This window comes from Leopardus geoffroyi, chromosome B3 (assembly GCF_018350155.1).
Source record: "Leopardus geoffroyi isolate Oge1 chromosome B3, O.geoffroyi_Oge1_pat1.0, whole genome shotgun sequence".
Lineage (NCBI taxonomy): Eukaryota > Metazoa > Chordata > Mammalia > Carnivora > Felidae > Leopardus > Leopardus geoffroyi.
The window spans coordinates 71,456,647-71,596,102 of record NC_059337.1 but is presented as its reverse complement, the minus strand read 5'-3'; the positions used below and the strand labels follow the sequence as shown (position 1 = coordinate 71,596,102).

General features: G+C 43.4%; 7 protein-coding genes and 2 non-coding genes across 32 annotated transcripts in view; 7 read left to right on the top strand and 2 right to left on the bottom strand.

Moving 5' to 3' along the window:
* APEX1 (apurinic/apyrimidinic endodeoxyribonuclease 1) overlaps positions 1 to 1,074 on the bottom strand; it is a 2,739-nt gene extending 1,665 nt beyond the window's left edge. Inside the window, exons 1-3 of one of the 3 annotated variants that reach the window (XM_045450193.1) lie at positions 960 to 1,074; positions 499 to 624; positions 95 to 282 (exon numbers count right to left, since the gene is read on the bottom strand). In XM_045450193.1, coding sequence (XP_045306149.1) covers positions 95 to 282; positions 499 to 556 — 246 coding nt within the window. In that variant the 5' untranslated portion in view covers positions 557 to 624; positions 960 to 1,074. The other 2 variants (XM_045450191.1, XM_045450192.1) reach the window with 2 other exon arrangements.
* A 37-nt stretch (positions 1,075 to 1,111) lies between these two features.
* Positions 1,112 to 7,450, top strand: LOC123583263 (O-sialoglycoprotein endopeptidase). The gene is made up of 11 exons (XM_045450190.1): positions 1,112 to 1,684; positions 3,241 to 3,360; positions 3,536 to 3,711; positions 5,294 to 5,389; positions 5,513 to 5,562; positions 5,699 to 5,777; positions 6,337 to 6,402; positions 6,516 to 6,606; positions 6,833 to 6,908; positions 7,005 to 7,103; positions 7,249 to 7,450. The coding sequence occupies exons 1-11, from the start codon at positions 1,570 to 1,572 to the stop codon at positions 7,286 to 7,288; spliced, it is 1,008 nt and encodes a 335-aa protein (XP_045306146.1). The 5' UTR covers positions 1,112 to 1,569; the 3' UTR covers positions 7,289 to 7,450.
* A 17,021-nt stretch (positions 7,451 to 24,471) lies between these two features.
* On the top strand, positions 24,472 to 32,817 carry KLHL33 (kelch like family member 33). Of its 3 annotated transcripts, none has more exons than XM_045450188.1 (5): positions 24,472 to 24,628; positions 24,911 to 25,684; positions 30,107 to 31,031; positions 31,143 to 31,310; positions 31,418 to 32,817. In XM_045450188.1, the coding sequence occupies exons 2-5, from the start codon at positions 24,931 to 24,933 to the stop codon at positions 31,968 to 31,970; spliced, it is 2,400 nt and encodes a 799-aa protein (XP_045306144.1). In that variant the 5' UTR covers positions 24,472 to 24,628; positions 24,911 to 24,930; the 3' UTR covers positions 31,971 to 32,817. The 3 variants fall into 3 exon arrangements, with proteins under 3 accessions (XP_045306144.1, XP_045306143.1, XP_045306145.1); XM_045450187.1 differs by having other exon boundaries at positions 24,472 to 24,641; XM_045450189.1 differs by having other exon boundaries at positions 24,475 to 24,600.
* A 13,490-nt stretch (positions 32,818 to 46,307) lies between these two features.
* Positions 46,308 to 92,659, top strand: TEP1 (telomerase associated protein 1). 14 transcript variants are annotated; one of them, XM_045450174.1, is made up of 55 exons: positions 46,308 to 46,440; positions 50,082 to 50,759; positions 52,085 to 52,267; positions 52,576 to 52,710; positions 53,465 to 53,626; positions 54,021 to 54,182; positions 54,943 to 55,017; positions 56,370 to 56,491; positions 56,701 to 56,858; positions 60,869 to 60,978; positions 61,658 to 61,748; positions 61,980 to 62,166; positions 65,988 to 66,156; positions 66,741 to 66,899; positions 67,079 to 67,156; positions 67,926 to 68,056; positions 68,370 to 68,429; positions 69,565 to 69,723; positions 70,396 to 70,572; positions 70,802 to 70,922; positions 71,507 to 71,631; positions 71,894 to 72,007; positions 72,113 to 72,230; positions 72,390 to 72,584; positions 72,704 to 72,879; positions 72,966 to 73,122; positions 73,236 to 73,415; positions 73,865 to 73,957; positions 74,252 to 74,384; positions 74,541 to 74,691; positions 74,939 to 75,072; positions 75,282 to 75,370; positions 75,630 to 75,744; positions 76,381 to 76,624; positions 76,808 to 76,931; positions 77,777 to 77,901; positions 78,026 to 78,125; positions 78,338 to 78,493; positions 78,640 to 78,852; positions 79,106 to 79,259; positions 79,366 to 79,578; positions 80,212 to 80,372; positions 80,614 to 80,727; positions 81,931 to 82,038; positions 82,404 to 82,536; positions 82,617 to 82,693; positions 83,065 to 83,197; positions 83,336 to 83,472; positions 83,629 to 83,753; positions 85,071 to 85,214; positions 85,366 to 85,462; positions 86,382 to 86,487; positions 86,593 to 86,798; positions 86,902 to 87,006; positions 92,250 to 92,659. In XM_045450174.1, the coding sequence occupies exons 2-55, from the start codon at positions 50,106 to 50,108 to the stop codon at positions 92,307 to 92,309; spliced, it is 7,908 nt and encodes a 2,635-aa protein (XP_045306130.1). In that variant the 5' UTR covers positions 46,308 to 46,440; positions 50,082 to 50,105; the 3' UTR covers positions 92,310 to 92,659. The 14 variants fall into 14 exon arrangements, 13 of the variants coding, with proteins under 13 accessions (XP_045306130.1, XP_045306133.1, XP_045306131.1 ...); XM_045450177.1 differs by having other exon boundaries at positions 86,871 to 87,006; XM_045450175.1 differs by lacking the exon at positions 92,250 to 92,659 and adding an exon at positions 88,755 to 89,723.
* Positions 92,660 to 92,671: 12 nt separating this feature from the next.
* On the bottom strand, positions 92,672 to 101,244 carry PARP2 (poly(ADP-ribose) polymerase 2). 3 transcript variants are annotated; one of them, XM_045450184.1, is made up of 16 exons: positions 101,097 to 101,244; positions 99,947 to 100,108; positions 99,585 to 99,655; positions 98,946 to 98,996; positions 98,640 to 98,736; positions 98,155 to 98,230; positions 97,422 to 97,524; positions 96,525 to 96,684; positions 96,127 to 96,265; positions 94,757 to 94,820; positions 94,544 to 94,678; positions 94,145 to 94,272; positions 93,891 to 93,990; positions 93,425 to 93,523; positions 93,060 to 93,184; positions 92,672 to 92,941 (listed from the first exon to the last, which is right to left on the bottom strand). In XM_045450184.1, the coding sequence occupies exons 1-16, from the start codon at positions 101,137 to 101,139 to the stop codon at positions 92,782 to 92,784; spliced, it is 1,713 nt and encodes a 570-aa protein (XP_045306140.1). In that variant the 5' UTR covers positions 101,140 to 101,244; the 3' UTR covers positions 92,672 to 92,781. The 3 variants fall into 3 exon arrangements, with proteins under 3 accessions (XP_045306140.1, XP_045306142.1, XP_045306141.1); XM_045450186.1 differs by having other exon boundaries at positions 101,109 to 101,244; XM_045450185.1 differs by having other exon boundaries at positions 99,594 to 99,655; positions 101,097 to 101,234.
* Positions 101,245 to 107,390: 6,146 nt separating this feature from the next.
* Positions 107,391 to 134,886, top strand: CCNB1IP1 (cyclin B1 interacting protein 1). Of its 5 annotated transcripts, XM_045450165.1 has the most exons (8): positions 107,391 to 107,462; positions 110,304 to 110,428; positions 114,458 to 114,551; positions 115,593 to 115,710; positions 120,378 to 120,454; positions 123,455 to 123,787; positions 131,054 to 131,387; positions 133,905 to 134,886. In XM_045450165.1, the coding sequence occupies exons 4-8, from the start codon at positions 115,686 to 115,688 to the stop codon at positions 134,105 to 134,107; spliced, it is 972 nt and encodes a 323-aa protein (XP_045306121.1). In that variant the 5' UTR covers positions 107,391 to 107,462; positions 110,304 to 110,428; positions 114,458 to 114,551; positions 115,593 to 115,685; the 3' UTR covers positions 134,108 to 134,886. The 5 variants fall into 5 exon arrangements, with proteins under 5 accessions (XP_045306121.1, XP_045306123.1, XP_045306124.1 ...); XM_045450167.1 differs by lacking the exon at positions 120,378 to 120,454; XM_045450168.1 differs by lacking the exons at positions 107,391 to 107,462; positions 110,304 to 110,428; positions 114,458 to 114,551 and adding an exon at positions 120,605 to 120,753 and having other exon boundaries at positions 115,671 to 115,710.
* LOC123584728 lies at positions 114,737 to 114,813 on the top strand. Its single transcript, XR_006705674.1, has one exon. It is a non-coding gene; the product is annotated as a small nucleolar RNA SNORD126 (small nucleolar RNA).
* Positions 116,739 to 116,885, top strand: LOC123584720. The gene has a single exon (XR_006705667.1). It is a non-coding gene; the product is annotated as a small nucleolar RNA SNORA79 (small nucleolar RNA).
* Positions 134,887 to 139,120: 4,234 nt separating the features above from the next.
* TTC5 (tetratricopeptide repeat domain 5) overlaps positions 139,121 to 139,456 on the top strand; it is a 21,382-nt gene continuing 21,046 nt past the window's right edge. Inside the window, exon 1 of the mRNA XM_045450164.1 lies at positions 139,121 to 139,204. Coding sequence (XP_045306120.1) covers positions 139,154 to 139,204 — 51 coding nt within the window. The 5' untranslated portion in view covers positions 139,121 to 139,153. The remainder of the gene's footprint in view (positions 139,205 to 139,456) is intronic.

Here is a 139,456-nt window from a genome sequence, read left to right as displayed (position 1 = left end):
AAAAAACCTACAGATTAGGGAAAGGTGATTAAATCCCCAAATCATTCAATACTAAAGAATGTCTCTTCTGGAACCCTCCTTGAATTCCACTCACATCTAAACCTTTCTTTTTAATCCAGGCTCGAAGCCCATCCACATTCCAGGAGCAGATCTTGAGTGTGGCCGATTTACCACTGGGCGAGGTTTTCTGATCTGGGGGGTCCTCATACAGGACCGGCCCCTCTCCTGCTGCCTCTTTTTCGTTTTTCTTTGCTCCAACCTTACTCTTCTTGGCTTCTGGCTCTATAAAATAAGCAATATACAATGATAAAGTTGGCAGTATCCAACTCTGATCCGGATTGGACTACAGACCCCCCCCCCCCCGCATTGTAGCTTGCAGTTGCTGCGACTTCTTCAGCCTGCAAAAACGCAGTCAGCAGGTCCGCACTTCCTGTTCACCGGCGTTAGAAACCCCCTCACGGCAGCCCCTAGGGAGAGGGCCTCATTTCATTATCTTACCAATCTTGGGCTCTTCCCCGTCTTCTGCCACAGCTCCCTTTTTCCCACGCTTCGGCATCACTGTAGCGAACGCCCTTCTGAACCTGTACCACGTCGCCCACCGAAGCGGTATTTTTACCGCGTTACCTGCAGACGAGATGTCGTGAAACCAGCTAAAGCTGGGGAAAAAACGACTTCCTCGGGCGCCCCCGCACTAGGTACCGCCTTTCAAATCAAACTATCTCTGAATCCTTTCCCCGCCTCCATGCAACCTAGGCCCTTCAGCCCCTCACCCACCAAACTAGATCATTTCATTATGCTTTGTGCCGTGCTCGCGAGATCTGCCCTCCGGCCGATCGAGGGCCTTAATTAAGGGTCCCGACTTAGCTTGCAGATCAGACGATCAAGAAACCCCACTGCTGGGCAAAATAAGAGCAACCCTGCATCTGACCTGCTCGGCTCCCAGCCTGGCTCCTCCTTACCCGAGCACAAAGAATTCGTGCACGCCGTGCCCCCACGTGGGTATCTGGGGTGGTCAGGTGATCTGAGATGTGCAGCCTGAGGCGGGGGCACGCGCGTGATTGGTCTGTCTGGAACCACGTGACGGGAAGGCTCGCCCTACTCCCCCCACCCCCTTCTGCAACTCTCCAGGGGACTGAAGGCCCCGGCCTTCCATTCTTGGGCTGTTTATCGGCGTGCCAGATGCAGGATTCATTCTATCACCCTGACCGAAGATCCCAATGCTGTGCAAGAGAGGGAAAAAAGTCAGTGGAGAAGGCTGGCTGGACAACGGGAGAGAAGTAAAGAGATGGATAGGAATGTAAGGAGCAGATGCCGGCTCAGCGTCCCTGGCAGTTAGGAGGACAGGTCCTTGAAGGGGCCTTGATGGGCCGCTGTGATGACGGGGGCGGGGCTGCCGCGGGGGCGCCCTCCGCGGGAGTTCTTTGGCGTCTCTTGGTGCACGCTGGTACCCGGCCCCTGGGTACGTAGTCTTCCCGTGCGCTGCGGGATCCGCGGCCCAGCACGGCCTGCTGAGGGCTACACGGTTCCGGTGGTAGCTAGCCCTGCTGGCGTTTTCTCCCAGGCTCGACCATGCCGGCGGTGCTGGGGTTTGAAGGCAGCGCTAACAAGATTGGCGTGGGAGTGGTGCGGGATGGCGCGGTGCTGGCGAACCCGCGGCGGACTTACGTCACGCCTCCCGGCACAGGTGCGTGTGTGCAGGATTGACAGTTCACAGCGCCCTTCTCGCGCGGCAGCGCCTTCCATCCGCCCAAACGCTACCGCCCAAACGCTAGCAAAGTAGGGGGTGGAGCGCGTTGTCCCCTCACAGAGCTGTTCATCCGAGTCTCTGAGATTCGTGGGGCAGGATTAACCTCACTAGGCGGATAGAAGAGTCACAGACACTTGGACCTGGATCTTCTGGGTTCGTTTAGCTTTCGTTGAGCGCTTTTTATGTGCTTATCGTCAGCCGGAAGCAAAAAATAAATGTTTTGAGCTTCTGTAGAGTCGGACATATAAACAAAAGTTTATGGTAAGATGAACAGTGAGTGTAACGCAGATGCAGTCAGAACTTCCTAGAATGAGAAGGAGTGTAGAGTTGCAGCTTGGGTGTTAGGAACAGCAGTATTCATTTTCAGTATTTGTTTTTGTTTTTATGTTCCTTACTCTTAAAATGGGAATAGTCATACCTGCATTATTGAGTCTTGAGAAAGAAGTAAATTGTTAGACGTATTACTTTTAATGAACGTTATTTGTATGTTATTTGTTACTGTGTTGTATTTTGTCTGCCCACCCCTAAAACTTCTGCATATGTAGGAGAGGACCACTGACTTGTATATACCTGAAAAGCCTCCCTGAACAGGTGATGTTGTGACAGCTCTTTCGTTAGAAAATACATATCTGTGTTTAGCACTCACTCTTCTAGGCATTTTGGCACCAGGAATGCAAGGATAAATAAAATAGCCAATGCTTTGAGATGCTCATGGTTAAATTGGGGAAAACTACAGGTGATTCTAATGCTATAATTGATATACGACACAGTGTGTAAAGTACAATGATGTGATCGTGCACAGGGCTGGTAGGGTCACAGAGAAGATCACTAAACAGTTTGAGTTAGTTATCCCTTGAATTAAGTGCTGAGGCTGAGTAGGAGTTGGGTTTGAAGAAAGGCATTTCTGAGAGCTGGTCAGCCTAGCTGAACAGGCCAGAAAGAGTATATCTGAAAACCTGGAAGATAAGATACTTGAGAATGAAAGACTCTTCCTACACTGTGTAAACCTTAAAAATAAACCAGTTGTTTTACCAGTAAAATGGGCTCATTTAGGAATAGTAGAGAATTGTGATTCAGATCAGGGAAGCTTTGGCAAAACCATAGGCAAATCTAGAGACCAAATGAAAGGATTAATCTTTTATAGGGAAGTGGGGGTAGTTGGGAGGGACTCTTAATTTTAAGTTAGTCCATTGAAGTAAACTGAGAGATCCAAGTGTAGTGGCTTTTCATTGGCTGGAAAATCTCTTCCCCTTGATGGGGTGGTAAATGATAGGCTTCTTCCTGTTGGGAATGCAAGGTATGTTCTTTTCTCATCGGGGTCTGCAATTGAGAAGGAGTGGTGGGGTGTGAAAGCTTCCCCTTACAGCCTCCTGACTGTTTTAAGTGAGATTTCTTTCATTCTGTTTCACAACAACTAAAACACCCGTTTATGATTTCTACCTACCTTTGCTATAGAAAAACCCTACGATCTCTGACCTGTGTCCATCTCCTAGGATTCCTTCCAGGTGATACTGCCAGGCATCACCGAGCTGTTATCCTGGACCTGCTACAGGAGGCACTAACAGAGGCTGGATTAACCTCCCAGGATATTGATTGCATTGCCTACACCAAAGGTATAGCTGGGAGACTGACGATAGAAGAACATACCTGGAGCCTGGCTAGGTCAGAATGGCCTGCTGCTCTCTGCTACCACCACTACTCCTACCCCACCTTTCACATCCCTTACTTTCCCCAGCTCGGTTTTTCCCAGTGTCTGTAGGATTCTAACTCCCATTTCTATCCCCCTAGGCCCTGGCATGGGTGCCCCACTGGTTTCTGTGGCTGTTGTGGCCCGTACTGTGGCCCAACTGTGGAATAAGCCATTGCTGGGCGTGAACCACTGCATAGGCCACATTGAGATGGGCCGCCTCATTACTGGAGCCACCAGCCCTACCGTGCTGTATGTCAGTGGAGGAAATACACAGGTATTTGGAGTATTCCATCATTGCTTCATAATTTCTAAGGCAGTGTATCAGCAACTTTCTTGTTGTACCTGAATGGCAGCAACTCAAGAACAAAGCTGGGCTGTCTAAGACACGCTAGAAAACCCACAAGAAAGTTTACAACATTGTAGATTTAGACAGGATGATCAGAACATTAGATGGCTTTTGTATACGTGGTTATAAAGATAAAAAATTTCCATTTAGAAAAGGAAAGAAGGGTAAGGATTGAGGTCTTCAAAATAATGAAAGTGTTTTTACTTTTATTATTTTGAAGCGCTTTTTTTCCCCTGTATCTTAGCAACTAAAACCGAGGGATACCATGTAATTTGTTTCTTTACAGTAATTTCGTATTTTGTTTTATGTTACTGGCAGTAAATAGAAGTTGTTATTCTAAGAGTGAAAATATAAGTAATTTTTAAAATATTTTATAAGGTAGAAGGTATTTTAAGTTTGTAAGTTAAACCAGAGTTGTTTGGGGTACCTTACAAGACCTTTTTAGGTTGAGATTGGAGAACTCTAGCCTTCCTTTCCCACAGAGCAGCTGATGGGGTTATTGTCAGAAAAAGTCATTGTCCCCAGCTTATAAAAGGCTTAAAACTTCATTTTGTGAAATAGTCATTTAAAATTAAGTACACATTCCCATGAAAATGACATGGGAACTTTTACAGGTAGAGGTCAAGTAGCAGGCTGGGGCCTGAAGGATGACATACAAAATTAGGGACTTAGGGTGTGGAAAGTAGCAATGGAGGCTTGCAAGAGTTAACGAAGAGGAGCAGTGATAGTTTTTCTCTTCCCTCTTGAAACTTGGTTAGGTGGGAAAAACAGGGAAGATGATTGGTAGAGAGGAGTAGATAACAGAAGTAGAAAGGCGGGATTTTTTTCCTTCCCCTTTTGTGGCCAGCCTTTCAACAGCAGAGTATGATCTACATCAGAACGGAAAGAAATCTTGAGTAGCATCGAAAAGGGAAAAGGACTTCTTGTAGTCTTAATGAAGCACTCATTGTCAGGAGTATATGTGTGAGTGGGTGATAAATATTCTCTGTGCTAGAAGCTAGTCATATGTGAAGAATGGACATAAGTTGATTGCCAGTGCTGAGTTGGGTGGGTCATTAGTGTGACCCAATATGGGATTTTTGACTTTTTCAACTCTACCTCTTGTTTTGTTTCCAATTAACACTGTCCTGGTGGGATAATCTAGAAGGACTCTGGTTCCCTGCTTCCAAGCAGGAAAGCCTGTTCCTAATCCATATTGTCAAGACTGCATTTAAAGGATATATTAGGAACCTCCAATCTAGAAAAATGTATTCAAAACGAGAATTGCTTCTGCCTAACCTAGGCTACCTTCTGTAGATGAGAAATCTGCTCTAGGAATCCTCAGGGTACATATAGGCTTCTGAGATAAGAGCTATGAGAAAGTACCTATTCAAGGTTTGGGTAAGTTCTTGTGTTCTGTTTGTCATTGGAAGCTGCAGTGGCCATGTTGATCCTCTCTTATGCTCTTCCCCAAAGCCAAATACTCCTCTTTACAGACTTGAGGTTTCATGGACATCCTCATCACCCTTAGGTGATTGCATATTCAGAACATCGTTACCGCATCTTTGGGGAAACCATCGATATTGCTGTGGGTAATTGTCTGGATCGTTTTGCTCGAGTGCTAAAGGTAAGCCACTGGGGCTGGAGAAAACATGAGATATGGATGAATTAGAAATGGAGGGAGAAGGTCATAAATTAGTTTCTTATGCCTCCTGGATATCTGGCTCTATCCTCTTTTTCCTTCTGCTAGATTTCCAATGACCCAAGTCCGGGCTACAACATCGAACAGATGGCAAAGCGGTAAGGGGACATGAGGTGGGAGGAGGCTGCCTGGCGGGGCTTCAGTGATTTCCCTGTATGTACATTAAGGCTTTGGAGGGTAAGCAGCCAACTAACTACAGGTTGATGAGGGCATTGTATACTCCCTCCCACACAGAGGCAAGAAACTAGTTGAGCTGCCATATACTGTAAAGGGGATGGACGTCTCATTCTCGGGGATCCTGTCTTTCATTGAGGTGAGTGTGGGACAGGTGAGGAGAGATCACTTTCATGCTTTTATATGAGGCATATCTGTTTTGCTCACCATTGTATTTCCTGCCTGTAGCATAGTTCTGGGCCATATTAGATGCTGAATAAATTCATTTAGCAAATATGTATTAAGCATCTTCTGTGTGCCAGGCATTCTTCTAGGCAATAGCAACACAGGATGGAACAAAATCAAAGTCCCTGCCTACTTGGAGCTTACATTGTAATGGGGGCGGGGGGCAACAAGATGAAGAAACAAGGGGCAGATAATAAAAAGAGCCAGATGATGATAAGCCTTATGGAGAAAAGTTAAGCAGAATAAGGGGTCGGGGGGAGGCTGGGGGTGCCAGGGCAGGCATTTGTAATTATTGAATCCTGAATCAGTGTTGCCTGTTCTGTAGCTTAATGCCAGTGAAAGGCAAAAGCATGCTATAGACACACTGGCGAGATGAATTGTCGTGAAACATGATCCTCCAAGTGCACTAATTTTTGCTCTCCTGTCATCCCCAAACCACAATTCATTGTTTTATGTATTTTTTTTAATGATAGGATGTAGCCCAACGGATGCTGGCTACAGGCGAGTGTACTCCTGAGGATTTATGCTTCTCTCTGCAGGTAATGGGATAAAAAGCTGGGACTGAACGTTGGGACTGGAAGACCTTTTATATAGTACAGCAGAACTAAGCTGGGATCCCCTCTGGTGTTAACACCTTATTTGTCCCCCACAGGAAACCGTGTTTGCAATGCTGGTAGAGATCACAGAGCGAGCCATGGCACATTGTGGCTCCCAGGAGGCCCTCATCGTGGGAGGTGTGGGGTGTATGTATCATTGAACTGTGCCCCTCTTTGCTGTTCTTGGGCATTTGCGTCTTCCTCCTGATAGTCTTAATCCCTAAGAGTTTGGGGAAATTGCTAGTTTCCGCTTCCCAATGCCTGCCCCCTAAACCCCTACTTCATTTTTGTAAGTAAATACACATGAGGTGTACAGCTGGACCATGCAGAAATGGCTGAAACTAAGCCAGCCCTACCCCCTGCCCCTTCATAGGTAATTTGAGGCTACAGGAAATGATGGAGACAATGTGTCAGGAACGTGGAGCCCGGCTTTTTGCCACAGATGAGAGGTAAAGGCCCTTTCTCTTTCTTGATTTCTTTTTTTCTTTAATTACTGTGATTTTTCACCTTTAGATTCCAAATTTCATATCTCTTTTCCTTCCCAGATTCTGCATTGACAATGGAGCCATGATAGCCCAGGCTGGTTGGGAGATGTTTCGGGCCGGGCATAGGACCCCACTCAGTGATTCTGGAATCACACAGAGGTGTGTACCTCTTGGAGGGGTAGATAGGATTATATGGGGAGTAGGCAAAAATCAGCAGGGAAGAGGGTCCAGGATCATGAAGGCAGGGAAGAATGGAAGATTCTAAGGGATAGCTATCCATCAAGTTTTTCCTGTTTTTTCACAGGTATCGGACAGATGAAGTAGAAGTGACTTGGAGGGACTAACAACTTTAACATGATCAGAGTAGATAGTGCCCTAAGTAGAGCCTACAGGAACTTGGACCTTAATCTCTGTCTGATCTGGGCACCCTGGTGAGGCTATGGACTCCTGTCTCCCATAATTTGAACCTCAAGTTGATTCAGCAATAAAATATTGTTGGTTTTGTATGTTGGTAATTGGCTTGTGTTAATCAGGAACAATACAGAGTTGGCACTGGATAAATTCTTGTTGATGGGGTGAATGGATAAGGAGGCAGGGGTCAGAGCAGTGCCTTGGCTGACTGCAGGGTGCTGCTGTGGAGCTGAGATTGAAGGGATATCTCAGCTCCTCTTCTGACATCTCCTTAATAACAGCATTGTCATAACTAATACTATTTCAGCGTCAGGCTCTACGCTGAGTGCTTTGTGTTTGTCACCCCATTTAAATTCTTTGGAGTAGGTCCTCAGGACTTGTCTCAGAATAGCCTGGGGCCAGGTCTAATTTTGTATGAATTTGTAACTCAAGAGCAAAGCTGTCCCTCCTCCTTGCACTTACTCCCACATGCTCCTACATATACTTCCCCTGGTGGATTTGAAGGGTTGCCCCAGATCCACCTCCCTCCCTACCACAGCCCTCTGGAACTAACATCCTGCCCTTTATCTTGTTTGTCCAGCACCACGAGGAGACCCAAACTAGCAAGTCTCCTCTCAGCTTTGCACTCTAATAACTGTTACTCTCCACCCCTTATTTGTTCCTCCTGAAATTCTTTTGTGCTCTCTGGAACTAAACTGATTAGTAGTAAAATTACCTATATCCTCATCCTGTTTTCTGAGTGTTCTCTTTACGTTCCTGTTCAGGACCCTGGTTTCCCCCTGAGAACTCTGCTTCTCCTACTGTGTCTAATGATGGTATTTTCTCACCCACATCCATTGGCCCTGGAGAGGGTGGTGTGGGTGACCTCTTTTCTCCTCATACTATGTTCGATCTATTCCCTCTCATCCCTAACACATCTGAGCTTTGAAACACATGTCATCCGTTAACTATACCATGCCGCAACCACTCCTGTCAAATCCTGATGATTTTAGTACCCGTGTAGGTGATCCTTCTAATGCTCTGGCCTCAGCTCTGTGCTCCTCCCGTGATCGTGTCCTCCACCCCCACTTCAGCCACTCATTCCCTTGGTCCTAGTGGAGGCCTGCAGCTCCTCCATATTTCATTCTGAGACATCCCTCCTTTTTTTGTAGCTCATTCACTTTAGTGCACTGAATCCAACAATTCATCTCTTCATCAGGCCCTACAATCTGTTGCTCTTCCTTTCCACTAACCTCATCCCCTACAAGTATTCATTTCCCTCCAGCTAAACTCCAGTCATGAGCACTTCACTGCAAACACCTCGCCTCCCTCACCTCTCTGGCTTTCATCAGCCTCAACTCTTCACCTACTTGATTTCTAGACCCATGCAGCTAAACAGGCCAGCAAAAAAAAGCCAGGTTGACCTGTCTTACTTTAAATTCAACCCTGACACTCAAGCGGGTCCTTTATGTTCCCTAGTCCTTTCGCTTGCCTTGTTTCTGGTAACTTTTATTATGCCTGCTGACACCTCAAATCTCCCATATCTTCCCCCCCACATTCTCACTCTTACGTTGGCTGCTATGTTAGTGAGGAAATAGAAGCAATCAGAAAATGTACGGGTGCCTGGGTAGCTCAGTCGGTTGAGCATCCGACTTTTGACTCAGGTCATGATCTCACGGTTTGTGAGTTCAAGCCCACGTCAGGCTCTGTCTGTGCTGACAGCTCAGAGCCTGGAATCTGCTTTGGATTCTGTGTCTCTGTCTCTGTGCCTTCCCTGCTCGTGCTCTCTTGCTCTCTCTCTCAAAAATAAATAAACATTAAAAAAATTAGAAAAAAAAGCAATTAGAAAATGTTCATAAGCGGGGCGCCTGGGTGGCGCAGTCGGTTAAGCGTCCGACTTCAGCCAGGTCACGATCTCGAGGTCCGTGAGTTTGAGCCCCGCGTCGGGCTCTGGGCTGATGGCTCAGAGCCTGGAGCCTGTTTCCGATTCTGTGTCTCCCTCTCTCTCTGCCCCTCCCCCGTTCATGCTCTGTCTCTCTCTGTCCCAAAAATAAATAAAACGTTGAAAAAAAGAAAAAAAAAAAATGTTCATAAGCTCCCACCACTACATCTAATCACCTTCCAGTATTTATACCCATGTACTCCGCTTTCCCTCCTGCTAGTATATACCAGTATACTGTTAATAACTGTTACTGTATACTCAGCTGGGATTGAATTTGCTCCCCAGAGGTTTGGTTGTCACAGCTGGAACGCAGGACTACTGGGTAGAAACCAGGGATGCTGCAAAATATCCTGCAGTGCACAGAACAGCTCCCCACACAAAGAATTATCTAGGCTAAAACGTCATTGGTTTCAAGGTTGAGAAACTGCTATGAACAAACTATCCATGCTCCTGTCCAACTACTTATATGGTAGATTCCATCCTCTACCCTTTCAGGACGTCTCTCAGCAGTTCCCTCTCATTTTTATTTATTTAAATTTTTTTAATGTTTGTTTATTTTTGAGAGAGAGCGCAAGCAAGGAGGGGCAGAGAGAGAGGGATACACAGAATCCAAAGCAGGCTCCAAGCTCTGAACTGTCAGCACAGAGCCCTATGTGGGGCTCAAACCCACTGACTATGAGGTCATGACCAGGGCCACAGTTGGAGGCCTAACTGACTGAGCCACCCAGTCGCCCCTCTCGTTTTTTTAGAGTCAATATTTGCCTTTCTTTCCTAGATCTTCCTCTCAGCACACAAATATGCTGTCATTTTCCTCATCTTACAAATACATGAACGCCTCTTGACCCCATTTCACCTTTTAGTTGCTTCCCGTTTTTCTGTTCCGTTTTATAGCAGAACATCTTAAAAGAGTTGTTTCTACTCCCTCACAATCAATTCCTTGTTAAGTTCGCTCCACCAAGATTGTTCTTATCAAGGTCACCAATGACTTCACATATCTGATGGCGTATTCACCTTCATCCCGCATAGCAACATTTGACACTCCCTCTTTGAAAGCCCTTCTTTATGTGGCTTTAGGACATGTTCTCTGGTTTGCCTTCTAGTTTACTGACTGCCCTTTGTTTCCTTTGCTGGTTTCTCCTCATTTCTACAACTAGTAACTCTAGAATCCAGTCCTTGGACCGCTTCTGTATTTATTTACACACACACTTGCAGTGAGCTCATCCAGTCTTACACATTAAAACCATTTCAGTGTGAGGGGCGCCTGGGTGGCGCAGTCGGTTAAGCGTCCGACTTCAGCCAGGTCACGATCTCGCGGTCCGTGAGTTCGAGCCCCGCGTCGGGCTCTGGGCTGATGGCTCGGAGCCTGGAGCCTGTTTCCGATTCTGTGTCTCCCTCTCTCTCTGCCCCTCCCCCATTCATGCTCTGTCTCTCTCTGTCCCAAAAATAAATAAACGTTGAAAAAAAAATTTTTTTAAACCATTTCAGTGTGGATGACTCCCAATTTTTAGCTCCAAACTGGAAGTCTTTTCTGAATATCTAGCTGCCAATCGGCATTTCAACTTGGATACCTAATAGATATCTCAAATTTAACATACAAAACGCTGGACTTTTTTGCTCCCCTTTAACTGCTGCCGTCTTCCCTCTTTCAGCGAATGACAACCCCATCCTAATAATTGTCCATGTCAAAGCACCCTGATGTTACCTGACACCTTGTTTGCATCTCCGGTTCATCAAATCACATAGACTTCAACTTCAGAATATATCCAGAATCCTGTTTCTTGTTACTTCCACTGCTTCCACCCTAGAGCAAGCCAGAATTCTCTATCTCCAAGACTTCTGCAGTCGCTGGTGTATCTGCTTCCACAACTGCCCACTTACAGTCCATTTTTAACACAGCAGCCAGACTGAATAGTGTTAACATAGAAGCCAGGTTATGTGACTCTTCTGCTCAAAACCCTCTGTGTCTTCCTATATTGGAGTAAAAACTAGAGTCCTTTAAAGGCAAGTGAGACCCTCCAGGATCTGCCCTCCTCTCCCCGCTTACTGCTTTGACCTCATTTCCTGCTACTCACCTTGTTCGCCCTGCTCCAGCAACATTGGCCTTTTTGTTTTTCCTTCAACACTGAAGGTGTACCAGTCCCTCAAGGTCTTCATACTTGTTGCTTTCTCTGCCTAGAAAGCTCTTCCCTCAGCTATAGCTTGCTCCATCAGTCCCATAATCTTATGTCTTTGGTCAACTTTTCTTCTTTTAGTGAGGTCTTTCTGACAACCCTACTTAAAATTGCACCCCTCCAGCACTTTCTATCCCCCTTCCCTATTATTTATCTTTATAGTACTTAACCACCTTTTTTTTTTATTTTTTATTTTTATTTCTTTAATTTCAGGAATAGAATTTAGTGATTCATCACTTACATATAACACCCAGTGCTTATCCCAAGTCTCCTCCTTAATGCCTCTTGCCCTTTAGCCCATCTGCCCACTCAAAACCCCACCAGCAGCCCTCAGTTTGTTATATGTATTTAAGAGTCTCTTATGGTCTGTCTCCCTCCTTGTTTTATTTTTGCTTCCCTTCCTTATGTTCATCTGTTTTGTATCTTAAATTCTGTATTTGAGTGAAATCATCTCATATTTGACTTTCTCTGACTTGTTTCCTTTAACGTACTACACTCTAGTTCTGTCCACATTGTTGCAAATGGCAAGATTTCATTCTTTTTGATTGCCAAGTAATATTCCATTCCATATATATTATCCAAGTAATATCTTCTTTATCCATTCATCTATTGATGGACATTTGGGCTCTTTCCATACTTAGGCTATTGTTGATAGTGTTGCTATAAACATTGGGGTGCATGTGCCCCTTTGAATCAGCACTCCTGTATCCTTTGGATAAATACCTAGTAGTACAATTTCTGGGTCATAGGGTAGTTGTATTTTTAATTTTTTGAGGGACCTCCATACTGTTTTCCAGAGTGGCTCCACCAGTTTTCATTCCCACCAGCAGTGCAAAAGGGTTCCTCTTTCTCCACATCCTTGCCAACATCCTTGTTGCCTGAGTTAATTTTACCCATTCTAACAGGTGTGAAGTGGTATCTCATTGTGGTTTTGATTTGTATTTCCCAAATGAGGATTGATGTTGAGCATTTTTTCATGTGTCTGTTAGCCATCTGGATGTCTTTGGAGGTGTCTATTTATGTCTTTTGCCCATTTCTTCACTGGATTATTTCTTTTTTGGGTGTTGAGTTTGATAAGTTCTTTATAGATTTTGGATACTAACTCTTTATCTGCTATGTCATTTACAAATATCTTCTCCCATGCTGTTGGTTGCCTTTTAGTTTTACTCATTGTTTCCTTCACTGTGCAGAAGCTTTTTATTTTGATGATGTCCCAATAGTTCACTTTTGCTTTTGTTTCCCTTGTGTCAAGTAAAAAATTGCTGCACCCAAGATCAAAGAGGTTGTTGCCTGTTTTCTCCTCCAGGATTATGATGTCTTACATCTTGTGTTACATTTAGGTCTTTCATCCATTTTGACTTTATTTTTGTGTATGGTTTAAGAGAGTGGTTCAGGTTCATTCTTCTTCATGTCTCTGTCCAGTTTTCCCAACACCATTTGCTGAAGAGACTGTCTTTTTTCCATTGGATATTCTTTCTTGCTTTGTCAAAGATTAGTTGGCCATACATTTGTGGGTCCATTTCTGGGTTCTCTTTTCTGTTCCATTGATCTATGTGTCTGTTCTTGTGCTAGTACCATACTGTCTTGATGATGACAACTTTATAATACAGCTCGAAGTCTGGAATTGTGATGCCTCCAGCTTTGGTTTTCTTTTTCAGGTTTGCTTTGGCTATTCGGGGTCTTTTATGGTTTCACAAATTTTAGGATTGTTTGTTCTAGCTCTGTGAAAAATGCTGGTGTTGTTGTGATAGGAATTGTATTGAATATGTAGATTGCTTTGGGTGATATCGGCATTTTAACAATAGTTCTTCCTCTAATCCATGAGGATGGAATGTTTATTTCCATTTTTTTAGTGTGTCTTCTTCAATTTCTTTCATAAACTTTCAATAGTTTTCAGTGTATAGACTTCTCACCTTTCTGGTTTGGTTTATTCCTAGGTATTTTATGGTTTTCAATGAAATTGTAAACGGGATCGATTCCTTGATTTCTCTTCCTGCTGCTTTATTATTGGTATATAGAAATGCAACCAATTTCTGTACATTGATTTTATATCCTGAAACTTTGCTGAATGTATCAGTTCTAGCAGCTTTTTAGGGGAGTCTTTTTGGTTTTCCACAGAGTATCGCGTTGTCTGCAAAGAGTGAAAATTTGACCTCCTCCTAGCTGATTTGGATGCCTTTTATTTCTTTGCGTTGTCTGATTGCTGAGGCTAGGACTTCCAATTCTATGTTGAATAACAGTGGTGAGAGTGGACATCCTTGTTGTGTTACTGACCTTGGGGGGAAAGCTCTCAGTTTTTCCCCATTGAGGATGATATTAGCAGTGGGTCTTTAATATATGGCCAGTATGATCTTGAGGTATGATCCTTCTATCCCTACTTTCTTGAGGGTTTTTATCAAGAAAGGATGCTGTATTTTGTCAAATGCTTTCTCTGCATCTATTGAGAGGATCATGTGATTCTTGTCCTTTCTCTTATTAATGTGATGTATCACATTGATTGGTTTGCAGATATTCAATCAGCCCTGTATCCCAGGAATAAATCCCACTTGATCGTGGTGAATAATTCTTTTAATGTATTGTTGGATCTGGTTTGCTAGTGCCGTATTGAGATTTTTGCATCCATGTTTATCAGGGAAATTGGTCTGTAATTCTCCTTTTTAGTGGAGTCTTGTCTGATTTGGACTCAAGGTAATGCTAGCCTTGTAGAATAACTTTGGAAGTTTTCCTTCCATTTCTATTTTTTGGAATAGCTTCAAAAGAATAGGTGTTAATCCTTCTTTAAGTGTTTGATACAATTCCCCTGGAAAGCCATCTGGCCCTGGACTCTTGTTTGTTAGGAGATTTTTGATTGGTGATTCAATTTCTTTACTAGTTATGGGTTTGTTCCAAATTCTGTTTCTTCCTATTTTAGTTTTGGTAGTTTATATGTTTCTAGGAATTTGTCCATTTGTACCAGATTGCCCAATTTGTTGGCATATAATTGTTCATAATATTCTCTCATTATTTGTATTTCTGTGGTGTTGGTTGTGATCTCTCCTCTTTTATTCATCATTTTATTTATTTGGGTCCTTTCCATTTTCTTTTTGATCAGTCTGGCTAGGGGTTTATCAGTTTTGTTAATTCTTTCAAAGAATCAGCTCCTGGTTTCATTGATCTGCTCTACTGTTTGTTTTTGCTTATTTGTTTTTTTTTTTTTTTATTTCAATAGCATTGATTTCTGTTCTAATCTTTATTATTTCCCTTATTTGCTAGTTTTGGGCCTTATTTGCTGTTCTTTTTCCAGCTCTTCTAGGTGTAAGGTTAGGTTGTATATTTGTGACCTTTCTTCTTTCTTTAGGAAGGTCTGGATTGCTACATACTCCTCTCTTATGACTGCTTTGCTGCATCCCAGAGGTTTTTGGTTGTTGTGTTTTTTTTTTTCCCTAAGTTTTTTTAATTTATTTTTAAATTTACATCCAAGTTAGTTAGCATATATTGCAACAATGATTTCAGGAGTAGATTCCTCAATGCCCCTTACCCATTTCACCTATCCCCCCTCCCACAACCTCTCCAGTAACTCTCTGTTCTGCATATTTAAAAGTCTCTTATGTTTTGTCCCCCTCCCAGTTTCTATATTATTTTTGCTTCCCTTTCCTTATGTTCATCTGTTTTATATTTTAAAGTCCTCATATGAGTGAAGTCATGATATTTGTCTTTCTCTGAATAATTTTGCTTAGCATAACACCTTCTGGTTCCATCCACATAGTTGCAAGATTTCATTCTTTTTGATTGCCGAGTAATACTCCATTGTATATGTATACCACATCTTCTTTACCCATTCATCCATTGATGGATATTTGGGCTCTTTCCATACTTTGGCTATTGTTTATAGTGCTGCTATAAACACTGGGGTGCATGTGCGCCTCTGAAACAGCATACCTGTATCCTTAGATATATATTTAGTAGTGCAATTGCTGGGCCGTAGGGTAGTTGTATTTTTAATTTTTTGAAGAACCTCCATACTGTTTTCTAGAGTGGCTGCACCAGTCTGCATTCAGTGCAAAAGGGTTCCTCTTTCTCCACATCCTTGCCAACATCTGTTGTTGCCTGAGTTGTTAATGTTAGCCATTCTGACAGGTGTGAAATGGTGTGTCATTGTGGTTTTGATTTGTATTTCCCTGATGATGAGTAATGTTGAGCATTTTTTCACATGTCAGTTGGCCATCTGGATGTCTTCCTTGGAGAAGTGTATATTCATGTCTTTTGCCCATTTCTTCACTGGATTATTTTTTGGGTGTTGAGTTTGATAAATTCTTTATAGATTTTGGATACTAACCCTTCATCTGGTATGTTGTTTGCAAATATCTTCTCCCATTCTGTCAGTTGCCTCTTAGTTTTGATCGTGTTTTTATTTTCATTGGTTTCCATGTACTTTTTAATTTCCTCTTTAATTTCTTGGTTCACCCATTCATTCTTTAGTAGGATGTTCTTTAATCTCCAAGTATTCATGGTCTTTCCAAACTTTTCTTGTGGTTGGTTTCTCGAGTCATAGCATTGTGGTCTGAAAATATGCAAGGTATGATCTTGATCTTTTTGTACCTGTCGAAGACTGATTTGTGACCCAGTATGTGATCTGTTCTGAAGAATGTTCCATGTACACTCAAGAAGAATGCGTATTCTGCTTTAGGATGAAATGTTCTGGATATATCTGTTAAGTCCATCTGGTCCAGTGTGTCATTCAGAACTATTGTTTCCTTGTAGATATCTGCTTGGATGATCTGTCCATCTGTTCCCTACTGTTATGCTATTATTATCAATGAGTTTCTTTATGTTTGTGGTTAATTGATTTATATATTTGGGTTCTTCCACATTGGGAGCATACATATTTGTAATTGTTAGATCTTCTTGGGGGATAGACCCCTTAATTACAATATAATGCCCTTATTCATCTCTTGTCATAGTCTTTATTTTAAAATCTAGTTTGTCTGATGGCTCTCCATCCCCTTACTTTCAATCTGCTGGTGTCTTTGTGTCTAAAATGAATCTCTTGTAAGCAGCATATAGATGGGTCTTGTTTTCTTATCCATTCTGATATCCTATATCTTTTGATTGAAGTGTTTAGTCTATTGACATTTAGAGTGAGTACTCATCCTTAGTCTTTGTTGTGGTCTTTTTTGTTTTGTTTTGTCTTCTCCACTCAAAGGGTTCCCCTTAAAATTTCTTGCAGGGATGGTTAATTTTCGTTTGTCTGGAAAATGCTTTATCTCTCCTTCTATTTTGAATGGCATCCTTGCTGGATAAAGAATTCTTGGCTGCATATTTTTCTGATTCAGCACATTGAAAATATCCTGCCACTCCTTTCTGGCCTGCCAAGTTTCTGTGGATAGGTCTGCTGCAAATCTGATCTGTCTTCCCTTATAGGTTAAGGACTTTTTACCCTTGTTGCTTTCATAATTCTTTCATCATCTGTGTATTTTGTGAATTTGACTACAGTATGCCTTGGTGATGGTTGGTTTTCATTGAATCTACTGAGAGTTCTCTGTGCTTCTTGGATTTTGATGTCTGTGTCCTTCCCCAGATTAGGAAAGTTTTCTGCTGTAATTTGCTCACATAAACCTTCTGCCCCTTTTTCTCTCTCTTCATCTCCTGGGACTCCTATGATTCCAATTTTATTCCTTTTTATAAGTCACTGAGTTCTCTAAGTCTTGCATTATGATGTTTTGCCTTTGTTTCCCTCCTTTTTTCTGCTTTATTATTAGCACTTACCACCTTCTAATCTAATAGTTTTATTTATGTTTGTTGTTTGACTCCTCCTGTTAGAATACAAATTCCCTGAGCAGAAGGGATTTTTATCTTGTTTGATTCATTGCCATGTCATCTCCCAGTACTTAGAATAGGGTGGACACTCAGCATTTGCTGAATGAATGAATAAATTGATGCAGAGGTAAACCAAAGAGATAATCAAAGACTATAAATGTAAGACTTGGGCCAAAAGATAAAAAGAATTGGGATTATATGCGCTTAGGAAAAGAATACGTTTTCAGTTACTTACTAAGTAGAAAGTGCTGATAAAGACATTTTCATGGACAAAGACCCATAGAGAGTTGAAAATACACTAAAACATGGACATTTAAAATCAGAAATTCGAGAGTCGAAGATAGAGTGGGACACAAGTAGAAAGATAAATTCCCCTCCTTGAATATATTTGAGTACAGGAATGATCTGTGCTCTCTAGGCTTGGGGAGTTAATTTTATAAATAGGAATCAAGTATGTTATACAGTAGCCTTGGGTATTTATTTATAAGTTTTTATTACTATTATAGGATGGAGTGGATCCTAGAGGGAAGACATTTAGCACTGTAGACCCAGCTGGTACTGCTTATTAGGAGACTTCTTTCCTGAGGGAGCTTTGGGCTCTTGGCTGAGGCTTCCCAAGATAGCCTCACAGTTTATAGAACCAAGAGACTAAAATCATGGCTGCTTGGGTCCTAACTTTTGAAGTCCTCTTCCTAGCTCAGTCTCTCCTGAGTCTCTTATTGACAGTATACAAGATCACTGTGTCCTGCTGATTTCCACAGATGAAGGCAGTGGGGGGTTGTCAGGCCCCTGGATAGCATCCAATCAAGTCATGTATAGGGCCCCAAGGCAGGGTGACTGAGGGATCAAAGGTAGGCTCCTGTTAACAAAAGGCAGTGTGAGGAAGGGAACCTGTTCCTCAGTTTACCTAATCATCAGATCAGCCCTACCCTTGGGGCCTTTGCTCTGTGGTTTGGAATTTCCCCAGACTCACATGTCTATGAGGACAGCATCCTGGGAATATTGCCACAGGACTTCACAAAGATATGTTCCACTCTGGCTACATGATTAGGAAGAATGAGCAGAGGACAGGAGAGCACCATGGTCAGTTCCTACTCTGAGACTATTTCCCCATTTGCTGGCCCTGTTCCTATATACCTGCTTTTTATTTGCCTATAAGTCCTGCTCAGAGGTGTAGCCTGAAGGAACAGGAGTGTTGAGAAAAGTACATTTCAGGTTCCCCCTTTGGTGGTAGCTGTTGTACCTGGTATAAGGCTACTAAGTCTTCAAAAGCCTTTTAGCTGTAGAAAAAAGAATTCCAGTTTCAGCAAGGAATAGAGATCAGCTCTTCCCCACCTGCTGGGGGATTTTAGAGAGAAACCAAGAGTATTAGGCTTTTCCATCTCAGAGCACAAGGGAAGGTGGTAACTGTGATTCCTGTGGCATCTGCTCTGCCATGGAGCATCCTTCCTCAGGGAGGCTTACTCCATCTACCCTGCTAGAATTCTGTTTCCTTCCTTTTCCTCATGGCCCCTCCTAGATTTTGGGAAGCTGGTTTCCTTTTATGGCTAGGGCAGGGATTGAAATCTCAGAAGCCTTTAAGAACCAGTCATTATATAGTATCAAAGAATAAAGTGGACCAGGTGGGAACTGTGGCAAACTGAAGAATCAGTGCCCTATCTCACGGGACAGCAGCTACTCAGCTCCAGCAGAATGTGTCATGTGGGATGGAGGCCCCAAATTACCAGATGCATGTTAAATATTGGCAATTAATTTTAAAAATTATAAACGCTGTACCATCTGAACTCACGCAGGTAAGATCCATTCCGGAGGACACCAGTGTTCAATCTCACCAGAAGTTCTTGACATGGTCCTACACGTTGGTCAAGTTCACTGAATAGGATAGTGCCATGTGATAGATGCTCACCTGGACTGAAGAGCTCCAGTTCACATCTGCTGAGGAAGGGGTGGTACAGAATGATTAGAGGTGGGGCCTCATTTCTCAGGTAGGAAAGGAAATGAGTTACTGTTGGTAGTTCTGGGCTTCTTATGGGTGTCAACCTCGTGCCATATCACACTCCCTCACTCCCTTACCCACCTGCCCACTTATTCACCAGGTTTCTTGTAGAATATAAAGAGCAGTAGCCAAAGGATAAGCAACGTAGCAGTGAGTGCTGCCCACCAGGTGAGAAGGAATGTGATAAGCAGGCAGAGCAGAAAGCCCAGGAGGGTGAGCCAGGGGCTGCACTTGTGAAAAGAAGGGCACTAGACTGCAGGGGAGAGTAAATGCAGCCAATCCTTTGTCCTAGCCTCAGTACCACCCACTCTTGCACCCCAAGGATGCTCCTCTCTCTCAGGTCCTCCCAGCCCTGTTAGTATAACCGCATACTAATACGTGCCCATACTAACCAGGCACCCAGTTAAGGGAGGCATGAAAACTACCAAAGTTGACAAGGGGATAGGAGCAAAGGAAAAAGTTGGAGATGATAGGGTGGTGTTCACATCAGCTTTGGAAGAGATGCAAGGTCAGGAGGTTGGTCTCCAAATGAGTCATGGGATTGAGGTCTAGAGAGACAAGGACATCATCATATTCTGGCTTCCTTCCCCCATGTTCCCTATTCCCTACTCCCCCCTCCAACTTCCATGCATACCATCACCAAGTTAACAGACTTCCACTTTCAGGACTAGAGATCTAGAAAAGAGGCTTTAGGGTCAAGCCCTAAAAGTCAGAGGTAGGGCAGTGAGGGCCATGAGGGGAAAGGTGATTAATGAAGCCCTGTGTGAGGGTGGAGAAGAAGTACTCACCAGTAAGGATGAAAGCTATTGCAATACAGAACGTGAGCAGATAGCCTCACATAGGTTCATGGCTCCTGCCATAGCTTTTCCTAAAAAAGCCAACTACTGGGTACAGTTTATTCTGGCACAACCACTATAAGAAGGCATGGTGGTCATTGGGGGATGGTTCCAGGAAGAGGGGGGATGATAGCCCCTACTCCTATAGGGAGGCAGGAGCAAGTGAGGAGCACAGAGGAAAGAGTTGAGGGAGCTTACAGGTCTTAACATGAAGAAAGGATGAGAGTAGAGTGTGGTGAGATTCCTGGTAATGTGGGGAGGGAAAACAGGAGGCAGATGGAAGATTGATACCCTCCCCAAACTTTGCCTTGATATACAGGCAGACTTTGAATTTTGCTATGTGAGCTTGGATTGTCTCCTAAACACCAGCCAACCACAGTCCTCTCCACCTCCCTAAATCATCATCTAACTCCTGGTTGCTGAGACAGAGCCCTCTTGTACTCCTCCTCAAAAATATACTCTTAGGATGGCCCTAGACTCTATTGCATTTTCTCCTTTTCCCCCAAGCCTCTTGGTAAGATACCAACTAACCTAGAAGACTTTGGGGGTTGAAACAAAACAGGAAAGAGCAGAGGACAGAATGGCACCGAAGATTCCAGTAGACTTCAGGGGGATAAAGGCAGACACCATGCTCATGGCTTGAGAAGAGCAGGCAGAGGCAGAAATCAATGCATTTCAGAAGCAATGCATTCCACTCATATTTTCACCTACCTTTCTTAGAGGTTGCTGGGCATATTAAGTTTTATCCTATTCTTTGAAGGTTTACCCCACCCACATGAATCCCCTTAAGTCATTATTGGTTTTTGAGCATCTCCTCTATGCCAGACAATGGGGTAGGTAAAGTTTATCTCACTGATCTTGCCCCTCTGTTCACTCACCTAGTAGTGATTAGGGAGCCCATACAGGCAAGACCCTTGCCCTTGACAACTGCAGAAATCCTAGCCATATTGACACTCTGGCCCCAGGCAGCTCCCATTCTGCACACTCATGCCAGTCCTATTTCCTGGAGCATCTCCAGTCATACAGGAGCCTGGAAATGAGATTGGGAACACACATTCTTCGTGGGGAGAGAACCCCATCCCAAAGCAGTAGGACTATCTAGGTACCACCAGTGCCAAAGAGGGGAATGGAAGTTTGTGTGTAAGTTGGGGGAGGGGGGGTGGAAATACCAAATTTGATAACCAAAGAACACCATACAATTTGTCAGTGAAATGAGGGATGGGGAGAAATGGTGAAGGAAGGTGAGATGTGAGATTACCTATGTGTAATCTACTCTTGATGTGATTGGTGAAGCCTCTTGCCATTTCATTACCTATGCCCTAGGCCCTCAGGCAGAAACCAGGGCTCTAGGTCATTCTGCACAGAAGGCTGGAGTAGAGGGCCTTGCCAGTTGTGGCAGAAATGCACAGGTAGGAAAGTATGTCCACAGGAAGGCAAGGATAGCTGTAGCAGGGTCCCGGAAACAGAAGTTGAACCATTAGTGGCAAGACAAGGCGGGGAGATAACAAGTGTGCTCCATGCCTGAATATGGTTCTCACCTTGAGGTCTCCAGAGATCCTGGTCTCCGTGAGTACCCCAGTGGCTGAGGAGAAGATGGAAAACATGCCAAAGCAACTACCCTCTGGACCTCACCGCCATGGGACCATATTTTCAAAGAAAATACTATTTATGTAAAAGAACAGAGAAAAATTAAGTTTTTGAGGGGCACCTCCTAGCTTGCCTTCATTCAGCCAAGATCATTACCCCTTTACCCAGTTTAGTGTCAATGACTTAGGTTAGGCTGTGACAAATAAGGCAAGATTGTAAACTGGCCAGCCCAGGGACTTATAGGTTTTTGAGTGTGATGGTCAACTTGCAAATGTCATACAGAACGTGTGTCTTTTCTGAGGAGGCTTGGGGTAATGATGTACCCTGCTCCAAGGGGAGGTGACATTCAGAGGCATGCCTTCCCCTTAATACATTTCTCAAGCCAGCTTCCCATTGAGTTCACCTAAAGAAACAAGTGGCTTGTAGGCTGGGGTTTTTGGGGAGGAATGGGGGGTTTGTGGCAGATAGTTGATAAAAGAGAGGATCAGGAAGACCATTAAGATCATTTGGGCTGGGAATACCATGGGGGAGAGGGGGAGGAGAAGTACAAATGTAAGGGGAGGAATAACTCCTCCTCCTCCTCACTCTCCTTTCCCATCCTCCAGTTCCCTTTCCCATGAGCCTCTTCCCATAACGGAGTCTAGCTAAAAGGGTAAATGGGTGTCCTTTTCCTTCTTGCCGCAAACTACAAAGTGTCCCTTCCCTTGCCAGAGGGATGGCTCTCAAGATTGTAACTATCTGGGAGCAGGAAATGGCATTTCTCATCTGGTAGTCTTGTCTAGTGCTTGTCCCAACAGATCCCTAGAATACGTCCTTGTTTTTCCCTTAAAGAGTTGGTATATGGAGTCTATTCCAGCAAATTTGTCCAGTTTCAGGTTGGGTCCCTGAGAATCTGCTCTGCCAGCAGGAGCGTGTGTGCACAGAAGTGTGCGCACACACACACACACACACTTCCACATCTCCCCATGCTGGCCTCTTCCAGATATGTCCAGCTCTCTCCCCCATCCCCAAAGTTCTTACCCCTACCTTGACTCCCTGCCCCCTGCCTTAGACATCCATTCCACACTAGCCATTGCCAGGCACAGAGGGACGGTCATGGTCACCATGCCCACCAAACAACTCATTTTCTGGATCCACCTTAGGCAGCTGCACCCATGCTCCTGGAAGGGCAGAACATAGAGGTAGTGGGTCAGAGAGACTTTATTGACTGATTTGATGCTTCCATCTGATTAAAAAAAAAATTTATTAACATTTATTCATTTTACAGAGAGCTTGAGCAAGGGGAGGGCAGAGAGAGAGGGAGACACGGAATCTGAAGCAGGCTCCAGGCTCTGAGCTATCAGCACGGACCAATACCGGGTGGAAACTCAGGAGTGTGAGCTCATGACCTGAGCTGAAGTGGGACACTCAACCGACTGAGCCACCCAGGCTCCCCCATCTGATTCATTTTTTTTTTTTTAATATATGAAATTTATTGTCAAATTGGTTTCCATACAACACCCAGTGCTCATCCCAAAAGATGCCCTCTTCAATACCCATCACCCACCCTCCCCTCCCTCCCACCCCCCATCAGCCCTCAGTAAAATGACTTGCCCAGGCTGGAGTCACAAAAAGTGCAGGCTGGTGGTGAGCCAACTTGGGAAAAGGACATATCAAGGGAGGGGATGGGCATTGCCCTGAGCAGGTTTGAAAGGACTTCTGTGAAGCCCACCGTGTGCACAGCCATGACTTAAGGCATTGGCGAAACTGAAGATGATCCTGATGGAAACGCCAAGCTTTGGACTCAGGCTGCGCGAAATAAGGAAGTGCGTGCCACCTGAGAGGAGAGGAAAGAGGAGCCGGTCAAGTTTCACCCCTCCCTCACGTGAACACCACCCTCTCACAGAGTCCTAAGGAATAATTGCTCCCCGGTTAAGTCAGCTTGTCGGGTCAATCCATCCAGACTGGACCAATCTTTTTATAGGCCAGAGAATCCACCCCCAGCAGCCCCCTGGGCCTGTCCCACCTTCCCAGGAGAGGGTAGGGAAGTGGCATCGCTGTCCCATTCCCTAAGTTTCTTCCCCCACGAGGATACCTAGAAATGCAGCGAAAAATGCCCGGATTTGGGGCGGGGTGTGTCTCAGGATAGGAAAGAGGTGTTATCCTGGGCAGAGGGAGTGGCTGTTGGTGTCCTACCTAACTGAGAGTGCTTACTCGCCCCCCCACCCCACCCCCGCCCCGGGCCCATCCAGTCCAGGATTTTGGTCCCCGCAGCCTCGGTCACCCCACTTTCCACTGATCCGTCCTCATCCCAGAGATCTAGGTGAGGGTTAGACTCCTCCAGAATTCCTGAACACACAGGGTTGGGCCTTTCTAGCTCACCACCGACCCCACCTGGGGACAGGGAGGAAATTCCGAGCCGGGGGTGGATTACCTACGGTACGTAGCCCTGATCCCTTCCCCTTCCCGCTCGCCCTCGGTGGACTCAACTGCGTTATATGTGCATTTCATGTAGGTATTGTTCGCTCCAGGGTCGGTAGCTTTATCGTGCACAGAAAAACCAATAGTCAAAGCCTAGAACTGACTCCAAACACACCCTTCCCTCTTCTGGCCCTACGTTCCGGAGGGTCTGCGCAGTCCAGACTCTCTTCTCCCTCCCCGCCGCTCCCCCAGACCCGTCTTGTGAACGCAGCCTTTCCGGCCTGGCGCACTCCACCCGATCCCCACATCCTCCCTGGCTTCTGAATTTGCCTCGCTCAGCACAAGGACGTGACCTACAGGTGGAAGGGGGGAGGAGGTCATCTCGGGACGGAGCCCGGGGGATTGGGTGTCAGAGTCTGGGCTCCCGGAGCCCAGCCCCCTAGCCGGTCAGCGCCGGCTATAATTAGTCGGGTGGGGCCGCTGACCCGATTGAGGGGCAAGTTTCCTCTGTCACAGGGGCCAAAGCAAAGCGGAGAAGGTTCAAGGGAGAGCCAGGAGGAACGCTGGTGTCTCGGGAGGGTGACTATCCGGGTGGGATGGGGGCAAGCCGGGTGGCATACGTCCCGGGTACTGGATCGGTACACATGCTTCTGGCACGCTTCGGTGCTCTTCGTGAACCCCAGTGTTGGGCAGTATAGCCTAGCTGCTCGAGCCTTGGGAAGGGGGTGGGGAGTGGGCTTTGAAGTAGGGAGAGGGACTGCCATGTCGCCGGGCTGGAGATAGGGGTTCCTCCGGCCTCTGTGGGTCCTGCTCTGAACCCCCCACCCCTTCCCTCTGTTCACCTGTAGCAAAACAGCGAACCTGGACGATGAGCGTCTCGGACTCCTCACATCGTTCTTCGGACCCTGGGAGCGTCTCTGCTGCCGCCCAGAAGGATCGCCTTGACCTACCTTTGCCCGACCCGAGAACCCCCTCCTGGCCACCTTCCCCAGATGAGGATCCCAGTTTGCCCCCCTTTCCTTTGGAAGAGCCTGTCCCCAGGCCCATGGCCCCAGGGAGCCTTCCCTCTCCAGTCTTGTCCCTTGAGGAAGAAGAGGAGGAAGACGACCAAGACGAACAAGACGTGGCAGAGCCCGAGGAGCTGTGCAGCGAGGAGCATCCCAGCCAGTTTTTCGCGGAGGCACAGCGGCTGCGGGAGCAGAGGTTGTTGTTGGACGAAGAGGTGTCAGTTGAGGGGCGAGTATATGGGGTGCATCGGGTAATCTTGGCTGCAATTAGCAGCCTCTTCCGTGACAGGCTGCTGGGTGGCAGAGGTCCACGACCCCCCCTCAGCCTGGACGTGGCCGCTGGGGCCTGGGAGGCCGTGCTGACATTTGCCTATGAGGGGTTGCTGGGCCCTTCACGGCCGGGAGATGTGCTGGTCGTGGCAGAGGCCCTGGGAGCGCCCCGGGTGAAGGCTGTGGCCCAGTGGAGATGCAAAGGGGCTGGAAGCGCCAGGGAAGATGAAAAGCAGCCCAGCCAGGCAGAAGAGCTGAGGGAGAACCTGCGGAGCATCGAGCTCCTATACCAAGAGGGCATCGGGTGTGACCTGGAGCTGGAGGCAGGCGGCTGCAGGCTGCGGGGTGAGGGCCTTTTGGCATTACATTACTGCAGGTTCATTTATGTGTGTGCAAGCTGCAGGTGGTTTGATCCCTTCCATTGTGGTTTTGATCCCAGCTGCAGTCAGAATTTCCTTGGGGTTGGCCTTTGGTGCCTTTCCTGACCCACTGAGAGCAAGGCATGAGCAGTTGAGTTGTTTACCCAGGAGCACCAGGCAGACTTAAGCTGACCCTTCAACCTGTGGCTTTCCCTGTGGCCAGTACCAAAGAATTTCCAGCCAGTTGGCTGGTGTCATGAGTACAGTCTGAGCCAGGGGAACAAGTAGAAAGTGATTGACTTAAACAGGAATTAACCAAAGGCCCTTCTTGGCTTCTTCTATTTAGGGCACAGGAAAGCCAGATGAATATGGTGGAATAACTCACAGTGTGTCCTCTCACCTAAGTGTCCTTGACTCCATGGTAGATAGGGGTTCTACAGCTAACGAGCAAGGTCTGGTTTTGTTTTGCCATAATCTTAAAGCTACCAGGACCTGGCACTTTGAAGTTAACTAGGCTCATCACTAGGAAAGCTAAGGAGGGTTGAATAAGTTGAGTGTTATTCAGATTCTGTCAGTACTGAGTGAGGTACTGGGGTCCAGGAATTTTTACACATGCCATGTCTTTGCATTCTCGCTGAAAACTAGTGAGGTGGATGCCACTGTCCCTAGGTGTAAGGAAAGAACATTAAACTCAGAAATGTTAACTGGTGAGAACCAGGATATAAGCCCAGTATTCACTAGCCCAGTCTGTTTTCACTAGGCCATGCATTGCCTCCTGTGCAACCAAACCAAAGACACAGGATCTGACAAATGGAGTTGGAATGCAGGCACATAAAAATGTTAAATTAAAAGGTATTGCTTTAGAGAGTATCTAGTTCAGCTTTTATACTTTACTGACAAAGAAATCAGACTTCAAGACATGTCCAAAGTCACATAGCTACTGCTCATTAGAATGACTGGAACCCACAGTGTTTCTGGGACCCCCAGATGAAAAAGCATCCTGTCTTAACTTGAACTGCATTAACAAAAATACCATAGACTGGGTGGCTTGACAACAGAAATTTATTTCTTTTTTAGAAAAATGTATTTATTTAAATTCAAGTTAGTTAACATACAGTGTAGTATTGGTTTCAGGAGTAGAACCCAGTGATGACATTTATTTCTTACAGTTCTGAAGCCTGGAAGTCCAAGATCAGGGTTCTGGTATGGTCAGGTTATGATTAGGACTCTCTTCCTGGCTTGCAGAGGGCCACCTTCTCACTGTATCCTCTTCACTTGGTGGAGGGAGAGATTATCTCAGTCATATCTCTTATATAGGGCAGTAATTCCATTCAGGAGGGTTCTACTCTCATACCTAATTACCTCCCAAAGGCTCCACCTGCAAATATCACCACAATGGGGAGTAGGGCTTCAACACAGGAAGGAGGGAGGAAGACATAAACATTCAATCCATAGCAGGTCTCTAAAGTGTTTGTTATTATTTCTGATAGTAGTAGATGGAGGGGGGATTTAAAATTTCATAGTTATGGGGCACTTGGGTGGCTCAGTCGGTTAAGCATCCGACTTTGGCTCAAGTCATGATCTCGTGGTGAGTTCGAGCCCCACATCAAGCTCTGTGCTGACAGCTCCAAGCCTGGAGCCTGCTTCGGATTCTATGTCTCCCTCTCTCTCTCTGCCCTTCCCCTGCTCACACTCTGTCCGTCTCAAAAATAAATAAACAATAATAAATTATTTTAAAAATAGATAAAATAAAATTTCATAGTTATAAAATTCTCACTAGGGTTTCAAATTTAAACACACTTCTATCCTTGCTTTCATTTTCCTAAGAAACATTCCAACGTAATGGTGGAAACCTGTCCCTTAAAATTCTAGGGAATAATGATGAGGTGGAGGGAGAATGTAAGTAGTTGTGACCCTTTCACAGTGACTCTGAGCTATAGGTTGGTTGATTACATGGAAAATGAAATGGCTTACCTGCTTCAAGGAATGCAGGTTTTCTCGGGCAATATGTATCTGAAAACCGTCACTGATAGTTACTATTTGGGAAGCATGTAGGCACTACCTGCTGCTTAAAACGACAATGGAGGAGCACCTGGATGACTCAGGGGGTTAAGCATCTGACTTCAGCTCAGGTCATGATCTCATGGTTTGTCAGTTCAAGCCCTACATTGGTCTTTCTGCTCTCAACACAAAACCTGCTTCAGACACTCTGTCTCCCTCTTTCTCTGCCCCTCCCCTGCTCTCTCTCTCTCTCTCTCAAAAATAAATAAACATTTAAGATTTTTTTTAAAAAGACAATGGAAAGCCACATTAACATCACATGTCCTTTGAGAGAGGCAAACGTGCCACAGTCGGTCAAAGCAGCCTCATGTTCATAGCTTCACTGGGTGTTTGGCCCTGGTACCTGCCTAAGAGGACTTCTGGCAGCATTTTCTCCCTTTTTTATTACGAAGCATTTCAAACACATAGCAAATTAAGAAAATATTTTTTAAGTTTATTTATTTTGAGAGAGCGAGAGAGAACACAAGCAGAGGAGTAGCAGAGAGAGAGAGAGAGAGAGAGAGAGAGAGAGAGGGTGAGAGAGAGAAAATCCCAAGCAGACTCTGCAACGCAAGGCTCAAACCCACAAACTGTGAGATCATGACCTGAGCTGAAATCAAGAGTCGGATGCTTCACTGACTGAGCCACCCAGGCACCCCAAGAAAATATTAACATGAACACTCAAACACCCATATCTCAGACTTAACAATTAACATTTTATGATATTTGTCTCATCTCTTTATTTTACTTATCACTGAAGTTTAAAGTAAATCTGTGACATTTCCCTTACAAATACTTGGGTACATGTCTCTTTAAAAGAGGACATATAACCACAATACCTTACTCATGTCTAACAAAATTAACAATAATTCCTTAGTATCACCTCGTCCAAGTTGAAATTTTCCCACTTGTCCAAAAAATGTCTTGTAGAGCTGGCTTATCCAACCCAGGAGTCAATCAAGGACTATGCTGTACTCAGATACATGTCTTTTAAGCTTCCTTTACTCTGTACAGTCCTCTCCTTTTTTATGACTTGACTTACTGAAGAAATAAGATTAGTTATCTTATAGAATGCTCCATTTTCTAGATTTGTGTGTGTTTCCCATTATGGTTTTGTTTAGCTTGTTCCTTTAGCTTCTCAATTTCCTATAAATTTGAATTTAGATCTAAGTTTCAATTAGATTTAGGTTCAACAGTTTAGTCAGAATACTCCATACCAGATGCCAAGTATCTCAAATTGCATTACATTAGAAAGCATTTATTTACATTTATGTTTAATAGCATCCGGTAACAGAATAGTTTCAGTGGCGTGAGGGCCATGCAGGTAAGAAGGGTACCGATACACAAGTATGCTCACTGCAGCCTGACATCAGTGGCGTTGGGGGGGTGAAGATCTGCTCGGGCAGCCATTACATGGAATAGAAAATAAATCACTTCCTCTCTTTCAGTTTCCTTCTGTTAAAAGGAGCAATCGAACTGGATGATTTTGAAGGTTTCCAGCTTAAAATGTCACGATTACCTGAAATGTACTGAGATGAAGATGGGGTGTGCAGAGAAAAGCTGCACATGGGAAATCTTAAGCGGGAGACGGCAGTTAGATTAGGTTAGGTCACAGAGATTCGTAAGTGTGTTACCATTTTTTTTTTAGGTAAAATTTTTAACATTTCTTTATTTTTGAGAGACAGAGACAGAACATGAGTAGGGGAGAGCCAGAGAGAGAGGGAGACCCAGAATCTGAAGCAGACTTCAAGCTCTGAGCTGTCAGCACAGAGCCTGATGCAGGGCTCGAACCCATGAACTGTGAGATCATGACCTGAGCCAAAGTGGGGCGCTTAACTGACTGAGCCACCCAAACACCCCATGTGGTACCATTTTCTAAGTAAAATCCTGGCTGATGTCAGTGGCTCTTACAATTGTAAAGGAAAGAACTTTTTTGTGTGTGCATGATAGAGACCTATGTAATTTGCACCATTGGTCTTTGCAGTTTATTTTGTGCCCCCTTTTAGCAAAAGCTGTCTATAGCATCTACTCAACTTGATCAATCAAGACTCTTTTTCTAATTGACCTGGATCAAAAAACTAAAGCAATGTTTATCACAGTGTCTTCAGGCCACTAACATGAGAATCATGCAGGGTGCTTGAAAATGTTGAAATACAAATTCCTAGGGTCTCCATCCAGACCTACTGAATCAGAATCTCTGGAGGTGGGTCCCTGAAACCCGCAGTTTAACAAGCACCGCACGGTATTCTGATGCACACCATGGTTTAGCCTGTGGCCTTGGGTGGTTGGCCCAAAGTCGGAGACGTGAAGTCAGCAGGGTGCCTGGCAATCAGCAACACTCTGGATTCCCCTCTGCTTCTCCTTGCAGTGCACCGAGCAGCCCTGGCCTGTGGCAGCGAGTTCTTTGGTGCCATGCTCCTGAGCGGGATGAGGGAATCCCAGGGCACAGAGGTGTCTCTGCACACTATGTCTGCCCAGGACCTGCGACTCCTCGTCTCCTTCGCCTACTCCGGGGTTGTGCGGGCAAGGTGGCCAGGACTGCTGAGAGCTGCCCAGGCTGCTCTCCAGTACCAGAGCTCTTCCTGCCTTGCTCTGTGCCAGAGAGCCTTGGCTCGGGGCCTCAGCCCCGCACGTTGCCTGGCCCTGTTCCCCATAGCGGAAGCCCCGGGCTTAGAGAGGCTCTGGAGCAAAGCCCGTCACTACCTCCTCACCCACCTGCCTGCTGTGGCTTTGTGCCCCACTTTCCCTTCTCTACCGGCTGCCTGCCTGGCTGAGCTCCTGGATAGCGACGAACTACACGTGCAAGAGGAGTTCGAGGCCTTCATGGCTGCGTGGCGTTGGTTAGCTGCCAACCCTGAGACCCAGGAGTCAGAGGCCAAGGCCCTGCTTCGATGTGTTCGCTTCGGCCGCATGTCCACCAGAGAGCTGCGGAGGGTGCGGGCCGCGGGGCTGCCTCCACCCCTGACCGCGGACTTGCTGCATCAGCTCCTGGTAGAGGCTGCCGTTCCAGGTCAAGAGCGGCGCAGGGAGCCTGACCAGGCACTGGTAGTGATTGGCGGGGACGGGCTCAGAGCAGACATGGCCATAAGACAGCCGTCGCGAGGAGTGTGGTGGGCGCGCGCCTTCTGCTGCGGCACGGGACTGGTGCGAACCGTGGAGTGGGGGCGGCTGCCTGCCCTGCCTGCCCCGGGGCGCTTCCGGCACGGGGCTGCGAGCCTCGCAGGAAGTGAGCTCTACGTGTGTGGGGGACAGGATTTCTACAGCCACTCCAACACCCTGGCTTCGACTCTCAGGTAGGGGCCCCACGGAATAGCAGGCCCCGAGGTGGGCAGCTGAGGGGGAATTGTTGGCCCAGCCAGCCGCGGGGGCCCGGGGTCACTCTTCTTTGGTCCCGCTGTGTCCAGGTGGGGCCCCAGTCAAGAGGACTGGGAGGAGATGGCGCCTTTGTGCCAGGCTCGGAGCTTTTTTCCCCTGGTGGCGCTGGACGGACTACTTTATGCCCTGGGCGGCCGAAACGGTGGCGTCGCCCTCAACTCTGTGGAGACCTATCACCCCGAGCTGAATGTCTGGAGGTGAGCAGGGAAGGGGCTGTTTCTAGACATCAGGGAAAGCCTAGAGGACTCGGAGGAGGAGAGTTGAAGAGGATTTTTGCCTGATTGTGTGCCCTGTTCTCCCTTAGGCCGGCACCTGCTCTTCCAGCACCACGCTTTGCCCACGCAGCTGCGGTTCTGGAGGGCCGATTGTACGTGAGCGGTGGCTGCAGCGGGGCTGGCCAATACCTGGCCTCATTGCTGCACTATGACCCCAAACTTGAGAAGCCAGGGGTGCTTCTGAGCGCTATGGGGGTACCTCGGGCTGGCCACGTCATGGCTGCTCTGGGTGGACGGTTGTATGTCGCGGGTGGGCTAGGTGAGACTGGGGACCTGCTGAGCTTCGAGGCCTATGAACCAAGGACTGATAGCTGGACTCACCTGGCACCCTTGCCCTCCCCCCATGTGGGGGCCGCAGGGGCTGCGCTGCAGGGAGAGCTTCTGGTGCTGGGGGGCTACAGCCACCGTACTTACGCCCTCTCCCACCTTATCCATGCTTATTCTCCCGGCCTGGGCCGATGGCTCTGCCTGGGAACTCTGCCAAGGCCTCGGGCTGAGATGCCTGCCTGCATCCTGACCCTGCCCACTGTGCAGCACATAGCTTTGGTTCCCACACGGCACCAAACCAAACCTGCTGGGTGAATGGGGAGCAGCGGTGCATGGAGGGAGGAAGGGATGAGAAACGTCATGAGAGAAGGACAGAGATTATGGGGGGGAGAAAGAGAAGGCTTGATTCATGATAGCATCTTATTCCAGCACAGTGTTTTACAACTCACAAACCGCTTTTGTATATATGGTCTTCATTGAGGAAAAGGTGGCTCCAGAATTCCTGGAAAACGCTGTTGGAGAAGGGAAGGAGAGGAGGCCCAGGAACAACTCCACAAGGTTTAGGGACCCTGACACCATTCTTGGTGGGGAAAGTGCATTTGGCTGGGAAGACAGTCAAGACGCTCCAGTAGCCAATGTGTAGGGGCCAAGAGAGGAGAGTCAGAAAAATGATGATTCTGACCCATGGATCAAGATGAAAAATGTGGAAAGGCCAACCATGAACTATATTCTTTCTCAGGTAACTTGCAGGCTCAGTCCAGCATTGCCTCAGCCTGCAGCCCCTAAGAGCCTCTGGGTTTTCATTCTGAGGCGGAAGTCCTTGCCTGGACCTGGCGCTGCACAGGGTGCCAGCTGATGAGGCGCGAGTGCTGTGTGTGGGGAAGATGAGGAGGGCGGAGGTGAAGGAGCCAGGCACCTGGAGTGGGGAAGGGATGGCATGAGGTTTGAGGGGTGGGGTGGAAGAAGCCAGAAGCCTGACTGGCTTCTTTCCTTCCCTTTGGGGTGTAGTCAAGGATCAGGAATGACAACAGGACAGCTATGGTGTGAGCTGCTAAGTTGTGAGAGGAAGTGGCAGAGAGAAAAGTGAGAGGCAGAGAAGACTCAGAAAAGTGGTTTTCCCCCTTTCTTTCCCTTTTCTCTAGAGTTTTAAAAATCCATTCCCCCCCCCCTTTTTTTTTTTTTTTTGGCCAGGCGAAGTTAAATCAGACGCTTCCTCTCTTCCTTCTTCCACCCTGCTCTTCCTTCCTTTTCTTTCCCCCCTTCTTTCTTTTCTCCCTTCTCCCACACAGTGATCAATCACCTACTAGGTGCCAGCACTAAATGAGGCTCTAAGGATACAAAGATCAGAGAGGTCCTGACCAGCAGGTAGACTTGCAAACTAATGCAGGTTTTGTAGTGGACTTAGGGGTATGGACACTTACCTCGTCGCTCTCACACCAGGCACTTAGAGGTATGACAGCCCAGACACTGGAGGAGTGAACTCTGCCCAGGGAAGGCTCCTGTTAAGGAAGGCATCATCAAATGGGTAGAGTTGGGGTTGGATTTTGAAGACTACTTGGAAACTCACCAGTCAGAGCAGGAGGAAGGCACTCCAGTCAGAGAAAAGAAGTCATGTCGTGCCCTGTGTCTCTATAGCAAAGGGGAAGTCAGTATTCCAGAGGATTCTTTAGAGAATTCTGCTGCTGTTACCAGCCCATCTTTTACTCTGGAGCTTTTCTGAAGACAATAGCTTTCGCTTAATTGTATATTCCCTCCCTCCACAACTCCTCTAAGTCTTTCCTGCCTGGTATTTCCATTTCTGACCCCTGAGCAGCTCAGGGCAAAGAAGGGCCAGTTCTTTGTATAGGTCAATTTTCTATTACCATTGTTTGTTAAGATTCTCATATTCCTAAGGGTGAGATAAAGGAGACTCCTTTCTATGTTTCTTCATCCTGGCCTAGAGGTGTTCACATGCTTTGTTTATTTTTTTGACATTTCATTATTGAGTTCTTTTTTCCCCTATATCTCTGTTTCGGAGCATAGATGAAAATGAGGAGGGATATATAGGATGTATTTGAGAAAAGGGAAGAAAAATTGAAGAACCAGGAAAGAAGGAAATTGAAGGTACTGAGACACTATGAATATGCAGTCTTAAGATTAACTTCTATGAACATGTTCTTTGTGGTTTGGAGGCAAAAACAGCCTTAAATAAAGGTTTCATCATTGTTGAATGATTCTCGTCTGAGTTTCTCTAATATAAAAAGTTCTTAAAAATCCCCTGTAATTTGGTTCCTATCTCCACCACAGTACTGAAACTACCCTGCCTCGTCGTCACCATGACCTACTTCTCACCAAATAATCTAAGACCATCCTCATTCTCCTTCATCTTTCTGCAGGTATCAACTGGCTTGAAAACTGACTCTTACCCTAAAAAATTTCTCCTCCCCTGGCTCCAGAGAGCACACTCTCCTGGGCCTTCTCTTATTTCACCAATCCAAACAGGTATCAAAAAAACCAAATAATATTGTCCAAAGGAATGGCTCCATCCCAGGTGGAGGTGACAGCTTGAGGGTCCAAAAGTATACAGATGGGGGTAATTAGTTATAGAAGTCTCTAGCTCTCCTTATTTAGTTTTTAGGGTTTATTTTTTAACTTTTTAAAAAAATTTTGAGAGACAGAGACAGAGCATGAGCAGGGGAGGGACAGAGAGAGAGAGAGAGAGATGCAGAATCCAAAGCAGCCTCCAGACTCTGAGCTGTCAGCACAGAGCCTGATGCAGGGCTCAAACCCATGGACGTGAGATCATGACCTGAGCTAAAGCCAGATGCTCAACCGACTGAGCCACTCAGGTGCCCCTCATTATTTAGTTTTTAAACTAGGGATAGAGTGAGAAGGCAGAAGGAGGCCTCTGATTTGTAGCAGGACACCAGTCAACAGTCCACTCTTCAGTGAGAGAGGACTGATATAGGGCAAGTAACAGGTTGGGGCCCTAGCCAAGTGGTCTGAAATTCAAGGTAGTATTGCAATCCCAGAACAGAAGAGGAAGGAGAAACAGGAATTAGGCTGGAAAACATTCACACAGAGTGGGCAATCATGGTAATCCAGGGATTAGGCTACAGTTTGGTGAGTGTATAGAGGCCCAGGATTCTTACCTTTGGTACATCAGATGATAGGCAAGGTGTTTTGGGTTTTTTTATTAATTTTTTTTTAACGTTTCTTTATTTTTGAGAGACAGAGCACGAGCGGGGAAGGGACAGAGAGAGAGATGCAGAATCTGAAGCAGGCTCCAGGCTCTGAGCTTCTCAGCACAGAGCCCAACGCGGGGCTTGAACCCACAAACTGCAAGATCACAACCAACCTGATCCGAAATCTGACGCTCAACCAACTGAGCCACCCAGGCGCCCCAGAGGCAAGGTGTTTTAGATATTCCCCCTACTAGTTCCCTCTACGCTCTTCTTTCAACCTCCTTTGTGAGTGAGGGAGGGATTTCTACTATTGCTCACATCTTTTCAAGACTGACTCAGGAACTGAATAGAATTGAGCATGTGGGCTGATGTACCAGTAAATGCATTGGACTACCTGAGTACTTTGTCTTCTGTGCCTCATTATAGATTGCCCATGTTCTTCTCTTACCTTGTTTTATGTTCCTCTTCAGACAGCTCACCTCCATCTAAAGTCGTAATAACTCACCTGGGTTCTAGACTATTGTTTTTTTCAGCATTCCTCACCTCTACTTGGATGTACCACTCTCATGACTTCAGACTCATCAGGCTTCATTGACACTCTCATTTTCCCTTTTTCCTAGACACAAAGCTTTGAAGTCATTTAGGCTTGTTTTCCCCTTATCTTTCTTCTTCACTTGACTCATATGTGATTTTGAACTGCTGAAATAGAAACGTAACTGGTTTCTTGTCCCAATATTTTCTCTGTCAAAAACACGACATGTATGATGCTTTGGACACCTGGAAAGTTGAAGGCAGCAAAGGGTTAAAAATGAAAAAAAAGGGGGGGGGGAGGGTGAAAGATCCTACTAGCTACAAAACCATGTATCGTTATTTACCCAGATGGTCTGGGCTGTAGAAGCAACAGTGTCCAACCAGAAGAGTGAAATACTGCACAGAAAGATTATTTAATAGAATCATGGAATGAAGAGATTTTAGAAATCATGTAATTCAAACCCTTCTTTGTAAAGTGCAAAGAGCCAAGGAATGTGGCACAGTCTGGATAATGAAGAGGAAAGTCTTTTGTGAGAGCAGTTTCCAGGTGACATATCTTTACCTAAGAATCAAGTGGCTGGCTTGAACAAGCATCATGGTTTAGGTCTATAGTCAGGAAAGTCCTAACACTCTTTCAGGGCCACAGGCTATTTATATTCCAAATCCTGGCTAACCCTTGGGATCAAGGGGCTATAGGTGGAAAAGTGTGAATTTATCACAGGTCCTAGCAATACAAAAAAATACATATATGCAGGGATATACTATATGTCATTAGCCATGAGATTATAGTCTTTTTTTCCTCAGAGATAGATGTTCATGGTATTATTGTTATAGTTGATGATTCAAGATATAATCATCTGTATTAGTGATTAGAATGGTGGAAAAAAGGTACGCCTTGAAAGCATATTGAATTAGAATCAGTAACTTGGGTTCGAGCCCCAAATCAATTACTGTTTTGGTAATCGTAAATCCCTTAATCACTTTGAATGCCAGTATCTTAATCCATAAAATAGGAAGACTAGCTGTACTATAAACATCAGAGTGCTGTTATAGTTGTGAGCCCCAGAGCCTGGGACAGTCTTAAGGAACTCTAGGCACATTTAGAAAAGTATGCTCTGGTAGTCCTTAAGTGTGCCTTGATAGTGCCAAGGCCACATCCTTTTATTTTTTTATTTTATTTTATTTTTTCAATATACAAAAATCTGTTGCATTTTTATTTTTTATTTTTTAATTTTTTTTACATTTTATTTTTTTTAATTTACATCCAGCATATAGTGCAACAATGATTTCAGGAAGAGATTCTTTAGTGCCCCTTACCCATTTAGCCCATCCCCCCTCCCACAACCCCTCCAGTAGCCCTCAGTTTGTTCTCCATATTTATGAGTCTCTTCTGTTTTGTCCCCCTCCTGGTTTTTATATTATTTTTGTTTCTCTTCCCTTACGTTCATCTGTTTTGTCTCTTAAAGTCCTCATCTGAGTGAAGTCATGATATTTGTCTTTCTCTGCCTAATTTCACTTAGCGTAATACCCTCCAGTTCCATCCACGTAGTTGCAAATGGCAAGATTTCATTCTTTTTGATTGCCGACTAATACTCCATTATATATATATATATATATGTATATATATATATGCACCACTATATATATATATATATATATATATATATATATATATATATACCACATCTTCTTTAGCCATTCATCCATCGATGGACATTTGGGCTCTTTCTATACTTTGGCTATTGTTGATAGTGCTGCTATGAACATGGGGGTGCATGTGTCCCTTCGAAACAGCACACCTGTATCCCTTGGTTACATGCCTAGTAGTGCAATTGCTGGGTTGTAGGGTAGTTCTATTTTTGTTTTTTTGAGGAACCTCCATACTGTTTTCCAGAGTGGCTGCACCAGCTTGCATTCCCAGGCCACATCCTTTTAGATCAGTGAGCTAGATGATGTCAAACAAGATAGGCCTCTGAGACCATGAGTGCCACACAAAGGGTTACAAAGTTTATCCCCAACTACTCTGGTCTAACACTGCTCCCAAGATAAGGATGTGGGTTCATCGGGACTCTAGCTAAGGCAAAAGCATTTTGGGGGTTAAGGTTCTTCTAACTATATACCAGCTTGACTAATCATCAGATAGGCAGTTTGATTCCCAGTACATACTTTTCAAGCAAACTGTCATTGATGAAAGCCAACTCTCTCATAACAAAGTAAAAACCACTTGTTGGAGATTATAGCTAACATTGTTTAAATGCTCGCTCTGTACCAGGTGGTGTGCTAAATGCTTTATATACGTGATCTCATTTAAATGTCAATGCAACCCATCAAAAGTGGATGCTGTTATCCCCCATTTTACAGATAAGGCAACTAAAGCTTAGAGCAGTGGGTAAAAATTTTTTTACCCAAGGTTACACAGTTTGTAAGTGTAGAGCATGTATTTAAACTCAAGTAGAAGGATTTCGAGCCTGCTTTCTTTATTGTGCCATCTCTCTGATGTAGATCCATCTCCACGGAGGGGCAGGATTTATTCATGAAACTCATCGTTGGACTCTATAAATGGGAGAAATTAAAGGGTATACATGGTATTGGAAGCTTAGAGACGTAATCTTGAGGAATCTGACATCCAACTACTATAACACATACTAGCTATGAATTTCAAAGCTCAGCTAGAGCAAAGGGCTCTTCTTCTAATAGTTTGTTTAATTTATTAAGATGTGTTGAGTCAGGGATTGTTATAAGTACAATATACTGGGTGAAACTTTTCAAATAGAGGACTCTGACTGGCCCCGTTACCTGATCAGCATCATCTGCTCTTATGCAGACTCAAGGGCCAGTCTCTTATGCCATTCAGGGTTTATGAGATTATTTACCTTATTTTTTTCTGTGGCCTAGGTCACACAGCCCATCAATAGCAAAGCAGAATTTAAAAACAGATCTGTTGGACTCCAGAGTGCAAATTTGTACAATTTTATACCATTTCCACCCATCTTAGATTACTCTAACATGGTGGCCAAGTATTCCAGTCCTCCTGGGACCATCCTAATTCCCATGTTTTGTGTCATTGTTCCTATAAGCCATTAAAAGATGCCCCCAAGTCTACTATTTTAACATACAGAGTTTACTTTGAAATGCCCTGCCCACCCAGTAACAGCATTCAAGTCTTATATGAGATCAGGTGTCCTGATCATATTTTTAATATGATTACTTTTAAAAAATATTTTTAATAAAAATTTTAATGTTTATTTATTTTTGAGAGAGAGAGAGAGAGAGAGAGAAACAGAACATGAGCAGGAGAGGGTCAGAGAGAGAGGGAGACACAGAATCTGAAGCAGGCTCCAGGCTGTGAGCTGTAGCACAGAGCCTGGCTTGGGGCTTGAACTCATGAATCTTGAGATCATGACCTGAGGTGAAGTCAGACGCTTAACAGACTGAGCGCCCAGGCACCCCCAATATGATTACTTTCTTGATATGAGTCTGTACTTCTCAGGCAGGTCCCATTTTCCAAGACTTATGGACTGCTGACATAGTCTTTAAAAAAAAAACACAAAAAAACATTTATTTATTTATTTATTTATTTTGGAAGAGAGAGGGAGAGTGTGAGAGTGAGCAGGGGAGGGGCAGAGAGAGAGTGAGAGAGAATATCCTAAGCAGGCTCTGCTCAATGCAGAGCCCCACGTGGGGCTTGATGGTACAATCATGACATCATGACCTGAGCTGAAATCAAGAGTTGGATGTTTACCTGACTGAGCTACCCAGTTGTCCCCTGATATACTCTTTTAATGTGTTCATGTAAAAGGCCTTCAGGGCAATGGTTCATTTTAGCAGTGGTCTTCTGTAAACAATAATGCTAAAGACATGTCAAAGGAAGCAGGTGCTACTGTGGCCAAGGGCTGGACTGTGAATCAAGGGACTGGTGTTCTAGTCCTAGCTCCTTCTCTGACCAGCTATTTCAACCTGGGCAAGTCATTTGAACCCTTTGGACTGTCAAGTGAGCGTTAGGAAAGTGTTAAGAGCTGTTTTTCTCCAACTGTTAAAATGTGGCTAGCAAGCAAGAGGTAAGATTGTCCAAGCCTGGTTTACAGCCTCCAGGATCACTAATCCACAGCATGGACTCCTCTTTCCAGGTCCTTACAAGAGGTAGTGCTAAGGGATATGATGCTAAGTGCTAGAGTACCTGGCCCTGGTAACTTCTGAAGTGAATTTTGGTAAGTTTTTTATTGTGGTACATACCTAGAATGTGGCTATCCCAAATGGCCTCTGACTACTTGCATAGTCTGTTTAAACACGTGTTTGCTAATATGCAAGGAGCAGGTGCCAAAGTTACCTGTTTGTTAGGTAACAAACAGGGATCACTTAGTGCTGATACTCTTTAAAAACCAGTATCCCTTGGGGCGCCTGGGTGGCTCAGTCGGTTAAGCAGCTGACTTCGGCTCAGGTCATGATCTCAGGGTCCGTGAGTTCGAGCCCCGCGTCGGGCTCTGTGCTGACAGCTCAGAGCCTGGAGCCTGTTTCAGATTCTGTGTCTCCCTCTCTCTAACCCTCCCCCGTTCATGCTCTGTCTCTCTGTGTCTCAAAAATAAATAAACGTTAAAAAAAATTTTTTTAAATAAAAACAAGTATCCCAAGAGGGTATGGAAATCGATACTAAATTTTTATGCAAAAGGCAGAAGAATATATGGGAACAATATATTAAATCTATTCATTGTCTTCTGTCAAGACCTCTTCCCAATACCTCTCTGTAAGCTGAGAAACAGGGCCACTTCCCTCACTACAAAGACTAGATCAAGGGTAGGAAGGAGTGCTGGATCTGATAGATCCAGTGTCTCCTTGTACTTGTTGACTCTAACTGTGGGCCGTACAGCTATTAGAAAAACGTGACTTCACTGCATACATCCCAGAGGTTGGTTTGGATGTTGATTAATTTGATATCAATGAATAAATATTTGTTGAATGAATGATGAGGGAGTGTAACCTATTCTGTAAATATGAGGCTCCTTGTCCAGACAGATCTGCTTGCCACATGGATTGGCATCTACTTTAGCTAACCTACCTCCATGATAAGCAATTCTATTACAAGGAACTATTGCACAAACCAATGTATGGGGAATTAAGTGATTTAGAAGATTTAAGGAGGGACTCCTGGGCGGGTCAGTGAGTTGAGCATCCGACTCTTGATTTCGGCACAGGTCATGATCTCATGGTTTTGTGAGTTCGAGCCCCACGTTGGGCTCTGCACACTGATCTTGAGGAGCCTGCTTGGGATTCTCTCTCTCTCCCTCTCGTTCTGCCCATCCCCTGCCTGTGCTCTCTGTCTCTTTCAAAGTGAATAAACTTATGGGGCGCCTGGGTGGCGCAGTCGGTTAGGCGTCTGACTTCAGCCAGGTCACGATCTCGCGGTCCGTGAGTTCGAGCCCTGCGTCAGGCTCTGGGCTGATGGCTCAGAGCCTGGAGCCTGTTTCCGATTCTGTGTCTCCCTCTCTCTCTGCCCCTCCCCCGTTCATGCTCTGTCTCTCTCTGTCCCAAAAATAAATAAACGTTGAAAAAAAAAAAAAAGTGAATAAACTTAAAAAAAACAAACAAACAAGATTTTAGGACAGTGAGTTCGCTACAATGTAATCTGATGTAAACTAGCCTTAAATGTTGCAGGTCTAGTATTCCAATGTTGTAATGATACATAACAAACTACCCAAAACTTTTAGTGACTTAAAACAAAAACTATTTTACTATATTTCTCATGACTTTATGTGTCATTGGTTTCACTTAAATTTGGACAGGGTTTAGCTAGATGATTCTTCTGTCCTATTTTCATTGATAGAAGTTACTTGGTTGTATTCGCTGCAAGTGGACTAGTCTGGAGTGCCCAAGCCAGCTTGGTTCACGTGTTTGGTGATGAGGTCTGGAAAACTAAGTTCAGCCAAGATTGTTAACTGAAGCACCTGTATGTGGCTCTTCCATGTGGCAGTCTAAGGGTGGTTGAACTTATGTGGCAGCCCCCAGAGGTAGTATTCCAAGAGTCCTGGGTAGAAGGTGTGAAGTTCCTCTGACCTGGCCTCGGAAGTCACAGACTGACACTTCTGCCATGCATCTCGGTCAAGCAAGTCACCAGGTCAGCCCAGAATCAAGAAGAGAAAAATCAGACTCCATTTCTCAGTGGCAGGAGAAGCAAAAAAATATGTGGTCTACTTTAATCTGCCATACCTGGTAAAGGAGACTAGGCAGGGAAGGAGGGCTCGCAGTGGGAAATGCTCATTGAAGGAGGATGAAGAGAGGTGTTGGCAAATGTCAACAGGCTGGAGACCAGTCGCAAGGTTGTTTTGAGTCAGAGGAGTCAGAAGGAAGAAGGCCCTGAAGTTCTTGTAAACTACTGATTGGCTTCTGTGGCTTTCAGATGGCCACAGGGCTCCTTTGGGATGCCAAGTACTACTGTAGTAGTATATCACATACATCACAACTTGTGCGATATTTTAAAGTTGGCAGTGGCTAGACTGAACAGAAACACAAGCTGTAAATCTAAAGGCAATTATTTAAAATGAGGAAAAATCCACTGAAACCAGTGGCCTTTACAGTCTTTTTTTTAAAGGTTTGTTTATTTATTTTGAGAGAGAGAGAGAAAAAAAGTGCACATGCACGCATGTGGGGGAGGGGCAGAGAGAGAGAGGGAGAGATACAATCCCAAGTAGGCTCCACACTGAGTGTGACTGGGGCTCCACCAGGGGCTCGGTGGATCATGACCTGAGCCAAAGCAAGAGTTATGCACTTAACAGACTGAGCTACCCAGGCGCGCTGGCCTTTACATTCTTATCGGAGGCCTGCCCTTCCCAGTTCAAAGTCCTATCCCTCCAGGTAGTTGCTCAAAGTCCCTTCCCCACATAACCCTATAGTTTGTTTCTTAGTGGAATATAGCATTTCTCATAATCTGCCTGGTATTTTTGTGACTTCTGCATGTATCTATCTCCTTCATGAGACCATGAAGCCTTGAGAAGAACTCATGTTTTATACAATTTACACGCTATCATTTGCACTTGATAGACGCTTAATAGGTTAAACAATATTTTTAATTGAAGTGTAGTTGACACCTTATTATGTTATATTAGTGAACAGGTGTTTGTTGAATCAAAATGAGGGAGGACAAGAAATGTGCAATAAAACTGACGAGAAGAGATGAGCAATATTCATAGGTGGTAAGGCCCTAAATAAAGGGGCTTCTAAGAGTGCCTGGGTGGCTCAGTCAGTTGAGTGTCAGACTTCTGCTCAGGTTGTGATCCCATGGTTTGTGAATCTGAGCCCCATTCACTGCTGTCAGCACAGAGCCTGCTTCAGATCCTCTGTCCTCTTCTCTCTCTGCCCCTCCCCCCATCTCTCTCTCTCTCTCTCTCTCTCTCTCTCTCTCAAAAATAAATAAACATTAAAAAAAATAAAGGGATTTCTAAGGGCTGAGAGGATAGTGCTCCTTTACCCCAGAAAGGAATCAGCCTGGACACTACACTCATCACTTAGACATGTAGCTCAGTGCCACTGATAAGCAGTTAGTGGTGTAGGCTGGATATAAAGGAAAAACGGAGTGGTATCCTCTAAGAACTAGGAAATGAGGCAAATAAGATCAGTCTATGAGAGTTAACACAGTGGAGAACACAATGCCTCCTGAGCTCTAGTATATTTGTTTGGCAACACTCCCTGCTTTAATCAATGATAGTAATCTGAAGAAAGGTTGCTTCTCCTCAAGAGGGTGGCTAATATAGAAAAGCAGAACTCAAAAGAACAAATATTGGCAAGATGCCATTAGCATTGTCCACCTGAAAGAAAAGCTAAGCTTGGACTTTGTAAACTTTTTGCCAGTTGAGAGATTTTCTCTGTTGCAACGCAGAGAGAGTTTATCTGGCTCCCTCGAAGTCCAGCTGAAATATCCTTTAGGGATCAGTCAGTGGCTCTCTAACTGAGATGGAATCAAATTGGGCCCAATATATATGAAATATATACATATATATATATGAAATTCAGATGTGGCAAAGGGCATTCCTTATTAAGCTTCACTGGGGTAGGTAGTGACTATCTCTTTGGGGAATCACTCTAGACCAGTGGTTTCCAAAATGTGGTCCTGGGATCAGAGATCAGAATCAATATTACCTGAGCAATACTTGTTAGAAATACAAATTCTGGGGTCCTATCCCAGATCTACTGAATCAGAAATTTTCAAGGTGGGGGGTGGGTAATGGAGGATGGTAAGCAACAATCTTAGTTTTAATCAGGGGTTATTAAACATCAGCATATATCAAAATTGCCCAAAGAACCTGTTAAAACACCAGTCATCAGGCTCGTCCCCCAGCATTTGGAAATGCTGTTAAGGGTGCACTCCTCTTGTTAAGATTAGTGCTTCTCAAAGTTCAATGTGAGTGGGAATAATCTGGGAATCTTGTTAAATTATAGTTTGTGATTCACAGATCAGGGATGTAGGCCAAGAGTTTGCATTTCTAACAAGGTGCTGCTGCTGCTGGTGGTCCACAGCCCACTGTTAAATTAGCAAGACCCTGGGGCAGAGGTTCCCAAACTTGTCTGCACATTAGTATCATTGAGGGAGCTTCAAAAACTACTGATGCCTGGGTCCTACTCTGGAGACTGTGATTTAATTAGTCTAGGGTGTGGCCTGGGATTGGGAATTTTTAAAAGTTCTCCAGTGGTTCCAGTGTTTAGGCTTTGCTGGCCTTGAATTCCTTTGCTGCTGCAACTAATCAGAAAGTAAACTCTAGATCTTTGTAGTAAATTAGGAAGTGGTAGTCCCCAGTTGCTATTCTTCCTGCATCCCTAGTGTCCTCAGATCTGAGGCTTCAGTGCTCATTGGACTAAGCTGGAAGGGCTTGCATGTGCTGTTCTTTCACTGGTAGGGCAGGCAGACATTTCCTACAGAGAGCTACAGAGGAGGACACCTTGAGGTTGGGACAATTACCTACAGTACCTCCCTTATTCCAAGGGGAAGAGGTCTTGTAGATTTAGGCCTTCAGAAGGAAGTCTTGGGTAGACTCTTCTTCCTTCCATCCTCTAGATACGCCACCACTCCTGTCTCCTTGCAGAGCCTCTTTCTTGGGGGTTCCCTAGATCTTTGTTCTTTCACCAAACTCCTCCCCTTCCCCTATAGGCAGACCTCCAATGGGCAGTAACGTGCCTAGGGGGTGGGTTCAGGAATTCATGGAAGCTTTTTTTGCTCTCATAATCATTAGAGTTATCCATAGACATTTAATGAGTAGGATTAACATCTAGCCAAGATTGGTAGACATTCAGCAACTGTGCAGGACCCTCCCACATAATGAGGAACATGCCTGCATCACTGACAACTTTGAATGACTTGCCAGTCATTTGTGTAGTTGAAAAGCCATTGAAATTAGGACCTGAATTTATTTTAAATATAAACACAGGCATTTCATATTTGGTTTAATATATCCTGAACTTTCCGGGAGTGCCACTGCTATAAATATCATGGGATGATCACTCCTTGTTTTGTTCAAAAATTTGCCAGAGATTATTTGTCATTTTGGAAAATCATGCCACATCAGCACCTCTATTCATGGTATTTGAATCACCATCATAACATCCCCATATCATGCTAGAGTTGTGACTGTTACATTCGAGGTGATTCTATATAGAGCTGCATGCATCTGAGGACTATATTGTGTCTTCTTGAATATTGTGCCCAAACATATTTTTTAAATTTATTTATTTATTGAGAGAGAAAAGGAGAGAGAGAGAGAGAGAGAGAGAGAGAGAGAGAGAATGTGTGCACATGAGCAGGGGTGGGACAGAGAAAGAGGGAGAGAGAATCCCAAGTAGGCTCCTTGCTGACAGTGCAGAGCCTGCCACAGGGCTCTGTCTCATGAACCACGAGATCATGACCTGAGCCAAAATCAAGAGTCAGATGCTTAATGGACTGAGCCAAGCAGGGCTCTCCCAAACATTTACATACATAAACACATAGTGTTATATAAAAAATAATCTTCCTTTTACCCTTTTATATCTCTTTAGACATTTTATAAATTTTTAAATTGTTTATGTAGGTATAATACATTATTTATAAATTGTAGTTCAGAGTTATAAAGGGGGCATAAAAACATTTGTTATAAGAAGGGAGTGTTGGGACTGCTAGGGTAGGTAGTAAGGGAAGCATCTAAGGAAAGAAACGAATCTGGCTCAATAAATTGAGACGATAGGATTTGGGGGCACCCAAATCTGCGCTGAAGCTCAGGTGTTTATCTGAGAATGAAGGGTACCTCCCTAAAGAAGGGGATATCTTCCAGAAGACAGATAATCTGTTTTACCCAATGTAAACATATTTCTTCTGTTATTATCTGTTTGGCTCTGCTCTTTATGAAATGGCCCTAGAATTAGCATCCTAGAGGTCACTGTCTCTTTCCTCCCCCTGGCCCCATCTTCTGGGAAGAGTTCTGCTTAGCCTTTCAGGATGGTTCCAAATAGACTCTTTGTAATCCACGGATCTCTCAGATGGACATTGGCACGCTCTCAGTTCACTCCGCCTTAATCCATATCTACATCTGGTTACAGGCCATTCATTGCCTTTAGACTTTCCCTCACCTTTTGTTTCCATTTTCACCAAGTAACTTTACGATGAATTAAGAGTCCAACTCTCTTTGATACCAAGAGAAAAGGAGTCCAGATAGGCAGAGAACATGCCAAAATCCTTCCCAGGAAACGGAGTTTGAAGATGTAACAGGAGAAAGGAGAGGAAATTTAGCGAAACTGGGATTTGGCCAGGAGAAAAAGAACCAGGAAATGGAGGGTGGGAGGGGGGGTTGGTAAACTCCGGTCCCAGAGGAGGCTGCAGGGTCCTTCACGGGTTTAGATCCCCTACGGGCACCTCACTTCCCAGCGGCGCTGGGCTCGCAGGCCTGCACCAAGGCGGCCACACCCCGCCCGGTCGCTTTCCCTCCCCGCTCCCCGCCAGCTCCTCCTCCGGCTTCCACTCCTCCCAACAGTGGAGCCAAGAGCCCAGCTCCCGTTTCCGGCCGCCGAGAACCCAGAGGCCCAGCGTCCGACAGCCAGGATCTCCGGCCCCACTGGCTCCGGGGGCGGTCCAGGCGCAGGTAGAAGCCGGCCCGGGCCCTGGGACCCGGGGCTGGGCTCGGCCGCCGGAAGCCGGCGGGAAGGGCCCAGCGCCGCCACTTAGGAAGCGCCCGGGAGCGCGGAGGGCCTGCGCCGACTGGGGGGAGTCTGCCCGCCGCGCCCTCCCGGAACTCGGGGAGGGGTTGTGAGTGTGAAAGGGAAGTGGGAGAGCCGGCTGGGACCGTGAGGAGGAGGGAGGGGCAGGGGATGGAAGGCCCGGGGAAGAGACCAGGTGAGATGAGTCTTCACTCCTCTGCCCCGAGTGCTCCTGGGAAGGGAGAGTAGCTGCCGCTAGTGAACCGTAGGTGGTGCGAGCACTGCCTCTAATAAGGAGGTGTGCTGGAACAGGAGAGACTGGCAGCCCACTTAAAAGTGGGTATTCATGTGTTAACATGGCAAGGTCTCCAAGACACACTAAGTGTGGAAAATGCTCCTGTTTGTGGACAGGAAGAAGAAAAGGGGCGGGGGGTGGGGATGGAGAAACATGTATTTGTATATGCATAGAAAAGTGTCTGAAACCGTGCAAACTGTTAGCCGTGGTTATCTCTGGAGAACGGAGCTAGAGATGGGATTTTACTTTTCATTGGTAGTCCAGCTGAATTCCCGTCACAAACTCCAGGGTGCAAAAAATATCTAACTGTATTTTTCTTTTAACTTACTTTTTATTGTAAGTTTTTTTTTTTTAATTTTTTTTTTCAACGTTTATTTATTTTTTTGGGACAGAGAGAGACAGAGCATGAACGGGGGAGGGGCAGAGAGAGAGGGAGACACAGAATCGGAAACAGGCTCCAGGCTCCGCGGGGCTCGAACTCACGGACCGTGAGATCGTGACCTGGCTGAAGTCGGACGCTTAACCGACTGCGCCACCCAGGCGCCCCTTTATTGTAAGTTTTTTGTTTGTTGTCAATCTTGAGTCAGTTCCGAGATACCCCCACTCCTTTCCCTAGGGGCTTATATAATGCAAAGACATGATGGAAGTGTACAGGGCACAGAGGCCGACATTCTTGATGTGATTTGCTCACACTGGTATCTGGTGAGATATCACTGTCTTTTCTAGTTCTGGTTTGACAATCCCTTCAAGTCTTGGAAGTATTCTGCATTCCTGATCCTAAGCTCTTGTATATTAAGATCTAAGTGATAGACTTAACAGCATACTTAATCCTAAAGTACTTCAATGTAAATAGGAGATAAGCACTTGTCCAAATAAGTAAGTAAATACACGCGTAATGGTATAAATTCAAGCATTTTCTCAGGCAGAGGTTTTAAAATTGCTGTTAATGGGGATTCTAGGAGATCCATGAATCTCCTAGACAGTTAAGTGCAAAATAGAATATACTCATGTTTTTCTGTGAAAAATCTACATAGCTTTCACTAGATTCTCAAAAGCCTCTGAATCCCACTGACTAGGCATTGTAGAAACAATGGTGAACAAGGCTAAAGGGGTCTCTGTCCTCAGGAACTTATAGTCTAGTAGGGGGGAAGACAAACAGGCAATTACAATATAAGGATGTGTCTATGACAGAGAAAGTTTGCTGTTGTGAGAACATAGAGCTATCGACATCAGACGGCTCTGGCTGTCAGCAAAGGTTCCTTAGACGAACTATTAGATTGAGGCCTGCAGAGTGACAGGAAAGTAGAATTTGGACTGGTAAAGGAGGGGCTGGGGAAGGGAGTGGTCTTGGCACAAGGAAGAGTGTTTTAGGCGTCTGCCTGTGTAAAGATCCAAGGTCAAGAGATACCTGGGCAATTCATAAGCTTAAAAGAGTTTGTATGGTTGCAGCTTAGATGTGAGTAGCAGTAAGAGATGAGGCTGGGAGAGCATCAGAAGCCAGGTTATGTGTACGATGCTGGCTATGCAGATGTGAACAAGAAAGAGGAGCTCCTTGACCCTCAGGGAGTTTTATTTTAGTAAGGAGAAACAGTGTACAAGTAGACATGTAAGCAAACAAAATCACTTTTTATTCATGGTAAAATAAACAAGGTGATGTAGTAAATAGTGGCTGGGGTATGTACTGAGGAGCTCCTTTAGACAGATCTACATATTGTGTGCCATGTAGCTAGGAGGATTTCAGCAAAGGTGGTGGTGGGTAGAATGGAGAGAATTAGATAGATTTGACAGACACTGAGGGAGTAGAATCAATAGGATTTAGTAGCTTACTGGATGATGATAATAACAAATATTAAAAGCTTCCATTTATTGAACACTTACTAATTACCAGGCACTGCTCTAAATGCTTAACATTTTTTATTTATTGCTGTAATAACTCTGTGAGGTAGGCATTTAGCTCAGTTTTTGTAGATGAGGAGACTGAGGCACGGAGAGTTTAAGTAACTAGCCCAAGTAGATTCAGGGTTCCATCAGGATTCAAACTCAAGTCTATTTCACTCCATACCCCTGTAAGCAGAGGAGGGGGGAAAGGAGAGGGATTGGATATGGGGATGAGTGGGAGAAAGGTGATACATTTGGGGTCTGGAGTTTTGGGTACCTTTGAGTCATCCAAGTGGAGATGTCCAGCAGGCAAATGGATAAATGGATATGAAACTCAGATGAGATCTAGATCAAGGAATGAATTTATGAGTTGCCAGCATGAAAATGTTATATGGAGCCAGAGTAGGTGAGACTACCCTCGGAAAATATATAGAAGGATTAGAATAGAATTCTAAGGAGCTTCACCATTCAGGGGATGACAGAGAAAGGATCTTCATAAGGAGGAGATCAGAGATGTAAGAAGACAACCAGGACAGTAGCACCAAGGCAGCCAGAGGAAAGGAGAGTTTTAATGACAGAGTAAGCAACAGGGTCATACTCTGCTTGACAGATGAAGTAAGATAAGGGCCAAGATGTGTCTGTTCTTGTAGTAACAAGGATTCCATTGGTTAACCAATAGCATAGCTTTGGAGGAATAGAGGCCACAAAATCCCATTTAGTTGGTTGAACAGTGAGTAGGAGGCAAGGAAGTTGAGGTTGGTGAATATAGACATCTTGATCAAAACGTTTGTTCCTCGGGGCGCCTGGGTGGCGCAGTCGGTTAGGCGTCCGACTTCAGCCAGGTCACGATCTCGCGGTCCATGAGTTTGAGCCCCGCGTCGGGCTCTGGGCTGATGGCTCAGAGCCTGGAGCCTGTTTCCGATTCTGTGTCTCCCTCTCTCTCTGCCCCTCCCCCGTTCATGCTCTGTCTCTCTCTGTCCCCAAAAAAATAAATAAACGTTGAAAAAAAAAAATTAAAAAAAAAAAAAAAAACGTTTGTTCCTCTAGAGCTAAGAATCTAGAGTCCAGATTATGAGTGTGATCCCTATATTTAGCTGGGATCACACTCAAGCTGTAAGGGGCTCTTTCATGAGAAGACATGTCCTTTTCATCTCCAGACTTTTTTTTTTCTTAAAACTTCCCTGCTCTTAAGCTACTGCCTTACCTTTTCCCTACCCTTCTCACTCAGAGTACTCCTTGTATTCTCTCTGTATAATATTCTCTGAATGCATCCTTAGAATGAACCCAGTCCTTGGTTGTTCTCTGCCTGCACATCACTGGCATTGCCAGGAGGACTATTGAAAAGACATACTCCCGGTGCAAATGCACTCCAGTGCAGCTAGGAGCTCATCACCTGTCTTTCTTTCCTTCTAGGCACATACTGGTTGGGCTCCAGCTATGGAGAAACTCCATCAACATGTGTCTACCCACCTGGACATTCTGTCCTTGGAGAACCGATGCCTGGCCACACTCCCTGACCTGCAGCCCATGGAGAAACCACATGGGCATGTGTCTGCCCACCCAGACATCCTCTCCTTAGAAAACCGGTGCCTGGCCACACTTCCTGACCTGAAGACCATGGAGAAACCATGTGGGCATGTGTCTGCCCACCCAGACATCCTCTCCTTAGAAAACCGGTGCCTGGCCACACTTCCTGACCTGAAGACCATGGAGAAACCATGTGGGCATGTGTCTGCCCACCCAGACATCCTCTCCTTAGAAAACCGGTGCCTGGCCACACTTCCTGACCTGAAGACCATGGAGAAACCACATGGGCATGTGTCTGTCCACCCAGACGTCCTCTCCTTGGAGAATCAGTGTCTGGCCACACTCCCCATTCTAAAAAGTACTGTGTATGCCAGCCCCTTGCTCCACTGTCTCCAGAGAGCTGATTTGGTGAAAGCTGATCGTAGCCTGAACATCAGCAACTGCCTGCTCTCTGAGCCTCCAACCTGGAGGGCCCAGTGCCTCTCTGAGGGGCCAGGCCATCTTACCTGTCCCGGGGCCTTTAAATCCATCTCTGCCACAGAGAGATCTCCTGAAACAGCTTTGGTAATAGCTCCAGGCACTCATGTTGAATCCACCCATGTCTGTTGGATGCTGTAGTCCCTAGATTTTGATGCCAGTTTCCCTCTGTGCTGCTCTGTGCCTGTGTACCTTCTGCCCTCAGAGCCTCTTCCTGAGGTGACCTTTACCCTTGGGCTGTGTTATTCAGCATCATTAGTTTTATTGCATATCTGGTTCAGATATTCTAGACAACAGAGCCAAAACAGGCTCAGTCCTGAGAAAGCCTCTGCTCAGGAGGAGAGGTAGTGATATTGTAGGAACAGTCAATTAAGTGCTTTTGAGATTTTACATCAGGCGTGAGACACATCTGCTATACCGGGGTCCACTTTCCTGTATGTATATGTGTAAAGGTACATCCACTTGTACACGTCTATACAAGCACATTTAACATACAGGGCAGAATCGGTAGATAAACACATATTCCTTCTGTTTGGACTTGGGATTCAGACTGAGGCAAAGGCTATACTATCTCTGCCAATTACAAGCCATACAACCTTGGCCAAGATTTAACTTTTTGAAGCTTTAATTTCTTCCTCTTTAAAATGCATTCAATGAGGGGTTCCTGGGTGGCTCAGTCAGTTGAGCGTCCAACACTTGATTTTGGCTTGGGTTGTGAGATCGGGGTCGTGGGATAGAGCCCCACCTGAAGATCCACACTGAGCATGGAGCCTGCTTGGGATTCTCTCACTCTCTCCCTCTGTCCTTCTCCCCCATTTGCACGCACTCTCTCAAAAAAATTAATTACTTAATTTATTTAAAAAATACGGTCAATGAAAATCTACTTCATAGGGTCATTTTCAGGATTACTGTTGTTATCTTACATTTATTTGAGACTTTGCAATTTGCAAAGAGCCGTACATATATTATCCCATTTAATCTAATGGCGCCATCAGGTAGGTGGTGGTAGGGAATGAAAAAGCTGAGGCTCCGAGGTCAAGCAGCTCAAGGTTGCTGGGGGATTGATCTGGGACTTGGCCCTTTTTCTTCTGAATGCAAAATACCTCAATAGTATCCTAGGAGGTGTGTTGTGAAGGGCCCCAGGCTCCTAAGCTGTGGCATCAGCAAGGAGAAGAAAGCAGGGGGAGATCCCAAAGCATCAGAAGCTTGAGTCAGGAAAGATGGTGTGTGTAACAGTGAGGGGTCACTACCTCAGCCAAGACAGATCCGTGCTGGGGAGTAAAGGGAGAGGGGGAGGAGTTTAGATGATAGAAGATAGATGTAGACTCTTCCTGTCCCTGGGAGCTGCCTTCAGATCAGTCTTTGAGGGACTGTGGGTGCATGCTGTGATTAACAAGTGCCACTATCCCCAGGATCATTGTTCCTCTTCAGAAGAGAAAATGCCAGAAGAGAAGGAACAGGCAGAGGTTCAAATGCCTTTTTATAATCTAAGCTTGGGAGAGGAGGAGAAAGTGGAGGAGCCGGTCCTGAAGCTCACTGCTGGGGACTCTGGATCTTGTTCTGAGCCCACTGACCAGGCCATTAAGGAAAAGAAGGTAACAGTTCCAGAGGTGGGGAGAAGTTGATGATGGTGGGGGAAGGTGTGGGGTGGCATGGGAGGGGTGGTGACCAAAGGCCGAGCCAGATCCCCTCCACAGATGGAAGGGGAAAGAGAGGGGGCATTGCCCAGCTCTTATTTCTCACTCCCTAATCCCCTTTTCAAACCTCTCAGTTGGACAAACATCTTCCTGAATGTGGAGTTGTTTCTCTCTGTTCTAGATTTCCTAAGTTAGCCTGTGTGGGTGCTTGAGTTGGTCCTCATTCCCTCTTTTTTCCTTTCTCCCCTCTCTTTCCTGATTCTCAGATGGTTCTCATGAGCTTGCTGTGCTCCACGCTGGCATCAAATGTAAACATAAAAGATGCACATGACCCTACCTCAGTGTCCCTCTTTGAAATCTGTAGTGAACTTGCCCCCTTGGAGCCTGAGTTCATCCTCAAGGTACTGTGCTGTGAGGGAGAAGATGGGAGCGGGAAGCGGGGAGGTGGGAACTGTGGCCATGGTGTGTGATGGGTCAGTGGCCAGCTTGGTACCAGGGGTGGAAAGGAGGAAGTTCACCTGGGAAGGGAAGATGATCTTTGGGTGAGTCTGCGGGCTAGTCCCTGGGGTTCTCTGAGGAGCAGGGGAGGATGAGATTGGGAAGGAGTATACTAGGGTTCATTTGTTTAGTAAGTACACAGGCTAAGTACACAGTGCTATGCCTTGAGGGTCATTCTAACAGATGTAATTAAACTTGAATCTGGCTCTTAAGGAGCTTATGATATTGTTAGGGAAGCCGAACACTCCAAGTATTATATAAATGCAAATGGAGTAATAGGTAGTGAATGCTTCAGAAGCAGAGGAGAGGGGGAAAAAGTGTTTTTCTATGAGGCTTTGGAAGACATCAGGTTTAATCAGCAGTTTCAACCCTGGGTAAAATTTCCATAGAACTTGATGGTGGGAAGCCTTCTAAGTGCCTGGTTGACTTGGGAGGTGATCAGCAGACTCCAAAGAAGCCATGCTGCAAAGGTGGGTAAGGTCTAGATTATGGAGATGTAGAATGCCAAGCCCAGAGGCTTGGACTTTCTATTTTATAGACCATGTAAAGGGCTCAAGAAAGGTTTTATGAAGGCAGATTAGGGTCACAAGTTAGTTTTGGGCATGACGTTGTGGGACAAGAGGCCAAGATGCCTGCCTTCCCCACCCTGTGCCCTAGGCATGTCTGTACACTAGGCAGCAGCTGAACATCCGGGATGTGGCCAACAAAATGTTAGCCATTGCTGCCTTCTTGCCCGTCTGCCGCCCTCACCTGCGACGATATTTCTGTGCCATTGTCCAGCTGCCTTCTGATTGGATCCAGGTAGCTGAGTTCTACCAGGTATGGCACTCAGTTTCCTGAGCTTTGGCTCTTACTGGTTCCTTCTCCTTTGCTCATTGCATCCCTGTAGAAAATTCTCAGCCAGTTTTACCTTCCCTTAGCTGTCTTCAACCCTACAGCCCAGGCAGGACAGCTTCTCCCTGGACTGGGTTGGGTTGCCCAACAGGGGGAAGATGATTGAGAAGGGCTGGACTGCAGTTTGAGAAAAATTGGTCTCATTCTGGACTTCGTGTTTATGACTGGCCTAGTATCATAGAAGTTGTCACTTTAGAGCTGGGGCTCGGAACCACCTTCGTATTATGTGCTCTCACTTAACCCCATGAAGCGGTCTTGCCCTGTTTTAGAGGGTTGGTTTGTGTCTCACTTCTGGTGGCCTCTCTTCCCTCTCTGATAGGACCTGGCTAAAGGAGAGGAGGACAAGCTGGTGCCCCTGCCTGCCTGCCTGCGTGCAGCTATGACTGACAAATTTGCCCAGTTTGATGAGTACCAGCTGGCTAAGTACAACCCTTGGAAGCACCGGGCCAAGAGACGCCCCCACCGGCGCCCCCTCCCTCCAGTCAGTCCCTGGTCAACCTGGTCATTCACAGCCCAGGCCCCTTTTTTCTGTAAGGTGGCGGGGGTGGGGGGGGGTCGGAGGAACATGCTGACTCTGGGAGGTCCCACACTGAGCATCTGGGATGTTCCTACTACCAGAAATAAAAGGAGTCAGAGAAAGGCAGAGGAGCCGAGCAGAGCTCAGGGGCAGAGAGGGCAGGGCTTACCTCTTTCCTGAGTGGCTTTCTTTTTGGTAGAGGGGTTTTTGGAACTATTGGAATGAACCTCTCTAGGGACAAGCTCCATTTCCCTTTTTGAAATTGCTTCTTCTGGGGCACCTGGTGGTTCAGTCAGTTGAGCATCTGACTTGGTTTCGGCTCAAGTCATGATCGTAGGGTCATGGGATCAGGCCCCACATTGGGCTCCACGCTGAGTGTGGAGCCTACTTAAGATTCTCTCTCTCCCTCTTCCTCCCTCCCCCACTCACTCTCTTTCTCTCGAATTAAAAAAATAAATAAAAATTGGGGCCCCTGGGTGGCTCAGTCAGTTAAGCATCTGACCCTTGATATCGGCTTAGGTCATGATTGCGCACAGTAGTGAGATTGAGCCCCGTGTCAGGATCTGCACTAAGCATGGAGCCTGCTTGGGATTTTCTCTGTCCTTCTCTCTTTGCCCCTCTCCAACTTGTGCACACACGTGTACTGTCTCTCTCTCTCTCTCAAATAAACATTAAAAAAATAAATAATAAATAAGAAAATGAAATTGCTTTTCTGTCCCTGCAGAAGACGGGGCGCCCATTTTCTGAGACACAACGTTTGCCAAGGTACCTTAATCCTCTTAAAGATGAACAGAAGAAGGTGAGTGCCTTGTTCCGGGGTTCTATATGTGCATGTTCAACTTTTTCTCAACTAATATTTTGAAATGGAATTCCATTTGGTTTAGAAATACTAATGATGTGGTAGGCACATATCAATTTCCTACCTGGTCACTTCTCGGTCATGATAATAGGGTCAGATTTTGAGAGCACAGGGAAAGGCTCCTTTTATTTTTCAGTTTGCCCCCCTTGGTATTTACTGACAGGTGGCATGTCCAGCGGGATAAGTGACTTTCAAATGTGTGAAACATCTACCTTTCATGGGATGTTTGAAAAACAAACCAAACAAAACCTTTTTGCGTTAATGACAAATAAGGCACTGCACTTAGTGGTTAAGATCATAGAATCAGGACTTAGTCCTGCGTTTCAATCCCACCACCACCACCACTTGTGGGCTATGTGACGTTAGCCAAATGACTTACCCTCTATTCCCTCAGTTTTCTCAGATATAAAATGGGGATAGTAATAGCACCTCATTGGGTGCTTCATTGGGGTTTTGTGAAGATTAAATCAGTTACTGAATTTGAAGTATTTCTGGGATACCTGGGTGGCTCAGTCGGTTGAGCATCCAACTCTTGATTTCTGCTCAGGTTGTGATCCCAGGGTCTTGAGATAGAGCCCCGCATCACGCTTTGTGCTGAGTGTGGAGCCTGCTTGGGATTCTTTTTCCCTCTGCCCTTCTCCCTGGCTTGCAGTCTCTCCCTCTCTAAATACATACATACATACATACTAACAGTACGTGGCACTGAATAAGTGTTGGCTGTCACCAATCATCATTAAAATTGATTGTTAGGAAAATGTATGGTAGTGTTATAAGAGAATACATTTTCAGTTGGTCAACTGATTTTTTCTCTTTATCCTAATACATCCCAAACTTGGCTTTTCTACCATAGATGATTCTGGAAGCCACTTCTTTCAGTTTATTCATTCCTCACAGCTTGCATTGTGCTGATACCTCCATTTACCTCCTCCTCCAAGTCTCAGTGATTTAAATAAGAGCTGCTTTTTTCCTTTCCCTCCTTCTAAGAATAAGATGTTCTCTGTTCATTTTATCCCAATCTTGTTTTTCACAAGCCAATTATTTCACGGTAACTACTGATGGCTCAATCTTGTATAAATGAAACACAGTGACCCCAAAGAGCTACTATCATGTGTTCTCTGCAGAAACTCTTGTTGCTGCAGATTTTTGCCCCCATTCCTACTCTTTACCTAGATCTACTTTGGGGAAAGAAATGACCTCATAGCTATTGGAGGTCTGAGGTTCTGATTTCTGAAGCAAGTGACTATGGTCATAGATTAAATGACCCCTGTGTGACTTGAGGGATATTTCCACAGTTTGAGGAGACCTACAATGCAGTGCCAAAGAAAATTCAGCCGAGATTCACCCTGAAGAAGTTAGTACGGCGACTGCATATCCAGGAGCCTGCTCAGCATGTCCAAGCTCTGCTGGGCTACAGGTGAGAAGACACACCCTGAGCATACCTTCCACCTGGGTAACGCCATGGCTTTTTCAACATCCATGGTCCCAGCGCCTGTAGTTCTGACCCCAGCAACATTAGTTTAGGCAGATATGGCCTGTAAATGTGACTTTGACTGACTGACATTTTCATTTCTGAGTTATTTTCAGCTGGCCTGGAAATGATAAGCTTTTCTTCCTCTGTTGCAGATACCCATCCACCCTACAAAAGTTTTCTCGAAGTCGCCTCCCTGGGCCATGGGATTCTAGCAGAGCTGGGAAGCGGATGAAGCTCCCTCGGCCGGAGACCTGGGAGCGGGAGCTGAGCTTGAGGGGAAACAAAGCTTCTGTCTGGGAGGAACTCATTGGTAGAGTAACTTTGACCCTATATGCCCTTCCTCTCTTCCCCATGCATACCTCTACATTTTGGACCCTGACTTAATTTCCATGGCATGGTACAGTTATTCTCTTGCCTGGTGGTTTCATCACTGAAAGTGATTGGATTTATGAGGTTTGCCACTGACCGCACCAAAGTGGACCAGGGGTACCTGCTTTTAGTAGCATTGGCATCATAAGGGAGATCATTCTTCCAGATGTGGCTAGGTGATGCACCAGCCTCTACCGACACATGACAAAAGTGGTACCTTCTCTCTGATTTCACTTGCATCATACTGGGTAAGCCGTCCAAACAAGATAGGACTGGCACACGGCATATTGGAATCTCCACAGAAACCCATATTTAGGACATGGACTATTTAGGTCATTTGCCCATACTGATAAAGAAAAAAACATTTTAAATTGTGAGGCCCAAGTTACTTTCAGTCTTCTGTTTGTCTCTTTTAGCCTATTTTTAACTATAGAAGGCTCTTTCTATGCGATTTTGTCTTTTTTTACTTCCTCTTTCATCTTTGAAATTTTCAAGTCAGCTTCTATCTGTTGAAAAATATCTTGCTGTAGATCTTTTGACTGCTTGAGTTTTGGAGACTTCATATTTTGGAGCTACAGAAGCCACATTTGTTTTTACCTGTTTCTCAGTGAACTGCCAAGTACAGATTATAATCACGGCAGCCCAAATTGCTTAGCTGTTTATCTGTCCCTGTTCTCACTGTGGTGGTGTAGCCATCAGAATCACATGGGAATTGAATACACACATGCATACACACATGCCTGATAGCCTCTTCCCAACATTTGATACTTTGAGTGGAATAGGATGAAGTCTGTCCTGAAGGATGGCATCCAGGATGTGTAGATGATTCTGGTATGTGTCATCTCCACTTCCTCCCTCTGCCCCTGAAAATTAAAACTGTCATTTATCTAGGCTGAGACTAATGCCCATAGTCTAATCTGGTGGTCTCCAGAGTTTTTTTTTTTTTTCTGTTTGACCAAAATTTATTTTTTTTTTCAATATATGAAATTTATTGTCAAATTGGTTTCCATACAACACCCAGTGCTCATCCCAAAAGGTGCCCTCCTCAATACCCATCACCCACCCTCCCCTCCCTCCCACCCCCCATCAACCCTCAGTTTGTTCTCAGTTTTTAAGAGTTTCTTATGCTTTGGCTCTCTCCCACTCTAACCTCTTTTTTTTTTTTTCCCTTCTCCTCCCCCATGGGTTTCTGTTAAGTTTCTCAGGATCCACATAAGAGTGAAACCATATGGTATCTGTCTTTCTCTGTATGGCTTATTTCACTTAGCATCACACTCTCCAGTTCCATCCATGTTGCTACACAGGGCCATATTTCATTCTTTCTCTCTCCAGAGTTTTTTGATCTTATATTACACAAAAAGTTTTGGAATATACCAGAATATATGTATATATAATTAAAACAGTCTGATATATGTTCGAATAAATTATGTACTTTAGGAAATACATAAAATATAATTATGTAAATACAGATCTGAAAGTATAAATAAATAAAATACAAAAAAATGTAAATAATTATAAGAATAAGAATAAAATAGGGGCGCCTGGGTGGCGCAGTCGGTTAAGCGTCCGACTTCAGCCAGGTCACGATCTCGCGGTCCGTGAGTTCGAGCCCCGCGTCGGGCTCTGGGCTGATGGCTCAGAGCCCAGAGCCTGTTTTCGATTCTGTGTCTCCCTCTCTCTCTGCCCCTCCCCCGTTCATGCTCTGTCTCTCTCTGTCCCAAAAATAAATAAACGTTGGGAAAAAAAAAAAAAGAATAAGAATAAAATATAAGATTAAATGTAATTACATAGACAGACCCCTCTTTGGAGAACACAGGGCTCATTAATAACTCACTAACAGTTTTTTGGAATGCAATCGGTAAATTTCTCAGTGTAAAGGATAAATGTTCAATTTATTTTCTAGTATCGTAAATATGATATTTGACTTAATTTCTTATCTAAGTGATCTAGAAAGCCTTTCATACACAGCAATAGTTGAGAACACTTTATGAGTTGATGAAGGATGTAATAGTTTACCAGTTGTCACACATAGTTTACATTGTATATGTCAACCTAATTGTTCTACACAGTTTGTGAACCAGAATTATGAACTTGAGAACCCCAGGACTTCGAGAAGGCTGAAAGCTTCTCCCTATAATTCAAAGGAGACTTACTTCACCTTAAAAAGGCACCACCACTCTCTTTTTTTTTTTTTAATTTTTTTTTTTTTTAATGTTTTATTAATTTTTGAGACAGAGAGAGACAGAGCATGAACGGGGGAGGGGCAGAGAGAGAGGGAGACCCAGAATTGGAAGCAGGCTCCAGGCTCTGAGCCATCAGCCCAGAGCCCGACGCGGGCTCGAACTCACGGACCGCGAGATCGTGACCTGGCTGAAGTCGGACGCTTAACCGACTGCGCCACCCAGGCGCCCCGGCACCACCACTCTCTTGATGAAAGCTGCTGGAAGAGCCTGGGGTGGGAGCAGGGGCTGACAGGTCATGTCTCTAAAGTGGTCTGAATACACCTCTGGGGGTACCCAGGAGAACTATCACACCTCCTCCTTATGTTTACCCTTATCTAAAAGAAAGAATTTTCCCACTATTTACCATATGGATCAAACCCCTATCATCACTCAGTCCATGTGTTCTATGGTACATGTCCCATATGAGAGTTCAAGTTTATTGAGGAAGAGTAGGGGTTTCACAATGTGCATCCATGAAATCCCCTCACTCTTTTTTGGTTTCTGCATAATGACTTATCAGTATTTATCCTTGAATTGTAAGCGGATTTAGAATTATTATTCAGCCTTAACCAAACTAACCATCTAAAATTGACATAAGCTTTGGGGCATGTGGGTGGCTCGGTCAGTTGAGTATCTGACTTTGGCTCCGGTCATGATCTCATGTGAATTCAGGCCCCATATGAGGGCTCACTGCTGTCACTGCAGAGCTGGCTTCGGTTCCTCTGTCCCCCTCTTTCTCCATCCCTCCCCTACTTGCACTCTATCTCTCTCAAAAATAAACATCAAAACTAAAATAAAATAGAATATACATAAGCCTTAAAAAGATTATTATTAAGAAACTATGACTTGAAGATGATACTAGTATTACAAAACAAACGGATGATAAGAAAGGGATGGGGCGAAATTCTGCTTCAGTGCAAATCTTTTTCACCTGCATTTAAATGAAAAACAATGACTATTTAGTCATATTTCACAAGAAGTTTGCCAGAGAACTTAGAAATAAGCAGGAAGATTATTTGAAATATGAATTTACATTCACTATAATTGAAGGTGAACCTTACCTTAGGTGTATATTGTGCCTAGAAATATTAACTACTGATTGCAGTACATATGTATTTATTAATAAACAAACTTACAGTAGGAAATTTCACATTTCACCATCTATACTGTTTAGAAATCATTAACAAATTTATTCTTTTAATGTTTGTTTATTTTTGAGAGAGCGCGTGCACGCGCGTGCGAGTAGGGAAGGGGCAGAGAGAGAGAGGGAGACACAGAGTCTGAAACAGGCTCCAGGATCTGAGCTGTCAGCACAGAGCCCCACTCGGAGTTGAACTCACGAACTGTGAGATTATGACCTGAGCTGAAGGTGGATGCTCAACCGAGTGAGTCACCCAGGCGCCCTTGGAAATCATTACTCTAGATTAAAGAATATGTTTTGCCAGTTAAGTCCAATCTCAGGGCTGGAGCCAGCAGACAAAGTAATAATAGACGTTGTTTATTCAAACAGACATTCCATAAACAGTATTGTATAAATCTTGCTCCACACTTCAGGCCAATCCTGTTTTTATCTTTCCAGACCTCTAAAACATTTTGAGTAGGATAGATCACATGTTATAGTACCTCACTCTCTCCATCCTGAATTTTCTACATGACTTCTTGCTCTGGTCTGTGAGCTCTCTTACTCGTCCTTTGTTTGCTTTCCTCACCCTGTGCTGACCCTCCACAGAGAATGGGAAGCTACCCTTCATGGCCATGCTTCGGAATCTGTGCAACCTGCTGCGGGTTGGAATCAGTGCCCGCCACCATGAGCTTGTGCTCCAGAAACTCCAGCATGAGGTATGTGTGAGGCTCAGGAGGACTAGTGGGTGTGGAGATGCTGCCACATCTTCCTTGTGGCTGGGGAAGGTCATGGCCACCAAGCTAATTCCACATGAGCTATGTACAGGTACATGGGGAGACAGATCTAGGGAGACAACCCCCAGAGATTCAAGTATAAAAACTTTTCCTTTTTATTTTCTGGGATCACTGATTTACCAAGAAGAAGCACTTTTGTGATGTAACTGACTTCAGAGGGCGTCTGATAGAAAAGAAACAAGGCTCCTTCTGTTACTTCTCCATTTTTCTTTACCTCTTCTCATTTTCTCACTTGACAACTTTCTTTTTTCTTTATTCTTCTCCAGCTTTCTCTGTATCTCTTCTGTAATATCCATTTTATACTTCCTCACTTGCCCACAAGTCTAATAGAGTAGTTATCTCAGATTCCTGGCTCCTAAGGCCCCTGATTACCTCCCCACCCCATACTCCCTGATACTTTGCTCATGACCCCTCCTTTGTTTGCTTTTCCTTTGTTTGCTTTTTTGTTTGTTTGTTTTGTTTTGTTTTCACATTTATTTATTTTTAGAGACAGAGCGTGAGTGGGGGCAGGGCGGGGGGAGGGCACACAATCTGAAGCAGGCTCCAGGCTCTGAGCTGTCAGCACAGAGCCCAATGTGATGACCCCTCCTTTGCTTTCCAGAAATCGGTGATCCACAGTCGGCAGTTTCCATTCAGATTCCTTAATGCCCATGATTCCATCAATAACCTTGAGACTCAGCTCAGAAATAAAGGTATTTATTATCTGTCTTCTTCTGAATCCTGTTTGTTTCTCATGTCTGAGAGTAGGTGAAACAGGAGCCTTCGTATGTGTCAGCCTCTTGCCTTCTAGTCTCAGAGTGTAGGGTGGGCAGAGGTCAGACACTTGCCAGTCCAAGGGTCCAGGCTCAGGACCGGTATTGGTGGGAGGGCAAGAGGGGGGACTAGAAGCTGCTTGACTCAGATGCTTACCTGTCTTCACACAGCATTGCCACTTCCTTCCAACACAAAACTGGTACATTCGATAATGATTAGAAATGCGAGAAAGAACAAGAATTGGACCTATCGGAGGTATCCTCTCAACCCAAGTCGTCGGGAACTTCGGACAACAATGATGATACCTGTGATATATGAGCAGCTTAAGCGGGAAAAGCTGAAAATACAAAAGGCCAGGTGTGTGTGTGTGTGTGTGTGTGTGTGTGCGCGCGCGCACGTACACAAATGTGCATATATGCATGTGCTATCTGGGAGCAAAGGGTGGGCAACAAGAGGCACCCTTACAGGGCTTCAGAGTCATCCCACAACCCCAAATTTTATTCTGTAAGACATACTTGTCCCAGTGGCTCAGACTTGCCTGGTTCCAATTGTCTCTTGCATAGCAAACCTTGTCTTTAACATTGTCCTGTGGTGAGATCATGAAAAAAAACAAAACTGTGGGCCTCCAATTTATTTTATTTTATTTTATTTTATTTTTTAAATTTTTTTTAATTGTTTTTAGTTATTTTTGAGACAGAGAGAGACAGAGCATGAGCAGGGGAGGGGCAGAGAGAGAGGGAGACACAGAATCTGAAGCAGGCTCCAGGCTCTGAGCTGTCAGCACAGAGCCCGACGCGGGACTTGAACTCACAGACTGTGAGATCATGACATGAGCTGAAGTCGGATTCTTAACCGACTGAGCCACCCAGGCACCCCTGGGCCTCCAATTTATTTTATTTTATTTTATTTTTAATGTTTATTTTTTATTTTTGAGTTGGGGGAGGGGCAGAGAAAGAGGGAGAAAGAGAGGAACCCAAGCAGGCTCTATGCTGACAGCAGAGAGCCTGATGTGGGGCTTGAACTCTGGTACTGTGTGATCATGACCTGAGCCAAAGATGGATGCTCAACTGACTGAGCTACCCAGGCACCCCTGGGCCTCCTATTTATTATGTGATTGTTTTATTGGTTTCTGTGGGTTCTGTGAATCTGCGTAACATTTCCCTTCTCTTAGTGTATGCTAGTGTCCTCTGCTTCTGCTCTGGTTCAGTTTCTTTTTCTTCTCCAAGATATCTGTTTGTTCTTTTTGTTTCTCTCTCTTTCTCTGTCTTTATTTTCTGACTCATTTACTTTCTCATTTTTATATATATAGATATATAGTCTTTACATATATATAAAGATAGTTAACATCAAGCAGGCTCAAACTTAGACATAAACCCTGTTCTGTAAGTTTGATGAAATCCCAGCACTCTATGCTTTAGATGCTTCAGTAGTATCTTCATTCATTTTCATTCAAGACAAACTCAGGGCTCATCTAACCTACTAGGAGGTTCCTGGCCACTCAGTGGCCTGATTATCTCCTGAATCAGTGAATCAGTGGCTGAACACAGGGCCATTTAAGAATCAAGCTTGTGAGATGCCTGGGTGGCTCAGTTGGTTAAGCATCTGACTTCGGCTCAGGTCATGATCTCGTGGTCCGTGAGTTTGAGCCCCGCATCGGGCTCTGTGCTGACAGCTCAGAGCCTGGAGCCTGATTCAGATTCTGTGTCTCCCTCTCTCTCTGACCCTCCCCCGTTCATGCTCTATCTTTCTCTGTCTCAAAAATAAATAAACGTTTAAAAAAAAGAAAAAAGAATCAAGCTTGGCATCCAGTCCAAACAACATGCCTTTGCTGGCCAATATAGTGGCCACTAGCCACATGTGGCTAATTGGGCCTGAGATGTGCTGGATTTTGAGGACAGTGTGAAAAAGGATGTAAAATATCTCTTTCGTAACTTTTGTGTTAATTATGTGTTAAGGTGAAAATATTTTAACATATTATGTTAAATCAAATGTCATATTAAGTTAATTTCTCCTATTTTTACTTTTTTAATGTGGCTACTAAAAACTTTTAATTACATGTGTAATTTTTATTTCATTTCATTCCATTAATTGTAATTTAATTCTGTTGGATAATACTGGTAGAGACTATTGAATTTTCTAGATTAAAAACATTATTATGAAAAAATTTTAAACACAAATAATGAGAATAGTATAATGGACTCCCATAAAACTATTAGCCATATTCAGTGATTATCTAGATTTTACTGTAGTTCTTTTGGTCCCTTCTTTTTTGGGGGAAGATGTTCTTAAGAACAAATGCTGAATAATATGATACATTTTATTTCATCCTTTCATATTTCATGTGTGTCTCTTTAAAAATTTTTTTTCGTTTATTTATATTTGAGAGAAAGAGAGAGAGAACACAAGTAGGGGAGGGACAGAGAGAGAGGGAGACAGAATCTGAAGCAGGCACCAGGCTGTGAGCCGTCAGCACAGAGCCTGATGTGGAGCTCAAACCCACAAAATTGTGAGATCATGACCTGAGCCAAAGTCAGACATGACATTTAAGCGACTGAGCCACCCAGGCGCCGCTCATATGTGTCTTTTAAAGCAGGAATTTTTGGGGCTCCTGGGTGGCTCAGTTGATTGAGTGTATGCTTCTTGATTTTGACTCAGGTCATGATCTCGTGGTTTGTGAGTTTGAGCCGCAAGTTGGGCTCTGTGCTGAGAGTGCAGGGCCTGCTTGGGATTCTCTCCTCTCTCCCTCTGCCCCTCCCCTGCTCATGCTAGCTCTCTCTCAAAATTTCTCAAAATTTGTTTATTCTTAAGTAAGTACTTAAGAAAAAGAAATTAAAACAGATATTGTCTTATGTAACTAAAATGTCATTAATATACCTAATAGAACTGAAAATAATTCCTTGGTATTATCATTTATTATCTAGTCCATATTCAAATTTCCCAATTATCTCAAAAGTATGATTTTACAATTTTATTCAAATCAGAATCCAAATAAGGCATACACATTATATTTGATTATTAAGTCTCTCATATCTCTTTTAATCTTTTCTTTGTTTTCATACCATTGACTTGCTGTAGACACTGGGTTCAAGGGCTCTGCAGAATGTCCCACATTCCGGATTTGTCAACTTCCTCATGGTGTCTTCTAACTTGTTTCTGTTTCATGTACTGAGGGCATTAACTCCAAAGGCTTGTACAGATTCAGATTTCACTTTTTTTTTTCCTTGCAAGAATATTTCATAGGAGATCCTTTGTATGCTATGAGTGAGACCAGCAGACTTTTTTTTTTTTTTAACCTCCTCATAGGATAAAGGATCATGAGGCGCCAAAGATCTGTGGTCCTACTCAGTGTGATGTTAACTAAGATTGACCCATGTGTTTAAATGGTTATAGCCTGATCTCTTCACTGGAAGTTGATAGTTCATCCATTGGTGATCTCTTCCTGAACCAATTGTTTCATTAACAGTTCTAGAATGGGAGTTTTCTCCATTCCCATATTCATTAGCTGGAATTCTAAAAAGAACTTGCCTTATCAACTAAAGCTGTTTAGTTACCCTGAAGTAAAGATTCTACTAGAAACGTGGGACAAATGTTCTTTTTTTGTCCCCTTTAATTGCCAGTTTTCGGGGGCGCCTGGTTGGCGCAGTTGGTTGAGTGTCATGATCTCGCGGTTTGTGGGTTTGAGCCCCACGTCGGGCTCTGTGCTGACAGCTCAGAGCCTGGAGCCTGCTTCGGATTCTGTGTCTCCTCCTCTCTCTGCCCCTCCCATGCTCATGCTTTGTCTCTCAATGATAAATAAATGTTAAGAAAAAAAAATTAATTAAAAAAATAATTTCCAGTTTTTGGAATAAGGAGTTAATATTCTTTAAAATACAATTTAAAAGTAAGTTAAATCTTGCCTTATGAAGTAAGTATGGATTGATATGGGAAGTGTGGCAAACGATTTCAGAGAGTGGATCAGGAGATGACTTCTCCTCTCCAGCCATGAGACTGGGTTAGAAGAGTCCTATAGGATGGCGGCAAGGGAACATCTGTCCCAGTCTTCTCTACTGGCAATGGAGGCAGGCTGCGGAAGTGGTGTGAACACTTCATTCTGGGGTGGCAAGTTCTCATCTTCCCGTCTGTCTCGAAATGGCAAATAGAGAAGCCCCTGAGCCCTTCTGTGTCTTTTCTGCCTGCAGACAGTGGAAATATGATGGTGAGATGCTGGTTCGGTATCGTCAGGCCCTAGAGACAGCTGTGAACCTCTCCGTGAAACACAACGTGCCCCCGCTGCCAGGCCGCACCATCTTGGTCTATCTGACAGATGGCCGTGCAGACCAGTTCTGTCCCAAGCGCAACCCAGAAGGGGTAAAAAAAAATTAAAAGGTGGGGGGTTGGTAGGATGCTGGGGATCCCGAGAACTATCCTGTTCCCAGACGTGGTTCTCCCAAGGAAGCACTCAGAACTGAAATAAATGGCAAACATTTGCTTCTTGGTATCAGACCTTGGTTCCTAAGGACAATTCCTAGAATGTGGTCTCTAGCCTGTTCATGGATTACAATACTTATATTTCACATTTGGCTGGTGCTTAATTCCCTAAATTTCTGTCACCGAAGTATGTTTCATTTTTACATCCTATATCCCAGTGTTGAATTTGGGCAGGACTGCTGGCTCTTCTCCACCCTGGCCAGCTCTTCCTGAAAGCTGCTGAAGCTGTCCCTTCCTAACTGGAGATTTTGTCCTTTTCCCCCAACTAATGGAGGTGTTTGGCCTTCAGGGCTGGATGGGCAAGGGTGGGTTTCAAAATAGGGGAGCCAGGGTGCTTGGCCAGCTCAGTCAGTAGAGCATGTGACTTTTGATCTCCGGGTGGTGAGTTCAAGCCCCATGTTGCGCATGGAGCCTACTTAAAAAAATAGGAGATCCTTATTTCACCCTAATGTTTGTCCAATCAGCCCCACCTAAACTATGTGCTGCTGCTGATTGGGATGGTAATTGCACGGGCAGAGCAGGTGGATCTCTTACTGTGTGGAGGAGGAACTGTGAAGACTATCACAGTTAAGGCAGAAGAAGGTATCCTGAAGATGGCCGGCATACTCCAGGCTCAAGTCCAGGTCAGACACCTGCCCCCACCATGCAAAGATGCATGAATGGTCACAGCCCTGGACACAGGCTGGAAAATCAGGAAAGGCTTGGATATATACAGTGCTGAAGATTCCCAAGCAGTATTTGGTGTTTGTTGCTTACCGGTTGTCTCCCATGCAAATAAGGAACATGAGACTCTTTCCTTCAGGAGCCAGATGAACAGGATGAATGGTCCCTGCACACTTTTGGGAAGTACCTGTTGTCTCTGGCTGCCCAAAGGGTCCCTGTGAGTAGTCCCCAGTCCCTGAGAAACCCTCTCCGCCCTCACCCTTCCCTCCACAACTGATGTGTGTAATTTCTCAAAGGTCATCTTTCAAATGAGGGGCAGTACCCACACCTACTTCCTGCTGGCTGCAGCCCTCTGCCGTGTGGTGTGCTGGTAATTGTTTAACAACCAGTGCTCTGGAAAAAAATGAATCTTGGTTAATAGCATTTGCTAATTTCTAAGGTGTAAATTACTCCAATCATGGCTGATTTCAAGCTGCCAGCATGATATCAGTGAACAGAGGTGAGAAGAGATGCTCAGTAGCACACCATTATATGGTATTTCTACAACGTAGATCGAGTATGTAAATAAGATCTAGATAATGGTAAAATGTAGTAAAATTACTAGGAAATGATGAGTTTCAAGTATTTATTACCTTTGTTTCTAATATAATTTATTTAATTACACGTTTATACTCTTCACTGTTTAGCAGTGGCAGTATTTAACAACTGGATCACAAAATTCCTAAAAATGTAACAGTTAGCTCTTGTGAGCCTGAGTGAGCCAGCTACAGCACACCACTGCCCCTCCCCCACTTTCTCGCCCCTCCATGTCAGGGTGTAGTGGCTCCCCCATCCTAAGGGCTCTCATGAGAGGCAATTTCCATTCCCTTCAGAGTTCTCCTAATCCCCTCAGCCCCAGAGATCTCTTCTCTTGATGTCCTAAGCTTATTAGCATCTCTTCTGTCCCTGTGCTCCCTGTTCCCAGCTCCTCCCTTTTCATCTTACAGGTGGACAGGGTCATCCTCTTCGGCAATGATATGTATGAGAAACTGATAAATGAGGCCAAACAGCGTTTCTGGCAGCATGTGAATTCCAAGTGCCTCTTTGTTTGTGTTCCCCTAAGTAGGATATGTGACACGTAAGGACGCTCAAACTCCTTGTCCAGTGCCAAAAGATAGGTTTCCATATTTCCTCTCTGCCCCCACTGAAGCTTGGGGCATTCCCACTCACCAGGTGCCTTCCATCTCTGCCTCCTACCTTGATTGCACTTCAAATACTAGAACTTTCTCTGAAGTCTTTAGCCTAGCTCCATACCCCTTTGTAGGGGTCCATCCCAGCCCCAACCTAGCACATGACCCTAATTAAACATGCAGAGGTGGGGTATCCATCCTAGAGCGCAGGGACTCTGTGTTCCTGTCACTGTTTCTGATGGTTGCTTCTTCCTTTGCCAGATTATCAGATTCAAATCCCAATGATGTGACACTCTCAGGCTGTAATGACGGGATCCTGAAGTGAGTAAAGAATGGACGCACAAGGGGTTGGGGGCTTTGTTAGCACATCTTTCCGAGATTGCCTGTGGCTTCTACTCCACTTACTTCTGTTTTTAAGCAAGATAGAAGTTTATTCCTCTTTTGCCGCTGTCCAGATGTAGCAGCAGCAGAATGTTACAGGGACCCAGACACCTTCTATCTTATTGTTCCACCATCCTCAAATACTCTGCTTTCATCTCACGGTTCAAGACTGCTGCTCCAGCCCCAGTCATCATTTTTGCATTACACCTAGTAGGAAAGAGGAGAAGGGGACAGGGGAGGTTGCACTGTTCTCTTTTAAGGGAACAACGCAAGAGTTGGTCACATCATTTCTATTCTTTGCCGCCTCTGTTCCATTCTTGATCCAGAGTAAATCTCATGCTAAATTTATTTATAGATGCCAAATTTACAGAAATCTTTTAACTCTGTCTCCATGCTTAGCCTTCTCATTTACTTGTTATTTATTTATTTTTTTTCCTCAACGTTTATTTATTTTTGGGACAGAGAGAGACAGAGCATGAACGGGGGAGGGGCAGAGAGAGAGGGAGACAGAGAATCGGAAACAGGCTCCAGGCTCTGAGCCATCAGCCCAGAGCCTGACGCAGGGCTCGAACTCACGGACCGCGAGATCGTGACCTGGCTGAAGTTGGATGCTTAACCCACTGTGCCACCCAGGCGCCCCGCATTTACTTGTTTTCTCTCTCCTACCTTTTCCTTTGTATGCCTCCATCGCCCCCCAGCTGCTAGTAGGAAGCCTCAGGCCCATTCCTCCTCCAGAGAGCTTTCACAGCTGATACAAAGCTGATCAAGCTCTGAATGGGATGGCCTTAGTCTTTAATCTTTAATCTCAACCTTTGCCAGCCTAACTACCCCTGGCCCAACAGAAAGCCCATGATGACCATGCTAGAGCTGGGTGTCTTCTCTGTTCCTTCATCCCTATAGTTCTGCACCCCTGTTTATTTTAAGTCTACATTCACTGCTTGTGGTTGTCTTCTTAAGGGGCTCCAGTTAACTGGGTGACCTACCTCTCTATATCTTTGTCCCCTACCCCCTTGGAAGACCTGCCTGATTCTGACTCTGGTATTCACTCTTACTTATTTTGTTATATTTATGTCAGGTTCATTGCAGAGCGTGGAGTCTCCTGTCTTCTAGAGCACGTGGGCCAAATGGACAAAATATTCAAGATTCCACCACCCCCAGGAAAGACTGGGGACCTGTCTCTCCGGCCACTGGAAGAGGTCACTCTAAGCCCCTTGGCTCTGATTTCCCAGCATGGGTTAGTCTATGTTTCTGTGCCTTTGTGAATCGGGAGACACTGTGGTCAAAACCTGCAGAAATTCTGGTGGCTGCAGTTCTGGCTGTGGAGATGCTGTTTGTTCTACTCACTAAGTAGAACTCATCTCTTTCCCAGGTAGGGATTTCCCTGACGGAGGAAGTTGTCAGATAGTGAGCATACTACTTTCTCTACCTGGGCAGGGGGTCAGATGTGAGGCAGGCAGCAGGCAGCGGGCAGCATGCACCGTGGACATACAGCCAGGGCTCAGGCAGAGGGCTTAGGAGAATAGGCTCTGGCTTTCTCATCACAGCTTTGCCAAGTAGTAGCTTGAATCTTGGGCTAGTTGTTTTTAATTTCTTAAAAACTTTAGTTTTTTATTAGTAAAATGGAAATAATGATGGTGCTTACCTCACAGCATGGGCAAATAGTAAGTGCATAATAATTAGCTGACAAAGAGGGATGTGTGAGAAATGGCAAGTAGGGTTTAAGTTCCAGGGCTCTGCAGGAGAGGCTATAAGCAGGTTATTCTCTGGAGGCCTGCTGGACCTCCCCCTGGCATCTGTCATACCTTACTTGTACTGGCTTGTGCTGAAGGATGTGCTCAGCCGCATCTGTGGAATTGGGTTGTGGGGCTGATTGCTAGAGTGAGCCCAAGCCTCTGCTTACCCCCAGATGGCGCAGCATCAGGCTTTTCATTTCCTCCACTTTCCGGGACATGCACGGGGAGCGGGACCTGCTGCTGAGGTCTGTGCTGCCAGCATTGCAGGCCCGAGCGGCCCCTCACCACATCAGCCTTCATGCCATTGACCTGCGCTGGGGCGTCACTGAGGAGGAGACCCGGAGGAACAGGTGAGGGGGCCACAGAGAAGAGCTGGGACAGAGATGAGGGGCTTGAGTGGTAGAACTGAGGTGGGTAGGGTTGAGGCTACAAGGGAGGCTGAGGGCCTAGGGCAGGGGCTGCTATTTGGATGCTAACAAGAGCAGTCTGCCTTTACTTGGCTCAGTTTTAAGCCAGGGCCCTATCTTCCTATTTATACCTGTATTCTCTGATCCGATGCCTCCATAACCATGTCTGCAGACAACTGGAAGTGTGCCTTGGGGAGGTGGAGAACTCGCAGCTGTTTGTGGGGATTCTGGGCTCCCGCTATGGCTACGTTCCCCCCAACTACAACCTCCCTGACCATCCTCACTTCCGCTGGGTAAGGCAGGTTGGGGGTTGGAGTGGGGTCTGGGGAGGAAACAAAGGTTGGGGCAAGTGTGGAGAGAAGCCACAGTGTGTCAGGAACCTTGGGACTAGATCTGAGACTTGAAGGTGAAACCCAGGCAGATGGTTCTGCAAGCGGCCAAGTCCTAGATGAGGGAATTCCTTTGAGAAGTACCTCCCAGTTGGCCAAGGGATGCGAGAGGTAAGAGGGTAGGTCTGTTTAGGGTTTGCTGTCAGATGGATCTGGGTTCTGATCTCCCTTCTATCATTTATAGATTGTGTGACTTTGTGGGAAACAGCTTATCCTAACCTAGCCTCAACTTCCCCATGTATTAAAGAGGAACAGTGGAGTCTATACTGTAGGGTTACTATGAGGATTAGAAATCTATTTTTAAAAATGCTCAACATGTGACAGGCATTCAGTACATGTTAGCTACTAGCTGTGTTTTGTTGGCTTGTGTCTGGAAGGAGGGAGGAATATTGCTGAGATGCAGGAGCCCTAGGGTCTTGGCAGGTCTCAAGGGAGGGGTCAGTGTGACCTGGGACTGAACCAGCCTGTTCTCTGCCCTCTCCCTGCAGGCCCAGCAGTACCCTCCAGGTCGCTCTGTGACAGAGATGGAGGTGATGCAGTTCCTGAATCGGGGCCTTCGCCAGCAGCCCTCTGCACAAGCTCTCATCTACTTCCGGGATTCTGGCTTCCTCAGGTACCTGCTGTTGCCTCTGGACCTTGCAGACTCAGGGGCCAGATCTTCTCTCTCCATAGCATTCAGAGTACAGGAGGGGGAGCTAGAAGAGAGTACAAGGCTCAGAAAGCTTGCCTTGCAGCACCAAATAAGCCTTGCCACTGAAGCCAGGTGATCTCTGCTTGTGGAGTTTTAGGGAACCACAGCCAGGTCTGATGGTTGGGGCTGAAGAGAGGCTGGGGTCTGAGTGTAGCCTCACTTTTGGGGTACGTTTGGGGGTCAGCTCTGTCCCAGATGCATGGAAATCTGACTTTACTTCTGAGTCTGAAGAGGCCGCACATCGAATCTCAGAACTGAAGAGCTACCTGAGCAGACAGCAAGGAATTACCTGTCGTAGGTGAGCTGGGGTGGGGGTGGGGTGGGTAGAGAGCCCCTGCATGGAGGAATATATGGAGGGGGGCCAGGCCCACTCTGACTCTGCTTGTGCATGGTTCACCTGTAGATACCCCTGTGAATGGGGGGGTGTGGCAGCCGGCCGGCCCTATGCTGGGGGGCTGGAGGAGTTTGGAAAGTTGGTCCTGCAGGATGTGTGGAATATGATCCAGAAGCTTTACCTACAGGTCAGCAGGGGCGCCCATGGCCAGGGTAGTGGAGAGAAGGTAGGGTGGTCTGGGTAGTCCTGGATGGGAAGTAATTTGGTGGGGGCTCTGTGAGTTTTCAGGTCTGGGGTTCCTGAGGGGCACGGAAACATTATCAGTCACTGTCCCATGTGTCCTCAGCCTGGGGCCCAGCTGGAACAGCCAGTGTCCATCCCAGATGATGACTTGGTCCAGGCCACCTTCCAGCAGCTGCAGAATCCATCAAGTCCTGCCCGACTGCACCTTCTTCAGGACACAGTGAAGCAGCTAACGCTGCACCGAGGGAGGCTGAGCCTGGTGACCGGGCAGTCGGGACAGGGCAAGACGACCTTCCTGGTACATAGTCTTAGAGCCCCGGGCAGGAGGAAGTGAGGGCCATGTGGGCTAAGGAAGCAGGGCACAGGGAGTTGTGCATATAACAATGTGACCATGTTTTCTCTTTGCTGTCCATGCAGGCATCCCTTGTGTCAGCACTGCAGGCTCCTGATGTGGCCAAGGTGGCCCCCTTAGTCTTCTTCCACTTTTCAGGGGCCCGCCCTGACCAGGGTCTTGCCCTCACCCTGCTCAGACGCCTCTGTGCCTATCTGCATAGCCAACTGCAAAAGCCAGGTGACCTCGCCACCACCTACCGGTGTGTATCCCCCATTAGTCCAGCCTTGTTGATTCCACATGATGCCACCCTGTATCTCCCTCTCTCACTGATCCTGGTCCTTACAGGAGCCTGGTATGGGAGCTCCAGCAGGAACTGCTGCCCAAGTGTGCTCAGTCCCTGAAAAGTGGCCAAACCCTGGTATTGATCATCGATGCGGCTGACAGGTTGGTGGGTCAGCATGGGCAGCTGGTCTCAGACTGGATCCCAAAGACACTTCCCCCGGTGAGTGTGAGAAGGAGGTGGGGGTGGGATGCAGTAGTGGGGACAGGGGGCTCTCCAGCCTTCTCCTCTTCTTTTTCCTTCTACCTTCTTCTCTTTATGCCCAAATATCACAGCGGGTGCACTTGGTACTGAGCGTGTCTACTGACGCCGGCCTGGGGGAGACCCTGGAGCAGAGCCAAGGTGCCCATGTGGTGGCCCTGGGGCCTCTGGAACTATCTGCCCGGGCCCGGCTGGTGAGAGAGGAGCTGGCCCTGTATGGGAAGCGGCTGGAGGAGTCACCTTTTAACAACCAGGTCGGATGTGGGCCAGGGCTGGAGTGTGTGAGGCCCCAGGGTGCTGAGGCTGCCAGCTGCCCCGTGCAGCCCTACTGCTTTGTTTCTGCAGGAACTCTGTGCCAGGGAATGCTGTTAATAAGATAACTGGGATTCCTTATAACACCAGCCAGCCTTTTTCCCCTAGAGAATAGCCTCCCAGGGTCCATCCCAGTGAGGGGAGGAGTAAGGCTGTGATTCTTGGGTGGGGTGGGCTGAACCACAGGGGCTTTCCAGAAAGTAGGGCTGGCTGGCAGAGCAGTGTAGCAAAGGGATGGCTGTGAGGTGATGCCATCAGGTCACTGCTGGGGACTCTCAGAGGAGGAACTGCCCTGCAGTGGGCTGGGTGCTTGGGGTGGAGCTCAGGGGGGTTGAGGACTGGCTGCGGCAGGCTCTCTGCTCCCCACACTGAGTCCCCTTCATCTTGTCAGATGCGGCTGCTGCTGGTGAAGCGGGGATCATCCCTGCCACTCTACCTGCGCTTGGTCACGGATCACCTGAGGCTCTACACATTCTATGAGCAGGTTGGTTGAGGATGTAAACCCTCACCACTTATTTTCTAAGTCCTAATCCACTTCCCATTCTTCATTCAGCTTCTTCCACCCCCATCCCTCTACTTTTTCTACCCTGTCCTGTGCCATCTTGTAATCACCATTCCCCATCTCGGCTCACCTCTACCCTCACTTCTCTCCCACTGTTTCTCTTCCTTTTCTCATCCTTTCCCACGATTTCTCCAGCTGCCCACTCCCCTCCCCACAACGAAAGCCACCTCTTCTCCTCCCCTCACTGGCTGAAGCCTGGTCTCCGTCCTCTCCCAGGTGTCTGATAGACTCCGGACCCTGCCGGCCACTGTCCCCCTGCTGCTGCAGCACATCCTGGGCACCCTGGAGCAAGAGCATGGCCCTGATGTCCTTCCCCAAGCTTTGGCCACCCTTGAGGCCACACGCAGTGGTCAGTGGTTGGGATGGGCTGGGAGACCGAGAGTTCAGGGGTTGGAGGACCTTGGTTCAGTTGGGGTCTCCGTGAGCAGTGTGAGGAGGAGCCAGGTGTCATGGGATGGGTATGCTGTGTGGTTTGGTGAGGGCTTCAGAGAGCTGGGGTTTGCAGGTCTCACTGTGGACCAGCTGTACGGAGTGCTGAGTGCATGGCGGATACTTCCCAGGGGAACCAAGAGCTGGGACGAAGCAGTGGCTGCTGGTAACAGCGGGGACCCCTTCCCCATGGGCCCATTCGCCTACCTCGTCCAGAGTCTGCGCAGGTACAGCTGCCCCCAGCTGAGCTCCCACCAACCTCCTGTGCCTTCACATCTTTGAGCCAGAACCCCATGTGGTCCTTTCTTCATTCCACCCTTCCCTCAGTATAGGCCCTGACACACAGGCCCTGAATAGGTTGCCACTCAAGTTACCACTATATGGGATGGTAACAGGAGTCCACAGCTGTGCCAGGTACTCACTGACAGGCCCCCTCCCCTCATCTCCTGCTCTGTTTCCCTCGCATGAGGACAGTTTGCTAGGGGAGGGCCCCCTGGAGCGCACCGGTGCCCGGCTCTGCCTCCCTGCTGGGCCCCTGAGGACAGCAGCCAGATGTCGATACGGGAAGAGACCAGGGCTGGAGAAGACAGCACACACCCTCATTGCAGGTGATTGGAGCCCAAAGTGACCTCGGGGCACTGAGTGTGGGGCCTATACCCGGAGGCCAGGACCACCTACTGGTGCTCCCCATCAGCTGGCCCCTCACCTGCCACCCCAGTGAGCGAATGGCTTTTGCGGTAGCCTATGGAATACGATCTTTGGAGATGCTTTAGGGCTGAGCCCATCTCAACGTCTGTTCTGTGATCCACACCTGCAGCTCAGCTCTGGAAGACGTGTGACCCCGATGCCTCGGGCATCTTCCGAAGTTGCCTTCCTGAGGCTCTGGGAGACTTGCCTCACCACCTGGTTAGTTTCAAGATCCCATAGACACCTTCTCCCAAGCAGCTGCTTTGACTGTTCTGAGACCCCACTCCCTCTTGACCGCACCATCACCACTACCATGATGCCCCTCTACCTTTCTCCTTTCAGTTTTCCTGCCCTCTTCCTTGAGGTCCTTTGTCCCAGCTCCTAGGTTGAGGTCCTGGCTGCACAGACAAGGTCTAAAACTAGACTATTCCTCCTCACCTGCCTCTTCATATCCTAATGAATCCAATGACCTTCCCAGCTCCAGAGTGGGAACCGTGACCTTCTTGCAAAATTCCTCACCAATCTCCACGTGGTGGCTGCATATCTGGAACTGGGTCTGGTCTCTCGGCTCTTGGAGGCCCATGCCCTCTATGGTGAGAGGTGGCTTCTCTGAGATCTGGGCCTCCTGGGTGTGTTCATGGGGGGTCTGCTCCGGGGGAGGTATAATGCAAAGAACAGTTAAATTTCTTTTCTAGGGTAAAAATGCCAAGGGGGTAAGCAAGTAATTTTCAGGGGACCTTCTGCCCAGATCTCTTAGACCAGAGGTTTCCAAACATTATTTAATAGGTATAAAATTACCTAGGATTGTTGTTCAAACTGCAGATCTCCGGGTCCCCAGATTCCATTTCCCTAGGTCTGGAGTGGGGCCTATGGCTTTGTACGTCTAATGGGTGTTCCTGATGTGGGGTCAGAAGACTTTGAGACGACATTTTATTTTATTTTTCTCTTTTTTACTTTCTAAAATGTATTTATTTTTTATAATTTACATCCAAGTTAGTTAGCACATGGTGCCACAATGATTTTAGGAGTAGATTCCTCAGTGCCCCTTACCCATTTAGCCCATCCCCACTCCCACAACCCCTCCAGCAACCCTCTGTTTGTTCTCTATATTTAATAGTCTCTTATGTTTTGTGAGACGACATTTTAGACACTGCCTGACATACTTGGCTAATGGGGTTAATGGGGGTCTAGGCTAGCCCCCCCAGTGACACAGTGCTGCTTTTCCACAGCTTCCTCAGTCCCCGAAGAGGAACCAAGTCTTCCTGAGACTGACACTGCTGTGTTTCACACATTCCTGAGGCAGCAGGCTCCAATCCTCAACCAGTACCCCCTGCTCCTGCCCCAGCAGGCAGCCAACCAGCCTCTGGACTCGCCTCTTTGCCACCAGGCACCCCAGCTTTCCCAGCGGCGTTGGCGCCTTCAGCACATGCTACGATGGTTAAATAAACCCCACACCGTGGGGGGCTGGCAGAGGTAAGGCCCTTGGCCCCAGATGCTGGTAAGCCCACCAGAGAGCAAGCTACAGTCCTTTCTGAAACTGGAGAAAAAAGGAGTCACTGTGGAGAGGGGGATTCAGGGACAGAAATGCAAACACGAGTTTCCATTGGCTTCCTTCCCTGATTCCTCATTTCCTCCCTTTCTTGCTACTCTCTCTAGCTCCAGCCTGTCTCTGACAGTTTCCTCATCCCCCACTGCAGTGGCCTTGTGCCCCAGGGGGCAAAGAGCTGCTGTGGGCACAGCCAGTGGGATGGTTTACCTGTTGGACCTGAAAACCTGGCAGGTATGATGCTCAAGGCGGGCAGAGTTTGCCTCCAGAAAAAGCCTCACAGACTAGGCAAGCCAACCCCACCTGTTTTCACCCTGTTTGATTCAGCAACTTTTATTTCCTCACATCAGATCGAAAGCTTGGTCACAATATCAATCATGCTTTCCAAATATTTGCGTCACACCTCCCATTCAAGGTTGTACTGAGGCTGTACTGTACTAAGCATCACAAGGAAAACAGGGGTAGGACATTGTCTTTGCCCACCAAGTGGTCAGTTTTGTTGAAAGATATGACATACAAGGGGAAAAGGAATCAAAACATAGCCATGTGACATGGACAAGAGCTGAATGAGTTGGGTACTTACCAGAGAAGAGGGACAGACAAGGGCAGGCATTCCAGTTGAGTGAAAGGCATAGGGGAGAATGTTTCCTGGGAATTGCTGGAATGAGTAGAGGGTGCTTAAGGGATAGTAACAGCAAATTAGGCTGCAGAGGTGGGTCCCACAGCCACAGCCACAGCCTCTCTCTACTTCCCAACCATATCACCCCCCCACCCCCATAGCATGCATGCGTGTAACACCATTCCCTCCTCAGACCCATCAAAATCTTCTGTGACTTGGAGATACTTATGGGGTTTGGAGTAGGGGAGACTTTGTGGCCCCACTTGAACCTGAGCTTGGCCGACATCTGGAGTTGGGCCCAACGCTTTTTACTTTTAACAAGCATTCCTGGTGTGGGGACAGAGGGCCACACTTTCTCCAGCCCTTCTTGCCTTGGCCTCCTTTTTGATTGGGGCTTGGAGTGCTGGACATTGGGGGTCAAGGGAATGTCCTGAGCATGCTTTCCTGCTCGTTCTCACAGGAGGAGAAGTCTTTGGTGAGTGGCTGTGATGGGGTATCCTCTTGCTCATTCCTCTCGGACAGTGCCCTCTTTCTCACTGCCTTTGATGGGCTTTTGGAGCTCTGGGACCTGAAGCAAGGTTGTCGGTAAGGGGTCCCTCCCTCATGTCTGGGAGTGAGGGCCTTCCCTGCTTGTTGGGAGCCCCCAGGGGAGAAGAAAGAGGAGGGAGGCCAGGGGCCCCAGGAGCCTGACTTTGTCTCCCTGGGATAGGGTGCTCCAGACCAAGGCTCACCAGTACCAAATCACCGGCTGCTGCCTCAGCCCAGACCGCCGACTGCTGGCCACTGTGTGCCTGGGAGGATGTCTGAAGGTAATGATCAAGGGGCTGTGGTAGTCAAAGTGGTCTTAACTGCCAAGTCAGCCCCGTGAAGTTGTTTTCTTTGTGAGGCAGAGCTGCTGGCTGCTTAGCTGGGGGAAGCCTTCCCTGCTGAGGGCAGGGGACTGGATAAGGTGGCTTCTGGGACTGTGATGCTCAGGCATCTGTACTCAGCATTTAGATTCCTCTCCTTCTCTCTCCTTCAGCTGTGGGACACAGTCCGCTGGCAGCTGGCCTTCGAACATACATGTCCCAGGCCCCTGAACTGCGTTACTTTCCACCCAGAAGGGCAGGTGATAGCCATAGGCAGCTGGGCTGGCAGTTTCAGCTTCTTCCATGTGGACGGGCTCAAAGCTATCAAGGTGAGATGGTCCTGTGTAGCCCTGGGGGAGGAAGCTCAAGAGGGTGGGAGCAGAAGATGTGGAGTGACGGATATCCACGTTCTGTTTCACTTTGGGCTTGTGTTGAGAGCAGGTCCCGACATTTCCATTTCTACCCCCTCATGTAGGAACTGGGAGCCCCAGGAGCCTCCATCCGTACCTTGACTTTCAATGTGCCTGGGCGGGTTGTGGCTGTGGGTCGGCTGGACGGGATGGTGGAGCTGTGGTCCTGGCATGAGGGGGCACGGCTGGCTGCCTTCCCTGCCCACCATGGCACAGTGGCCGCTGCCCTTTTCCTGCGTGCTGGGTGCCAGTTACTGACAGCCGGAGAGGATGGCAAGGTCAGGTTGCAGAGGGCTGGTGGTGGGTTCTGAGGAGGGGGTACGAAAGGCAGGGAATATTTGGGTAAGGGTGGAGCCTTTGTCAGGGAGACAGGGGAGGAGCTTAGCTGGTGCAAGCTACAGGGAGAGGGGTGCAAGTGTGTGCGTGAGCAGCTCTCCAGAGAAGACTCTTTGGAAGGAGGACTTTCATGGGGGTGGCTGTCACTCTGGGGGTGGAAGTGGTGTATCTTTAAGTCCTGTTCTTGGCCCTCAGGTTCAGGTGTGGTCCGGATCTCTGGGTCGGCCCCGGGGATGCCTTGGTTCCCTTCCCCTCTCTCCTGCCCTCTCTGTGGCTCTCAACCCAGATGGCGATCGAGTGGCTGTTGGGTACCGAGCAGATGGCATTAGGATCTATAAAATTGCTTCAGGTACTGAAGAGAGAGAGGATGGGGTGTTTGGGCCTTTGGTAAGAACCTCCCCACCCTGAATTCCCTTTTGGAATGTCTTACTCTATGTTTTCTGGTCATTCTCTAGGTTCCCAGGGGGCTCAGTGTCAAACACTAGATGTGGCAGTGTCGGCACTGGCCTGGCTCAGCCCTAAGGTGTTGGTGAGTGGTGCAGAAGATGGGTCCCTGCAAGGCTGGCATCTCACGGAAAGTTCCCTTCAGTCCCTCTGGCTCTTGTCCAGATACCAGAAACCCGTGTTGGGACTGGCCACCTCCAACGAACTCTTAGCTTCTGCCTCAGGTACTGCTGGGTGGGCAGTGGGCAGCTTTCTTTTAAAGATGCTAATAGTTTCCCTCAATGTATATGTGTATGCATACAAGAAAATACACACACTTTTTTTTTTTTTTTTTTTTTTTTTTTTACAACTTTGAAAGTGGTTTTAAATGCATTTATCTTACATAAGCAGTCTAGACTATTTCTTCGTATTTCCTAGCCCTGATTCTGGGACCTCTTTGTAATCCCTATAATTCTTTTGAGTTTCTGCCCAGTGGGACACTTTGCTTTGTATAGGAATGACATTCCCTTATGAGGAGAGATGTTGAGGTGAAAATGAGGAGAGAGGCCTTAGTCCTCTCTAGGTAGGAAGCTTGGTCCAAGTAATAGTGGGCACTTGAGAAGAGGAGGGTCTGGAGGTGTAGCAGGGAGTTAGACAGCTGAAGAGCGAGAGCTGGGAGTGCCTGATATTCCTGTCCTATGAACTCATATGATGACTAACCCCCTGTTCAGGCTTTCCACAGCCTATGACTCACTGCTTTTCTCCCTGGAGCTGTGCCGTGGGACATCGCCCTCGCCCCGCATGATTGCCTTTGTCTTTGGGGTCCTGTCACACTTCCTCTTTCAGAGAATCTTCCCTTCTCCCTATTTCCAATGCAGAAGATTTCACAGTGCGGCTCTGGCCAAAGCAGTTGCTGACACTGCCCCAAAAGGCAGAAGACTTTCCCTGTGGCACTGAGCTCCGGGGACACGAGGGGCCTGTAAACTGCTGTAGCTTCAACACTGATGGAGGCAGACTGGCCACTGGGGGCAGGGACCGGGTGAGCCACAGGGGTCCTCCCGCCTTGGGCCCCACAGCCTCTCTGGTCCCTGGATTCTTCAACAGCCCATTTCCCATTGCTCCCTAAGGCATTTTGTTTTGCCATATCTCCTTTGCCACATCTGCCCACCATCCCTTCCTTGATATCCCCTTTCCCTTTAAAATTTCTTGCCCCAAATGGCCCTGGTATTCCTACCTCCCTCCTGTGGTCCTGACTGCCCCCTCTCTTGGGACCTATCCAGAGTCTCTTCTGCTGGGATGTGCGGATGCCCAAAGCCCCTGTTCTGATTTACTCCTTCTCTGCTTGTCACCGTGACTGGGTCACCGGCTGTGCCTGGACCAAAGACAACCTATTGGTAAGGGAAGAGGTGGGGGTGGGGCAGAGCTCAGCAGGGTTCCGGGGGGAGGACAACACTGTCCATCTCATCCTATTTCTAACACCCATTTATAATAATAGTAATAGCTGACATTTATTGAGCACTTAGTATGTGCCGGGCATTGAACTAAGCTCTTTGAATGCCTTGCCTCTTTTACTCTTTACAACTCCTTGTAAAGCAGATACAGATACTACTATTATCTCTTTCACAGACAAGGATATAGAGCTCAGATAGATTAAAGAACATTTCTAAGGTCAGGTAAGTTATGAACTGAACCAGTAAACATAAGAAAGCCCATGCACTTGGGGTACCTGGGTGGCTCTGTCAGTTAAGCCTCTGACTTGATTTCAGCTCAGGTCATGATCTCATGGTTCGTGAGTTTGAGCCCCACGTGGGGCTCCGTGCTGACAGTGCAGAGCCTGCTTGGGATTCTCTCTGTCTCCCTCTCTGCCCCTCCCCTGCTCATGCTCTCTGTCTCTACCAAAATAAATAAACATTAAAAAAAAAGAAGAAGAAGAAGAAAAGAAAGCCCATGCTGTTAACAAGAACACACACTGTCTCCCTAAGGATTTAGTATGCCCTGTCCCTGCAGTTAAAGGCTACTGCTATGATTTCTTTAGTCCTAAGGCAAAAAACAAAAAAACAAAAAAAACCAACTCAAATTACGCACTCAAGGTTGGTAAAACCTAGTGTTCCAATGCAGAGTCCCTATATTATTCTCAAGAAGAGATGAGAAAGGAGTATCAGTTGAATAAACTTGTTATATCTGCCCTATCCTTGCCTTTTAGGCAGCTGGATCTTTTCTTGGCATTGCAGACTTTTCACCTTTGTCTGGGTTTGTTGACTGACATTATATTAATAACAAGGACAATAGCCTCTATTTATTCAGTGCTTAGTATGTGCTAGGCAGTGTGCTAAGTCCTAAGTCCAGGCAGGTGCATTAGCCCCACAGCAGCCATGTGAGATAGATACACTGTTATTATCCTTATTGAGTAGATAAGAATTCTAAGGCTTAGAGACATGAACTTGTCCCAGGTCACAAAGTAAAGTATGGCAGAGCTAGAACCCAGGACATCCCATGTTCTTAATCACAAGCCTTACTGCTCCTCCCCAATATTATAAACACACAAAAATGCTGGAAGCATGCTGATAATCCCATTCTTCCAACCTCTGACTCGGCAGGTCTCCTGCTCCAGTGATGGCTCTGTGGGGCTGTGGGACCCAGAACTGAAACAGCAGCTTGGCCAGTTCCTAGGTCATCAGAGTGCCGTGAGCGCCGTGGTAGCCGTGGTGAGAAGGCAGTGGAGAGCTCAGTGGGGGCTCTAGGAAAGCTAAGTAGGCTTTGGGACACTGGGTGCCTTGGGTATCTAATCTCAAAGGTAAAAGAAGTATAAAGAATGAGATACTCGGGCCTGGATTAGAACCGATCTAGGGTATTGAGGCTGAGGGTTGGTGTGATGGGAGGAAGAGGGCAGCTTAGTATCTGGACCTCATGTAGGATTGCAGTCCTGAGCCACCCAGACTCTGTCCCTGCGTTTTCCTCACTCTTTGACAATGCCTAAGCCTTTAGTGGTCTGCCCTCACCTCCTGGTAGGAGTCACACTCCCCATATCCTGCTCAATAGGACTCTGTACTGATCCTGTGCTCTGGGGCAGGAAGAACATGTGGTGTCTGTGGGCCGAGATGGGACCTTGAAAGTGTGGGACCATCAGGGTGTGGAGCTGACTAGCATCCCTGCTCACTCAGGACCGATCAGCCACTGTGCAGCTGCCTTGGACCCCCAGCCAGGTAAGGGATTGTCAGCCCCCTTCCCTCCCTTTCGCCCATGCTTCTTCCCTTCTTTTGACTTAGTCTCTGTGCCTTATCAGCTGGGCAGCCTGGGTCAGAGCTTCTAGTGGTGACTGTTGGACTGGATGGGGCCACACGGTTGTGGCATCCACTCTTGGTGAGTTCCCTGAAAGGACTGGGGTGGGCGGAGTGGAGGGGGTATAGGGGAACAGCCTTTTGTTGTGTTGACATTCCTGTGCCTCCCCCTCCCCCCACTGCTGGGCCCACCTCCATCCTTTCCTCCTAGGTGTTTCACTTTTTTTTTTTTTTTAATGTTTATTTATTTTTGAGAGAGAGAGAGAGAGAGAGAGAGAGAGAGTGAGTTGGGGAGGGGCAGAGAGAGGGAGACACAGAATCCAAAACAGGCTCCAGGCTCTGAGCTGTCAGCACAGAGCCTGTGCAGGGCTCGAACCCACGAACTGTAAGATCATGACCTGAGCTGAAGTCTGACGCTTAACTGACTGAGCCACCCAGGCACCCCCCTCCTAGGTGTTTCAAACACACACCCTCCTGGGACACAGTGGTCCAATCAATGCAGCTGCTGTTTCAGACACCTCAGGCCTCCTGTTGACTACCTCAGAGGATGGTTCCATTCGGCTCTGGCAGGTACCTAAGGAAGCAGGTGAGTGAGTCATGGAGCGAGGCAACATATGAAAGAGGGGTGTGTTCGTGGAACCATGAAGGTCAGGGTGGCCTGATATCTCCTCTTTCATCTCAATAGTGGTTCAGCTTCTAATGCATCACTTCCTTCCTTCTCCAGATGACAGGTATATGCCCAGGAATCCTACAGCCATCACTGCTGTGGCCTGGGCCCCAGATGGTTCTATGGCAGTGTCTGGGAATCAAATTGGGGAACTAACCTTGTGGCATGGAGCTAAGGCTGTGGCCACAGCACAGGTGTGTTGGGGCAACCTTGGTTCCTTGTGTATGTGAATTCTGCCCTGGCTGTGCATGTAGTGGCATGTGCTGGGGTAAGAGGGGATGTCTGGGAGTGGAAGGAAGGTTAGTCCTGGCTCCTCAGGAATACTGAAATGGACCTGTTGTGTTCTCAAGGCTCCAGGCAGCATCAGTGCTCTGATCTGGTACTCAGCACACACCTTGATTGTTCTCAGTGCTAATGAAAAGGTCAGCGAGTGGCAAGTGGAATTGCAGAAGGGTTCGACACAGACAAATTTCAGGTGAAAGGGGGCAGCTGGGTTAATGTGATACCACGGTGGTCTCCTCACACCCAGGATTTTGAGGAAATCACTCCACCTCTACTTCTGAACTAGGAACTAACAGGATGTTAGTAAGTGGGGAAAAGACCCTGGGAAATTGTTTTTGGTTCCTCATCATGTCAATTTAAATAATAATTACCAAGTGCCTACTTTATGCAAAGCTCTGAACCAGGCAGTATGAACCAGATTGAAAATCCTTTTTTTGTGTGTGTTTGTTTATTTTTATTTATTTTGAGAGAGAGAGAGAGAGAGAGAGAGAGAGAGAGAGAGAGAGAGCAGGGGAGGGGCAAAGAGAGAGGGAGACAGAATCCCAAGCAGGCTCCACGCTGTCAGGCAGAGCCAAATGCAGGGCTTGAAGTCATGAACCGTGAGATCATGACCTGAGCCGAAATCAAGAGTTAGACACTTAACTGACTGAGTCACCCAGGCACCCCTGAAATTACCTTTTAATTAAGGAAGCACAGTGGAAGAATGTGCACTTAAGTAAACCACCAGCAACATGCAGAGTGGTTAGTGCTATAATGAAGAGAGAGATATATAATTCCTGGGGGTGCAGAATTTGAGAAATTTATGGTGTACAAAAGAGTTGCTGTTTGATGTTGGGCTTAAAGGATGAGCAGGAGTTTTCTAGAGCCATAAGGGAAGGGAATGATGTTTCAGGAAGAGCAAGTAGCATTAACAGAAAGCAAGGAGGCATGAGAGTGCATGGTATATTCTGGGCACAGCCAAGTGTTGGGTTCTTGGTGAGAGTGGGGGTGGGGGTGTCAGGGAATTTGGATTGAAAAGATAAACTGGGGCCAGGTTGTGGAGAGCACAGTGCTAAGAATTTTGAACAGAATAATGATCTGAAATTGAGGAAGAGGATTCTAGTGGCAGTATGGAGGATGGATAGTAGTAGAAAGATGTGAAGGGCAGGGAGATCATCTTTACATTAGTTGTTCTAGTCCAGGGAAGAAATAATGTGGGCCCTGAGCTGGGCAGTAGGATGCAAAGTGGGGAGAGAGGTTTAGGCATCTGTTACAAGTAGAATCCGCAGTGCTTATCAATCAGGATGGAAGGAAAAGACAGGCATGTAAGAGATTCTTAGTTTGGGCAGGTAAGGAGATGGTGATAATGAGTACTGACAGAAGGAAAACAGAAAGAGGAAGAGAATTCATAGTGAAGGTAATGCATTGTGTTTGTACTTCACTCCTAAGGAATTCATGGGGAGCAGAGGAGCCTGAGAGAGGGGGACTAAAATAGGAACTTTCTGTCTCATGTACCTTTTTTGCGCTCCAGTCTTCACCTGAACCGAGTTCTGCTGGAGGACTTAGGGTTCCTGACAGGTGTGGCCCTGGCGCCAGATGGTCACACCCTCATCTTGGCCAAAGCAGATTTGGAGTTGCTGCACATGAAGCCAGGGGATGCTCCCTCTGTAATCTGGTAGGATCCAAAATGCTGTTTCCTCTCAGGCTACAGAAAGAGGAAAAGTGGGTTAGTGGTTACCCTGAAGTTTGGTCTAACTTAGAACAAAATACTGGGATCTTATAGAGAGATGTTCATGGGTTTGCCTTCTTTCTTTCTTATAAACCAGGAGCGGCTTTACAGAATATCCTATTATGTTGTCTACCCATCAAGACTATGGTGTGTTTGTCCTACAGCTAGGGAACTCTGGAGTTCTTTATTTCATTGTAAGTCCTATTTGAGTATGTATTAAAATGAGCATTTGTCCAGGGCCAATATATATATACATATATTATATATTTTAATATTTATTTATTTTGGGGAGGGTGCAAGTGAGGGAGGGGCAGAGAGAGGAGGGATAGAGGATCTGAAGCAGGCTCTGCCCTGACAGGCTGACAGGGTCCGATGTGGGGCTTGAACTCACGAACTGCGAGATTCTGACCTGAGCCAAAGTCAGATGCTCAACAGGTGCCCCCCAGGACCAATATTTTTAAAACCTTGGGACCATGATTGAGGATAAGAGGAAGGGAAAGGCATTGGTTCTAAATTCCCTTCTCTTCCTTCAACTGGAGCATTCTATAGTGGGTTTCGGCTTTCCTATGAAGTTTTTTTGATACAAAAAAAGGATTCTAGTTTTAAAAGATCATGGGAAACCATCAACATAGGAGTTTTCTTAATTGCATTTTTTTCATGTCTCTCTTGCCTTGCCACTGCAAGTACTAATATCTGGAAGAAAACAGACATATCTTATAGACAGTACATGGGGCGAAAGAGGGCAGACACAGAAGGGTACATGCTCCATGATTTCATTCAAATGAAGTTAAAGAACAAGCAGAAGAAATTTACAGTGATAACTCAGAATGTTGTTAGCACAGGGGGTGGGGGTGCTCTGGCATTGACAGGGAAGGGACGTGAAGGCAAGTTTCCAGGGTGATGGAAATGTTCCGCAGTTTGATCTGAGCAGTGATTACATGGATGTGTACATGTGTAAAAGTTCATTGAGACATACATGTAAGATTCATATGCTTTACTGTATCTAAATTACAGTTCAGAAAAGTTCTGAACAGCCCAGAGCTGAAAAGAGTTGCTTTGGCTGGATAGGGTCAAGTGCAAGTAGACTAAACAAAATGAGCCATCCTTTCACAGAGGCAAAAGGAATCAGGAGAGTTTGAACAGAGCCTGAGCTTTGATCTGACCTTGGAGAATCCAAATGGGACCCTAGTGTTAGTAACTCAGGCCAAACCTGAATCTGGTGAGTGTGATGAGTGGACTGAAGGAGTCTGGAGATGCCTTGTGGGGGATGGTAGGTCCTTCAAGGCTGGAAACCTAGCTCTAACCTCTGCCCTTGAAATGGCAGAGTCGTCATATTTGTGTGCCAGTTCTGATGGGATGCTATTGAAACTCGCCAAATGCACCCAGGAAGGAGAATGGGACACAGGTGACATCTGGCAGAAAGAAGCAGAAATGCCTGAAACTCCAACTCCAGGGACAGAGCCATCTATGAATGACAGCATAGATAGCTGGTCACCGCCCCCACAGCTAAAGACGCAGCAGCGTAGAAAGGTGAGTTTGAGGGAAGGATCACAAATAGAGGGAAGGAGGCTCTATGTCTGACAGACTGATGCTTCCTAACAGCTCACCATACCGCTTCTCCTTTCCCTCCAAGATTCACTCGGGCTCTGTCACGGCTCTCCATGTGCTGCCGGGGCTGCTGGTGACAGCCTCAAAGGACAGAGATGTTAAGCTGTGGGAGAGACCCAGTATGCAACTGGTAAGTGCATATATGTGTAAGAAGGGCTAAAGGATGTCACAAGAGAGCAAACTTAGGCAAAGAGTGTGCAAAAGATCAAAAATCTGGTTTCTTTTGTCTTTGCTATGATGTGCAACTGACCTGTTTCCAGATTAAAGGCGTTAATGTGAGGGGCACCTGAGTGGCTCAGTCAGTTAGGCATCTGACTTCAGCTCAGGTCATGATCTCACTGTTTGTGAGTTTGAGCCCCACGTCAGGCTCTGTGTTGACAGCTCAGAGCCTGGAACCTGCTTTGGATTCTGTGTCTTCCTCTCTCTCTGCCCCTACCCTGCTTGTACTCTGTCTCTCTCTCTCTCTCAAAAATAAACATTAAAAAAAATTTTTTTTAAGGCATTAATGTGAGAGATAAACAAGTTAGTAAGGAGACCCTAGGCTTGTAGCCCTTATCTCCCCCTTTTCTGTTCCCCGTTGTAGCTGGGCCTGTTCCAATGTGAAGGGGCTGTGAGCTGCCTGGAACCTTGGCTGGGCCCTAACTCCACCCTGGAGCTCGCAGTGGGAGACACACAGGGCAATGTGTACTTTCTGTCCTGGGAATGAAGGCAGAGACACCACTGTGCTAGAGATGCAAAGCCTGAAGATACCAGTGGCTACTTTGATTAAATTTTAAAAATAAAGTGTCATAAAACCTCAAGTGCAGTCTTGCCTATGCTCTGAAGCGGATGTGGACCAAGAATATGGGAGTTCTAATGTTTTTTTTTTTTTCTGATTTAACATTAATTCTTATTAGAACTGCAAGAAAAAGAACCAAATCTATAGTAGACATTCTTTGAAACGAGGCTTTAGAAATCTTCTATCATTTGCTGACCCCAGGATCCTAAGATACCATTCCTGCCAGTAGGAGGGATGAGTGATGTTGGCCAGCACTTAGTTTGAACAGAGAGCTGAAGACCTCTCACTTAGTCAACAAAGAATAAGAGGGGTGCCTGAGTGGCTCAGTTGGGTAAGCATCTGACTCTTGATTTCAGCTGAGGTCATGATCTCACAGTTCATGAGATCGAGCCCTGTGTCAGGCTCTGCACTGATAATGTGGGGTGTACTTGGGATTCTCTCTCTCTCCCTAAATAAATAAATAAATAAATAAATAAATAAAACATTAAAAAAAACTAAAAGAAGAAAGCATAAGAGAAGGAAGAGTGAGTTGAAAGTGTCCAGTTAGGGCATTTAGAGAGAACATTAGGCTCCACTCATAGAAACGGTGTCTTCTATGCAGAACTACCTACCCAGCTAAGAGATGAAAAGCCAGGGCACTGAAACTACGAGACTTCTGGTTTTCACACCCTCTGACAGAGCAGCAGCAGCCATTTGACTTGTATACATTTGTCAATATAGTAATTTGCATTCTTGGAAGAAATCACAAAAGTGTATCTCTCAAATTGAAGTTCACACAGATTAAAACAAATGAAAAGGTAGAATAATTATACCAATGGACTCACCAGGGACTGTGATCCTTCTAAGCTCTAGAACCTTATTTTCCTGTAATTCTATCTTATGGGAGAGGAAGTTCCCTGAGGCCCTTTCTAAGAGTTAGGGAAAGGTTAAAGATCTATGTCCCAAGAATTCAAGGACTTGTATATGAGAAGCCAAGATTTTGTCCTGGTTGGTAAGGTTCTCTTAAAGAAATACCACTGCACTCTGACCTAGAAATGAGTTTTGTGGATTTGGGGAGTTGAGGGGTACTGAGTTTTGTTCTCATTTCACCTTGATTCTAGGTTTTACATGGAGAAATCACCTGAGGGACTTTTTCCTTACCTCTACCAATGCCTCATGGTCTCCCTCAGCCAGAGGATAAAGACATAAGAAATGCCATCAGCTGATGTCTTAATCATAGGTCATGCTTCTATCTTTTCTCATGTGCCTCATGCAAGGACTCTAAAAATACTTTCAAGACCACCTCCTCCATACACCTTGTGACTAGAAGTCCAAATGAAGGTTTTTTGAAATTTATGATTTATAATACTACCTAGAAACGCTAGAGATCCATGGCATGGCATCATCCTAAAAGTTGCTGGTTTCAATCTTTGGCCTTTTCCTCCTCTGAAAGCATGGGCCAAGGACAGGAGGAAGCCCTAGATGTCTGTCTTCCATGCATAAAAATTCTACAAAAGCACCCCACCGAAGGCTAGAGGAATGGAGATAAAGAAAATTAAAAGGCTAACTTGACCTTTGCTCAATAGACTCAGCCTTGTTGGCCAGGCCTCCTTGAAGGGGTTTTTCTATCTTTTTTATCTTGTAGACGTATGGCAAGGTCAGAGTATAATTGCTATGAGTGACAATAAGAAGAGACTCTAGGTAAAAGTAAGTATGTGCCCAAGGGAGTTCAGGTTTTAGTTTAAACATCTTCTGAGTTCTTATCATTAAGAAGAAATTCAGTGTCTCCTAGTATCTGGATGAGTTCCACAATTATAGCCATTGGATTGTGGGATCATAGGACATCAGAGCAGTCTTCTCCTACCCATTCACAAAAACATATTTTTCATATACCAAATTTTTATACATGTTTCTACCTATCTATTCACAATCTGTTTTCAAATCGAGCAGAGCTCCTTAAAGTTTAGTTTGTAAACTAGTGCCAGTCCACAAATTATTATTATTATTTTTTGTTTTATTTTTTATATTTGAGAGAGACAGACAGAGAATGAGTGGGGGAGGGGCAGAGAGAGACAGAATCCGAAGCAGGCTCCAGGCTCAGCCCAACGCAGGGCTCAAACTCACGAACCATGAGATCATGACCTGAGCTGAAGTCCGGCGCTTAACTGACTGAGCCACCCAGGTGCCCCGGCAGTCTACAAATTATTAGTGGTTCACAGTAGGTACAGAAATTGAGAGTAAACATTTAGAAATTGTTATAGAAATTTGAACAGTAATCTTATATATCTGACAAATTTAATAATAAAAACTGAAGCTTGTAGTTTGTATGCTTTTCACTTCATTTTCCTAGTTCCTCATTTTTATTAAATTTTATGAAAGTATTGTTCCATGACAGACCAGAAATTAAAGAAACAAACAATTGGTCCTTCATCACAGAAAGTTTGAGAAACACTATTTAAGAGAAACCCTGTAACCAAGTGGCTAAAAGCATGAACATGGAAAAAGCCTGCCTGAGTTCAAATCTCCATGCCTCCCTTTCCCTATTAAATAGGAACAATAATGGGACCTACTTCTTGGGGATATTGTAAGAATTAGATGAGTTGCGGTGGGTGAAACATTTGATGTGCTAAGTGTTCAGTAAGTCTAGCTTGACTGTTCTTTTACTGACCCAATAGTGCAAGTATTACCTTGTTACTCTTCCTCAAAAATGTCTTCATTACTGGTATTTATTTAATTGGTCAGATGAAATCTGGGCTAAATTCTTCAGTTTTCAAAAAACTTATATATGTGGAACTGATATTCTTTCAAATACCTTATCTTTCCATCCAGGAAAATGGATGTGTTTTCTGTCAGTTAGGATAGTGAGGTTATGCTATGGTAACAACTCCAGAATATCAACAGCTTGAAATAACAAAGATTTATTTCTTACTCATGCCACAGCAAGGATTCATGAGCGATTCTGCTCCACTTTGCTCACGCTTAACATTTTCAGTGACTGCAAAGGCAGGAAAAAGGAAATGTGGCAAAAACCAACCAAACAAAATATGTGGGCTCTAAGTCTTCAGTCTAGAAATAAAACACATCACTTCCACTCGTATTTTGTAAATATGAGCAAAGCAAGTCACATAGCCCTACCCACTGTCAAAAGGGAGAGAGGTATCATCCTATCTCGTACTGGGAGGGAGAACCAGGAACCAGATACACAATTATACCCCTAAAGAACCTTTTGGCGTTGGTGTTTTTCCAGTAAAATGGCTCTTAATCCTTTTTTTTTTTTTTTAAATCATTTAAGATTTCCAGAAGAGTATTCCTATATACTTTTCACCAAGCTTCCCCTCTAACACTAACACCTTACATAGCCACATTTAGATTCCCATTTTCTATAGTCCAGAATACATTGCATTTACTCATCCTGTCTCCTTAGTCTCCGCCAATTGTGAGTTTTTCAGTCTTTCTATAACCTTGACACTTTTGAAGAATACTGGTTCAGTGTTTTGTAGAATGTCTTTCAGTTTGGCTTTGTCTCATGTTTTTTCATGAGTGAACTAAGATTGTGGATTTAAGGGAAGAATAAAAGATATATGTCCTTCTTGTTATATCATATCTGAAGCACATGTTATCAACATGACTTCTTACTGGTGATGTTAATTTTGATCACTTAAAAAAAAATGTTTTTGAGGGGGCGCCTGGGTGGCTTAGTTGGTTAAGTGTCCAACTGGCTCAGGTCATGATCTTGCAGTTCATGAATTCGAGCCGCACGTTGGGCTCTGTGCTGTCAGATCAGCCTGGAGACTGCTTCAGATTCTGTGTCTCCCTCTCTCTCTGCCCCTCCCCCACTCATGGTCTGTCTCTCCCTCCCTCTCAAAAATAAACATTAAAAAAATTTTTTTAAATTCCTTTCCAGTCTTTGCTGAATGTTTATCATGAAAGGGTGTTGGATTTTGCCAAATGCCTTTTCTGTATCTCATGAGATCGTCATGTGACTTTTGTCCTACCCTGATAGATTTGCATACGTTAAACCAATCTTGCATTCCTTTGATAAATCTCACTTCATCATGGTGTATCGTCCTTTTTGTTACTGGTTTAGTCTCGGTAGCATTTTATTGCGCATCTATATTCTTAAGGGAAGTTGATCTATAGTTTTCTTTCCTGGTGATATCTTTATCTGGTTTTGGTTTCATGTTACCTCATAGAATGAGTTGGGAAATACTCTCTTTTACTTTTTGGAGAAGTGTGTAGTCTAGTTTTAATAGCAGCACAGTATTTCAATGAGTGAATATATTTAACTAGGGATCTTTTTTTACATATAACAATGCTACACTGACATCATCTGTACAAACATGCATATCTGGTTTTTAGGTCAAAGGGTATGTACATTTTAAGTTTTGATTGGTAATCTGATCTCTAAAAAGTTACAGGCTACTGTTTTCATTTAAATAACCTTCACTTTTATCTAATGAAGTATCGTTTTGTCTGTGTTTGTGTGTGTGTGTGTGTCTGTGTTGCATGTGTTTACAAATAATCAGGAAGTCTTTGGATCTGACCTGGACTTTGGTACTTCTTAAATGGAACAGGGTATGTCAAAATTCATTCTATTCTCTCCTTTCCTCCCTGAGATGTATTTAGGCTTAGTGACAAGTCCTCTAAGTGCTTCCAGATTTTTGGACATCTGCTGAATCCTAAGATAAGTGGTGGGAGACCTGGTCTGCAGTTGGTAAATGGGGGAAAAAGTCACGTTAGAAGATCTGGATGGGAACAAGGGAACAATTCGGCCTCTGTTGTCTCTACCCTTCTTGTAAGAATACCCAACAAACTTCAGTTTGCATAAAAATTGAATTAAGTGGGGGAAAAACATCACTCTCCATTAGCATCGTCAATGCACAGAAGCTATTCTTCTGTGAAGAAACAGGATCCTGAGTAATTTGTAGCTAGCTGTGGGATACATAGAGCAATGGGTACTTTCTGTCCTGAAAATGAAGAAGTACGAATGTGAGAAGAAATAGGTGTCTGGAGAAGTTGAGCCCAAAGAAGCCAATGGTAGATTTGTGCTATTTTTATTACATAAAATATCAGAAAAGTCAAAAGTACAACACTACACATTTTCTTGTTTGAAGATCACATCTTATCCGGGTTATTTACTATTGACATTCACCACAGCTGCAGGAAATTAAACCGTACCTTTAGAAGGTATCGCATGCGGACCTGGTTGGGGCTATAGACAATGAATTCATTGTAGTTGAGGGTATAACCCTCTGGATTCAGAATTCCTGTGTCACTTGCTGGTCCTAAGGGTACTGTACTCCCATTCCTGCCAAGTGGAAGAAAGTGTGTCAACATCGGCGTCAGTGTCAAAAGTTGGAACACAGAAAGCAGAGAGTCTTATCTGACCAAAAGGAGTCTTCTGGCCCTCTAGACTGAATACTTACAGAGTGATGAAGGAGGCAGGACTGGGAGCCATCTTGCCCAGTCCCTTGGTGCTATGTTTGCCCTGAAGTAATCTTTCTGCCTCAGGATTGGCCTCTAGTAGCTCATTACACTGACCTAGAGCTACCTGCAAAGCAAAAGATCTTTTAACACCCACATCCTACTGAGAAGTGGATGGCTCTAAGGCCAAACAGAAAATCCCATCAGTACTTTCTTCCCCTACTCCTGCAGAGGAACAGAATGAAAATTGCCCTTGGTCCCCTCTCAGGTTCTCCCAGGTATACCTCCTGGTTCCGGAGTCAAACTGTTCTCTTTGGAAAAATAGGAACTCATAACAAACTAGAGATCATAAATATGTTCATCTCACCTCTGATAAAAGCAGCAGTCCAGTATCCTTCACACGAGAAGCAAAGCAGTAATTGGCACTCTTAGAAGACATGTCGGCAAAGTAGATTCCTTTCCCAAACTGAAACATATCAACAGCCATGAAGGTCAGCTGCTTAACCCACTGTGTTAGAAAGGAGGCCTATACCAGTGACCCTATGTTTCCATTATCTTAAACACTATATAGACCCTTCTCCGTTTCTCCTTGCAGTTCTGTTCCAGAGAAGGCAGATGTATTGGTGAGTCTCTGCTTTCTGAGGGGGTAGATGGGATATCTTTAGGAATTTAAAGGAAGAGGGAAAAGGTAAGAAATGTTAGGGTTTTTAGTGAGCTGTTTTAATTCTTGGGAAGAATCCTAATCTAGAAATACAAGAGAAAAAAAAAAGGACTGCGAAAATTATTGTTATCCTTTACCCTGGGCTTCCTTCCAGGATTCAATTTCTACTCACCATGTAACCTGTGATGGGAGCCTCAGGTGGGGCAATTCGAAGCCCATGGCTCAGGATTCCCACCCAGTTAGTAAGTCTGGAACCATGCCACAACAGCATCCTAGGGAAAAGCCATTATTATTATTGCCCTCTATTGCTCTCCAGCAGGGATAGGCCATAAACACAAAAAAGCCATTTTCTGCCATTTTCCAGAAGTCCCATAACCACACTTCAGGCAAGGGAATGTTTTCCCAAACCCAAAGCTAAACTCAGACCTGTTATGAAGGTCCTCTCTGAAGGCTTCTTTTTCACCCTCCTTCTCTACTTCAAAAACATCCAGCAAGGTCATGGTATAGTCCCTGTGTGTGGGAGCATGAGTAGACTGTAGGTACTGGGAAATCACCTGTGGAAAAAAAATGAAAGAAATGGCTGATACGGACTGTACAAGAGACCAGACTGAGCTGAAGAACCTTGGGGCTTCTGGCAAAAACTGGCAGACTTCCTGCTCCCTAATGGTCTCACAAGGCAGTGAGAGAGCTGCACTTTCCCCAGTTCCTGGTACACAGAAACTCTGCTCTATGTAAAAGTTTGCTCTTAACCAGAAGCACTCAGAGAACAGTGGAGTTAGGGGGATGGGTCTTAAAGGCAGGAAAATACATGACCATTTTTCTTACTTTGAACTCGTAACTTTCATGGTCTAGAGGGTGCAAGGCACAACGTAGTTTCCTATAGTGCTGGTCCAATGGGTGTTCTGGGCTTTGCAGCTCCATCTTCACAAGCTTAATGGCAATTTCAATGTCTCCCAAAGCCTGGCAAGATGAGATGCAGGATCAATGTGCAGGAACTTGGGAACAGAATTAATGCTTCCCAATCCACACATGTCTCACCTCTAGTAGTTGTACTTTGTCTGACAGCTCTTTTTCTGTCCGGATTAATGGAGGGGTACGGAGTCTAAGAACAGAGATATAATTCATAATCAGTTCTCTGATGTGTGACCGAAGGCACGTGACTGAAAGTAACAGACTAAAGATAGGTCCTTTAGAAAATAAGTATAAAAAACTGGGGTTTTCCACGTGAGGGAGAATCTATATATATATAAAGAGAGGTTCCAAATATATAAATATATGAAGAGAGATTATGTACATAATCTTGATATCTGTATACACTACAAAGTGATCCCAAGTCCAGTTACCATCCCTCACCATCCTGTTGACCTCCTTCACCCATTTTGCCCACCCCCAACCACCTTCCTCTGTCTGGTTCTCTGTATCTGTGAATTAGTTTTTGTTTTGTTTTTTTTAGATTCCACATAAGTGAAATCATATGGTATTTGTCTTTCTCTGTTGACTTATTTTGCTTAGCATAACAGTCTCAAGATCCATCCATTCATGTTGTGGCAAATGGCAAGATTTCATTGTTTTTTATGGCTGAGTAGTATTCCATTGTATAAATATACCACATTGTTATCCATTATCTGTCAATAGATACTTAGGTTGTTTCCACATCTTGGCTATTGTAAATAATGCTGCAATGAACACAGGGATGCACATATCTTTTCAAATTGATGTTTTCATACTCTTCAGATAAATATCCAGAGGTGGAATAGCTGGTCCATATAGTAGTTCTATTCTTAGTATTTTGAGGAATCTCCGTACTGTTTTCCATAGTGGCTGTGCTAATTTACAATTCTACCAACAGTGTATGAGAATTCCCTTTTCTCCACATCTTCTCCAACACTTGTTATTTCCCGTATTTTTTTAAATAATAGATGAATCTTTATATCAATATCCATAAAGAATAATTTGGATATAGTCCTGTCTAGGAGCAGAAGTAGACCTGTTGACCACTTAGGGTTATTTTTAGGTCACAGAGCTCTAAAAAGCAATGAAAGGAATAAAAACAGAATCGACACCAGAATATAGAATCAACAAAGATAAAATGTATTATACCTACAATCATTTGAATTAGGGAGTTATATGTCTGAAGGTATTTTACTTGTTGGTTAGATAGCTAGACCCATATTCTCTTGGGTAACTTCCATTTGGTCAGAAAATATGGTTGTAATCAGGTCAGGAGTTTGCATTCCAAACTTGTAAGCTGACTAAATAGGCTATCTCTAAATTATTTTGGCTCCGTGTTTATCCAAGATGATCATTTCATTAGAAATGAAAGATTAAAAAAATTATAGTTGCTGCTGAGTGATATAGGGGATACGGTTAGGTAGAAGACCAAAGAGAAGTAACAGCACAGGCTTTACCCAAAGTCATGTGGGATCCTTGTGTAGAATTCATTGCATGCTTCCAGGAGAGCTCGTCCATGCTGGCCAGCCCGAATACAATCCTCAATCTTCTTAAGAGACTGGTAGCCTGCCTTGATTTGTGCCGCTGTCAGCTTCCCTGTAGGCCCAGCCAAAGATCATCAGATCCCACACGTGGAGTCTTACCCTGTAAACTGTATTCACATGCCTACCCAACAAAGACTCTCACCACTCAACTTTCAAAACAGCTTCTCTCCCCTCATACTACCTCTTACCCCAGATCTCCTGTTCTTCATTCATACTATCAGCAAGCTTTAAATCATGAAGGTGACTAAATATTCCATGAAAGGAACTAGGAAATATAGAGAGGGAATGTAGGATAGCATCTGAAGTCCTACCGAGAGGGGCTTTCTTGGTATCATATTTCATTTCTACCATCATCTCTTCCATGGCCTGGACATTACAGATCAACTCTATCAGCTCCTGTACACGGAGATCTAGCTGCGATTCTGGTTTCAAGGGGGATTTAAGAGATTCCTTTTTTGTTTTCTCTTCATTCTACAGCCAAAAAAAAAGAAAAGAAAAATATGAAAGTATCTATTTTGAGGTCCCTGCAAGGGATGGCTCTACAATATTCCTGGCAGGTGAACATCAATCAGCCTCTGCCAAAGCACAGGTTCATTCCATTATTAACCTAGTTAGAGTACTCAGTGTGACTCCTACATCTGCCTCCCATAGTTAAACACTCAGAATAAGTCTAAAAGGCTCTCCTAATATGCTGGTAAGTATGTAAAGACAGCTATTATGTCTCAGATCTTCTCATCTTAAAATGACTAAGACTTTTACATTTTTCAGATACTGTATGGAACAGTTTTCAGCATCCTGGTTGCAACTCAATTTGTCAAAATTATTATTATTTTCTTTATTGGTATGGTATATACTGGTAGTATATAACCAAAAGTGAAGACAACTTTAAATGCAGTTTCATCACTGTGACTATGTATTACTCCTCTCTGGATCCATACATTAAACTTCAGGACCTGAGATTTTATAAGAACCATACTAGACAGTAGAGACTAGACAGCATTTTCTATCTTCATTCTATAGTCCCTTTAAGATTACAAAGATCCGTGAAAGTTATCCCTGAGGTAACTGTTATCTTCAGTTAGGTGGTGAACAGCAAGACTCAAGACACCCTGGTCTGTTCTAGTCTAGGACCTGATCTAAGCCATTCTGTTAGACTTCACCTTGGTTAAGAGGAAGCAGTTTTCTCCCCAAATGTGTAGTCAGTTTACCTGTGCATTGGTGGCATAGTCCATTTCTAGCATATCATATTTTCCAGGCACCTTCTTAAACTTCTTACGATCCTCCCAATTGTTTTTCGTTTTGTCAAGGAATCTGTAGAATCCATGATGGTGAGAATATCTTACAAATAAGGGTCTACTAGGAATGGGCTTATAATTGTTTCCTTAGAACATCTCCAAACTATGTCTCCCCCCAACCCCCAAACTTCTTAGAACTCTTTTATACACAACTTCCCACAAATCTGGACTCTAAATTAGGATCCTGAATAGAAAGAAAAGCTCTGGAGACAAAGGGAACAGAAAAATGGGAAAAAAGGGTCCTTGAGCTTCTTAAAGGCCCCAAAATACCACATAAGCCATTGAGATTTTAGACAAAAGATCGCTATCTGCTCCCTGTCTCTGAAGATTCTCAGAGACTCCAGAAAGCTCTGCATCCACATCATAGTGAAAGAATTTTTAAAACTCTAGCTGCAATATTCTCATCCTACCCACTTGGGTTTCCCAAGTTTCCTAAATTGTTGGTCATGTGCTAATTATATTAGATTCTTCTATTTTTAGTCAATTTCAACATTAGGTGATATAATCACTAACTAAGGAGGCAGTTTGGTGTTTCAGTCACAGAATGTCACAGTGGAAATACATTAACAGTGAGGCCAAATCACACTTCCTATAAAATTCTTAAAGAAGACACATCCAAGAAGAATAGTATTTTTTTGGTACTCACTTCTTCTGAAAGATTTCCTTGGCTTTGTTGAGGTCCCCTAAACAAGCCACCAAGCTGTGCTGCCCCATTTTCCCCACTGCAAAGTAAGTGCCACACATAAGATGGTTTCCTGCCAATCCAAGAAGAGTTCTCTCTCGAAACAAGCCAGCTCTCTAAGGTCTCCCTGCTTAGCATGTGACAAATGGGCAGGAAGGGGAGAAGGAAAGGTGAATGGATCCAGGAAGCTGATCCTGTTGATACTAGTTACCTGCTAACTGCCACAGTCCCTGAGCAGCATTAGCAGACCAATTGCAGGACACTCCCAGCCTCAACAGGCTGCCCTAGGTTTTTCCAATGAGGATGCTTGCTATTCCATTTGCAAGCCCCTCCCAGGTTACAGAGCCTCCATTCTACCAACTGAAACTCAGGGGATCTTTCGGTTACTCACTAAGCCGCTTCAGGCTTTCTGAATGACCAATCAGAAGATCCATAATAAAAGTCATTACCCCGGCCCCATCTCATCCAAACACTGAAGTGCCTCTGGGCATCATCTTCTAAGAGCTGAATCAAATAGTACTTGTTGTTGTTGAACTGAAGATTAGTCTATGATGAGAGAAATATGAACATAAGAGAGAGGTTTACAAATGGAAGCCAATAAACCGATGACTCTTCCTTGGTCACAGGTACCAGTTATTGCTATAAGGAAAAGGCTAATATAAGGGACTTCAGAATTAAAGATCTGGGCATTGGGACACTGTCATCAGTAATTATCAAGAAGAAATTGCCATAAATAGAATGGCTCCTCCCTTTACCTGATTTAGCATGACATCATAGACATCCTTCCCTTCACAGTACACATGGGCCTAGAGAGAGAAGGAAAAAATTGACATCAGTATAGTCTCAGCCCTAATGAGATCCTAAGTGACACTAAATTTTCTTCTGCCTCAAGGTGTCATTCTCCAGCACTGCCAACAGCCATCTTCCAAGGAAAGAAATGCCAAAGTATGTTCTTCTCCCCATAACCTGTTATTCCTATAATGAAAACACGTTGCTTTTTTTGTAACAAATGATTCTGACAGTTAAAACCTGCTCCAGAGGAAGCCTTTTTTTCTGTATTCTTCACATCCTTTTCACATTTATCAGTAACTCATGCCATACCAGGGCAGTTTCTCATTAGAACAGAGATGGTTCTTCCTTGATAATGGTATAATTTTCTAACTGAGAAAGAGAATGAGGTGTGGGAAGCTGATGACAACCCCAGAAGTTAGAAATACCCTGATTATTATCCCCAAACTCCACCACTTCCATCTCTTAGCCTTGGAGAAAATTAATCACAGGCAGTATTTGGGAAAGGACTCCTAAAATGAATCCTAGCAGTGTTCTGGACAAGAATCCAAGTAATAAATGAAAAACTGCTTTCTGAGAAACTGATCGGCAGAGGAGTCTCTCACCTTCCCCACTTTGGCTGTGCACTCCGGGTCCACAGGAGCTTTTCCCTTTAATAGCAAAGTCTTCACAGACTCTGAGGAAAGACAGATACGGACTGCAGCTACTTATATGAGGATTGAAAATAGCTATCATGTCATAATTAACTTTGCCCTTCCCAAGCAATCCTCATCTGCCCAGTTCTCAAGCTGTTTAAACTACATGAAACTGAAGATTCCGAGAAAGTAGATGAGTACTACACCCAAAGGATAGAATATTAATTATATCTTTGAGAAAGGAAGAAGAGTTGAAAGAACAAGACATCCCTCACCCGCAGCCTCCCATAGACACTCTTGCTAGCCTCCCTGGCCTACCACTTGAAGCTGACCTTGCTTATCTTCTGTCCTGTCATTATTGGCCTTTCCTTCAGTCACAGGCTCCTTCTTTACCCCCTGCCTTTCGCGTCTTCGAGTTTTCTTTGCAGGAGGCCAGTCTTCTGTAGCTACGTTGCTATTATTAACTCTTCCAGCTTTGTTTAATGCTACAGAAGCTATGGGCACAAAGAATGGGCAAAGAACCAAAAGAAAGAATGTGTACCCAATGAACACGATCCTACTTTGAAAAAACATCATCTTTTTAAAGAAATGGCTCAAGATGGTTTTGTAAATTTACAAAGAAATAATAACTGCAAACCACTGTTCTTGATAATAGTCTGAGAGATCACTTCCTAAACTGCTATTCTAGCCAAATAATAAACTAAACTAAACTTTAAATTAAATTAAATTAAATTAAATTAAATTAAATTAAATTAAAATGGAGCCCCACCGGCTCTTGTGAGCTCATAGCCTAAGGCAAGAGTCTCATAGCCTGCTTATCTCTATTTACTCATGCCCCCAAACTTTCTCAACACCTATCCTCAAACTAAGGTGGTATGAGATTATGGTTAGTAGAGTGCTCTGGAGTTTGTCTCTAGTTTAGAGCCTAGCCCTGTCTCTTCCGGCTGTGAAACCCTGTAGAAGTTATTTCATCTCTTTGTACTTTAGTTGCCCCCACTGTAAAATCCAGAGGATGACAAAAATAGTATATAATTTGTAGGATGGACTTATGCACTTAAAAACATAATACACAGAGAGTATGATGGCTCATCAGTTCTAAAACCTGAATTTTACTATCTCTGAAACTGGTATGCATCCTACAGTGGATGACATATAAGCAATGAATCACGTTTTAGTTGGAAGCATTTTTCCTTTCTTAGTGATACATAATGATGCACCTCACAATTTTTTTTAATTGGACATTAGGTGTTTAAAATAGTGCTGGCACTGTTAGTTATTAGATGTCTACAAGCAAGCCCTTCTCATAATTCTGTAATCCAAAAAGGTCTGAGAAGCGAAATTTTAAAAGTTTTATACCTAAACTAGCTTGATAGCTAAGGGCGGGTCAAAGGACGACGGAAGGGGAGGGGCTAGGGCAGAGGGCACCGTTCCCTTCAGACTCCCCGCCCCTCCAGCATTGGCCCCCTACAATGTGCTCCGAACCTCGTGCCCTACCGCTGCGAGTCCCCCGCCGCCGGGCCGCCATGAAGCCAGAACTTGGACGTCATCAACCCTCTCCCAGGAATCGCCCGCCTAGAGTCACAAGGCGGGAATACAGCGCGCGTGCGTCCTGGAGAGAAGACGTCTACAAAGGACAGGGGCGGTACACCCCTCGATATTTGCATGTTGCTGTGTGTTGTGGGAAATCACCATAACTGAGAAATGTCTTTAGGTATGGGAGTCTTATAAATGCTCGGCGGGGCAACCCTTTCCCATAGGGCGGAGGGAAGCTCATCGGTGGGGCTACGCGCTGAGTGCCTTAAGTCACTCTACCCCATGTCCCCTGGGAAGGTCTGAGACTAGGGCCAAAAGCGGCCCTAACAGGGTCCTCCCTGAGTGTCGGGGAGGTGAGTTCCCAGAGAACGGGGCTCCGCGCGAGGGCAGACTGGGCAGGAGATGCCATGGACCCCGCCCTCGAGGAGGGGCCTGGCGGATGCCTCCTTAGCCGGAGCTTGGAAAAGACTCACGGCCAGCGAAGTGAGTTCAATGGCTGAGGTGAGGTACCCCCCAACGGGGGGGCCTCATAACCCAATTCAGACTACTCTCCCCCGTCCTCCTTTTGAAAAAAATAAAGCGGGACAAGGAGAAGTTACAATTACAAATCCTAGAATAGAAAGCTCTAATAGTGGAAATCCTAGAATAGAAAGCTCTAATAGTGGAAGTTTGAGTAGTGAAAGCTTCAGAAAGTTGAGTTTGGCTAGGGGAAGAATGGGGGTACAAGGGTCAAGGGAGCTATGGGAATGCTAATGATCTAAGGAGACTTTGAAGACCGGAGAAACCTGGTCATCTGGCTTTTACAAAGGTACTTGGTGATGACATTAGGAGTTCTCAGATATTTGGGTGCCACCGCCCCACAGAGGGTGACGGCAGTGCACCTAACAAGCATAACAAACAGACTTCAGATCCAGAAGAAACTACAGGATAAAATTTTTAACTCAATAGGAAAGTTTAACAAGGCTGATAGAAAATAACCTGTAAGAATAAATTGCATTTTTATAACAGAGCTTCAAACAAATAGAAATAGAATTTTTAAGAAATGATAGTATTTAATATAACATCAAAGTGTATTAAGTATTTGGGAATAAATCTAACAAAATGTAGATGCTCAACAAATGCTTGTTGGATGGGATTGGTTTGGTTAATTTCTTTCGTTGGTAGGTCAAAATCTGTTGCATCTAACTTAATTATAGCACAAATAAGCTAGACTGGTCTAAAAGGCATTAGTTTGGAGATAGGAAAATGTACTAAAAATGGAAAATTTATTAAAACTAGCTAATACTCAGCAGAGCTTTCTTTGTGTACTAGACACTGAGTAAAGTGCTTTAACGTGCATAATCTCATTTAATCTTCAAAATAATAAAAGCTAGAATTTATTTGGTGCCTACTATGGTATGAGCTTTACATACATTAATTCTTACAACAACCCTACAGGGTAGGTATTGTTTTTGTCCCCATTTTATGGGTAAAGAATTTGAGCTTTAGAACATTTTAAGTAATTTATTCAAGCTCACACAGTCTATTTGTTTGCTAGGGCTGCCATAGCTAGCTCACACACTGGGTGGCTCAAACAACAGACATTTATTTTCTGAATTCTGGAAGCTAGAAATCCAAGATAAAGGTGTCTACAGTGTAGGTTTCTTCTAAGGCTTTTCTCCTTGGATTGTAGATGGCTGTCTTCTTCCCTGTCTTCCCAATCACTATCCCCCCTCTGTGTCTATGTGCTCATCTCATCTTTTTTTTTTTTTTTTTTCAACGTTTATTTATTTTTGGGACAGAGAGAGGGACAGAGAGAGACAGCATGAACGGGGGAGGGGCAGAGAGAGAGGGAGACACAGAATCGGAAACAGGCTCCAGGCTCTGAGCCATCAGCCCAGAGCCCGACGCGGGGCTCGAACTCCCGGACCGCGAGATCGTGACCTGGCTGAAGTCGGACGCTTAACCGACTGCGCCACCCAGGTGCCCCCAATCTCATCTTCTTAAAAGGACACTGGTGATACTGGATGAAGGCCCACTCATATGACCTGTTTTACCTTAATTACTTCTTTAAAGGTCCTATCTCCAAATACAGTCACATTCTGAGCTCGTGGGAGGGTTTAAAACATATGCATTTGGGAGGCAGGATCACAATTCAGCCCGTAACACCCAGTTCATAAGAGGCAGGTCAGAGCTATGTAACTCCAAAGTTTATTTTTATCTACTAGACTATTGTATTTGTCAAGTTTCTTGGTAGTAATTACCGTACCCCCCACATTTTTAAAAATTTATTTTTATTTTTAATTTTTCTTCTCTTAGTTGTTATTTTTTATGGTAGTCAGTGAGAATTACTGAGATATATTTTGAAGATATAACTTAAAAAAAATTTTTTTTAATGTTTATTTATTTTTAAGAGACAGAGAGAAACAGAGCACGAATAGGGGAAGGACAGAGAGAGAAAGAGACACAGAATCCCAAACAGGCTCCAGGCTCCAAGCTGTCAGCACAGAGCCCAATGCAGGGCTTGAACCCACGAACCATGAAATCATGACCTGAGCTGAAGTCGGAAGCCCAGATGCCCTGAAGATATAACTTTTTATAGACACAAAGTAAACATAACCAAAACAGTATTAAAACATGTCACTGATAACTAGAAGAAACTATTTAACAAATGTGTGGTGAATGAGAATTTTCTTAGGTCTTAAACAAAACAAGAAAACAGAGGAAAATAATACATTTGCCTATTGATTCTTAAAAAAGAAAATGAAAGAATTTTAGAAAATGCCCAATGGAAAGCTACAGTGTTTAAAATTTGAATTCAATGTACTTAACACATAAAGAGCTATCTAATAGTCATAAGAGAAACAAAATTTTTTGTGGATAACTGAACAAAAGATATGAATAAACTGCAAATATGAAAAGCAAGGACATGGAAAATTTTTCAGGCTCACATGGCATAAAAATGCAAAGTATTAGTATTAGTATTCTACAGGACAATCGGCCTGTTCTCTTCAAGTTATTGTTATAAGAAAAAAAGAATAAGATTGGCACTGTTCTAAATTAAAAGAGACTTTTCAGGCATAACAACCAAAGGCAGTGTTTGGTATTTGGATGCTGGTTTAAACAAGCCAACAATAAAAATCCTTTTGGGAGCAAGAGGGTATGCAGATATGAACTGAATATTAGATGATTTTAGGGGATTATTTATATAGATGTGGTAATGGTATTGTAGCTATGATTTTTAAAAAGTTCCTTTAAAAAATGAATTAGGGGTGAAATGTCATGATATCTGGAATTTGCTTTGAAATACTTCAACCAAAATAATCAAATGAAGCAAATATTGTACAATACAGACAATTGTTAAATGTAGGTAATCTATGTAGAGATGTCCATCATATTCTTTTTTCTAGTTTTCTGTGCACTTAAAATTGTCATATTACATTGAAGATACATTAAGGAAAAAATGATGGGAAAAAAAGGATGAATTAGTCAAGACAACTGTAATTAAAGAGAAGAGCCAACTGCAAATCAAGACTTCATATCCTGGTAAGTGAATATTTTAGGTAGTATTACTGATTATAATGTGATATTACTAAGGTGTATTTACATTTTTTATCATGTCATAATGACAGGAAAATTTTGATTAATCAAGCTAGACATAAAAGATACATAATTTCGGGGGAAGTCTACATATTTCAAAAAGTAAAGTGCGTGAAAAATGGATTGGTGATACCCAAGATTAAACAGATACTTCTTTAAAATAGAAAAGGACTCTTCCTAATGACTAGTTTAGGTTTGCATCCCACTGGACTGGGTAACTAGTTCTCATGTCCAGATAAGAATCTTTTAGTTCATACATAAGATCATGCAAACCTCAAATGGCTGAAACAATCTAGAAATAAATATGATTTTATTTTCTTTATTTGGGTTCTGAGAAGGTATAGAAGTAGTATCTAAAAAAATTTCTGAAATCCCAGAATCTATAAAATATATAGGGAGAAATAGCAGGAGCAGAAGAAAAGTGAAGAGGAAGAGAAAGAAGGAGGAAAAGAAAGTGGAAAAAGAAGGATAAAAAATTTTAACAGTCGTATTTGCACAATGTAAGTGTGAGTTTACTGCTCGGACTTGTAATCGTTAAGATATTTTTTGTATGCTTTCCATGGACATGCCAGCAATATTCATATTGCTGTGGCATCATAAATTTGTTCAACTTTTGGGAAATGAAATAGTAGCAAGGTTTCAGAAGACCCGCAGAGCCTGACCAATGGGGAAGAAAGAGAAGTCGTATCAGCAGGGCTACTGATGGGATAAAGTGGGAAGGGGAAGGAATTATAGGTCCAGGGAAGAAGGAAGGAACCAGCGGAAAAGCCTGGTGAAGGATTGTGATTACAGCAAAGGGACCCGGGAATGTCTCATGGTCAAGGACTTCTTGTAAAATATGTCCTATGGAAGAATGGAAGTGGGGAAGAGATGAAGAGAAATATTAAGTGGAGCAAAAGAGATGAACAGAGTAGCTGCCACAGAGGTGACTACAGAGGGAGCTGAGAAAGGAGGTTTCTGAGAAAGGGTGATTTGGGGGGAAACTTGTTTGCTTTCTTTTGCTTTTGTTTTTGTTTATAATGGTACAGCAGGAATTGGGATAATGGGCTAAATCTGTGATACTGTATAATCTTTATATCATTTGGTTAACTATAGATATGTAACTGACATGCACTCTTCCACAAATTTGGAGTGTGTGTGGAGGATGGGGAGATTGTTGTTTCCCAGTGCCTTACTAAGAACAACAAGCCTCTCCCTTCCCCAGAATTCTCTAAAAATACTTAGGGCTTCAGGGAGGAGCATTCCCTTCTCCTGAATTCACTTTAGAGACTGGGCAGCCTTTCCTGTCCACCCTTGAAACACGTAGGGTCCGTGCATCTCTGCCTTTATATGTCATCTTGGTATTCTAAAGTTCTTTACTAAAGTAGTTTTTTTTTCCGCAGTGATTTCAGAGAGCCTTATACTCATCTTTCTGGGGTTCCAAAATGATCCGCTAATATTGCTCACTGGAGAAGAAGAAAATCTGCAATGTAATCTTGTTACTTTAAGAAACAGGAAATTATAAGTGAGTGTAGGTCTGTAATCACAGAATTTAGGAGCAAAAACTAATTTCCATTGATTTCTTATATCTTGAAAGAATTGTATGATGTGTAAACAAATAGAAGTTTATAAGTAAAGTCATGCAAGCAGTTATTTACTTTTTCATTTCCTCTCTATATAAGAATGAAGGATGAGCAAGGAAGGAAGGAGAACATGAATTGACCATGTACTGTGACCAGTCATTTTGTTAGACTCTTTCATATATTTGTATATATGTTAGGGAGCGAGGTATTACTTTCCCCATGGTACAGAGGAGAAAACTGAGTCTCAGAGAGTTTAAGAAATTTATTCCAGATTGTGCAGCTAGAAAATGTCTTGGAAACTATCACAATTTATGTGAAATGTCTCAGAATATCCCTGTCCCGCACCTTGAAATAGAGATTTTCATTTGCTACTCTAAAGGAGGAAAAAGTTTTCCTTAACCTTCTTAGAGTCCCTGGCAGGATCTGAAAATTGAACTGACAAAAATTAACAGGAGGAAAACATACAAGTTTTATTGAATTTTCACATGTACATACGTGGGAACCTTCACAGAATGAAGAAGTGACCAGAGTAGGAAACTTTTAAACTTTTAGACAAAGAGACAATAAACTTGTGAAGAATTGACAAAAGACAAAGGGCTTTGAACTAGTAGTAGAAACTGGTGAAGAAAGAGCTACGAAGATAAGGGTTAGTTTAATAAGGTTGGTTTATACAACTACGTTTTCAAAGCCTAAACGCTTAACCACACCCATCTTTTAGTCACTCGGCTTGTTAACTGGAATATTACCCTGAAGGTAAGTTCTAATTTGAATGGATCTAGACTGTTTATAATGAAACCTGTTACTTTGCATAAATTAACCCTATTGAAGTCCAAAGTTTAGGAAATTATCCTAAAGGAACAAAATTGTTTACAGTAGGGCCATCTAAACAAGCATGTGTATAAATAGCTTGAATTAGCCTATGTTTGCTTGTGTTAAGTACTTGAACTCAAAAGGAAACTTGGTTTAAAAAGGTCATTCTAAAAATAGTGCAAGTAGCATCACTGTTCTATAAAGACACAAGTAGGTGAAGGGGGGGGTTGTATCATTTCGGTACCTTTTAAGGTAAAGGAGGAGGGAGTCTGCTTTTAACTCATTAGCCAATCAGACTCTGAGGCCACTTCTCAAAGCCACTTCCTGTCTCTCCACTTAGTCTCTCCGATTTGGTGGTGGGCTGGTGAGTATGCACTTAATTTTGCTCCCTGATTATTCTGAATTTCTTTTCCATTTGAGCCCTGTATCCTGATGGCAGGCCTTTTTTTCAAGCAAACATTAGAGTGTGTGTGAGTCACAAGGCGATTAATTTCGGCTGTGTGGAGATTGGGAGAAGGCAGTGAAATGCTCTGCCTGGCTTATTTCCACGTGGGCCTCTGCAGCACTGGGTCTGCCTTCCTTCCCCGAGACCTGGTGACCCAGAAACAACGGACTGTGCTTCATGTACAGAGTCCCCGTGTTCCTGGAAAATACCTGGATTCCTTTTGCTTGGAGGGGCAGGTATTGTTATTATTCTGATGCTGTTTTGACTTAGATCTCCCTGGCCGGAGGGTAGACCTTGGGAAGAGGTCCAGACTAGTACATTTTCTCTCGTGTCTGTAGAGCCCAGGCCCTCCCTGGGTTTGTGGGAGCTGTAGCGAATGTTGTTTTTTCCCTGGTCTTTGCTCAGAGCATTCATTATAGCTTTCTTAGTGAGCCTAGGCAGCAAACTCTGAAGTTAGATGATTTTAGTGAGCCTTCAGAGGAGCTCCCAATTTTAATGTCGCCACTATAGTGAGGGTGCCCTAAAAAGCCTAAGAACTACTAAAGAAAAAATCAGGGGCCTTAGCTCGGGACAAGCCCAAATCAAATTCTAGCACTACAGTTTACTCCTCCAGTGACCTTGGGTAACTCAGTGGACCACTATGATGCCCCGCTGTTGAAAATCAAAATATACGAAGGCCAGGCATTATAATAAATGTTATATACCTTCTAGAAGTAAGCAGTAAATGTATTTTGGATATATTTTTTCTTATAAAAAGTCTTGCCTGGTGACTTTGAGTGTAAATGGATTCCCATTTTTTTTTCCTCCTTGATATACATTAGTTTGAATACAATATATGTGTTCATTATTCTTCCAGGCAGAAGATGTGAAAGAAATAAACTAGTGGATGGAATGTAGTAATAGAATGTTGTAGACTTCTCAAAATCCTTATAATTCTTATGCTTTATTGTTAAATTAATGTTATTTTTTTGGAAAGTAATCGTTACATGGTTAAATTAAAAAGGGATCAAAGCGTGTATCATGAAGTCTCCTACATTGCCTAATTTCTCTACCCAGTAACAGCATTAACAGTTTCTTATGTATACTTTCTGAGATATTTTATGTAAGTATAGGCAAATATATGTATTTTACCCTCCCCTCTTACATACTCTACCATGTATCTTACTTTTCCCACTTGAGATTTCCAAATGAATAAAGAACATCCATATTCTTTATGATGGTTACACAGTAATCTAATGTATGTGCATACCATAATTTAAGCTTTATTGGTGAACATTTAGGTAGTTTACAGTCTTGTTGTTTACCCCAAAATGAATAACCTTGTATATAAGTCAGTTGTCACATGCCACAGTTCAGTTGGGTTTGATATAGTTTATAAGGACTCTAAACATGCACTGCTTCCTGTTACTTATATTTATTTTGTACACGGTGATACCTGGAAACCAACCAACACCATTAAATGTCCTGATTGAGCAATAAAGGATTTTTTATCAAAAGCAAAACCACGCTGATGGCTTTTATGTGAATGGATCTTTGCCCACTTCAGTTTAAGGGATGGTTTGTTTTGCTGTGAACACATTTAATGTTGAGAAGGAATGGCAACATGAACCAGAGAAACCACATGGGCAGAAGGAGCATGTTTCCAGTGTTTACTTAGCAGAATGCATGCTGGATATCTTCCTGAAATAACAGTGTTGAGTGAGTAAACTCATATTTTAGCATTAAGTTAGGGAAAACAAATGTTTTTTTGGGATGAAAATATGCAAAACAAAAGCTTCTGGGAATTCCACCAAAGCTTTTTTATTTTTTTATTTTTTAAGTCATAAAAGGCTAACTAAGATCATGTCTTGTGAAATCTCTAGTTTTCCAGTTAGGAGTATCTTGGATTTGAAAGTGGACTTATTAGGGATGTGTCACTCCCATTAGGGAGTGACTTTCTGGGCTTCAAGATATTGTGAAAGTGAAATTTTTAGGCAGAATATCCCCATTCCTACTATTAGCTGGTTGAGCTTGGACACTTAATAATAGAAACAACACGTTAAACAATTTAGTTGCATGTCAGCTACTGTGCAAAGTATTTTATGTTTATTTTACCTCATTTAATCTTCACAGCAGTGCCAAGAGGTGGGTGGCATTTGTCCTTATTTTACAGAAAGGGAAACCAAGGCTTAGAAAAGTTGCAAATAGGTGGGGGAGTCAAGCTCCAGTTTTGTCTGACTTCAAAATCCATTATGTTAACCATTAAGGTGCCTGCCATTAGTCTCCAAACCATGCTTACAGACCTATAAGATGGAGATGACCTATATTTGCAAAATGAGGCAATATATAGAAAGGGCTTTGTAAATTCTGAGATAGGCAAAGTATTATGAAATAGATAATATATCAAGTTAACAGAGTAGACTTTTACTGGCTCTTGTATTCTGATTTCAAGTTATTCTTTCCTGCTGTTGTGATCCAAAGCCCTCAGGTAGTATTTCATTTGTGACCCTGGTGAAATAGTTGTCTTTTGGTATGAGCTGCATGGCCCGTCTGTGTTTCTGAGCTCCTCACTTTTATATATGCTCTGAGTGGATTCTGCTTGCACTGAGGTTAAAACCATTGGTATTTTGGGCTAAAGTAGCTGACAGTGAGTGAGAAACAAAACTTGGAATCTTTTCTGATAGTAGTGCCTTATAGAGCTATCTCTAAAAGAGAACTATGCCAAGTGACAGTGTAGCATTTAATTCCTATGCAGACTTTTGTGTTTTCCTTTTGCTTCAGGTTGAAGATGGAATCCATGGAGGAACGCAGGCCTGGGTCTTCAAAAGCCTATGTGCCAGCCCAGAAGTGGCACCATGAAAGCATCTGTAACATCAATCAAGTGGGCTTGGATTTGGACCTTCTCGGTAGGAATGGTTAAAGGCTGATGGGACCATAAAGCAAGTACTTGAACTTTGACTAAGATAATGCCTTAAAGTGTTCTCTGTGTCCCATGTATATGTGTCTTTTCTATCTCAGAAAGATAGGTTCTTTAAATTACTGTTGTATCCCATAATCCTAGGCACATAGTGGGCATTGAGTAATTGGCATGGAACTGAATAGGCAATTGTCATCTTAGAAGCATCAGATTTGGTATTATCAGTTTATCAGTTTGTAGTTTATATCAGGTTTTCATGAAGCGTCTGTTCCCATACATAAAATGTATGTTTTGGCCATGAATACCAGTACTTAGAAGCTTTTACTTCTCACAGGGGACAAAATGAGTGGGTCATTGGTAGTTTATGGGGTATTTATAAAATATTTACTTGAGTTCCCTAAATGCTTAGTAATTATGAAATGGCCTTCATTGGTAGAATGCCATTGGTAGAACTGTAGAAACCTTGAACTTCATGTCTTATTACTTATGTTCCCTTAGTTAATCTAATATGCTGCTCATCTGAAAACAGCCTTAAATAATTAAAGTGTTATTCAACTGTCAGATGGGAGTAAAATAACACTTTGATTATATCTCTCAGGTACTTTAAACCACCTCAGTTTCTTTCTGACCTACTGAGCCAGTATGTCATTCTCATTATATGCTAAAACCAACCATCTTCTGTAACTCTGCTTCCTATTTCTTGTAGGAAGAAGCATGGTGAAGTGGACAGAACTGAATTTAAATCCTCTTTAAAAAAAATGTTTATGTACTTATTTTAGGGGGGGAGGGTCAGAGAGAGAATCTCAAGCAGGCTCCACATCATCTTGCAGAGCCTGATGTGGGGCTCGATCTCAGAACTCTTGAGATCATGACTGGAGCCGAAATCAAATGTCTGGAGGCTTAACTGACAGCCACCCAGGTGTTCCTAAATCTTAGGTCTTAATAGCTCTTAATAGCTAGTTAATTTAATTTCTCTAAGCCTCAAATTTAACAATAAATATGGGATAATAAAGTTTGAGTGAAATGATTTTTAAAGTTTCTGACAGAATAGTAATTTGTTTTAAGCTTATTTATTTTGTGGGGTGCCTGGGTTAAGCATCTGGCTCTTGATTTCGGCTCAGGTCATGCGCTCATGGTTCTTGGGATCGAGCCCATTGTTGGGGTCTGTGCTGACATTGGGGAGCTTGCTTGGGATTTTCTCTCTCCTTTCACGATCCGCCCCTCCCCCACTCGTGCTCTCTCACTTTCTCTCTCTTAAAATAAATGAATAAACATTAAAAAAATTTATTTTGAGAGAGAGAAAGAGTGTACCCGTGTATGCACAAGAGGGGAAGGGGATGGGTAGGTAGAGAGTGAGAATGCCAAGCATGTTTCGCACTATCAGTGTGGAACCTCACATGGGTCTTGAACCCAGGAACCATCAGATCAAGACCTGAGCTGAAATCAAGAGTTGGATGCTTAACCTACTGAGCCACTCAGGTGACCCCAGATAATAGGAATTTTTAAGAATGTTAGATACTGCTTCCCTTTCCGTCCGCTTATTTTAGTCATACCCATCCTTTAAGGCACTGCTATCCAACAGAATTTTCTGTGATGGAAGTGTTCTATATTTGTATTCTGCATGGTAACCATTAGCCACATGTGGTTATTGAGCAATTAAAATGTGACTGAGGAATTTAATTTAAAATTTAACAGCTGTATGTGGTGTTACCTGTTGGGTAGTGCAATTTTTTTTCTTGTGATGAGAATTATTTAATTTTTTTTAATGTTATTTTATTTTTGGGAGACAGAGAGAGAGAGAGAGAGAGAGAGACAGAACATGAGCGTGGGGAGGGTCAGAGAGAGAGGGAGACACAGAGAATCTGAAGCAGGCTCCAGGCTCTGAGCTGTCTGTCAGCACAGAGCCCTGATGTGGGGCTTGAGCTCACCAACCTTGGTATCATGACCTGAGCTGAAGTCAGGTGCTTAACCAACTAAGCCACCCAGGCACCCCTTGACTTAAATTTTTTTTAAGTTTATCTATTTTGAGAGAGGCAGAGAGAGTGTGAGTGGGGGAGGGGCAGAGAGATGGAGACTCACAAGCAAGGCTCTGTGCTGTCAATGCAGAACCCAATGCTAGGCTCGAACTCAACAAACTGTGATCATGACCTGAGCTCAAGTCAAGAGTTGGACACTTAATTAACTGAGGCACCCAGGCACCCTATGATGAGAACTTTTAAGATCTCTCTTAGCAACTTCCAAATATACAATATGGTATTATTTTAAGGCTCATTCAAGATACATAACTTTTTTCTTCATGAAGACTACTATGACCAATGATTCTTATTTATTTTTTTTAACTTTTTTAAATGTTTATTTTTGACCCAGAGAGAGAGACAGAGCATGAGTGGGGGAGGGGCAGAGAGAGAGGGAGACACAGAATCCGAAGTAGACTCCAGGCTCTGCGCTATCAGCACAGAGCCCGACGCAGGGCTCAAACTCACAGACCGCAAGATCATGACCTGAGCTGAAGCCAGACGTTCAATCAACTGAGCCACCCAGGCACCCTGACCAATGATTCTTATTTTTAACAATCCTTGCTATACCACTTTTTGGTACTTCCCATGGACATTAATCTGCATCAGTCTTGTATTTCTAACTAGATTGTATCTGAGGTTATGGATTTTAAAATCTTCACATTGTTGTATGAAAAGGAACATGATAAAAATATAATAGTTTTAGTAAGTTTTAGATTATCATTAAATATAATACAAGAAACTTTCTAGTTAATAATAGGAATAGTCTGAAGATTGCCTGCAGTGATGAGCTTTGTGTCTAGGCTTTCACCTGAAAGTTAGATTACACCGAAGCCTTGGAAGAGGAAATTATGTTTTCTTATATTGCCATCTTGTGGCTGCCTTGGGTTCTAAATGATGCTAATTCAATTTTGCTATGTCAGGAAAGTTTTCTTTAGTTTGTTGTGATAATTTTTTACCAAAAGTAAACGTTAAATACAATCAACATTGTCTCATGAGATTGAAACATGCTTTGAAAAAAAAGTTAACTATTTTGGATTACCTTCTCTCTCTCTCTCTCTCTTTTTTTAAGTATGCTCCATGCCCAATGTGGGGCTTGAACTCAAACCTTGAGATCAAGTTCCATGTTCTACTGACTGAGTAAGCCATGGGCCCAAGATTACCTTATTTATTTTATGAGTTCCTGGCTCTTTCCTTCTTTTTTCTTTTTATTAAAAAAAATTTGTTCATTTTTGAGAGAGAGAGAGAGAGAGAGAGAGACAGACAGACAGACAGAGCATGAGCAGGGGAAGGGCAGAGAAAGAGGGAGACACAGAATCTGAAGCAGGCTCTAGCCTCTGAGCTGTCAGCACAGAGCCTGACACGGGACTTGAACTCACAAACCGTGAGATCATGACCTGAACCGAAGTCAGATACTTAACTAACTGAGCCACTCAGGCGCCCTTTTTTCCTTTCCTTATTTTTTCTTTCTTTCTTTCTTTCTTTTTTTTTTTTAAAGGATTTTGTGAATCTAATGACTGGTTACAAGTATTTTCTGTAGTTGAACACCCTATGGACTTGGAAAGGTTGGCAGTAACCCATGTCATTTATGCCCCATCTCACTGAATTTGTTCCCATAACTGCAAAGCTCTGGTTGCAGCCAGCACATGGCTCCTTCCTTTTCCATACTGTTCTCTTATTGTGAGACTCTGGACATGTAACTTTTGGAGTTTGGTTAAACTTATTGTACAGTTTTACCCAAACTTTTAAATTTATACAAGAATCTGAGCTTATGTAAGAAGTCCTGTCCTAATGTGATACTGAGTTTGGGCATTTGGGCATTTCATGCCATTCATTCTCCAAATAGATGGGTCAATTTATATTACTGGTTGGAGATTGATACAAAGAATGGTTTTCCTTGAGGTTAATTTTCCTTGAGGCTATAGAGATGTGGCTTGGGAGTAGGCTGGTATGCATTCAAGTCCTGTAATCATAACCTTTATTATTTACTCTTTATTTTTCAGAGATGATGCATTTGGAAAGATGATATGCAGGTAGTTGGTAGATCGTGTGGTTCAACTAATTTCTAGATAGAAGCTGATGGATTTGATACCAGAGGTAAGTGTAAAAGTCAAGTCTTTTTACTTGATTTGGATTTCTAATCATCTACTAAGTTTTGGGGCTCAGTGTCCTTAGTGGCTGGAATTTGGTAGTTTGAAAAAGCCTTAGTTCTAACCTTAAGAGTGTCCTCCTAGTTTAGAGACGGGGAGCCTGTGGTGGTTTGCCCTTCATCAGTCACCTACAGTTTGCCATGATGAAATGCATGTTAAGTCCGTGTTTCAGCTGATCACCCTGATTAAACACATGCTCTGAGCAGACTAAAGTTAGGGCAAACACCTGGAGTTGAATTCTGCTTCTTGGAATTCTTACTGGGATCTAGCCCCCCAGTCCCAGGTAAATCTTAAATCTTTGAATTACAGATCTGATACTACAACACTTTGTTGTGTGCTTTGACCTTTTGTGATATCTTCTTGAGATAGATAGAACCAGGGTCAAGAATCTTCCTCAGTGTAAACATTCAAACACTACAGAAAAAGCACTGATAACTGGTATAATTCTATCACCCACTTTACTTGGCGGTTTTTAACTAATCACTATTTTATTAATTTATATATAAGATTAAGAGGATTTCAGAGTTGGTTCAGTCAATTTTGTCAGGATCATAAAATGCAACACTATGTAGTCACTTAAAAGTTCTGATACAGGTTTACCTTTTTTGAAATGGAAGGATATTCAAGATACATTGAGTTAAAAACAAGTTATAGAGCAGTGTGCCTAATCCCTTTTATGCTTAAATATTTTCATATACTTATGTTTACTTCAGAAATTTTATGAAAGGATATACTCAATACTAGGGATTATTGTTTCTAGAATTGGATTCTAAGGGTGATCCTGTTACCCTGTGTTTTCTGACTTTATTATATTCATGTATTGTATTAATTGAACCTACACAGAACAGGCTTCTATTCTTTTTATCTGTGCCTGCATGCTTCAGCAGAGAATGGGGTACATCTGAGGGAGAAATACAGGAAATGCAAATAATCCAAAGTAACATTAGTACTTGAAATAGCTTTCAGCTTTGGCTATGTCTTTTTGCAGCAATGACGTTTCAGGAGACCAAAACTAGATCTGAGTCTGACTTCTTTCCCAGCTTGGAATTCTTGGGTGTTGTAAGTCCTGGATATACAACAGATGATGACAACATTTTTCTTTTGTGGTAAGGCTTATGTTGAAGCTGAGAAGCTTTGACATACATATGAATCTTTGAAAATTCAACTTTGTGGCTTCGTGGCCAGCTGCTAAGTTGCTACAGACTTAAGTTTTTAAAAGGTCAAAGATGTTGAGGTAGCATAGTATATTATGCATAGATTCTGGAGTGAGACTGAGTTCAAACCAATCCTTTGTCACTTAACAGCTATGTAACCTTGGCAAGTTTCTTAACATCTCAGTGTCTTAATATCTTATAATAGTGCCAGATTCAAAAGAATAGTATGTCACTTTGAAGATTAGATAATAAATTTGTGGGCTTAGAACACTGCTTAAGCATATAGTTCAGTAGATATTACCTGTTTTTTTTTTTTTTTTTTTATTGATGTTTATTATTCAGATAGAGACAGTGCAAGTGGAGGAGGGGCAGAGAAGGAAGGAGACACATAATCTGAAGCAGGCTCTAGGCTCTGAGTTGTCAACATAGAGCCCGATGTGGGGCTCCAACCCATGAACCATGAGATCATGACCTGAGCCGAAGCTGGGCACTTAACCGACTGAGGCACCCGGGTGCCCCTAGATATTAGCTGTTTTATCATCAAAGTCCATGTGCATATTTATCTTAAACTATTCTACCTGGTGGTTTCTGACATCTTTATCTCCAGCACATAAAACCTAATTTAAAGTTCTAGAATTATGGTAATAAGTATGATAATCAGGACTAGTGTGTATCTCTATGTGACTGTTCCAATAACATTTCTTTAGTTGATTGATCTTGTTTTGGCACTGAGTTATTTATCATCCTATTCCTCATTTTGTCTTTTAGCTGGAGCAGATGATACTTGATGGTTCATTTAGCTCTTAATTGACTTTTTAAAAATTTAGATGTAGTGATTGATTCCTATTAAGACTGACTTGAAAAAAAAAGAATGACTTAATATCTTTATTTTTATAAATGTTTCTTAAAACATTTATTAAAACATTCTTAAACATTAAAACATTCTTAAAACATTCATTAAAATGGTTGGAGATAAATTTTGATGGCTGTTCCTCTCACTGCTTAGAGCTTAGGTAGTGAGATTTTAGTCCATCATATATCCAAGCTGACTTGTTTTCACTCAGGGCACCATGGGGATGGGTTGGCCGTCCATTAGTGTCTTCTGATTTTTGCGGAGTCAAACAATTACAAAGCAGGTGGTGATTCTAGGTTAAGACAATGTACCTGTGATTGAAAAATAAAACAAAACTAACATTAAAATATAAGGATGTATAAGTTTATTGACAATCCTTTGACTGCAATAGTATTTGAATAGCACTGACCTAGGGCTATGAAAGAAAGTGGTTTAGTAAATTGAGAGTTTCTGAAACAGTAACTCTGAAGTCATTCATGTTTACATTTTAAGTTGTTTAATCATTTTGTACTGATGAGTTTCTACTGATCAATTTTCTACCGAGTGGTTGCTTACACATTTTAGGTTAGTATTAAGAATGTATTTTTTGGGGTGCCTGGGTGGCTCAGTCGGTTAAACGTCCGACTTCACCTCAGGTCATGATCTCACGGTTTATGAGCCCTGCATTGGGCTCTGTGCTGATAGCTCAGAGGCTGGAGCCTGCTTTGGATTCTGTGTGTCTTTCTCTGCTCCTCCCCTGCTTGTGCTCTCTCTCTCTCAAAGAATAAATAAACATTTTTAAAAAATGTATTTTTCTTCACAGCATGAAAGTAGATGGAAATTAAAGATGGAAACAGACTTTTCTCCTCAGAAGGCGTTTATAGAATCAACTTGCAGGGTGTCTGGTGGCTCCGTTGGTTAAGCATCTGATTTCAGCTCAGGTCATGAGCTCGAGGTACGTGAGTTTGAGACCTGCATTGGGCTCTGTGCCAACAGCTCAGAACCTGAGACCTGCTTCGGATTATGTGTCTCCCTCGCTCTGCCCCTCCCCCACTCATGCTCTGTCTCTCTCAAAAATAAACATTAACAAAATTTTTTTAAAACAAATGCAAGAAAATTAGTTAAAAAAACCTTGCAAAAATGTAAGAGGCAGGAAGAGTAAAATATTTTCTTTCATCATTCTTAGATTCTTTGCTAGATTGTAAACTCCATGAAAGCAGGAAAACTTCCTTATCTGTAATGCCTGGCCTAGAATAGATACTCAAAAATATGTGAAGTGAAACCTCCATTAGATATTTTTTTAAGTTCCTGGAAAATGGCACCCTTTTTAATGGCATTTTGGCAAGACATTTATTTACATGTAATAATTGGAACTTAAATTTTGACTCTGATGAAAAATGTATATATAGGTACATTGTATATATAGGTACATCTGGGTACCAGTGAGTCTACCTAAAAGTCTTAATACTTAGGGTGCCTGGTTGGCTTATTGGTAGAGCATGCTGCTCTTGATCTTAGTGTTGTAAGTTCAAGACCCAAGCTGGGTGTAGAGATTACTTTGATTATGATGCTTGATCCTTTAAGGGTCAATGAAGAATGGCTGCCAAAACAACCTGGGTTTGAGGAATAATTATATAAAAGCTTGCATTTATGTATGTATGTATGTTTATTTATTTTTCTGAGAGAGAACCAGCAGCAAAGGGGCAGAGAGAGGGGGACAGAAGGTCCAAAGTGGGCTCTGTGCTGACAGTAGAGTCCAGTGCAGGGCTTGAACTCATGAACCATGAGATTATGACCTGAGCTGAAGTCGATTGAAGTCTTAACCGACTGAGCCACCCAGGCACCCCAAAAGCTTACTGATATTTAATAGGATATCTTTTATTATGAGCATTTTATTTATAGCCTTAATTGGACATTTATCATTGATTTAAGTTTTACAGAGCACTCAGGTATGGTTAAAAAGTCATTATTTCTGCTTTATAGTTAATGTTGAAATACTTATAATTGTTTTGGCTAAATTATACTTTAAAGAATTTTTTGCCCTACATAGTATATTTATATCCCTGAGGATATATTTTACTTGCAAGGGATATAACATACAAATTCAGGTATTGGAAGTCTAGTACTTATCCCTGTGATTTGAAATGAGATTTAATACTCATGCTAGAATTATAGAAATGGTATGTCACTATAATAACTTGTTAGAATTTGAAATCTAATTTTTAGATTAAGATTCTTCCATTAAAATGAATATAAGTATCAAATTAGTTTAGAGTAAATCATGCTAACATTCTAAGATTCAATAATAACAGGAGAAATTACTATTTTGAAATTTTTAGAGCAATGTGGTATATACTCCGTATAGCTGATAGATACTTAATATCTACCCAAGATCAATATCAAACTTTATGATAAAAAAATCATTTTTGAAATGTGAAGATAATCTGTAATTAAATGGTATAAATGATGCGTAAGCACAAATTATAGAGTTTATCCAGATCCTTATATTAGGAAGAATGGATCAAACATCTATAAATGAAAAGCAAAACTTTATACCTATAGAAAAACAAGGAATATGATGACATTGGAATAGACTTAAGCACCAAAAGGAAAGATTGATAAATTTGTATACAGTAAAATTAAAACTTAGGTTTACATACCATGTAATCAACAAAGGACTCCATAGAAATATAGAAATGATCAAAGGATATGAACGAGTAATTCACAGATGAGGATCTCTGAGTAGTCAGTCACCTGAAAAGATGCTTAATCTCACTAATAATCAAAGAATTGGCATGTTAAAACATTGAGATGCCATTTTACTGCCATAATAAGGGCAAAAATGAAAACAAAACCAGAAAAATGACACTTGCATATGTTGCTGAGTCTGAAGCAGTGTGCTCTCGTTTTTGCTGGTGGTAGTGAAATTTATTTGAAGTTGATTATACACAAATCCAGTCTCTGGGTATTATGTTCTATAGGAATTCTTGGCATGTGTATTCAAGAAGACATGTATAGAAAGTTTATTGAAGTACTGTTTTTAATTTTAAAAACCTGGAAGAAATGTCCATTAGAAGAATGGATAAATTGTGGTAAATTTTTAGAATTTGGCTTTTAAAATGAATTCGTGCAAGGTATGTGTATTAACATGACTACATGTCAAAAACAGTTAATAAAATAGCAAAGTGATGCATACTATGATAAGTAGTTTTAGGACATGCAAAATAAGATTTTAGTAGTTTAAGGACATGCAAAACAAGATTGATATATACATATATACTAAAAGTATAAAAGCATGCATGAGAATGATAAATACCAAAATCTGGCTTGTTTACCTCTGGAGAGGTAGAAGAAAATGGGGAGGCTTCAGTTATATTTATAATATGTTACTTCATTTAAAAGAAAATCAAATGTGAGAAAGATTTCAGTTTATTAAAGCTGCATGATGGTCATTCGTCACATTTTTTGTATGCTTGATATTTAATAATAAAAACCAATATTTAAAAAAAAATTTAATGTTTATTTTTGAGAGAGAGACAGTATGAGTGGGGGAGAGGCAGAAAGAGAGGGGGACACAGAATCCAAAGCAGGCGCCACGCTCTGAGAGGTCAACAGAGAGCCTGATCTGGGGCTCAAACTCACAAACCGGGAGATGATGACCTGAGCTGAAGTCTGATGCTTAACTGAGCCATCCAGGTACCCCAAAAACCAGTATTTTAAAAAGTTCTGTTTGGTGGATGGGTCTCTGTATCTCAGCCTTGATTGATTTTAGTAATCTCATCCCCAGGAGCACTTCAGAAAAGAGCCAGTGAAGGCAGTGAAAGGTTTGCCATAACAAGAGGACACAATGCCACTAAGAAAGAGGTTAGTTCAGTTCCTGGTGTTCCAGATAACTGGGATACTAAGTCTCTGTAGCCCCCTGCCCCTTTTTATTCTATCCGGCAAAATGTTGGCAAAAAAAAGTATACATACACACACATACATACCCACATAATATGTATATTATTCCTACAGGCTTTTAGCCAAATGGGTTGGAAATGTGAAACTGACTCTAGAGGAAATTTGAGACTGACTTTGAAACTGACTTAGTTTTGAAACCCTAAGGTTTGGGGAATCAATGGTCTTAATGAAGAAGCAGGAAGAGATCATGTGGCAGTACAAAGGTAAGTTAGATCACAAAGTTAGGTACTGGTTGAATTTGAATGCTTTGTATTCTAACTTTAGATTCTACACTTTTGTAGTATATTTGGCATAATTAAAATCAGGAAATGCATAAACTGCTCAGATATGCAAAAGAGATGTTAGGGGTTTACACATGAACACCTACTTTCGCTTGAATCCAGTTTGTACCACCAGAATTAAGTTACCACTGTAAACTCTCAGACGACATTTTAGGAAATGTATACAAAGGCCAAGAGGACCCTTTCTAATTATTGTGAACAAGTTGGAAGTAGAAAACTAGCCAAAAGTTGTGTAATTAGGATAGGTTTTGTTTGAAGAAGAAAGGGTTAGTATTAGAGATTTACAACCCATAAAGGGGTTTACAGGGCTTTGGTGTCCATTGTGTAGTATCTGTTACTACACATTCTTTATGTGGAGGTGGCTGCAAAAGACAGCATTAAGGCTTGTATTCTGAGGACCCCTCAAGCCCTCTTCAGCTGAGTTTCTAATATGAATTCCAATAGGCTTCTATAGATTGAGCAGAAGACCACGCAGGTTACACAGAACAGAAAAGAAATTGGCAGGTGACAGCATTAGGGTAAAACAGGCACAAACATTTAAACAATTAAAAGTAGGTCCAGGAGAGCACACAGGCAGATCACCTCAAAAAAGCTGTGACCCCTGATCCTCTCCCTTCATTTCAGGCCCTGTAATAAATGTTGGTAACATCATAAACTAAGGAAAAGTTCTATTTTTAAATGTATGTAGAAGATATGTGAAAGCTATAAAGATCCCTGTACCAAGATGGATAAAAAGTAAAATGGCAGAACTAGAATGTGGAGGTGATAGCTATCCAATTACAGGCGTCACATTTCCGGGACTTTTTCCTACTTAGGAAGTATGTGCTGCCCAGCCTGTCATCCCCAAGTGTTTCTAGGACAAACACGCCTGTGTACTCAGAGGTTCTGTTAGCTTCTCAACTGCCTCTCACCCCCTTGCCTGCTGTTACCTCTGGAGACTCTGACCTCAGCTGTTACACCCAGGAGGGCTAGGATGTTAACTCTTCTGCCAGTCGAGGGCAGTGAAGGGAACTCAGTGGCTGTATCCATTGGGCTCCCAAGCGGGAAACCTAGACCACACTACGTGAGACTCGCACCCTCACAGCGCCTGATATGCGCCTGCGCCGGGAATACGTACCCAACCAAGTCTGGGTGCCACAGCCTGATCGGTCCCAGGATCCCGAGCCGTACGAAGCCCTGTGCCCAGGACCCGGCAGGCTCCGGGGCAACCCCGCGCATGCGCTCTCAGATGTAGTAAAAGCCGCAGGGCGAGCCCTTCCTACAGTAGTTGTGGAATTGTGGCGGCAACGGTGTTTTCCCGCGCTTTATCTGGGCCCCTCAGGTTAGATATTTTATTTGTATTATTATTATTTTCTCCGTAGACCGCAGGAAGCAGGCCAACAACTCCAGAGTGAAGTTTCTGTGAGTCTAATTCTCAAAAACTTGGCCCTCAGTAACTTGGACAGCTCACTAAATTGGCTTTATTCCCCCAGTCAGGGAAAATTGGGAATTAGCCGCTCCCCTCGCTTTGCCCGAGAAGGCTCGGGTTCGAAACGTCCCAGCTTTTCTGCTCGCCTCATGCCTATTAACCCTGCTGGAGGTAAAATAAGCCTTATAACTCTGGCTGCAAGGTGCCATTTACCTTTGGAGCCTACCTCAGCGGGTACTTTGGGGATAAAGGTGTCAGAGCGTCCTCGTCGACCCCTGTGACTGAGGCAACATTCTTGACAGAATTTATCGGTTGATAAATGAACATTTTTCCTTGGTGTATAATTGATGTGTCACAATTATTTCTTACAGTATATGATTTTGATATATCCACAATATTGCTGTCCAGTCTCGGTTAGTAAAACTCCAGTGAGAGTGGACGCTATATTGAAAAGTAACCTAAAAGTTATTTATTTAGTTTTACATTTAAAAAAAATTGCAAGGATAGCATTCAATAGTATTTGTATTAATATTGAATGCTATCCTTGCAATTTGTTTGCAAGGAATTGTTTGATGATAAAGCAGCTTTTATACAGTTGTTCAGGTTTCATAATAGTCATTTGCTTGGACGAATTAAATTATTTTAATACTAGCAGATTACTACCGGCTTTTTAGTTAAGGCAATGCAGGTAAAGAATCTGAGAAGTCCATTTATTATGAAAAAACCTAAAAATGTAACTTAAAAGACACTTTGCACTAAAGAATGGTTGAAATCAGTGCCTGGACTTAAGTCTGCCAAGTGTGAGAAGTGATATTAAAATATGCTAGCAAACTATGGACGGTAATAAATTTGGCTTTTTTATTTAGATACTGAGGAATGGCGAAGGGCGTAATTAACTTTTATTTGTTTGTACTTTGCAAAATGTTCCTAAACTTTATTTTCTACATACATACTATTTTTGGCTTTAGTAAGATTTGGACCACTAGTGTCTTTAATTTGTTTCTTTAAAATTTTTTTTCATGGACTTTCTAGCGGTTTACACAAAAGAACACAGTTAATATTGAGTGAAATCAGTGTAACATTGATAATAATTACAAAAACAATAAAGTACATTATTTTATCGTAATTAAATGAAAACATGGTCTGTTTATTTACTATTTATTTCATTTTCACTAAAAGTTGACTTATTTGGCCTTTTCATTTACCCCTTATTAGGATTCTTTTCAGCATCTGGAGACCTCACTTTCTATTATGTCTTTGTGTGAAGACATGCTGCTTTGTAATTATCGCAAGTGTCGTCTCAAACTCTCTGGTTATGCGTGGGTCACTGCCTGCTCTCACATCTTCTGTGATCAGCATGGCAGTGGTGAGTTTAGTCGTTCACCAGCTATCTGCCCTGCCTGCAACAGTACCCTTTCTGGAAAGCTAGACATTGTCCGCACAGAACTCAGTCCATCAGAGGAATATAAAGCCATGGTATTGGCAGGACTTCGACCAGAGATTGTGTTGGACATTAGCTCCCGTGCACTGGCCTTCTGGACGTATCAGGTTAGTGCTTAGGCTAGTTTTTCTGGACAGTATGATTGGAGGCATGTGGAAGCTTCTAATGTTTTTCCTTCACTGTGTTTGTATTTATTTTTTGTGAATATGTAGAAAACTTTCTTTTTAATAATTTTTTTTTTCCAAAAGTAATATGTTTAGGGGTCCCTGAGTAGCTCAGTTGGTTAAGCATCCAGCTTTGGCACAGGTCATGATTTTGTGGTTTGTTGGTTTGAGTCTCACGTCAGCTCTGTGCTGACTGCTGGGAGCCTGGAGCCTGCTTGGGTTTCTGTGTCTCCCTCTCTCTGCCCCACCCCTGCTCACGCTCTGTCTCTGTCTCCCAAAAATAAATAAACACTAAAAAAAAAATTTGAAAAGGTCATATGTTTACTTTTGGAAATCCAAAGGGAAGAAAATAAAAAAATCACCCATAATTCCATAACTTGGAGATCATTGTTGATATTTTTGTGTATTACTGGACTTTTTTTGTACATAAATATGTTTTACATATATATATTTTTTGTCCCAAAGTAGGATAATATCAGTTAAAGCTGACAATATATTATGATTACTAGAATATTTTAGTATTTTTAAATTAGTTATTTTATAATCATAATTTTAATAGTTGTATCATAAATTACTTCCAAGTTATAAAAAAAATGTGATGAGCATTCTTATCAAATTCACGTATTTAATTATTTGCTAATATTAAATTCCTGAAAGTGGATGAATACATATTTCAAAGTTTTAAAAATTGCAGTTAATTAATTTAACTTTTAAAAGATTTTATTTTTAAGTAATCTCTCTGCTCAACGTGAGGCTTAAACTCACAACCCTGAGATCAAGAGTTGCATGCTTTACCGATTGAACCAGCCAAGTGCTCCCCAAATTGCAGTATTTTAAAATTGTCCTCCAGTTAGGACCTTTTGTGTCCCTTAAATGTATGAGGGTGCCTGATTATTCATATTTCTACTCACCAATTAGATAATGAGTAGAGTAAAATCTTGTTTAAATATGCACTTCTTAGATGACGGTTAGCTGAAAACATTTTCTTGTATGTTTTCATGTATTTTTATGAATTGCCTGTTTTAGTTTGCTTATTTCACTTGCTGTAGGTTTTTTCCCTATTGATTTGTAGAATTCTCTCTCTTTTTTAATGTTTATGCATTTTTGAAAGAGAGACATAGCATGAGTGGGGGAGGAGCAGAGAGAGGGAGACACAGAATCTGAAGCAGGCTCCAGTCTCTGGGCTGTCAGCACAGTGCCCATCGTGGGGCTTGAACTCACAAACTGTGAGATCATGACCTGAGCTGAAGTCAGATGCCCAACTGACTGAGCCACCCAGGTACTACAAGAATTCTTTGTATGTACGTAACTCAGATATTGCAAGATATTATCTCTTTTTTTATTTATCTTTCATTAGTCTTTTTTTTGATATAATAGAAATGTCTCATTTTTTTCTAGTTTATTAAAACCACTGTGATGAGCATCCTTAATACCAAGTTCACATCCTTAACTCATGATTTCTGGTACCTTCTTAGAAAGACTTTTCTGTGGAGAACTTTAATCGTGTCCTTGAGTATATTGTATATCTTGCATATACATTTATAATGCTTTTTAAAGATTTTGCTTGTCAACAAGTTAATCCTTTCATTATATTTTTCTGGGTAAGGCATCCCTCTTATATGCTTCTGTATCTTATGTGTACTTTTATTGTATTATTTATATGGTATTATAATTATCTGCATACTTGTTCATGTCTTCTAGTTGGGAGAGTTCTTTATGTCAAGTTTTGACACTTTATCTCTGGGTCCTGAGTGACCATCATAGTTACTGGTCTTAAGTCTCAGTAAATATTTATTGACTGAATGAATAGACACTATATCTTAAAGTGGATTCCTATTTGGGGGATAGTACTGATTGAACATGAATGTGTTACTGTTTTCATCTTTTCAAATATGGTAGAAAGCAGTGAATGAGTAAGGTAGTCAGAAATAAATTTTTTTTTTTTCCTATTTAGTTATTCAACAAATATTTTCTGGAAACATTTATATTTCATGCACCTTCTTAGGTACTGAGTATACAGTAATGAATAAAATGTATGAGTTTCAAGAAGGCTACGGTTTAGTGGTGATAAAGATTAAAAAACCCCAGACATTTATAATATATTTGTAATGTGTACATTATAAGGAAAGTACAGAGTGCTGTGGGACTACATAGAAGGGACTGGTAACCCAGACTTGGTGGAGTTACATCACGCTATATTGAATGGGCAAATTAAAAAAAAATTTAGAGGTGAGTGCTCATATTTCATTCTTGTCAATATATAAAGGATAGTGAATCCAAAGATAAGCTAAAATTTGTGTCTGTATATAGTAGTTGTGTATGTGTAACAAACTTAATGGCTTAATCAACAAATTTAGTGGCTTAGAACAACATATGTTTATTATCTCAGTTTGTGTAGGTCAAGAGTTCAGGCATAGACTGCTCAGATTCTCAAAACTATAATCAAGGTGTTGACAGGGGCTATATGGCCAACTGAGGAAAGATCTGCTTCCAAGCTCATGCTGGCAGCATTCCCTTCCTAGTGGAATATGAAACTGAGGGCCATATTTTTTGTTACTTTTTTAAAAGGATTTTATTCTTTATTTTATTTTTTAAAATTTTTAATGTTTATTTGCTTTTGAGAGAAAGAGAGACAGAGGTGTGAGTCGGGGAGGGGCAGAGAGAGGGAGACACAGAATCTGAAGCAGGCCCCAGGCTCTGAGCTGTCAGCACAGAGCCTGACGTGGGGCTCGAACTCACAGACCATGAGATCATGACCTGAGCTTAAGTCGGGCGCTTACCTGACTGAGTCACCCAGATGCCCCAAAGGGACTTTATTTTTAAAGCAGTTTTAGGTTTATAGCACAATTAAGAGGAAGATGGAGAGATTTCCCATATATTTGTTGTCTTCGATACATGTATAGTCCTCCATTATCAACATCTGCCACCGCGATGGTACATATGTTTTAAATGATGGACCTACATTGACATGTCACTATCATACAAAGTCCATAGTTTACATTAGGGTTCTCTCTGTGGTATATATATGCTGTGAATTTGGACAAATGTATAATGACTTATATGCACCATGATAATATCATCCACAGTAGTTTCACTGCTCTAAAAATCTGTGCACCATCTTTATCCCTCCTTTCCCCTAACCCCTGGCAACCACTGATCTTTTTACTATTTCCGTAGTTTTGCCGTTTTCAGACTGTCACACAGTTGGAATCCTACAGTTTGTAGTCTTTTTCATTGGCTTCTTTTTTTTTTTTTTAATTTTTTTAAGGTTTATTCATTTTTCATAGATCGACAGAGGCAGAGTGTGAGGGGGGAGAGGCAGAGAGGGAGACACAGAAGCTGAAGCAGGCTCCGGGCTCTGAGCTGTTGGCACAGAGCCCAACGCAGGGCTCGAACTCACAGACCGTGAGATCATGACCTGAGCTGAAGTCTGATGCTTAACCCACTGAGCCACCCAGGCGCTCCATTGGCTTCTTTGACTTAGTAATACTCATTTAAATTTCCTCTTTTTTCATGTCTTGATAGTTCATATCCTTTTAATGCTAATACTATTCTGTTGTTAGATTTTACACAGTATATTTATCCATTCACCTCTGAAGGACAATTAGGTTGCTTACAAGTGTTGGTAATAATGAATAAAGCTGTTATAAACATTTGTGTGCAAGACATGTTTTCAGTTCCTTTGGATAAATACCAAAGAGCATGATTTCTGGATTGTATAGTAAGACTATGTTTGGTTTTATAAGAAACTGCTGTTTTATAAGGAATCTGCCTTACAAGAAATCTGTCTTCCAAAATGGCTGTAACTTTGCATTCCTACCATCAATGAAGGAGAGTTCCTTTTGCTCCACATCCTTGCTAGTTATCAGTGTTCTGGATTTGGGCCATTCTAATAGGTGTGTAGTAGTATCTCGTTTTAATTTGCAGTTACCTGATGACATGATATGGGATATCTTTTCTTTTTTTTAATTTTATTTTTTAAAATTTACATCCAAATTAGTTAGCATATAGGGCAACAATGATTTCAGGAGCAGATTCCTTAATGCCCGTTACCCATTTAGCCCATCCCCCCTCCCACAACCCCTCTAGTAACCCTCAGTTCTCCATATTTATGAGTCTCTTCTGCTTTGTCCCCCTCCCTGTTTCTGTATTATTTTTGTTTCCCTTTCCTTCTGTTCATCTGTTTTGTGTCTTGGCGTCCTCATATGAGTGAAGTCATATATTTGTCTTTCTCTGCCTGACTAATTTCACTTAGCATAATACCCTCCATTTCCATTCACGTAGTTGCAAATGCTAAGATTTCATTCATTTTGATTGCTGAGTAATACTCCATTGTATATATATGTATACCACATCTTCTTTATTTATTCATCCATCGATGGACATTTGGGCTCTTTCCATACTTTGGCTATTGTTGATAGTGCTGCTATAAACATGGGGGTGCATGTGTCCCTTTGAAAGAGCACACCTGTATCCCTTGGATACATGCCTAGTAGTGCAATTGCTGGGTCGTAGGTATTTCTACCTTTAGTTTTTTGAGGTGCCTCCATACCGTTTTCCAGAGTGGCTGCACCAGCTTGCATTGCCACCAACAATGCAAAAGAGATCCTCTTTCTCCACATCCTCACCAACATCTGTTGTTGCCTGAGTTGTTCATGTTAGCCATTCTGACAGGTGTCAGGTGGTATCTCATTGTGGTTTTGATTTGTATTTCCCTGATGATGAGTGATGCTGAGCATTTTTTCATGTGTCAGTTGGCCATCTGGATATCTTCCTTGGAGAAGTGTCTATTCATGTCTTTTGCCTATTTCTTCACTGGATTATTTGATTTTTGAGTGTTGAGTTTGATCAGTTCTTTATAGATTTTGGATATTAACCCTTTATCTGATATGTCATTTGCAAAAAGCTTCTCCCATTCTGTCGGTTGTCATTTAGTTTTGCTGATTGTTTCCTTCACTGTGCAGAAGCTTTTTATTTTGATGAGGTCCCAGTAGTTCATTTTTGCTTTTGTTTCCCTTGCTTCTGGAGACGTGTTGAGTAAGAAGTTGCTGTGGCCAAGATCAGAGGTTTGTGCCTGCTTTCTCCTCAAGGATTTTGATGGCTTCCTGTCTTACATTGAGGTCTTTCATCCATTTTGAGTTTATTTTTGTGTATGGTGTAAGAAAGTGGTCCATCCAGGTTCATTCTTCTGCATGTCGCTGTCCAGTTTTCCCAGCACCACTTGCTGAAGAGACTGTCTTTATTCCATTGGATATTCTTTCCTGCTTTGTCAAAGATGAGTTGGCCATATGTTTGTGGGTCCATTTCTGGGTTCTCTGCTCTGTTCCATTGATCTGAGTGTCTGTTCTTGTGCCAGTACCATACTGTCTTGATGATTACAGCTTTGTCGGGATATCTTTTCATATGCTTACTTCACATCTGTTTATTTTCTTTGGTGAAATGTCTATTAAGGTTTGTGACTGATTTTTTTTTTTTTTAAGTTTTTAATGTTTATGCATTTTTTTTTTTTTCAACGTTTATTTATTTTCGGGACAGAGAGAGACAGAGCATGAACGGGGGAGGGGCAGAGAGAGAGGGAAACACAGAATCGGAAACAGGCTCCAGGCTCTGAGCCATCAGCCCAGAGCCCGACGCGGGGCTCGAACTCACGGACCGTGAGATCGTGACCTGGCTGAAGTCGGACGCTTAACCGACTGCGCCACCCAGGCGCCCCAGTTTATGCATTTTTGAGACAGAGAGAGACAGAGTGTGAGCAGGGGAGGGGCAGAGGGAGACAAGAATCAGAAACAGGCTCCAGGCTCCGAGCTGTCAGCACAAAGCCTGATGCGGGGCTCGAACTCACAAACTGCAAGATCATGACATGAACTTAAGTCAGCTGCTCAACTGACTGAGCCACCCAGGTGCCCGCCCCTGTGACTGATTTTTTTAAGTTGGGTTATTTATTGTTGAGTTCTAAGAGTTCTTTGTATGTTTTGGATAACAGACTTATCATGTCTTTTTTTTTTTTTTTTTTTTTTTTTTTTTTTTTTTTTTTGAGAGAGAAAGTGTAGGGGGACAGAGAGAGAGGGAGACAGGATCTGAAGGGGGCTCGAACTTATAAACCATGAGATCATGACCTGAGCCGAAGTTGGATGTTTAACTGACCAAGCCACCTAGGTGCCCCCAGATATTTTCTCTCATTCTATGGCTTGTCTTTTCATTCTCTTGACATTGTCTTTTGCAGAGCAGAAATTTTCGACTTTTTTTTTTTTTTTTTTTTTAATTTTTTTTTTCAACGTTTATTTATTTTTGGGACAGAGAGAGACAGAGCATGAACGGGGGAGGGGCAGAGAGAGAGGGAGACACAGAATCGGAAACAGGCTCCAGGCTCTGAGCCATCAGCCCAGAGCCCGACGTGGGGCTTGAACTCAAGGACCGCGAGATCGTGACCTGGCAGAAGTCGGATGCTTAACCGACTGCGCCACCCAGGCGCCCCTTGTGTTGCATCTAAAAAGTCACCATTAAACCCAAGATCATTTAGATTTTCTCCTCTATTATCTTATAGGAATCTTATAGTTTTGTGTTTACGTTAGTTCTGTGATCCATTTTGAGTTAATTTTTGTGAAGGTTGTGTACAGTCTTATGTTTAGATTCATTATGACCTCAGTATTGTGCTGGCTGTTGCTCAAAGGCTGTACTCAATTACTTGCCTTGGCCTTTGCAATATGGCTACTTGCTTTTATAAAGCCAGCAAGAGAGTGTGCTAAGGCCGACTTTATAGTCTTATGTGATATCAAGCAGCATCCTTTCATTTTACCTGTATTCTTGTCACAGCTTCTGCCCACATTGTAGGAGAGAATCTAAGTACAAGGAGACAGGGATAATTGGAGACTGTCTTATCTGTTCTCCATACTATGGATTACTTGAAATATGACATTCATATTTTTAAAAAATACTAAGACTACATGTCACTTTTCAGGGTTAGATAGATACTTTTGTTGGTATAATGGTAGCAGTTTGAGAATATTCCTCCAGAGTTTTTTCTTATGTGTTTAGTGACATGGTGTATTATTTTCTATAGTAGCCATCCAATTGTACATCTAGTTTGCTTCTTAATCTGGTTCTAAATGTTAAATTAGTAATGTCCTGGTGTAAATATTTTTGTGTAAAGTTTTATGATATATAACTTTGTACTTATTACCTTAAAAATCTCCTTTTCTCTCGGGGCAGGTACATCAGGAGCGTCTCTATCAAGAATACAATTTCAGCAAGGCTGAGGGCCATCTGAAACAGATGGAGAAGATATACACTCAGCAAATACAGAGTAAGGATGTAGAATTGACCTCTATGAAGGGGGAAGTCACCTCCATGAAGAAAGTGCTAGAAGAATATAAGAAAAAGTTCAGTGACATCTCTGAGAAACTTATGGAGCGAAATCGTCAGTATCAAAAGCTCCAAGGCCTGTATGATAGCCTTAGGCTGCGAAACATCACTATTGCTAACCAAGAAAGTATGCTGGAACCATCCATGATTGCACAATCTGGTGTTTTTGGCTTTCCATTAGGTAAGAAAGGACATATAATATCCAATAACTGTTCTTTAAATCTTTCACATTGTGTTCTGCACAGTTCTAGAAAGTCAATGGAGACTCCAAAGGCCTAGAGTGGTGATAGGTTCCAGATTCCTTATCCAGGTCTAAATATGTACATCTTTGCTTTTATTTATTTTTATTTGCTTGTGGTTAAGTTACATCTTCATTGTAAACAGTAAATCTCTTCAAAATAGTTTACAAATTGATACTTTAAGTGAAAAGCTGTTTCCTTGCAGTAATATTAGTTGCCAGTTTTCGATTCCTTACTAAGGACTAGATACTGTTATAATATTACATATATTCATTTTATTTTTAAAACTTTGTGAAGTAGTTATTACCCTTATTTTACAGATGAGAAAACTGAGGCACAGAAAGTTTAAGTAAATTAGTCAAGTTACAGAACTATCTTCAGAGCCCACACTCAACCATTTCCTATCCTCAAGAAGTCCATGTTTCATTTTCTTTCACATGGCGATACTGATTGCACAGTACTTAAGTTATTGTTGGTTTGCTTTTGTTTATTCATTCATCAAGTATTTATCAAACATACTTCATGTACTAGTCTGCTAGACATAATCCTAGGCAATGAGAATATAAGGATTATGCAGATAGGATTCCTGCTTTCTGGAAGTGCACAATCTAGGAAGATACCAGTTCTTTTCTCCTTGTTAGGTGCCTTGACAGATACAATGAAACTCCTGTCTCTTCCTGAGTTCTCTTTATACTATTCTTTTTTTTTTTATTATTTATTTATTTATTTATTTTTTAAATTTTTTTTTTTTTTTTCAACGTTTATTTATTTTTGGGACAGAGAGAGACAGAGCATGAACGGGGGAGGGGCAGAGAGAGAGGGAGACACAGAATCGGAAACAGGCTCCAGGCCCTGAGCCATCAGCCCAGAGCCTGACGCGGGGTTCGAACTCACGGACCGCGAGATCGTGACCTGGCTGAAGTCGGACGCTTAACCGACTGCGCCACCCAGGCACCCCTCTTTATACTATTCTTGATATAATAGAATCCAAGTGATTTTTACTATGCTATTAGTATAAATTAGTTTTGGAATGTAAAAAAGTGAAGTTTCATGTGCTTAATTTCCTAAATACATGTTTTTTGAATTACAGCCTGAGGAAAAACATTTAGTAGGGGAAGACATGTCCTAGAAAAGGCAGGAAGTAATAAGGTGAAGAATATTAGGTGTAAGAATTGAAGCAAAAACAAGTTTTTGCTTAAATTTCAGTTAATCATAATTATAATTTCGTCAAAGTGTTATTGTATATTAACATTATAGATATTTTTTCCTTGTTACAATCCACATTTATGTTGATTTCTTTATATTCATCAGTTCTTTCCTGTTCCACTTTTTATGCACACTTAACCTTTTTTTTAACTTTTTTTTTAATTTATTTTTGAGAGAGAGAGAGAGTGAGAGACAGAGTGCAAGCAGGGGAGGGGCAGAGAGAGGGACACACAGAGTCTGAAGCAGGCTCCAGGCTCTGAGCTGTCAGCACAGAGCCCGATGCGGGGCTTGAACTCACAAGCCGTGAGATCATGACCTGAGCCGAAGTTGGACGCTTCACTGACTGAGCCACCCAGGTGCCCCTTAACCTTTTTACTTTTATCTCTTGTTACAGCTGTTGGCTTGAAGCATGTTTATAGTCAGCATTCTCTTTTAGTTACATACTCCATTTAAAACTTGTAGAAGCCAAAGAATGGTACAGTGGAAGTTGTTAAATGTTTATTTAATCAGATCTATTGTCTGATTTTTTTTTTTAATGTTATTCTAATCTTGGACTGCGAGTATGTGCCAGTTTTTCATAGTTGATATATATTTTCTGTTTATGGCAGTATTTTAAAAAAAATTTATTCTAGAGGCTCCTGGTGGCTCAGTCAGTTAAGCGTCGGACTCTTGATTTTGGGTCAGGTCATGATCTCATGGTTGTGAGATTGAGCCCTGCATTGGGCTCCTCACCAGATGAGCATGCTGAAGATTCTCTCTCTCCCTCTGTATGTACCCACCCGGCTAGGTGCACTCTCTCTCTCTCAAAAATAAAATAAGTAAATAAATAAAATTATTCTTAAAGAACCTGTATAAAGAACCTGTATAAAGACAAAAGGCTTTATACATGCGCGTGCACACACACACACACACACACACAATATTCCTTTGAAGTAGATTACATAGATAATGAATGAAATTATGAATTGTAAATTCTGGCCATATACTAAAAACATTTCACTGTAAAATTACTTTTGGTGATGAGTTCATAGCTACTGGAAAGTGCATCACAGCAGAAGGTATAGTATATACTGTGGTTGGGGGAGGGAGTAGGAGCCATCATAACCCTTTTCTCTATCCAATATTAAGTTTATATTTTACTGTCTCATAGGAATTGATTCTGTTAAAATATTTATTAAATGAATTTTGTCTTTATGTACCTAAAGATCTGCAAGCAAATGGATGCTTAAGTTTTCCCCTTATTTTTTTCCTAGGGAACAACTCCAAGTTTCCTTTGGACGGTACACCAGTTGGAAATCGGGGTGGTGGAGATGGAGATTTTCAGTTCAAACCATTTTTTGTGGCTTCTCCCACAGCACCTGAACCCAGCAACAGCTTTTTTAGTTTTGCCTCCCCAGGTCGTGAAGTAGAGCAGCAGCAAATCTCTAGCAGGGCCTTTAAAGTGAAAAGAATTTAGCTCATTTTACAGAATGTTTCTCTTATCACTTTCAGTGGTCTCATTTAGCAAATTACCTTTATTCTAGTTAGGGTAGGAGTCCCCATCATTGTGCTGTTATATTTTTATGAGAGACTCAGTGTCTGTAGGAATGGCTTTAGAGTCTAGTTTCTTTTTCTGTTTCCATTATTTAAGACATGAGCATTATATTAAACTCAATTTTATTGTGAACTGTTTTCACCAGCAATGAAAAGGGTATAATATTTTTGACTGTTTTGTAGATCACCATTTGTTTTCTTTCTGGACTACATGCTTATTTATGATGTATGTGTATATAAGCACTGTGGTATATGTCTACATGTCACTTTGGGTTCTGGTATTTATGCATATATGTATATATGTGTTCCTTTATATTGGTATTTTGCTGTATTTGCCAGTGTATTTATAAGAAGATTTTGGTCTCTGGAAATGGCAGGTGAATCTGTAGCTCGTTATTTGGCCATGTATATCTATTTGTATATATTTATTTATTTGCCCTTGTGTTTGTGGAGGTGTGTTCATGTCAGTGAACGAGAGTACAATTTGATGCATGTATATGAAGTCTTATATTTCTTTTTTAAAATGATTCATATTGATAAAGTTATTTTGTAAAGTTGATTTTTGGCATTTATTTTAAAATGAAATTACTTTTTCTTTACCCTTTTGCCAGCAGTTGCCTTGGGCCTACTTACACAGAAAATTTAAACAATATATTATTGATCTCAAGAGATTATATTAATTAAAATACTTTTAAAGATTTATTCCTTGTTTTCCTTTATTAAATAGCATTTCTGACTACTATCAGAGATCACTTATTTAAAATGTGGGGGCACCTGGGTGGCTCAGTCGGTTAAGTGACCGACTTCTGCTCGGGTCATGATCTCATGGTTCGTGGGTTGGAGCCCCACATCGGACTCTGTGTTAACAGCCCAGAACCTGGAGCTTGCTTCAGATTCTGTGTCTCCCTCTCTCTCTGCCCCTCTCCTACTCGTGCTCTGTCTCCGTCTGTCCCCAACATAAGTAAACATTAAAATGTGGATCTAAGGGGTGCCCTGGGTGGCTCAGTTGGTTAAACATCCGACTTCATTTGGCTCAGGTCACGACCTCACGGTTCATGGGTTGGAGCCCCTCGTGGGGCTTTGTGCTGACAGCTCAGCCTGGAGCCTCTTTCGGATTCTGTGTCTTCCTCTCTCTCTGTCCTTCCTCTGCTCATGCTCTCTCAAAAATAAATAAACATTTAAAAAATTTTTTGAAAAATGTGGAGCCAGGAAAGAAATCTGAATGACACTTTCAGTTACCTTACATCCTTTTAGGGGCGTGACTTGAAAGCATACTGATTGCAGAGGCAGGACATCTGGGTTCCAATTATGTTTTTTTCCTATTGGTTGTGAGTTTGAATTTAAACTTTCTGGGAATTTGCTTTTACATCTGTAAAATGAAGGACTGAATTATCTTGTAACCCTTCTCTACCTCTTAAATTTTATTATTTATTTTTATTGGTTTGGGAGGAAATACAATGGGATTACCCTAAATGTCAAATCCCATTGTTATTTGGGTAATAAAGCCATACTGAAAGCATTTGAAGAGGTTTTATATTTAGTTGTAGAAAGGCAAGTAAATACCCTTGCTTTATATAATTGGATAGAAAGGAAGTAATGTTTTCTTCACTAGTAGTATAGAATATAACTTCACTTAAAATTTATTTTTTTCTGTATTCCAAAGTTAAAATGGTGTCTGAGAAAAAGGTTAAAATCTTTTAAAACCCCTCTCCCCATTTCATAGCTGTTAACACAGATTTCATAGGTTATGTTACAAAGTATTTTTCTTCCTTAAGCAGTTTTAAATTTTGTTGGAAAATGGTTTGGGGAAATTATGTATATTAATGATTTCTGCCTTGGACCTTTGCTTCTTTTGTTAGGTTCACAGGATCAGTTTTTCTTTCTTTTTTCTTTTTTCTTCCCCAGACCCCACAGGATCAGTTTGAAATACAAATAAGCTATAATTAAAAAAGTAAAGAGAGCCTTTATTAGGACTATTATATGCCACTTTTAAAAAGTTACTTATTGAAGAGTTTAATATATTCACATGGCACAAGGGTACAAAAAAAGGCATAGAATGAAATCCCTTTCACCCCTGTCCCCCAGTCACCTCACTTTTCTGAAAGCAACTGTTGTCAGTGTCTTGTGTCTCTCTCTGAGATAGGCTATGTAGAAGCAACTAATATTTTATTTAAAAATTACATTTATTTCTGGGGTGCCTGGGTGGTTCAGTCGATTAAGCATCTGACCCTTGATTTTGTCTCAGGTCACGATCTCGTGGTTCGTCAGTTCGGGCTCCATGTTGGGCTCTGCGCTGATAGGTTGGGATTCTCTCTCCCTCTCTTGCTGCCCCTCCCCTCCCTCAAAAATAAACATTAAAAAAAAAAACTTAAAAAAATTGTTTTTGAATAGGTAGTACATGTACATAAAATTCAAAAGTGTACACAGCAAAAGAATTTTGTTTGCCCACTGACAACTCTTGGTCCCCATTTCCCTTTACAGAGACAGTGTCATTGTTTCTTATATATTCTAGATGTAGTCAATATATTGGCATTAAGAGTGTGTCAATATACTGTCAGTGTATTGGTTATGGCTTTCATGATACCATCCTGATTGTTTGGAAAATATTCAACCAATTTCCTTCAAAATTTTAAACTTACAACACAGGCATACACTGTCTTAACCTGTCCTTTTTTGGCAGGGGGAGGTGGTAATACAATCTTGGTATAAGAAAGATACGGAACAGAGGTGCTGGGTGGCTCAGTTGGTTGAATGGCATACATCAGCTAAGGTCATGGTTTTGTGGTTTGTGATTTGGAGCCCCACGTCATGTGCTGCTGTCAGCCTGTCAGCACAGAGCCTGCTTCAGATCCTCTGTCCCCACTCTCTGCTCTTTCCCTGCTGGTGCTCTCCCCCCTGCCCCCCCAAAATAAAAAGATACAGAACAAAAATACACATGCAATTAAGTTGAGACTAGTATGTTTCCAGGATTTGGGAAAGAAACAAGTTTATGAACTCAAAGTGATTTATAGAGCCTCTCTTGAGCTACAGGTATTGGGTTAAGTTGGTTTGCCGTGGTGCCCTTCCTTGAAAACCAACTCTTAGCCACCCTTTGTACCCTCCTCCCCCTCCTTGCAGACCCCATGCTCCAGATCCTGCTTGGATTTACTTTTGGCAACGTGTTTGGAATGTATCTGGCTCAGAATTATGACATATCAAACCTGGCTAAAAAACTTGAAGAAATTTAAAAGGGACTTGGATACCAAGAAGAAACCCTCTAGTTTACGAAGTAGACTCCAGCCCTGCCTCCTGGATATACTGATTTCTGCTGTTCTTGAGGGCCTCCTTACCATCTGAACCAAAAACTTTTTGTTTTAAATTCCCGCCTCATGGATTTTCCTCTCTGGTAGATCCTGTGTTGCCTACAGCTTACAAAAGGGCCCACAGGTTAAGAAGTACCCTTTTCTGGGGCACCTGGGTGGCTCAGTCTGTTAAGCACCGGACTTCGACTCAGGTCTTGATCTCTTGGTCTGTGGGTTTGAGCCCTGCGTTGGGTTCTGTGTTGACAGCTCGGAGCCTGGAGCTCGGTTTGGATTCTGTGTATGCCTCCGTCTCTGACCTTCCCCCACTCACGCTCTGTCTCTCTCTGCCTCAAAAGTAAATAAACGTTAAAAATTTTTTTAACGTTTATTTACTTTTGAGGCAGAGAGAGCGTGAGTGGGAGAGGGGCAGAGAGAGAGGGAGACACAGTGTGTTAGCACAGAGTCCCTGCGCAGGGCTCGAACTCAGGAGAGGTGAGATCATGCCCTAAGCTGAAGTCGGACCCTTAACCTACTAAGCCACCTAGGCGCCCCAAAGCTAATAAATAAATAAATAAATAAATAAATAAATAAATAAATAAACGGAGTACCCTTTTCCAACATCATCACCTCTGCCATTCCTCCTTGCAGCCACTTGGGATGGCCTAAGACTGGATTTATGGTACTAGATTAGTAAATGTGACATTTAGTAATTTTTTCTTTATTCTTGGGGATTTCTACTAGCTTTTTTTTTTCTTTGAAAAAAATTGATGACTTTTGTATAGCTGATCTGTTATAAAGCTGACTTCACAGCTTAGCAATTATAGTGGGTGTTTAAACATTTGGTACTAAATTATGGTTTTTCAAAGTAATTAAAATTAATGTCCAGAAGCCAGTTACTCCTAAATTATCCAATTGTTGTCAGGCAGCTGCATGGTTGCTAATTTAACCAGTAAGTCAGTTTGCTACCCATTAACTGAGAAACTATGTTCTGAGAGCTCTGTCAGAACTATTGAGTTTAAAAATATGTAAAATAGGGGCACCTGGGTGGCTCAGGGCATGATCTTGGGGTTTGTGAGTTCCAGCCCCGCATGGGGCCCTGTGCTCACAGCTCAGAGCCTGGAGCCTGCTTCAGATTCTGTCTGTCTCTCTGCCCCTCCCCCACCTCTCAAAGATAAATAAACATAAAAAAATTAAAAATAAGTAAAATAATGGCCTCTGTCCTCCATAGAATTCAGTCTCGTATGCATGTTTTTCCTTAATGATGTCTTTGATTTGGCTCCTTTTGCTCAAAAGAATCATATTTACTTTAAGGCGTTACAGGTGCATTTGATATTACATGATAGATAAGTGACACGTTATCTATAAAGGAAATTTTATGCCTTTTCACATTGAGAAATGTGTTTACATTATAACTTTATAGTGATTCTCATAAGAAAACTGGAGAATTTTTGTTTTTTTCCCTGAAATCATAAATTACCATTGTGATTTGTCAAATGTATAATTTGTCCATTTTTTTTTAAATTAAAAATAATGTTTGGATACATGTAAAACCCAAACCAACCAGCTCCTCTACTCCGGTGCAGGTAAGCCTCCAGTGCCCTAGATGTCGCTCTGGCTCCACGATGGGGGTGGGCCTGAGTCTCTGTGGTTACAAAGTTGGGGGCGGAGAAGCCCAGACTGGCTGGGAAATGATGGCTGATGAAGACGAGGAAGTCAAGCAGATCTTGCAGAAATTGCAGGTGGGAGTCATAGGTTAAAATCTATATGTGCTTTTGTTACTCGGGAAGAAGGGGGGAGTCCAGTTTATATATTACCAGCGAATTACTTGGCGCATGCAGGACGCTGCATGTGTTAGTGAGGTTACTATAACAACTCCTGAGGGTTCGCCGGCTGGCGGAGAGGGGAGCCTCCCCTGTTACGGAAGGGGCGCAGCGGGGTGTTGGGACCTTCTGCTGCTGACCTGCGTGCACTCAACTTCACTCCTGTTTGGA

Bases quoted from the DNA above. Each gene is read 5' to 3' on its own strand.
- LOC123583263 (XM_045450190.1), top strand. From the start codon at position 1,570: ATGCCGGCGGTGCTGGGGTTTGAAGGCAGCGCTAACAAGATTGGCGTG. The intron at 3,361-3,535 runs GTATAGCTGGGA...CTATCCCCCTAG, and splicing joins TTGCATTGCCTACACCAAAG to GCCCTGGCATGGGTGCCCCA. The intron at 6,909-7,004 runs GTAAAGGCCCTT...TTTCCTTCCCAG, and splicing joins CTTTTTGCCACAGATGAGAG to ATTCTGCATTGACAATGGAG.
- KLHL33 (XM_045450188.1), top strand. From the start codon at position 24,931: ATGAGCGTCTCGGACTCCTCACATCGTTCTTCGGACCCTGGGAGCGTC. The intron at 25,685-30,106 runs GTGAGGGCCTTT...TTCTCCTTGCAG, and splicing joins AGGCGGCTGCAGGCTGCGGG to TGCACCGAGCAGCCCTGGCC. The intron at 31,032-31,142 runs GTAGGGGCCCCA...CGCTGTGTCCAG, and splicing joins ACCCTGGCTTCGACTCTCAG to GTGGGGCCCCAGTCAAGAGG.
- TEP1 (XM_045450170.1), top strand. From the start codon at position 50,106: ATGGAGAAACTCCATCAACATGTGTCTACCCACCTGGACATTCTGTCC. The intron at 52,268-52,575 runs GTAACAGTTCCA...CCTGATTCTCAG, and splicing joins AGGCCATTAAGGAAAAGAAG to ATGGTTCTCATGAGCTTGCT. The intron at 53,627-54,020 runs GTATGGCACTCA...CCTCTCTGATAG, and splicing joins AGGTAGCTGAGTTCTACCAG to GACCTGGCTAAAGGAGAGGA.
- PARP2 (XM_045450184.1), bottom strand. From the start codon at position 101,139: ATGGCGGCCCGGCGGCGGGGGACTCGCAGCGGTAGGGCACGAG. The intron at 97,525-98,154 runs GTGAGTACCAAA...TGGATTCTACAG, and splicing joins AAGGAAATCTTTCAGAAGAA to ATTCCTTGACAAAACGAAAA. The intron at 93,991-94,144 runs GTCTGAGTTTAG...GCTTTTCCCTAG, and splicing joins AGAGAGGACCTTCATAACAG to GATGCTGTTGTGGCATGGTT.
- CCNB1IP1 (XM_045450165.1), top strand. From the start codon at position 115,686: ATGATGACAACATTTTTCTTTTGTG. The intron at 123,788-131,053 runs GTTAGTGCTTAG...CTCTCGGGGCAG, and splicing joins TGGCCTTCTGGACGTATCAG to GTACATCAGGAGCGTCTCTA. The intron at 131,388-133,904 runs GTAAGAAAGGAC...TTTTTTTCCTAG, and splicing joins TGTTTTTGGCTTTCCATTAG to GGAACAACTCCAAGTTTCCT.